This window comes from Vidua macroura, chromosome 15, assembly GCF_024509145.1.
Source record: "Vidua macroura isolate BioBank_ID:100142 chromosome 15, ASM2450914v1, whole genome shotgun sequence".
Taxonomy (NCBI): Eukaryota; Metazoa; Chordata; class Aves; order Passeriformes; family Viduidae; genus Vidua; species Vidua macroura.
The window spans coordinates 17,355,548-17,482,365 of record NC_071585.1 but is presented as its reverse complement, the minus strand read 5'-3'; the positions used below and the strand labels follow the sequence as shown (position 1 = coordinate 17,482,365).

The 126,818-nt window shown below is 59.8% G+C and overlaps 5 protein-coding genes across 10 annotated transcripts; 1 reads left to right on the top strand and 4 right to left on the bottom strand.

Moving 5' to 3' along the window:
* Positions 1 to 28,591: 28,591 nt before the first annotated feature.
* IL17B (interleukin 17B) lies at positions 28,592 to 30,333 on the top strand. The gene is made up of 3 exons (XM_053991122.1): positions 28,592 to 28,612; positions 29,499 to 29,785; positions 30,075 to 30,333. The coding sequence occupies exons 1-3, from the start codon at positions 28,592 to 28,594 to the stop codon at positions 30,331 to 30,333; spliced, it is 567 nt and encodes a 188-aa protein (XP_053847097.1).
* Positions 30,334 to 31,394: 1,061 nt separating this feature from the next.
* On the bottom strand, positions 31,395 to 34,445 carry PCYOX1L (prenylcysteine oxidase 1 like). Its single transcript, XM_053991121.1, has 6 exons — positions 34,322 to 34,445; positions 33,863 to 34,069; positions 33,255 to 33,429; positions 32,958 to 33,169; positions 32,729 to 32,869; positions 31,395 to 32,195 (listed from the first exon to the last, which is right to left on the bottom strand). The coding sequence occupies exons 1-6, from the start codon at positions 34,443 to 34,445 to the stop codon at positions 31,537 to 31,539; spliced, it is 1,518 nt and encodes a 505-aa protein (XP_053847096.1). The 3' UTR covers positions 31,395 to 31,536.
* Positions 34,446 to 36,347: 1,902 nt separating this feature from the next.
* GRPEL2 (GrpE like 2, mitochondrial) lies at positions 36,348 to 47,579 on the bottom strand. The gene is made up of 4 exons (XM_053991414.1): positions 47,492 to 47,579; positions 43,368 to 43,536; positions 42,128 to 42,209; positions 36,348 to 40,200 (listed from the first exon to the last, which is right to left on the bottom strand). The coding sequence occupies exons 1-4, from the start codon at positions 47,557 to 47,559 to the stop codon at positions 39,842 to 39,844; spliced, it is 678 nt and encodes a 225-aa protein (XP_053847389.1). The 5' UTR covers positions 47,560 to 47,579; the 3' UTR covers positions 36,348 to 39,841.
* A 1,181-nt stretch (positions 47,580 to 48,760) lies between these two features.
* On the bottom strand, positions 48,761 to 69,633 carry AFAP1L1 (actin filament associated protein 1 like 1). The gene is made up of 19 exons (XM_053991446.1): positions 69,583 to 69,633; positions 57,592 to 57,720; positions 57,066 to 57,149; positions 56,651 to 56,748; positions 56,399 to 56,510; positions 55,962 to 56,060; positions 55,378 to 55,589; positions 54,863 to 55,042; positions 54,109 to 54,195; positions 53,787 to 53,880; positions 53,505 to 53,657; positions 52,570 to 52,781; positions 52,167 to 52,312; positions 51,782 to 51,860; positions 51,555 to 51,669; positions 51,251 to 51,415; positions 50,516 to 50,694; positions 50,136 to 50,264; positions 48,761 to 49,917 (listed from the first exon to the last, which is right to left on the bottom strand). Exons 1-19 carry the CDS (start codon positions 69,596 to 69,598, stop codon positions 49,894 to 49,896), a joined length of 2,313 nt encoding a protein of 770 aa, XP_053847421.1. The 5' UTR covers positions 69,599 to 69,633; the 3' UTR covers positions 48,761 to 49,893.
* Positions 69,634 to 72,313: 2,680 nt separating this feature from the next.
* ABLIM3 (actin binding LIM protein family member 3) lies at positions 72,314 to 120,102 on the bottom strand. 6 transcript variants are annotated; one of them, XM_053991275.1, is made up of 23 exons: positions 119,759 to 120,102; positions 90,526 to 90,666; positions 88,252 to 88,435; positions 88,019 to 88,131; positions 85,996 to 86,122; positions 85,812 to 85,905; positions 82,238 to 82,325; positions 81,683 to 81,741; positions 81,374 to 81,445; positions 80,859 to 81,014; positions 79,975 to 80,004; positions 79,363 to 79,492; positions 78,541 to 78,639; positions 77,284 to 77,334; positions 75,925 to 76,044; positions 75,615 to 75,679; positions 75,142 to 75,289; positions 74,528 to 74,557; positions 74,078 to 74,136; positions 73,505 to 73,565; positions 73,407 to 73,414; positions 72,812 to 72,892; positions 72,314 to 72,484 (listed from the first exon to the last, which is right to left on the bottom strand). In XM_053991275.1, the coding sequence occupies exons 1-23, from the start codon at positions 119,769 to 119,771 to the stop codon at positions 72,371 to 72,373; spliced, it is 2,043 nt and encodes a 680-aa protein (XP_053847250.1). In that variant the 5' UTR covers positions 119,772 to 120,102; the 3' UTR covers positions 72,314 to 72,370. The 6 variants fall into 6 exon arrangements, with proteins under 6 accessions (XP_053847250.1, XP_053847244.1, XP_053847245.1 ...); XM_053991269.1 differs by lacking the exons at positions 72,314 to 72,484; positions 72,812 to 72,892 and having other exon boundaries at positions 73,083 to 73,414; XM_053991270.1 differs by lacking the exons at positions 72,314 to 72,484; positions 72,812 to 72,892 and having other exon boundaries at positions 73,083 to 73,414; positions 90,526 to 90,663.
* Between the last annotated feature and the right edge of the window lie 6,716 nt (positions 120,103 to 126,818).

Here is a 126,818-nt window from a genome sequence, read left to right as displayed (position 1 = left end):
TTCTTCCTGCCTTTTGTTCCCGTTGATAATGTGGGTTGTTCTTTGTAAACACAGCCGATTAACTGCATTTCTTTCCCCCTCTGAGTTTGCAGGACGGCATCGATGTGCCTGGCCGGAGGAGAAGCTCTTCCAGAGCTGTGTGTGCTCTCGTGTCCCAGGAGCTCCGAGGCTCCTGGCTCTGCTTTCCCTGTCCCCACCCTTGCAGTGACACCGAGCCTTGAGCTGTTTTGCAGGTGGCAGACTTTGAACTTCTTTTGAATGGAAGCAATTTGAGCTGCTCGGGAGGCCTTGAAGGAGTGTGTGCATGTTGTCCTACAGGGTGGACTGGCTTGTGAGCTTCCCTGCTGCTCTCAGAGCCCCAGCGTGCCTGATAAATTCAGGCCTTCACCTTACAGCCCTGTAAATGCCCAGGGCAGGAGCCTGACTTGGCAAAATCCTGTGCCAGGCAGAGGTGGGGCAGGGAATTTGTGTGACTCAGCTTTGTGGGACCTCATGAGCCACCAGAGCAGGGGCACGAGGACCAGATCCTCCCTGTCCCTTCCTCATACCTCGGGTGAGTCCCTCGTGCTCTGTGGCCAGAGCAGTGCACTGGGACTTTTCCAAATGAGACCATCGTGTTTTTAACTGGGAATCTCCAGGGCTGGGCCCCGGGCAGAGCTTGCCCTGATGTGTCTGACTCTCCTGAGCACTTCCTTCTCATGGGGCTTTAACTGCTGCTCAGCAGTTGGACGAGTTAAAGATTATTGAGCCAGTCTCTGGCGACTGCAAGGATTTCACAAATCCAAGTGGGCACAGTGGGGACCTGGACCAGCCTGGGGCTGGCAGCTGGCTCTGGTTGAGCAGCCAGACCAAGCTGGGTGGCCTCTGCTGATGGCATCTGCCACATCCTCATCTGGTGGGAGCCGTGGGCAGGGCTTTGCCCAGATGGGGCACAGAGGAGCAGGGGTTGTTTTCCTGCCTTGGCAGCTACAGTCAGGCAGTGGGGGAGGAGAGCAGAGAGGTAAAGCCAGAAACTGGTGCAAGTCCTTTGAGCTGAGAAAAATCACTTAGGCAGCAAATAGAATCATTCTCATGTGCCGACAGCTTCCCCCAGGCTCAGCCCTGCCTCGTGCTGAGCTCTGGCTTCCTCCTCCTCCTCCTCCTCCTCCTCCTCTCTGGCTGGAGTTGGGCCAGGGCTGTTTGTGCCACTGGGTCGGGGTCACCCGGGCGGGTGTGAACAGCTCCAGGAGGGCGGGCACGGTGGGTAGGGGGGTTAATGCCCCTTCAGGGCTGGCATTCATGGTGCCACTCAAGCCTCGGGGCACTCCTGCTCCACGGAACAGCAGACAGAGCCAGAAACCCCTGCTGACACACCTGCCTTCCTTCCCAGACCCCCTTTCTTTGGGGAGGAAGGGTGAGGAACAGGCTGTGGCCATTCCTCCCTTGGCTGCCCAGGAGGTGTTTGCTGCTGGCTTTTTTTTGGATGGCTCTTTGTGCCTGGGGAGGGTTGCTAACCCTGCCAGAGCTGCATCCCTGAGAAGGTGGAGCTGTGCTGACGCCGTTCCCAGCCGGCCTGAAGCTGCTCACAAATCCCATAAACTGATTATGGGCGTTAAGTCCCTGCTCAGTGACCTTTCTCCCTCTCACTGACAGCTTTTAACATCGTGCCCCTCCCCGAGGTGCTGGCGGGGGGGTTCGGGGACAGCAAGGTGGGTATGAGGCGGGCATGGGGCTGCCTGGCGTGCCAGCCCTGCCAGCCACCTCCCAGGAGATGCAGCCCGGCCTCGGCAGCTTGATGCTCATTGGAAGTGACTTGTTTTTGCTTCCCAACATGCAAACAGCTCCTGGGGTCCGAGCTGGCTCTGCTCAGCCTTCCCCAGTGAAGAGCTGCTGGTGGGGGTTGCCTGCCAGCCCCCACTGCTGTGGTGTGTCCCAAAATCCCAGCTCCTGGCAGGGCAGGGCAGGATCCCGTGGTGGCTGTGGAGGGATGGATGGTGGCACTGGACAGACCGGCTCAGCTGTGGCTGGCAGCTCTGCCCGGGCTGGCTGTTCCCAGGAGGAGCTGATCCCGTGTCACAGGGGGCACCTGGGCATCCCTGAGGCACGGGGTGTGTGTGCACGTGTGTGCACGTGTGTGCATGTGTGTGTCCATGCGTTCCCATGTATTTCCATGTGTGTTTCCCTGTTTCCATGTATTTCCCTGTGTTTCCATGTATTTCAATGTGTGTCCATGTGTTTCCATGTGTGTTTCCATGTGTGTTTCCATGTGTGTTTCCATGTGTTTCCATGTATTTCCATGTGTGTTTCCCTGTGTTTCCATGTGTGTTTCCATGTGTGTTTCCATGTGTTTCCATGTATTTCCATGTGTGTTTCCCTGTGTTTCCATGTGTTTCCATGTGTGTTTCCCTGTGTTTCCATGTGTATTTCCATGTGTGATTCCATGTGTGTTTCCATGTATTTCCATGTGTGATTCCATGTGTGTTTCCCTGTGTTTCCGTGTGTGTTTCCATGTGTGATTCCATGTGTGTTTCCCTGTGTTTCCCTTTGTTTCCCTGTGTTTCTGGCCTTCCCGGAGTGGGGAGCAGGGGGAGGAAGCAGCTGCTCCCACACAAGCCCCATCCCAGCGCCGAGGTCACGCAGGCACCTGCCTGTCCCTGCAGCCTGTCCCATGTCCCATGTCCCATGTCCCTCTTTCCTGGAGCGTTCTGGTTTGTGTCCCCTTGGGAAGCACCCGGGAGCTGCCTTGTCCCTGTCCCCTGGTGAGGGCGAGTCTGGCACCCCCTGCCCTGCTGATCCCGGGGTTCAGGCTGTGAAAGCAGAGCCAGCACCGCTCTGCTGCCCCTCTCCTCTCCTCAGCAGGTTGCTGGGTGACTGATAAACACAGCAAAGGCAGTGCCAGGGGGGCTGGGTGCCCTTCACCCCTGCCTGGAACCGAGGCACAGCTGTGCCCGGCAGGGCTCAGGTGGCACCGAGGGACCCGCCTGTGTTTGGGACACGCTGCTGACCCTCTGTGCGCCCCTTGCCCAGCCGAGGGGGCCGTGGTGGGTCAAGGTGGCTTCTTTCTCACCCCAGCCTTCACTTTGGCTGCTGGGGCAGCTGCTGAGGCTCCCTGGGGCTGGCCAGGGGCTCCCAGGGCTGCAGCATCCCTGTGGCCATGGTGCCTCTCAAACACCCCATTCCTGCAGCTTCCTCCTAACCTCCAGGCAGAAGTGTAAATCCAGGATATCTGAGCAAGCAGGGCACAAAAAAACTGTTTGATGTTCCTCAGCCTCTTCCTAGGCCTGCCTGTGAGGATCTGGGGTGTGTGGGGAGCACTGGGACTGTCACCCCAGCGCTGGCCGGGTCTCTGGCAGGTTATGGGAGAGGAGAGCAGCTCTGGGAGCAATCCTGCTGCTGGAAATAACTTCCCAGCTGCTGATGTTTGTTAACGTGGCCGGGCCGAGCTCCTGCAGGAATGTGAGGTACTCCCGGATCAGTGTCGCAAGGGCAGCTTTGTGGGACGGGAAGGAATCCCAAATGCCAGGATACACTTTCCAGGAAAGAAGTGTTTATGCCCAAATCCCAAATGTCTGGAAGGTCAGGGCAGCCTCCTCCGTGCCTCTCTGGCTGCTTTTATTTTTGCTGTGGTAACAGAGCTGGGGTTGGAGTCCTGCTCTGAGCCTTTCTGGGAGCTGAAGGCTGACCCAGCTCCACAGCAGCTCTCCCACAGCTCTCCAGCTGCCCTGGAGCTCACTGCTGGGCACTGCAGGGTGTGCCCTGCTCTGGGCACCTGCATGTCTGCCCTGGAGAGGGTTCAGAAGTGCTGGCAAAGCCCTGAGCTCAGTCCCAGCTGGACCCTGCTCCCCCCTGCCCCGCCTGGGTCCTCTCCTTGCTGTGGGGGAGCAGCAGGGAGCACCCCTGTGTGGGGACAGCTGCTGTGGAGGTGGCACTGGAGCTGGTGCCAGCTCTGTCTGCTCCCAGCCTGCGGGGCAGCATGCCCAGGGGATGGCAAAGCTGGGGTAGCTCATCTTGACCCTGCAGCTGCGTGCCAGCACCTCTGGGAAGAGCCCCGATTGTGCTAAACCTCAGCGTGGATGATCTCAGGTGATCACAAAGCACCTCGGGGTCACCCCGGGCCCGTGACAGCCCATGGAGCCTGCCCCAAGCGGGACAGCTGCTCAGGAACCTGCCAGATCTTTTTTTCCCCCATGAAAAAGGTTCTCTGCAGAGCATTGAGGACAGAGGGGGTTTGGAGGGGCAGCTGTGCCAGGCTGGAGTGGTGCTGGAGCTGCTGAAGGAGCCAGGAGTGGTCTGGCAGCACGGGCAGAGCGTGGCAGGACCAGGCCAGGGCTGGCATCCTCTTGGAGTGTGCCAGCTGAGCTGAGGGCCTGCCTGCATCACCCGTGGCTGCAATTTGGGGCGCAGGCAAGTGCCTGTGGCTCTCTGCACATCGTTTTAAGTGAAATACTGGAAGTGTTTCACATCTGCTGCACAGCACAGCTCAGCCTGGCTGCCCTGCTCCAGGAACAGCAGCTGGGAGGGAACAAGCTGCTCCTTCCTTCAGCTCCCTTCAGGAGGAGCGTGACAAGTCCCCAGCGGCTCTTCTGGCTCTGCCGGAGCACGGAGGTGCTGCCGATGGAAAGCCGAGCGCGCTGCGGGAAGCGCTTTTGGCTTCCACCGTGTGAGCTGCCAGCCCAGCTCCTTCCTGCAGGCACCGCCAGGTGCAGCGTCAGCTCCTGCCGGGGCTGGGCCGGGACAGGCGGCGTTCCCAGGCTCGGCAGGGAGCTGCCAGCCCCGGGAGGCAGAGCTCCGGGGGCACAGATCCGCCTCTGACTCGCCCGTCCTGTCCGATAAGCGCTTCTGCTCCCTGGGCACGGCCAACGCCTTCTCTTCAAGGCACCGCTCCTGCCGTCAGCAGGATTTCATCAGGAAATTAAAACCCCGCGGATCCTGCCTCCTCACCCTGGGGAAGGGCCCTGCTGCCTCTGAGAGCCCCGGCAGGAGCGGGGCTGGGAGCCCGCAGCCGCTGCTGGCCCACCCTGTGCCTCCGCTGGCCCCGAGTCCCCGGGGCTGCCTGGAAATGTCCCCTGGCTGCTGGGCTGGGGAGGGCATGTGCAGCGTGAGGCTCTTTCCAGGCTGGGCTCCTCTTCCCCGGCAATAAAAACTTGCGGGGCAGTTTTGAAAGTGCTCTGCACTGGCTGCTCTGTCCCGAGCGACTCAGGAGCTGCAGGGCTCAGGCTGTTCTGAGCCACCCCCAAGCAGCCAGTTCCAGCTCCTTCATCCCACTTAGCCCAGATTTTCTTCTAAATAGGTCACTCGTTAATTGAGGGCAAGTACAAAGTTGCTGTGTCTCTCCTTGTTCTCCGAGGCCGGACAAACCCACTTCAGGAGCTGCCAGAGCCGGGGCAGGGCTGGCTGCTGAAATCCTCCGGGCCCGGCAGCTCCAGCACCTGGTTTGCTGCGGTGTGGAGCCGTGCAGGGCAGGTTTTGGCTGACTCTCCCCCTCCAAAGCCGTGTGAAAGCCCAGCCCTGGCTTGTGCGCAGGAGGAGAGGCCAGGAAAAGTCTGCTTGTGACTGCTGGGAGGGAGGGAGCAGTCCCGGCCGGGCGGGATGGGGTTTTACCCTCCGTGGTGGAGGGGAACAAGCCCTGTGTGTGTTCCTGCCCTCCAGAACGCCTCGGGCTGGCTGCTGGTGCTGGGGATGTGACCCCGGGGTGCAGACCCAGTGCTGGGGACAGGGGACACGGTGAGCTTTGCTGTCCCCCCTGTCTCTGAGTGACCCCGGGGTGCAGACCCAGTGCTGGGGACAGGGGACACGGTGAGCTTTGCTGTCCCCCCCGTCTCTGGGTGTCCCCCTGTCCCACAGAGCCCATCCCTGCTCCTGCCCCGTGCAGGCTCTGCCTCCCAGCTCTGGGGCCGAGCACGTCCAGCTTGCCCTGCTTGTTTCCATGCAGCCCAGTGTGGATGGAGGGAGGCAGCTGCAGCCTCTGCTCCCCAGCAACGTGGCCCAAAGTGCAGCTGGGAGCTCAGCACAGCCAGCCCGGGCCCTCCTGCTGCCCGGGGAGGATCTGTGGGAGCAGGAGGAGGCTCCCACCACCTTGGTCATGGCACTGCCCTGCTCCTGTGCTGGTTCACCCTGCACAGGAGCTCGTCCCCAGCCTGGGGTGGGGTTGGTGCAGCCTCAGGACCCGCTGGGAGGATTTGGGCTGCTCCCCCAGGGCAGGAGGAGATAAGGGCAGAGCCAGGCCCATGGTGCCGAGGTGCAGCTGTGCCTTGAGTCAATATTGGCTGCTGGCAGCCCGTGGGCACTGCTGACAGGGCAGCAGGGCCAGCCCCAGCAGGACCCAAACCCATCCCCATCGCGGGCTCAGGGCTGAGGGAAGGAGGGGACCCGGTGGGAAAGTGCCCTGTGCTGCCCTGGGCACGTTCTGCCCAGCAGGTTTGGGGCTGGGAGCTGCTGCTGAGGGCTTTGGGAGCGGGGTGAGCGGGCAGGGCCGTGCCTGTGGGGACGGGCTGGGTACAGCTCCGGGCACGGCTCCAGGCACAGCTCCGGGCACGGCTCCCTCCGGGCACCCTGGGGCCGTGCTGGGGGCTCCCGCTGCCACCCCTGATGCTGGGTACGTGCTGGCAGTGCCCAAACCTCCTCTCCTGTGTCAGCCAGGCCCTGGCAGCCGCGTTTGGCACCGGGCTCGGCGCTGTGGGCGTCGGGGTGTGCCAGGCAGGCCTGGCCAGCCCGGCCGGGACGCGGCGTGCCCGCTGCTGACTCAGCAGGGCGGTGGCTGCCAGCCCAGGCTGGGTGGCTGCGGGTGCTGGGCAGGCTGAGCCCCTGGGCAGGGACAGCCCTGCCGTGCTGCCACCCTCCTCCCTGCTCCAGGGCTCCTGGAACCCACGGCTGCCCCCTTCCTCTCCCCCTACAGCTTCCCATCCCATCCCATCCCATCCCATCCCATCCCATCCCATCCCATCCCATCCCATCCCAATCATATCATCCCATCCCTCTGGAGCAGCAAGAACAGCTCATCCCTGCAGGCTCTGGCATCCACCCCTGGGATCCACCCATGGGATCCATCCCTGTGATCCATCCCTGTGATCCACCACTGGGATCCACCCCTGTGATCCACCCCGGGATCCATTCCCGTGATCCATCCTCTGGAATCCATCCTCTGGGATCCATCCCTGGGATCCATCCCTGGGATCCATCCTCTGGGATCCATCCCTGTGATCCACCCCGTGATCCATCCTCTGGGATCCAGCCATGGGATCCATCCATGTGATCCATCCTCTGGGATCCAGCCATGGGATCCATCCCTGTGATCCATCCTCTGGGATCCAGCCCTGGGATCCAGCCCTGGGATCCATCCTCTGGCATCCATCCTCTGGAATCCATGGGATCCTCTGGGATCCATCCCTGCAGGGCTGGTTGAGGGGCAGCTCCTGGGCCGGGTCCCTGGGGGGCTGTGAGGCCCCCAGGGCCTGGAGCACCCCCCGCTCCCACTGCCGAGTTTCCAGCACAGCTCAGGAGCTGGGGCCGCTCTCAAGGGGCAGCCCTGGGGGCGATGGCCCCTGGAGGGGAGCAGGGAGGAGCAGGGACCCTCGGGAAAGCCCTGGGGATGCAGATGGGCCCTGGGGTGTGTGTGTGTGTGTGTGTGGGGGTGTGTGTGTGTGCACGCCCTGCTCCCAGCCTGTGGAAAACCTGCGTTTGCAAAAAGCCCCAGCCCAGGAGCCTTTTCCCATTCCTGCCCCTGGCAGGGGCTGAACTGGGGGTGCTCAAACCGCTCTGGGGCCCAGCGCTGTGCCACCCACAGTGCCAGGCGTGCCGGGCACTCGGGGCTGGCACCTGGGCACGGCCACACCATCCTCGGAGCTGGGAGAATGGCAATGAGCTGCCCTGCTGCGGGTGGCACTGAGAGCCACGTGGGTGCCAGTGCCACCCAAAGGCTGCCCCAGCAGCCCCTGACTGAAAATGCCCTGTGGGCCCTGGCAGGGGGCACTGCCAGCCCCCCTGAGCCCGGGGTACTGCAGGACACGGCCAGGGATTATTTTTAAGCCGATTTCTGCCGCCCGTTGACGAAGTGCTGAGGTGCTGGGGGTGACGGGGGCAGCGTGGCCACCATGGGGCTGGCACTGCCCCTCCTGGGGCAGCGGGAGGTTCTGCCCTTTCCCCAGTCCCTTTGGGTTTGGCAAACACCGCCCTGAGGGCCTCTAGGAGTGAGGGGAAGCATCCTCTGCCCTGGCACCCAGACCCTCCTGCCCATCTCTGCCTGGGCATCCCCGGGGACAAACCCCCGTGCCTGGCACAGGGATGGCTGTGGGCTCTCGGGGACAGAGTTCTGAGATAAAACTTGGGATAAAACTTGGAGGGATGTGGCCCACAGGAGATGGAGGGAAGGCAGAGAAGCACAGGCGGGCACTCCTGGGGACAGAGGAGGATTTATGGTCACTGAATTTCTGCAAAAATTGGGGGTGGCTTGAGAACACCAAAGGGTTTCAGGCACGTGGGTGCCACAGCAGCACCCACCACCCCTTTATGAAAATCCCATCGTTTTCCCTGCAGAGCTGCCAGGGAGGCATTGCCAGGGAGCCCTGAGTGTGGGGCCAGGACTCTTGGAAGGGGAAAAACTGCCCAAAAAAAGGGAGCGTGGCAGCTTGGCCTCCCCTCGTGGTGCTCTGCAGAGAGCAGGGAACACGTGGAGCTCATCCTGCCGGGCACAGGGAGGCGAAGGGCGAGGGGGCTCTGCCACTGCCGCCTCCCTCCTGCGTGCCCGGGGCGGTGCCAGCAGCTGCTGCTGCTCCCAGGTGCTGCCGGTTTTGCCGGCTGAGTCAGGACAACTCCCTTCCCGTGCCGGCTCCCGGGGCCAGCTGGGGAGGTGAGCTGTGCTGGGAGGCTCAGCATTCCCCAGGGATTCTGTGCCAGCAGCGGGGAAACTGAGGCAAGGAGGCGTGCGGCGCCTGTGGAGGGTGCCAGGGTGGCATCGTGCCCAGGGTATCCTCAGCCACAGCATGCTGGGGTGGAGCAGAGCCCTGGCTGGGTTGTTCTGGAGGCAGGACAGCTGTGTGTGCCTCAGTTTCCCTGGCAGGCGGCTGGGTCTGCACTCCTGGAGCTGTGGATTATCCCGGTGCTTGGAGCTGGGGATGCACCTGGAAAATTCCACGGGAACCTCGGCTGGGAGCTGAAGCCCAGCCCTGCATGGGTGACTGGAACCAGGCTGGAACATCCCTGCAGAGAGGGCTCACAGGCAAGCTCTGGCAATCAGGAATTCTCCAGTTAAAGAGCTTTTTCTGGTCAAAAATTACTGATATTGTCCAAACCTAAATCTCTCTCAGGGACAGGGGAAACCTTGATGAATTTTCTGGCTGAAAAAAAAGGGGGCAGGAGAGAAAGAGAGAAAGGAAAGACAGAGAAAGAAAGGAAAGACAGAGAAAGAAAGGAAAGAGAAAGGAAGGAAGGAAGGAAGGAAGGAAGGAAGGAAGGAAGGAAGGAAGGAAGGAAGGAAGGAAGGAAGGAAGGAAGGAAGGAAGGAAGGAAGGAAGGAAGGAAGGAAGGAAGGAAGGAAGGAAGGAAGGAAGGAAGGAAGGAAGGAAGGAAGGAAGGAAGGAAGGAAGGAAGGAAGGAAGGAAGGAAGGAAGGAAGGAAGGAAGGAAGGAAGGAAGGAAGGAAGGAAGGAAGGAAGGAAGGAAGGAAGGAAGGAAGGAAGGAAGGAAGGAAGGAAGGAAGGAAGGAAGGAAGGAAGGAAGGAAGGAAGGAAGGAAGGAAGGAAGGAAGGAAGGAAGGAAGGAAGGAAGGAAGGAAGGAAGGAAGGAAGGAAGGAAGGAAAGAAAAAGAAAGAAAGAAAGAAAGAAAGAAAGAAAGAAAGAAAGAAAGAAAGAAAGAAAGAAAGAAAGAAAGAAAGAAAGAAGAAAGAAAAAGAAAAGAAAGAAAAGAGAAAGAAAGAAAAAGAAAGAAAAGAGCTCTCTGAGCTGGCATTTCCTGGAGTAAGTGCCACATTTTTTTAATTTGGGTGTGTGAGAGCCATGGCTTTCCCTCCTGCCCCGGCATGTCCTGCAAGCCCCTAACAACCAAAATCCAAACAAATGCTTGGAAAGCGTTGAAACGCAGCGGTTGGAGCCGTGGCAAACGCACAGTGCTGTCACGAGGAGGAGCGGGGTTGGATTTCAGCTTTCCACTTCCAGAGAGCTTTTGTGATTTCCACTTTTCCTTCTCGTGTGGGGCAGGAAGGGCTCTCCCCATCGCTGCCTTCCCTTGGCTGGGCTTGGGGTGTTCTCCTGGGGTTCTCCTTGCCCATGCCAGGCACCCCAAACCTCACTGTGTGCCCATTCCATCTCCCCAGATGAGTTTCCAGGTCCTGCATGGGACGTGGGCGGGGGGGGGGGTGGTCCTGGGGTCCCATGTCACTGTCCCCCCAAACAGCTCTGCTGCTGCCAGGGGTGGGGAACTTCTGTGGGGCAGCTCCGTGCTGGGAACTGGGGAGTGTGGGATGGGATGGGATGGGATGGGATGGGATGGGATGGGATGGGATGGGATGGGATGGGATGGGCAGGGCTGCTCCCATCGAGCCACCAGTGCCACCTGCCGGCCTGCCCAGCCCGTACCTGCACCTGCCTGGGTGGGCTCAGGGTGGGCTCAGGGTGGGCAGCAGCAGGAATTTCCCCATGGAAAGGGTGCTCAGGCACTGGAACTGCCCAGGGAGGTTTGGATCCCCATCCCTGGAGTGTCCAAGGAAGGGTTGGAGGTGGCACTCGGTGCTCTGGGCTGGGGACAAGGTGGGGATGGGGCAGAGCTGGGACTCCATGGGCTGGGAGGGCTTTTCCAAGCGAAATGGTTCTGGGATTCCTCTGTCTCCATCCAGCACCTGCTGCAGGCAGGGCTGGGTGCCCGGGGGGCTGCAGGGAGAGCCCCCAGCCCATCCCCAGGCAGCTGCTGCCTGCGGTGCCCTCAGTGCCCCACAGGATCACACAGCAGTGTCCCCTCTGCAGGAGCTCGGCAGGGCTGGGAGTGGGGGGACACGGTGGGGGACAGCAGCCCCCAGGGCTGTGCTCCACAGCCGGTTCCTGCCCCTCCTTTCTGCCCCACACAGTGCTGGCACCACCCCTCGGTTCCCACCCTGCTCCCACCCTAAAGGACCAGCCGGGACAGTCACTCGGGAGAGGAGACCTTTATTGACCCTGGGTGGCCCGGGCAGGGCAGGAGCACTGGGAGGCCACCTGCCCATGAGCCACATCCCCTGGCAGCGGGTGGTGACCCGCAGGGACATCCATCGCCCCCCCTGTGGCATCTCCAGGGGCTCCCCTCACCCTCCCGGCCCTCCCCTGTACCTCCATTCCCGGCTCTTCCGCAGGCTGGGGCTCCCTCGGGATGGGCCGCCGAGCCGTGGCCCCAAGAACAGTATTTCCAGGAATCCCCAACCTAGTGCCCAAGGGATTCCTGGGAAAACTGGACCCTGAGGACACGGCAAGCCAGGCTCCGTGCCAAGCCCTGCGTCCTCGCCGCTGTCCAGGCTCCGTGTGTGCCTAACTGGGGGACACAACCGTGCCCCTGCTGTGCCCCCACCCCTCCCGTCTCTGTGGGACCCCCAGCGCCGGGCTGGGGGTCCTGAGAAGACACAGGGGTCCTCTGCTGCAAGGAAAGCCTCCCCACGCTGCTGTCCCTCCTTGCTCTCTGCCGGGAGCTTTGGGATGAGCCCTTTTCCTGCAGCCGGGGCCCTGCTCTCCTTGTGTCACTTGTCCCCGCGGCTGGGGGTGCCCAGGGTGAGCAGTTCCTCCCTTCCCGAGCTACAGTGCTTCATCTCAGACTCCCAATTGACCAGAGATGCAGCACTGCACCTTGGGCTGGGAGACATGGGCGTGTCCGTGGTCCCCTCGCTGCGTGGCCGTGGGTGGGGACAGGGCCAGGCTGTGCCTGGCTGCAGGCAGAGAGGTGTCCCCAGCCTCCAGAGCTGTGTGCCCGTGTCCCCAGCGTGGTGGCACGGCAGGCCTGCGCTGGGTAGCTGGGCCTGGCCCCAGCTCTGCAGGGACAGACAGGAATAGGGACGGGATGGGGAAGTGGTGGGGCTGCCTCTAAATCCCAAATGTCTCTCCCCAGGAGCTGGTGCAGAGCTGGGTAAGAGGGTGAGGCTGATGGGGGTGAACAGGACGGTGTGGGGCTGTGGGTGCCACGCAGCACATCCCCTCCCTGCCCCTTCCCCACCCTGGGGATGAGGAGTGTGTGAAAGCTCCTGCTGTCCCTCCCACCCTTGTCCTTGTCCCCGTCCCTGTCCCCAGGAGAGCCTGCAGCTGGCCAGCACCTCGGCTTCCCGAGCTCAAACCTTGGCCTGATCCATTCCCAGGCTGGCAGAGCCGAGCCCAGCCCTTCCCACGGGCAAGAACCAGGAGCTGTGGGACAGAAGCTCCGTGGATCTGCTCCCTTGGGTCTGGACAGGCTTCAGCCCACCTGGCCTGGAGAGCGAAGATCCGGGGGGAAGCAGCAGGCGAGGGAGGATGGAGGGAGCGGCCGAGCCCAAAAATATCTTTCCCAGGCGAACACTAACATCCTGAGCAGGGCTGAACCTGATAAACAGACCATCTATCACAGCCCCAGCAGCCCCAGCAGCCTGATGAGAAGCAGATGCTGCATCTCTGCCGTGAGCCCCTGCATCCGGCCCGGCCCCCCTGGCCACGCGCGCCCAGCTGGGACAGGAACCACCCCGTCACTGGGCTGAGCTCCCCCCGCTGCTGCCCCTTCTCCTCTGGGGGGAAAGAGTGGGGAAAAGAGCCCTGTGGAGCCCCAGGATTGCAGCAGCCACTGCTCAGGAACGAGGGTTTGGAGCTGGGGTTGTCTCAGTACCAGCCACGGCCAGGCCAGCGCTGAGCCCTGGCCAAGTGTGACAACAGCCACAGGGACCCAAAGCAGGGGAGGTGCTGCAGGGACCCTCCTGCCTTTGCAGAGCCTCTGCCTGGCCCCTGCACGTCCCCAGGAAGGGGCTGCAGTGCGTTCTGCAGGAGGGATGTGTGGCACTGCAGTGTGCCCTGGGATCCATCCCTGAGATCCAGCCCTGGGATCCATCCTTGGGATCCATCTGCTGGGATCCATCCTCTGGGATCCAGCCCTGGGACCCATCCCTGGGAGCCATCCCTGGGATCCAGCCCCTGGGATCCATCCTCTGGGATCCATCCTATGGGATCCACCCTCTGGGATCCAGCCCCTGGGATCCATCATATGGGATCCACCCTCTGGGATCCACCCTTTGGGATCCAGCCCTGGGATCCAGCCACTGGGAGCCATCCCTGGGATCCAGCCCCTGGGATCCATCCTCTGGGATCCATCCTCTGGGATCCATCCTCTGGGATCCAGCCCTGGGATCCAGCCCCTGGGATCCAGCCCCTGGGATCCATCCTATGGGATCCATCCTCTGGGATCCATCCTCTGGGATCCATCCTCTGGGATCCAGCCCTGGGATCCAGCCCTGGGATCCAGCCCCCCTTGCATGACTGGCAGGGGAACACGAGCCCACAGGTCCCTGCCTGTGCCCAGGAAAGGGCCTGTGGTGGTGGCCGTGTGGCAGCGTGGTGGCACATCAGCTCTGCCGTCTCTCGTGGTGGCACATCAGCTCTGCCATCTCTCGTGGTGGCACATCAGCTCTGCCATCTCTCGTGGTGGCCATCTCAGGGGCTGTACCATCCTCTCGTGTGTTCAGCAGCTTCAAAACCCCAGGGACAGCCTCAGCTGAGCCTGTAAAACACAGAGCATGGGAGTCAGCAGAGTGTGAAGAGCTGAGTGTGGAGCCACAAGCTCTTGGGTCCTGTCCTGGGCAGCTGCTGTGGGGCTCCTTTGGGTGCTCAGCACCCCCTGGGCCCGAGAACAGCAGTGCCAACAGCTCTGTGCACACAACAAACCCTACAACAGTCACCCAAAATCCTCCCTTTGTTGCTCAAAGCCATGTTTGCCCAAAGCCCACAGGTGTGGGGCACATCTCCTGTCCTGGGAGCGACTTCCAGGTCCCCCAGGTGTGCCTGGAGCCCTGCACTGGGCCTGGGGATGGCCCTGTCCTCCCCCTGCCACCGTCCCCTGGTGGGAAGAGACAGGGCAGAGCCTTGCCTGCCCCGTGGTGCAGGGCTGGGAGAGCTCAGCTGCCGTCCCCGGGGAGGTGCTGGGGGGGAAGAAACACCGAGAAAGTCCGGAGGAATGCGCCGGGCTGCGCATCCCGCCGGGATGGAGGCAAAACATCTGCACAGCTCGCCCTGAGAGAGGGTGTCAGGGCAGACAGACACCCCAGTCCTCCCTTCAGTGTCCCCAAAATGGGGCAGCACTGCGGGGCCTGCCCTGTCCCCCTTGATTGCACTCGCGGTTTTCTCCCAAATTCCCACGGAAAGACGACCGCCACCAGCGTGCCACTGGTCCCCAGGCTCACATTGCTGCTGGGGCACCTCCGTGTGGGGGACACCAGTGTCCCCTGAGCCAGGAGAGCCACAACCCATCCAGGCTGCTCATCTCACGCGAGCGCGCCACACGGGCTCGGAAGGATCCGGAATGACAAATGATCGTGGTCCTGCCAGCACTGGGGAATCACCAGCCACTGCCACATCCCCGTGGTCAGCGTGGCCAGACGGTGCCCAGGGCATGACGTGCACGGCCAGGACGGTCCCCTGGCACCTTCCATGACCACAGCAGCTCTGCTGGCACTGCCCATGCCCCGACCCATCGCTCACCTCCAGCCTCGCCTGTCCCAAGCCGTGTCCCTGCGTGTCCCCTGCTGCTGCTGGTGATGCCAGAGGAGGAGGAGTGGGCGAGTGCTCCGAGAGCTCCGTGGCCACCCCGAGCTGCTCCCGGCAGCGCTGGGCTGAGTCAGAGCTCGGCCCTCCCCGTGGTTACAACACAGCGCCCTTTCCCCTCTCCAGGCAGGCCTCCGCTGCAGGAAATGTCCTTTTTTAATAGCACTTGGGATTTGTTCCTCCTTGAAATTCCCCAGCCCTGCGAGGCCAGGCTGGGGCTCCTCAGGGACGCCTGAGCCCCCTGGCCAGGGGGGTTCTGCTGTGAGCAGCTCCCCGCTCTCGGGAGGGTGGAAGGCACTGGGTGATGCTCAACCCCATTCAAGTGCCCTTTCCCCTCCTCCTGGCCCCCAAAATCTTGATCTCACCAACCATCAGAACCCCATCCATGCCCCAGAGAAGCTTTAATCCATCAGCTTCCCAAACAGCCCTGATGCCACCAGCAAGGTAGCACCAGGCAAGGTAAATCCTGCCCAAGAGCCCCCTCTGATGCCCCTCCTGGGTGCTGGGCACTGGGATCGTGTAGGAGGACATGCCCTTGCTGGAAGGACTCATTCTCAACTCCAGAAATTTAAGGGGCTGACCCCAGGGCAGCTCCTGCTGCCTGTTGGGTGCCTGCAGGCAGTGATCACACGGGGATGCTGCTCCCTGGCACCCTGCAGCACGAGCTGCTGCCAGGACAGCCCCAGTGCTCCTTCCCACTGGGGTCTTCCAGCCCTGCCAGCATCTCCATCCCGTCCCCCACAGACCACGGTGGCCCCTGCGGAGGAGAGGTGCCTCCCCTCTCCCTCCCTCCCTCCCTCCCTCCCTCGCCAGCACTGGTATTAAATCAAAGGTTTATGAGAAAATGGACGGGCCAGGGGAGATCCTAATCTGGTCACAGGCTGATTAACCCCGAGTTCAGGCTGAGGTCCTGATGCTCAGCTATAAATAGCTCTGCCTTCCCTTTCCCATCCTCCTGCCGGGGCTGCGTGCCTGCCCTTTTATGGTCAAAAAGGCAGATTTGGAGCCCGAGCGGCCCCCATCTCCCCCCATCTCCCTTGCTGGGGACGAGCCAAGGGGGCCCAGGGGGATGCTGCTCTCGCTCACTGGGTTCTGCTGGGATGAATTATAATGCCAAGAACAAAGCAGCAGGTTTGGGGGGCTGCGAGCAGGGGATGGGTGCCGAGGGGAGAGCGCATCTGGTTTGTGGGGCCAGGGCGGGAGAGAAATCACCAAATTTGGTGTCTCTGCAGAACTGGGATCCTGCACACGCTGCTCTGCTGCTGGTGGCGTGGCATGGCATGGCATGGCATGGCATGGCATGGCATGGCATGGCATGGCACGGATGGCTGGAGGGAGCCCAGGGACAAAGGAGGCCTCTGCCACCTTTCTGTTTGTCACCCCAGGGAAGGGCGCTGACCCCACTGTCCCTGCCTGGCCACCACCGTGCCCAGTTCTGCCACGCAGAACCCACCGGTGCCAGTGCTGTGGTGAGGGGCTGAAACCCTCCAGCTCCAGATCCTGGCCTGGGGGTGAGGAGTCTCCAGAAGGGGAGGAGCAGCAGAACAGGGACTCGTGGCTGGAAGAGGCCATGGAAGCTACGGAAGAGCCAAGGCACACAGGAGCCTGGTCACTGCCATTCCCACGGCCTCAGCTTTCCCCGCTGCTGCCAGCCCTGGAATCACCATCTCCCCATCATCCCTGGCTGCTTACCTCCCCCCAGAGCTGCTCCTCGTCCCCAGCCCCGTGCCCCCTCCCCAGCCCAGCCCTGGAAGGTGTTTTGGGGCCGGGGCTGGCCCTGGGGCGCACGGAGCGTGGGAGCCCAGCCCGGCACCAGCCTCCCCACTTTGTTTACACGTCACATTCCCGGCCTGCAGGAAGTGGTGCAGGGGTGAAGTCCCAGAGGGGACAGGCCAGCACGTCACCGGCCTCCAGCCCGCTCTGGGAAGGGCTGGTGGGAAGCCAGAGCGCCGCGGGGAGAGCTCCCCATGGACGCTGTTCCCAAGCAGTGCCGGGAGGCTGCTCCAGCATCCTCCTGGCCCCCGGGCTCTGCTCCTCACCCCAGGGCTCCTGAGGGGACAGCTGGCATGGTGGGCACGCAGGAGCTTCCCAGAAGTTGGAGCTGCCTCCCGGGGCAGAGGCACAGCCATGGTGTGCTCCTTAAGCTGCCACAACTTTGGCTGCTCCTCCGAGTTCTGTCACCTTATCTCTGCAGGTTGTCATTCACATCCCTCCCACAGGCTCCCAGCTTGCCCAGCCCTGCTTGCTGCCCAGCCATCTAAGCAATAGAAGACACTAAAATAAAATGCCCTAAATGGCTCCAGTTCCCAGCACTCGGGAGATGAGGTGTGGAAAAACAGGGAGCACAGAAGTTGCACCAGGACTGGTGTAACAGGCATTGCTCCCCTGCAGAGCCTCCGGCAGGAATTGTGGGGCTGGAGGTGGGGAAGAATCAAAATGAAATTTAAAAAACAAGGTTGAAAAGGGAGAGGGAAAAAAAAACAAAAGACAAATCTGCAGTGAGGGACCCCAGTTAAAAAGGCCCTGCTGGCAGAGAGACACTGTTCTAAGTGCCAGTGGCCACTGAGCTGGCCCCACAGCGAGACCAGGGTGACCTGCTGGCCACCATGGAGCATCTGCCCCACATGTGGCACACCATGCCCAGGCCCTGGCTGCTGCCATCCCTTGTGCAAGGGGAGCTGCTCATCCCGACAGAGCTCAGCTCAGGGCGAGACAGTGCTGCCACCAAGGCAGGGGTGTCCCTGCAGAGAGGGGACACCTGCTCAGGGCACAGACAACAGCACCAGCCAGCCCCCAGGGATCCTGCTGGCCCAGGGTGAGAAGCCTCCCAGCACTGCCAGCACGTCCCAGTCCCTGCCACCACACCCTGCCACTGTCACAGCCCATCCCAACACAGACGCAGGCTGGGCTGAGCTGTCGCTGAGATCCACTGGGGCAGGTGGCACTGGTGCCACCCTGCAGGGCTGGCAGAGCCCTGGGCAGCCCCCCCAGGACCTCCTGCACCTTGGCCATCCCCTGCAGCTCCAGCAGTGCACACAGCAGGTTTCAGTGACGGTAGGACGGGGAAGATGCTGCTGCCCAGAAGCTCCTGCCTGGACGTGTCACCTCAAGCAGAGCCTGGGCAGGGTGACCACACACATCTTGACAGCTGGCAGCACACAGTGGGGGCACTGGGCTCTCCCATGGGCCTGCCAGCCTCCAGAGCCCCCCTCCCCACGGACAGCATGACCATCCCCAGCTCGTCCACAAAGCAGCCTCAGCCCTGACCCCAGGCAGCAGCTGCAGCCCAGGCGCTGCCTCTGCATGGGGTCTGCTGACCATGCCAGCGTCTGTCCCTGCCCTAAGCCAGAGAGACGGGGCACCCCAAGGGCTGGGGGGGCACCCCAAGGGCTGGGGGGGCACCCCAAGGGCTGGGGGAGCACCAGCATCTCCCAGCCAGTGACCCCTTTGGGGGCTACTACAGGAGGAGGGCACCCTACTCCCCTGTGCCCTCCCAGTGCCCGGCTGGCGGGTGCTGCTGGGCACACACTGCCCCAGTTCCCCCAGCACCCCCAGAGTGGGCACGCAGCACATTCCCACCCCCCAGGCATGGAGACAGGGCTGGGATGAGCCCTGTGAGCACACACAGTCCCGGGCAGGCAGAGGGGTTTGGGGTTCAGGAGCAGCGAGCCCCCCCCAGCACCACCGGCCTTCAGCCACAGGACGTGACTTGGGCTTCACCCGCCCCGGCTGGAGCCCTCCCTGGGCAGGATCTGCTCCCATCGCCTCCTCGGTGCTCCCAGCCAAGGTCAGGGCATGGTGAAACAGCCCCAGAGCTCAGATTTCAGCCTCTTGCCTCATTGCTGAGCTGCTGCTGCCTCTGCCCTGCGCAGCCTCAGGTGCTGGGGCTGCCCTGGGGACAGCCAGGTCCCCAGCCTGGCACAGCCCCTGCGCTGCCCGTGCTGCTGTCTGTGCCACGCCACTGCCCAGCACCCTGCCATGGCATGGCACATCACCTGCCACAGCCAGAGCTGTCCCTGACAGGGAGGCAGCAGTGCCATGGCCACCAGAGCTGTCCCTGACCAGGAGACAGCGGTGCCATGGCCACCAGAGCTGTCCCTGACCAGGAGACAGCAGTGCCATGGCCACCAGAGCTGTCCCTGACCAGGAGACAGCAGTGCCATGGCCACCAGAGCTGTCCCTGACCAGGAAATAGCAGTGCCATGGCCACCAGAGCTGTCCCTGACCAGGAGGCAGCGGTGCCATGGCCACCAGAGCTGTCCCTGACCAGGAGGCAGCAGTGCCATGGGCTGAGGGAGAAGCTCATCCCAGCCCTGCTCTCCAGGAGCCACTGCAGGCTAATCCACCAGGCACCAAGCACTGGCTCTTCCCACTCAGCCCCAGGAGAGGAGGAGGAGGATGCCAGGGAAGAGCAAAGGCAGGTTACCTGGGTGCTGTGGAGAAACAAGCCTCGGAAAAGCCTGATCAGGGACAAGGGTAGTTCTTGGACAGAAAAGGAGACCAAGAAGGAAAAAAGGGATCTTAATCATCTGCAGACTGTTTCTCGACAAGTGAGGAGGGAAATGCTGTTCTCTACAAATCCATTTCCCACAATGTGCTGCTCTATCCAGAGCTGCAGCCTGTCTAGACACAGCCTTTCCCGAATTCCTGCTGATAACTGCTTGGGAAATCTCTGGCGGAGGTGTCTGCCTGTGTTTCTTGGAAGTTGATTTCTCTCCCACCGGCTGGCAGTGGGGAGGCAATTCCATTGTCCTTTGGAGGGCTCCCTGTCTGGTGCACGGGGTCTGGGGAGCCAGGCTGGGCACAGGCAGGACAGCCCCATGCCAGGGACATTGGCACGGGGATGGGGACACAGCTCGTGTCCCACCAGTGGCTCCCCAGCCCCACGTGCAGCACGCCAGTGCCAGGATGCTGCAACTTCCCCAGGGGCAGCCAGCAACAGCAGGAAACCCTTGAGGAACAGCAGAGTGGGGACAGACTGGGACCGTGGTGGCCACGGCTGCCCTGAGAGGCTGCAGTGCCCTGGTCACTGTCACTGTCCCATTGCAGAGGGACACAGAGCCCATACAGAAGCTGCACCCCCAGGGATGGCACTGTGCCCTGGCTGGAGCTGCTGTCCTTGTGCTGGACCCAAACAACACCTGGCAGTTGTCCCTGCAGAGGAAGGGGGACACAGCACCTTGCAGCCACCGGGCACAATGTCCCCAGGTGACCCACAGGGAGGGGACAGCCACTGCCACTGCTTTGGGAGCAGTGCGAGAGCTGCTCAGCCCACAGAGGCAGCCCTGAGGGGGGAGGCACCACCCGGGGAGCCTTTGCAAGGCCATCAGCCCTGCTGGCCATCACCTGCTGCCCTCCCTGTGCCCTCCCCTGCGTCAGGACAGGGCTCAGCTGCTGACCCCCACAGGGTCACACACTGCGCAGCCACCACTGCAGCTCCGGGGGTTTGAGGATGCAGCCACCATTCCCCACGAGAGCGATGGAGCCGGGGAAGTGCCCCCGGCTGGGGCCATTCCCGGAGAGGAATAGAGAGAGGCAGGGCTCGGGCTGGGTGGCCCCGGGGTCCCAAAATGCTCCCAGTCAGTGCGAGTGCTCTGGCAACGGCGGCTCCAACACCCTGCGAGCCTCGGGCTGGGAGCCCCAGCCCCACTCCCTCCCCAGCTGGTTTTCCCAAAAGTGGCAGCAGCAGCACAGGAGCCAAGCAGGGGTTCCATGTCCCTGCTGCGTGAGGAGCCCACCCGCCCGGGCTCACCTCCGCCTTCCCAGATTGTCCATCCCAGACATCCACAGAGCAGACAGCAATTCCTCCCCCCATCCCCGGGGAGGGTCCGTCCCCACATCTGAAAAGCTGGGCGAGACCCACCAAGCCCAGCACCAGGACGGAGCTGTGGGGACAGATTTTGGGGAACCCCTTTGCCCAGGAAACCCCTAACCCTGAGGAGGCTTCGGCCACCCCTTGCCAGCCCAACGCCCGGCAGCTTTCCCTGCTCGCGGCTGCGCTCCACGCACCTCCCAGGCGCAGCCCAGCTCCCCAGAGCTGCTGGCAGATGGGGGGGATGCTGGAGGAGTCGTGTTCCCAGGCAGCGGGCAGAGCCGGAGCTCCCACACCGCCGGGCAGCCCCGCACCAACCTCCCCATCCCCGGCGCCCCGCACACCCAGCCGCGTGCCCCCTCCCGCTCCCTCCGCCCGCGGCCACCTACCTGCGACCCCACGGCCGCCCTGGGGCACCGCGGGGACGCGGCCACGTGCCCGCCACCTCCTCGCGGCGCATTCCCAGCCCGCCACTGGCGCCCCGGCGACGCCCGGGCCGGCCTTTTTGAAGCGGCCGGCACTGGGAGCCCTGGGCGCGAAACTCCTCGCAGGCTCCTCAGAAGCTGGAAAAACCTTTTTCTTTTTACCTTATATGAGCTGGCGGGGGAGGCCAGGCCGCGGCGGGCAGCGCTGTCAGGGGCGCCGTGGGGATCCATTGGCTGAGGGGGCCGTCACGTGGGCCCCGCGCCGCCACCGCCGCCGCGAGGCCCAGTGTTGCTTTTACCCCCTAAGGAAGGGCCGCTTGACAATTTTCATATTTCTTCTAAATTTGGAGATTTCAGACAATGCTGGGAGGCTTGGCTCGGGCTGCCAGAGGCCCATGTGGAAGTCATTAAGGCGGAGAGGGGGAGCGGAGGGAAGGAGGGCTGGGGGAAGCGAGGGGGAGGAGAGCGGCCAGGGCCGTGCCTGGGAACCGGGGCCATCCCGGCCGGAGAAAGTTGTTTGGAATAACTCACTTCCTCCCGGCAGCGTGCACGGGGGGGGGACACACATCCCACGGCCCGTGGGGAGGGGGTGCAGCGGGGCTGGGTGGCCGAGGGGAGCCGGGGCCAGCGGAGGAAGCGGAGATGCTCCCCGGCCCGGCTGGAGGGGGTCCCGCGACTGCCGTGACTTTGAAAAGCTCCGTCTGGCCTGGGAAAAAAAAGGCCTTGCAGCAGCCTTGGGGCTCTGCTCGAGTGCAGGGTGAGGTCCCTGAGCGTCGCCAGGGCTGGGAGCCCCGTGGGGTGCTGGTGGCGAGGCTGGGGCTGTGGGGCTGGCTGCACGTGGGCCTTTCGCGGTTCCAGGGGTGTGGGGAGCCTGTGTGGGAGCTCCATCGCCGGGCCAGGTCCCTCCCGGCCCCGTGTGGACCTGAGTGAGTCCATGTATGGCCTCCAGCTGGCACTGGGGCCCCACGATGAGCAGTGGTTAGCAGCTGGGGCGGGGAACAGCCGGCACCGAGCGCCTTCATGCCCTGCTCCATCAGCCCCTGGCACGGCAGGATGGGGTTTGTCCCTGCTCCGGGCACTGCTGCTCTGCTGGGTGACACTGGCAGTGTGTGAGTCCAGCACAGAGCTCAGCGCTGGAGCGGCAGGAGCAGCCTCTGCTGCATGAAATTACTGAGGTGGAGCCAGGGAGACGCTGCCAGCTTCAACTCTGCTTTCCCAAGGTGGGAGCACAGAGCTGGGTGCTGGGTGTCCATCAGTGTCCTGGCCTGTGGGAAGGAGGCTGATCCTGGGCTATGCACAGCACGGTGGTTGCTATAACCTCGCTGGGGACAAATGTGGAATAGGAGTCTGGCAGGGCAGGACTTCCACCAGAAACACATCCCAGAGAGGATCCCCACCATCCCCAGACCCCTGAGCTGGTTGGGACAGCCCCAAAGCCGGGGCCAAGGCCTCTCTGCCATCATGCCAGGCTTTGTACAGGGATGGTGTGGAGTGCTTGGCATCCCTGAGGCTCTCCCTGGACTTAGGCACCACCTCAGCACCAGAGCCAGTGCAGGAGCTGAACATCCCCTCAGCACTTCTGGCATATCCCTCTTCCCAGAGCGAGCTGCCCTGCCAGCTGCAGGAAAGGAGAGGCAGGGAACCAGCCTGTGCTGGACGAGGCACCAGGAAGCTGCCCAGCACCTGCCAGGAGAGCAGGGATGGGAGAAGCAGTGCCTGGATCTGCCAGCAGCATGCCCAGACCTGGCAGGGACAGGCACCTGGTGGCCTCCGAGGAGGCCTGCGAGGTACCTGGAATATGAAGCAATTCCCAGGAAAAAAACCCAACCCCTTTTTGGATTGCTGCACGCACAGAGATGCAGTGGCCCCTGGCAGCTCAAGCCTTGGTTTTGCCAGGGCCCAGGAGCAGCTCCCAGCAGGTCTGCCCGCTGTCAGCAGGGCAGAGATGAGCCCGGGCTGACTGCGCTGCGATGGGAATGGCACAGAGCACAGCCCACAGCAGCACCACCCTTCCCCTGCTGCAGACGACCCCGGTGCAGGGCACTGAGCTGGGACAGCACCTGCGGGATGTCCCCAGGGCACGCTGGGGCTCTCCCTGGGCACAGACCCTCCAACCCCCAAACCCCTCTCTGCCCCCAGTTTAATGCCCTGGGAGCCAGCAGGGAGATCTCCCAGCCCTCCCACTCCCCTCTCCCTCTGCTCTCGGAGGGCTGGCTTTGAGTGAGGCACGACCAAGGGCTGCCATTAAACAAACACTATAATTAGAAACCAGGTTCCCTAAATGAAGTGAAAAATGTAACGTTAGCCTCTGTTTGTTCGCTGGATGCTGAGCTCTTGTTCCATGACCCAGAGGGGTCGTGCCCTGCGGTTTCTGAGAAGCCTTAATAAGGTAATGTTTAGGAGGTTACTATCTTTACAGCTCTTGTCTTATTACAACTCCATAAGAAAAACATTTGGGGCAAAGCAGGATTCCTTGGCGCGGGTTTGTTTTTGTTACTCCTTCACTAAGATGCTGCCCAGCCATCCTTCCTCACCACAGATTCAGTTTCAGTATCTCCACTAAAGTGACTTTTTTTCCCACCTCTCGCTGAACTCCAGCCTCTCTGGCTGGGTGTAAGGGCAGGGGTCAAGTGGCAGTGACAGCTCTGTCCCAGGCAGGTGGGGAGGGGACCACTGCCTGCACACGGGGTGGTGCCACAGGGCAGTGATGGACAGGGAGCCCCTGGGCTGCTCCCACCTTCCCGAGAGCCTGGGACGTGGTAAGAGAAACCCTTCTCCTACAAGCCCCGTTAACATCCAAACACACCAAATTTAGAACCTTTTCATCTGCTGCCCGACGTCAGAGGGGGCTGCTGGAGGGCAGGAGGGCATTTCTCAGCCCATATATTATTACAGCCCCTGCTCCCTCACCCCCTTTGCAGGGGCAGGACAGTGATGAATGGCGAGCTGGGCTGGAGCAGCTCTGAAGGTGACCTTCAGGACTGGCCAGTGCTGCCCTGTAAATCCTCCCCCCCCTGGACTGCAGCACACAGGAGCAGGGAATGGGGAGCGGGGCAGGAGACTGGCTGCTCTGACTTCAAGCCACCAATTCCCACCTGGTGATGATTCCCCTGCAGTTTGGGGGTGACTGCATGGAATCCCTTGCCCAGGGACACGGAGAGAAATTTGGCTTGATCACAGCCCTCCAGGACAGATGTCAGTGCCACTGCAGAGTTTTGCATTTACCTCCGCCCTGGGAACTGGGAGCTTGGACTCCTGCCCACGAGAAAAAGCCACCAAAGCCCTTCAAATAAGAGGCTTTCTCCTCACAGACCCAGAGGGCACTGCTGCCCTGGCAGCACGGCCCTGGGAGCATCCTCCAGCCCCCTGGCCTTGCAGGGAAGGTGGTGGGGATGGCTCCAGGCTGCTCCATGTGTCCCACATGGGGCCGGAGGACCAGCCCTTCCCGCAGCCAGGAGCTGGGGCGCAGAGGGCACCTGGCAGGACTGTCTCACCTTTGCAATCCAGCACAAAATGAAGCCACCCCTCCTAAGCACTCAGGGGTTGGTGTCTGACTGCCTTAGGCTGCAGGGCGAAGGAAAACGGAATTGTTTGGAAAGCCAGCACTGCCCACCCCATGCTCTGTGCTCACAGCCAGGACAGGCTGAGGCCGGGAGCCCAAAGGGCTGGGAAAGGTCAGAGGGCAAACACAGGGGGCACGGAGGGAGCAGGGCATGGGGCCAGGCAGGATGAGAGGACCCATGGCCAGGTAGTGCCTCAGTGGTCCCTGCAGCCTCCCAGCCTGGAGGGGACCGTGGTTCCATCCCCCTCTGTCCTATGGGGGGACCTGAGACTGCCCCGCACAGAGCTCCCAGAGGGGCTCGTCGGGACCAGGTCTGTCCGTGCCGTGCACTCACAGCGGCCACTCCAGCCCTCCCCAGTGCCACCATCGGGGACCAGACACGGGCAGGGAGGCACCGGGGCAGCACCGACCCCGCAGCGGGCGCGGTGCCGGGCAGGGACGGAAGGAAGCGGCCGTTTCCAGCGCGGGGAGCGGCAGAACAGGCTTTTTCCATCAGGTGCTCTGTCTCCAGCAGCAGGAGGCAAAAAGAAAACAAAAGGCACGAGAGGAGCGGGACAGGAGGAACCTGCGCGTCTGGATCGTGTAAGCAGCGACGTGCTGTAAACGCCGGCCGGGTGATGGATGTGCCGGAGGGGCCGCGCAGGATGTGCCGGACGCGCATCTTCCCCCGCCCCGCCCGCCCGGCGCTGCGGCAGCCGCTGGCCCGACGCCTCCGGTCCCCCCGGAGCCTCCTGTCCGGGGTGCTGCTGTTCCCCCAGCCCCAGAGGAGAGCCCGGCTCTGCTCTGCCTCCCGACGCCCAAATCTGGCTCTTAGGGGATCCAAAGGGCGTGATTTACAGCCAGCGCCGAGCATCGCCCAGCTCCCCGCCCGGGGAGGCAGAAGGGCCGCCGGGGGAGCTGGATTAGGGCTGTATAAATAATATTGTGCAGTGATGCAGAGCACGGGCCGGCGAGACCTCGGGCTGCCAGCGTGGTCACCCCTCCTGCCCGCAGCACCCTGGCACCAATGACCCCTTCCCTCCCTCAGAAAACCCCTCCTGCCAGGATGAGGGCTTTTGGGACAGTGGGGGCACAGAAGAGGAGGGGTTCTTGTCCCACAGCAGCCGCTGGGGGAAGAGCACCCATCCCACTCAATGCCAGCAACAAATTCCTGGCTGGCCTGTCCAGCCGTGCCTGTCTCTGTGTTTATGTGATGGCAGGAGCCGGCAGAATGAGGCACTTTTTGTTTTTCCCTTTTTTGAGAATGGGGAGCTGTAATTCCCACCAAACAATGTTCTTTTTCCAGCAAGCTTAAAATAAGCCTTTTTGGCTCGGGCGGCTCTGGAGCCGTTGTGCAAATAAGGATGTGAGCTCCGTGCTCTGGCTGGGCCAGCACTACCTGCCAGGGGGGTTTTGGGGGGACATGGGAGGCCCCCGAGCCTGACCCTCCTCCCACCGCGGCACAGGGCTGGCTCTGGCCAGGACAGCTGGCTGGAGCTTTCCTTTGATGAGTGGAAAATGTTGCTCACACAGAGATAGGGATGAGGCCGTGCTGGAGCCTCCTGCCAGACCCGCCTGTCTGGCTGGGGTGGGTGTGTGCTCAGGTGTGCTGGGGCCTCACAAACCCCATCAGGAGCAGCGTTCTGGAGCAGCCTGGTGCCCGGAGAAGTGGCCATGCCCTGCAGGGTGGCATCAGCAGTGTTGCTGCCCATTGCCCGGTGCAGATGGAGGGGATTTGAGCCCCCACCCCAGCAGCTCCCACCCCTACAGGGACATTTCTGCTTCTGGGAAACTGCACAAAGCTATTTTCTGCCAGCGTGGAGCTGTGGCCTGACTTCCCCCCATTCCCTTACCTGCAGTCCCCGTGGAATCTGCCACACAATCCCTGCCCAGCACATCCCTGCTGCCAAGCACGAGCACGGCACGACATGGATGCCCTGCATCTCTTGGGCTGGGGTGGGTTCCATGAGGCTTATCTGGCAAATAAACACCTGGGTTTACTCAGGGCAGGTGCAGCTTATCTTCACAGCCTCTCCTGCCCCATTTGGATCTCTGTTCCCCATCGCCAGGCCTCGCTCTCCACCCAAATTTCCCATGGCAGTGTGGCAAAGTGGTGACAGCAGCAGAAATGAGCACGTACCAAACCTGAGAGCACCTCTCCTCTCCCCTCCGGGTAACCCCTGCCCAGGAGAGCCCTGGGGGGGTTCCAGCACTCCAACCTCAGCACACCCTGCTCCCTCAGGGATGGCACTGCAGCCAGGATGGGCACATGGAGCCCCCCAGCCCTCCCGACCCATCCTCCCCATCCCAGCCCCTTCCCCGGGGCGAGGCCGGTGGGGAAAAGCCTCCCGCGCCCGCCCCCGCCTCCCCCAGCTTATCAAATTTGGCCATGTCTGAAAAGGCCTGGTTTCCTTTTCACCAAAAAAGATCAAAACTGGGTAATTGGCTGCCGGCACAGATGCCTCTGCGCCTCTCTCATGTGTAAACAGCATTGCCGAGCGCTGACACAACGCAGCGGCCGCGGCACACGCAGGCGCCCCGGGGCTGCCACCGGCCCTGCCGGGCTGCCAGAACAGGGGGTGAAGTCGCTGGTGCAGGCAGAGGTTGGCTCACCACCCCAAAAAACGCTGGTGGCCAAAGGCCGGGTGCTGCCGTACACCTGAAGCACAGGCAGGTGGCTGCAGGGCTCCTCTGGCAGGTCCTGAGGTGACAAACGAGACACTCTGTGCTCAGATCTCAGCCAAGGGGACAGCAAAGCCTCTGAAGCGCCGTGCTGGGGCTGTCCTTGGGGATGTTAACGCGGGCTGGGGCAGGGGAGCAGCCAGGCTGTTCCCAGGGCAGGCAGCAGGAGGGGGACAGCGTGAGTTGGGGGTGCAGAGACCCTTACCCTATTTATGGGGTTTTCTAGAGGCACAGTTCATGGACTGGGAAAAGGAGGCGGAAATTTCCCTCTGCCCTACAAAGCTCAAGGGCCTTCAGATCCCCGGGGATGCAGAGTGAGGCGGGAGGAGGAGGGAAACGTCCAGAGGAGGAGGGCAGAGCCGGCTGCCCCGGAGCGTGGGGAACAGCGCCGGGCATCCGCCTGCGGCTGGGGCTGGAGGGGAGGAGAGAGGGATGCGCGGAGGGGCGGAGGGATGCAGGGAGGGATGGAGGGCGGGATGGAGGGGCGGAGGGATGCAGGGAGGGATGGAGGGCGGGATGGAGGGGCGGAGGGATGCAGGGAGGGATGGAGGGCGGGATGGAGGGGCGGAGGGATGCAGGGAGGGATGGAGGGCGGGATGGAGGGGCGGAGGGATGCAGGGAGGGATGGAGGGCGGGATGGAGGGGCGGAGGGATGCAGGGAGGGATGGAGGGCGGGATGGAGGGGCGGAGGGATGCACGGAGGGATGGAAGGAGGAGGGATGCAGACGGGAAGGACTGGGAGCGGTTGGGTGGCGGACAGCACCATCGCGTGGCACTTGACCGCACGGACAGCGACAGAGCAGGGCTGCAATGCCAGCCCTTGTCCCCCTGGACGGGGAATTACAGCCAGCACCCCCGTGCCTCAGTTTCCCCCACCGCAGCACGCTGCATCGCGGTGCTTAGCTCCGGGAGGCCAGGGCATCACCCACCACACCCAGCCCCCCGCAGACCCACGGCCAGCTGTGGGCACAGCGGGCCCTCAGCCCCAGGTTACCTGCTCACCTTGCTGCCAGCTCGGGACGCAGCCACCCTGCTCCTCCTGCGAGCCCCTGCTCCGCCAGCCCAGCAGCCGCGTCCTGCCAGCCCTGTCAGGGCTGTGACCGTGCTGGTGACACCAACAGAGCCCAAACCCCCTCCCCAGAGCATGTTATTGCCAGGAGAGCCCCTCAGGGCTGCCTGGTCCAGAGGGGACCCGCCACTGACCACAGTCGCCACCGCCAGCGGAGCCAGCGCCCGGGGCGGTGACGGGTGGCCGAGTCCCAGACCACGCTGGCCCCCTGCCCTGTCTGCTCCGAGGCTCCCTGGCACCTTGGGGACCGGACACACCTCTGGCAGGGCACAGCTGGGGGCTGGGGCTTTCCCTTTTTAGCTGCCCGGCTTGCAGGGACCGGCCACACTGCAGGACAGCGGGCGGCACCCCTCCGCGGCCATGGAGCGGGCTCCAAACCTGGTAGGTGCCTCCCCGGCAGCTCAGGGCTTGCTCCTCGTTTTCCTTTCTCTTAACAGAATTATTTGCATGCTTGTTTACCTGGGGTTGTTTGCTTTGGAGGTGCCCGCTGTGGCCTGCCAGGGCCATCGCCCCCATGCCCAGCAGGGTGAGGATGCAGAGCCTGCGAGAGCAGAGCCACGCCAGCCCGGCCGGACTGTCCGGCACCGGCCGGGGAGAACAGCCCTGGCCGGGCCTCCCTGCCCCGGGGCACTGCACACCCACGGGCAGGGCGTGGGGCTGCCTGGCCCACTGCAGGGACGCGAATAGCAGCGAGCAGGACTACAGAAAGCAACTTTGTTCCCTGCTGGGCAGCCTGCCGGGTGGCAGCACACGGCTGCTCGGCCCGGCGAGGCCGGAGGGAGAAGGGAAGGAAAAAAGCATCTTTTCTCTCTCACCGTCCTCTGAGCACAGAGGGAGGGAGAGGAGGGTTTGGATAAAGATCTCATTCTTGACTGTCTCATCTCTGTAAGGCTCCTTTTAAACCAGAGGCTGCCCAGGTACAGCCTGAGCTGGGTCCCTCCCAGCACGCAGCTGCCTGAGGGTGGGCAGGGAGGGGACCGGGCACAGCTCGGGCAGCACAGGCAGGGGCAATTTGGGGGCAGCACAAATTGCCAGCTGCAAGCAGGGTGAGGGGCAGCCACACACATCAGCTCATCATGACCGTGTGCCCACCATCCCTGCAAACTGCCCTCAGGCGTTCCTCACCTGCCGGCCAGCACTGCCTTCGGCCACCTCAAAGTCAATGTGGTCCTGCCATCACCTGGCGACCCCTGGCACGAGGGACAGCTCCCCTTCCGTGCCAGTCCTGCAGCCCAAGCAGCCACTCACCATCCTCCTTCTTCCTCAGCTTCTCCTCTGCATCTTCACCTTCGCCATGGTCCTGGTTCCCGAAGCCAAGGACCAGAGCAAGGCAGCCAAGGGCAGGAGAAGGGGCCTGGCACGGCCACCAACAGCCCCCCCTGCCCTGGCCTGGGCCCCCGACGACCCCTACACCAGCATGGCCGAGTACGAGCACAGCATCCAGGACATGGTGCGCCAGCTGAGGAACGGCTCCGAGCCGGGGGACGCCAAGTGCCAGGTGAACCTGAGGCTCTGGAGGTCCAACCACAGGAGCCTGTCCCCCTGGGCCTACAGGTGAGCGTGGGGCAGGGACCTCGGGGCCAGGCCAGGTGGCTGTGTGCCAGCACAGGGGCTCTGGGGGCTGTGTGCCAGCACAGGGGCTCTGGGGGCTGTGTGCCAGCACAGGGGCTCTGGTGGCTGTGTGCCAGCACAGGGGCTCTGGGGGCTGTGTGCCAGCACAGGGGCTCTGGTGGCTGCTGGAGGCTGTGGCAGGATGCGACGCAGAACCCATTTCACCCCGGCCACCCACCCGCTGCCCCCACCACCACCTCCCCAGCCTTGCCCTGCTTTCCCTCTCCTCCAGGATAAACCACGACGCCACACGGATCCCAGCGGACATCCCCGAGGCCCGGTGCCTGTGCACTGGCTGCATCAACCCCTTCACCATGCAGGAGGACCGCACCATGGCCAGCATTCCCATCTACAGCCGGCTGCCCGTGCGCCGCCTGCTCTGCCCGGGCCCGGCCCACGCGAGGCACAGGCCCTCGGGCAAGAAGAAGTGCCACAAGAAGTACCAGATGGTGATGGAGACCATCGCTGTGGGCTGCACCTGCATCTTCTGAGGCTGCAAAGCTACGCCCTGCAGCTCCCCCGGTGCTGGGCATCTAACCAGCTTGCTCTTGCTTCCCCAGCTTGCCCAGTCCTTTGGGAGAGGCCACCTGGCTGGGCATCAGGGTGAGGGGAGGTCCCTGTGCAAGGGCTCCTCAAAATCCCCCTGCAGACTCTGTCAGGCTCAGCCCCAGCAGCCGCTCTGGGCACAGCCAGTGCAGAGGCAGCCCCTGGGAGTCACCCAGTGCCACACAGCGACTGCCCCAGCCTCCAGGGAGGAGCTCAGCTGTGACAGGCTGGGGAAGAGAGAGAGCCAGCTGCCTGCCCGTGGTCCCTCTGGCTGGGCAGGATCAGGATCAGGATCAGGATCAGCATCAGCATCAGGATCAGGACTCCTCCCTTCCCAAAGTCCCCACTTCCCTTTGTTCGTTCCATCGCTGCAACAGCTCCGGCAACACCCAGCCCTCCCATCCTTCCCATTCTTCCCAGTCCTCCCAGTCCTTCCCAGTCCTCTCCAGCCCTCCCACAAGTTCCTCTGTGCCAGGCTGGGCAGTCCAAGGAGCGGGGCGAGCTGCTGGTGCTTTGGGCAGCTTCTGAGGTCTCAATAAAGCGCATTGCTGGCCCTGGTCTGAGCTGCCCCTGCCTTGGCCCCTCACGCTGCCCCTCTGTCCTGCTCAGCTTCTCCCACTGGGGCTCTTCTGCCCCCCAAACACAAGGCTGGACACCCCCAGAAGCACAGAGCACCTGGCAGGAGCTGTGAGAGCCCTCCCTGCATCCCTGGGGCACAGGAGCAGGGCTGGGCTCCAGGCATGGCAGAGGCCGTGGGATCTCCAGCCCCGTGAGGCTCCCAAGGGCAAAGCCAGGAAGGCAGGAGAGACTGGTGGGAGCTGGGAAGCTCGGGGGGACCCGTCTGCTGCCAATGCCAGCCAGCCTCACCCCTGGAAGCCCCCCAAGATCCTTCCCAAACACAGTGACCCTTTTTCAGGAGAAGGCACAGGCTCCTTTCCCAGCAGAGCCTGGGGTGAGGGAACAGGGAAACTGAGGCACACGGCACAGACACAACAACACTGGGCAGGATCTGTATTCCTGAAGGCCTTCAAGTCACCGGGACACAGCCTGTCCCTTGTCCCCCAGCACCCCCCGGCCTCCCCAGGGCAATAAATACTCCCCAGACTACCACACACCAAAGCTCCTGGGCCCACCACCCCTCACGGGCGTCACAGCTCCGTCTTCACCTTGTGCATCAAGTCCTTCTGGTCGATCTTCTCCAGGTCCTGATGCCAGCGGTTGTAGGCCAGCAGGGCCACGTTTTTGGCCGCCACCGCTATCATCTCCATGGAGCTGGCCACCCACTCCACGCCGCTGAGGTAGAAGAGGTTCTCGTGGAGCACGATGGGCGGCAGGGCCTTGGCGGCGTCGTAGCGCGGGTACGTCTGCCACTCCGTCACCTGCACCGAGTAGTAGGACCTGAAGAGGGTCTTCAGCTGGGGCTTGTCCAGCGGCTGCTGGGACAGGACGCGCCACACCGCGGCCTCCTGGGGCTGCTTGCGCCGGAACGCCGCCGAGATGTTGACGGGGCAGATGTTGTCCATGGCGTGGAAGAAGAGGTCGGGGGTGTCGGTGGTGAGGATGCTGGTGAAAGGGAACAGCTTGGGGTCGGGGAAGCCAAAGTAGGAGGAGTTGAGGTAGCCGTGCACCACGGAGGTGACGGAGGGCTGGAAGGCTCCGGGGAAGTCGGCGATGGGGGGGTCGAAGTTGTCGAAGGTGAAGTTGCTCCTGCTGGGATGCAGCGGAGTCGTCACCACCACCAGGTCGTAGAAAGCCGAGCCCTGGCCTTCGGTGCTCTCGTAGTGGACCTGGTACAGGGCTCTCCCCTCTGAAGAGACAAGGGACAGTCAGGAGCAGCCCTGAGGCCCAGGTGGTGCTGCCCTGTCCCTCTTTTTTCCAACCTGACCTCCATCCCCTGGTTTTCCAGCACACACCAGTGCTGGACCACAGCACCTGATGGTTATGGATGAGTTTCGGATGCCTTAGGGTGGCAGAAAGGCTTCATTAAGACTCTGTGAAAATGTTTCCAGAGAGACCCAGCCTAGTGGGGGCAAAGAGGACTAGGGGAACACAGCCCACATCCCAGGCCCCAGATATTTTTCTGCTGTGGTGGAAGGGGGAGCGAGCCTGCAACAAGGACGGTGCTACAGGAGAACCTGATGGACCTCAGGAGGGAGGGAGGGCAACCTCAGGGCTGAGCTTGGTGCCACAGGATCAGACAAAGGGAGAAGGACAGACCCTCAGGCCCTCTCCCAAATGCCTCACCAGGACCAGGATGCCCTCCAGCCACAGCATTCCCATGGTGCCACCACCAATCTCCCACCCTGGTGCACGCAGAGCCACACCCGTGCCCAGGCTCACCCGAGCTGTGCAGGGAGATGCCCGTCACCCTGGCTGAGATGACATTGGCTTTGGTCAGCTTCAGCAGACCTGAACACACCAGCTTATTCCCTCCTTCCACCGCCCAGGTGCTGCCCTGGGCTCCCGCCAGCGACATGGCCCCTGCAGAGAGGAAGACGAGGGTGGCTCCACAGCCTGGCCGCAGAGGGGACACTGAGGAGCGTCACGCAGCAAGAGGAGGTGGCTTCACCTGCGAAGGCGGGCACCAGCACGGACTGGCCGTAGCTGGAGCGCAGGACGGCGGCGATGACGTCGTCCACGAAGCGCTGGGTGACACCCACCTCCAGCAGGGACTCGGCCACCGAGCGCTGGGTCATGTTCACGAAGGCCTCCCCCCCCAGCGAGCGCAGCAGCTCCTCCAGGCTGGAGAAGGCGTAGCCGTGTGCCTGGTACTTGTAGATCCTGGAGGGGACGGGAGCAGGGGGCACCCGGTGATGCCCTGGTGCCAGGGGAACCCCCCCCCCCGCAAGCCCACGGGCTCTCCTACCTCATGAACTTCTCCATCACCTCCTCCACCCACATCTGCAGGCGCAGGAAGCTGATGCCATAGTGCCACCAGAGGCGGAAGAGGTTGAGCAGGTACCAGTCGGTCTCCTCCAGGACGAAGTGCTCCCCGCTGAAGATGGCGCTTTTCCCGGCCACCTCGCGCCGGTGCTTGAGGCCTGCGGGAGCAGAGGGAGCACGTGGCTGCCCCTCCCTGGGGCTGGCTGGCTCCTGGGAAAGGCCAGCACTGGACAAGAGCATCCTTGCCCAGCAGGGGTACGGGCAAGGATGCTCTTGGAGGGACCCCAAGGCACGGGTTCCCGGCCACATCATGTTGGGGCGTCTCACGGAGCTGCTGCTGCCTACTGGGACAGACTGGCAGGAGTTTGGGAACAACCGCCCCCAACACTAATCCCACCAGGACCCCCTGATGGCGACCACCTCGTCCCCTTCTCTCTCCAGGGCACAACAGGAGAGACTGCAAGGGGATCACCTCATGCCTGGGGCACCAAGGGCGACCGGCAGAAACCCTCCCCACTACCCCAAGCACAGAGCCCAAACCCCCCAGCTTAGCGAGGGAGGCCGTGCAAGCGCTGGGACGCCCAGTCTCACCCAGGATCTTGACGAAGTCCTGCATGTGGAGGCTGAGGGCGTGGATGGACGCTCCCCGGCTCTCATACTGCTGCTTGTTGACGGTGACGGTGGCCAGCCGCCCGCCCACGCCCGCCGCCTCGTACACGTCCAGCTGCACCTGCGGCCCGAAGTGCTGCTGCAGGAAGTACGCGGCGGCCGAGCCCCCCAGCCCGGCGCCCACCACGGCTGCGGGCGAGAGCGGCGAGAGGCCGGGTCAGCAGCGCCCCGGGGGCGCGGGGGTCCCGCCGCTCCCCCGAGGCGCCAGCAGCAGGGTCGGGGATGCGCGGGGACGGGGACGGGGACGCAGGGCGCGCAGCGGAGCGGAGGGGTGCGGAACGCTCCGTGCCGGCCCCGGGCGGGGCGGGGAGGCGGCGCGGTGCCGCCGGCCCCGCCGCGGGCTCCCGGATGCCCACCGCGGCCCACGGCATCCCCGCGTACCGATGGAGCGCGGCGCGGCGCGGGCGGCGGGCGCGGCCGGGAGCGCGGCCAGGAGCGCGGCCAGGGCCGGCAGCAGCGGCAGCGGCAGCGGCGGCAGCGGCAGCGCGGCGGGCGGCGGGGCCATGGCGCGGAGAGCGGGGCCGGCAGCGCCCGCCCCGGCCCGCCCCTCCCGCAGGCTCGGCCCCCGCGCCCCCCGCGCCCGCCCCGCCCCGAGCCCGGCACGGCCCCGCGCACCGCAGGGCGGAGAGTGGCGCTGAGGGGACGCGGGGGATGCTGCCGCGCTGCCCACAGCCCCTGCGAGCATCCCCCTGCCCTCCGCTCCTCACACGCGTCCCACAGCCAGGGCCCAGCCCGGTGCCGGCGCCGCGGTGCTGCCAGGGCACGTTTTCCGTGAGCTCCGGGTGATGCTCGCAGAGCTCGGGCCCCGGCGGAGCGGAGCAGGCTGGGTCCTGCCTGCCTCATTCATGCAGCAGCCGGGGCGTTTCGAGCTTTCGCTCGGACTTTTCTGCCCTGGGCAAAACAAGGTGCCTGACAGCGAGCGGTTTGTGCCAAGGGCATCCCACGGGAGCCCGCTGCTACTCGGATTACAAAGGATGGCAAGGGCTGAGCAAAAACTCTCGAACAGGTTGGACGTGTAATTACAGACCCAGAGCTCGCTCCAGCCCAGGGCTGGCTCCTTACCGAGGGACAGAAATTTGTTTGAGAATCCATCACTTTGTCTCCAGGAAACACAACACAAGCACAGGCCCCTTCCTTTCCCCAGCCAGGAGCCACTTCAGACTTTCTGCATGGGGAGCACGTACAGCCCCGAACCTCAAGGGTGAATATTTGGGTGGGCACAGATAAAAATTACCCGTGCTCAGCTCCCCCTCACAATGGGAAGGATCCCACCGGGATAGGGAGATGACGATCCCAAGCAGCTCAAAACACGGCACACAAATACCTTTGCAGCATGTCTCGGGTTTTTAACAAGCTCTTACTCAACCAGCCTGATTTCCCCAGGGCTGTGGGCGACAAGAAATCTGCTGTGCACACAGCAGGGCTCCCAGGCAGGTCAGCGCTGCTCCCAGTCCTGCTTGCAGGAGTTCTGGATTTTTTATCATGCCATAAGCGAAATGCTCTGCCACAAGCTCTGAGGCTTTTCTGCACGTGGTGGTTTGAGAACTCCCAGCTCTCACTGTTGCTGCAGAGAAAAACCAGCAGAGCCAGAAATTGCCTAATGGCAGCAGCAGGATTTCCTGGGCTGAGGTGCATTTTAGCAGGATGAGGAAAAGCCCCTGTAATGGGCCATCACCCCTGCAGCACGGCTGGCTTTGCTGGCAGATCTTTAGCACGGAAATATTGATCTCACCCCCATAAAGGCTACTTGTAAATGGTCTTTTGCAAACGCTTTTTATTGCAGGGAGAAGCGCCCGGGGGCATCCAGAGCTCTGGGAGAACAAGGCCCACCCATACGGGTGCAAAGCAGGAACGGAGGCCCAGCTATTTTTGCAGAGAATGAAATCTGTTACAAACACACCCTCACAGAGAAAGCCTCGTCTTTTCTCCCTCAAATCCCCGAAATCACAGCCTGCCTGTGGGTACCACGGTGTGAAGGCACCCTGTAAATTAACCCACCCTTAACTGCAGCGCTGCAGCACAGCACACACGGGGGCAAACAGGCAGCAGAGCCAAAGATAAACCCAGAGATCCAGATTTCAGCTGTTGGCAGAGCTCTGTTGAACCAACCACCACCAGAAGCTGGCAGAAAACATTTCTCTGCACAGTCACGCAGGAACAGACACAGCAGAAGGTGTGGAAAGGCCTGGGCAGGTTATCAGTGCAGGAATCACTGACACCAACCCCGTGTGTGTGTGTTTCTAGGAGCCCTCCTAAGGCATTGTTAATAAAACGTTCAGCCAAATGCTGCTGCGGCCCTTTCACAGACAATGGGATCAGGAACAGCAAGAAAGCTTCCAATGTGCAGTCCCAGCCGGCTGGAGTTGGAATGAGCAGCAGTTTGAGGCAGGGAAAAAGGCAAGAGAAGTCATTGCAATTCTTCTGTTTTATTAGCAAATGGACAGCATCCGAACATCTAAAGGAAATCAGACCTTTCCAACATCAACTCAAATGTTGTTGTCAATTTCTTGCACTGCTCCCACACATCTCTGTCTGTCATACAGCCAGAACCTTTGGGTAAACAAAGAGCACAGAAACACACAGAAATTACAATATATACACATGTTTTCCCCCCACCTAAACGGCCTTAGATTTTTGGAGATTAGCAACGCTTTGTTCGTTTGACTCTGCAAATAATAACAAAACAATTTTAAAATAAAAAAATACTACAATATTCACATTATAAAACTTAAATACTTTTTTTGTTGTTAATTAAGGGACTGCTAGGAGCTATTGAGTGATCACAGCTCTTCCAACAGAAGCTCTGGTGCTGAAGCACTGGGAAGTTAAGGTTCACAAAGCAACATCCATTTCATTCTGCACTGCTCCTGGTCAGAGCTCAGATCTTGCCATGCTCATGACAGTGCCACTGGAGACTTGTCCAGGTGTGGAGATGACTAAAAGGTACATGACACTTCCTCTCCTCTGCTATTCCTGCCCTGTTTGTGTATTTCTGTGTTTTTTTGATCAGTTACTGGATCAAGTGACTGCAGAGGAGCAGCTCATGGGTCAGTCCCCTCCCTGCAGGAGTTACAGAAACAGGGCAGAAAAGGCAGCAAGAACCAAGCAGAAATTCAACCCACCCTTCCACAATCTCATCCAGGACAAAAAAAAAAAAAAAACATCATTAAGTGTGCTTGAAAGGCAAGAGAATCAAATTTTACCTGGGAAATCTGGATTCTGTGATGGAATCCAGGTTTGGTTATTTCATTTTCACTTCACCTTTCAAAGGAAGCAGAAACTGGGGCAAACAACAGCTACAGGATTTATCTCTTTGGTAACATCTGTGAAAGTCTCTCAGCACTGCCTCCATTTCACAGAAATCATAAAACCTGACAGGATCCTGTAGAAGTTTTGTAGGTTTCACTGGGAAGAGAACTTGCCCCAAATTAAACAGGGCCTCTGTGAGGGTGGGAAAGACTGCACAGGGTCCCTCAGAGTCCTGCTGCAGCCACACTGCAGTGCCTCAGTGAGAGCAGACCCCAGACAGACAAGCTGATAAATCATCTCGGTACAGACAGAAGGTCTGAGTGCATTTTAGGGTATTTCCTTAAGGCAGAAGTGGGTGAATACTGGCTGAGGAGACAGGCAGAATTGGAAAACCCAAGTTGGACTGAATGACTGTAACTTTTTTCTCACAGTCCAGTGGCTCCACGGGTGAGTTTGAAGAGGATTTGGATCCCATCACTCCTGGTCACACCCAGCTGCAGCCTCTCTGTGACAGAAAACTGTCTGTAGTGTAAAATGTCAGTGCTTCTGTTTGGCTCATTACAACTAAAGTCTCACTTTCAAAGCTGCAGCTCTCCCCTCACACTGCAAGACTCAGCTGATACAGCAGGGGCTGAAGAGGCAGCAGAGACCCCACTGTTCCCTCCAGCTGAGGACGTGGGTTCCCCTCTTTTGAGGAAGAACAGGCAGATTTGTAGTGCCACATTTCATATTTTACCTGTTTTTCTCTGGTGAAACAGCATATCCTGGTGACCTGCTCAGCACAACAATGAATAGGAAGTTCTGTTTATCTCTGAAACTTCCAAAACCGTGGTAATAATACACTGAACAACAGGTTTGGCCATGAGCTAAAGCTGCCAGAAGTGCTGTTTCAGGGCTGAAATCTCCAGTACCTCCCTCAGAACCTACTGCACAGAGGCAGAAACCCACACTCCAAAAAGGATCCACTACAGACTCACACCAATGCTGCCACTAAAAGGTTGCATGGAGCAGGTTAGAAATGTGCAGATTCCTTAAATTTCTGGGATGCCAACCCACTAAGAGCACACAGTCTCCCCAGGTGAAAGACTGTCAGTATTAAAGGCTGTGACAATCTTGAAGTCCACCACAAAAGGGTTTTTCAGCTAAAGCCTCCAAAGAAATGGGAGAAGAATAAATTTTCTTCCAAACCAGGGATGGCATCCACTCTAAGTAAAGCATTTTTGGGAGTGCACTTGTCAGGTTATGGAACCAACTCCAGAAAGTAAAAAAGAAGGAATGAACAAATCAGTAAGAAACAAGATGAAAACCAACCATTCCTGGTTTTGTGGCTTAACTGTTCTTCTGTCATTTGACTGCTTGCTGCTCTGCAAAGGGTTAAATTCTGATCCTCCTCAGTGACTGCATCCTTTCAGCTGAGATAAATGAACTCCCAGGCCATAGGGCCAGTGGGAAATACATATGTGCTGTGACAACAACATGCCTCCAACCAGGAGGACAGCTCGAGGTCAGCTTTCACTTCCTCAGCCTTCTGCTTCTCTTGCTTTCTTGTCACTGCTGCTAAAATTGGTTCAAGGGCACTTGAGGCTTTGGAGCAGAGAAGATTTTTCTCCTTGTGTCAAAACCCAAAAGGTTTCATATTTACTAGGATCACTGGAAGTAGAATCAGAATGTGGACTGGAAGTTGGTGCAATCTGAGGATCTCTGCCGGAGAGCTGAGAAAAGAGAACAGTCCAGATTTCCTGCTTAAGGGCACAGCTCCATTTTGCCAGCAGCTGCAACAAAGAGCACATAGTTTATCATGCTTGAAAGCTGCACAAATACCCACCAGGGAAGAGAAATTACTCTCCTCTAAAACATACATTTGGGTTGGAGATTAAGAGATGTGAGGACAGTTTTCTGGCTCCACCACAAATCACTGTTCCCTGTTTTACCTTTGGGAACAGAGTCAAGCTGGAATTTTACCTGGAGAAGGAATATTAACATTAGTCTGACCTAACAACTGAATTCTTTTTAAACCCTCATCTCTATTCAACTCTAGTACGACAGAGATTCCATGAATTCCAGATTCTTTTCCTGAAGCAACAAGAAAAAGCTGCCCCTAAGTGTTACTTCAAGTGATCATCTTCATCCCATCTGAGGGCTCTGGGGACAAGGGAAGACATCAAATCCAGGTGATAATAATATTCATCCCTCTGGACTTCTCCCAGTGCTTTGCACATGAAAAGCCTCACCACATCCCTGTGAGGTAGGTCAGTATTATTACAGTCCCTTAATACAGCTGTGGAAAGTGAGGCAGAGAAGTTCCTTTCCTGGAGGCCACTGCAGCAGTCCCCCTCAGAATGGAACAGGGAGACAAGAAGAGAATTTCCCTTTGTCTCCGTATCTCCCCTCTTCCCCATACAAACCACGGAGAAACAAGCAGAGAAAGAGGCTGCAGTGCCCCAAATGTCTGACAAACAGCAGGACTCCAGGGACTCCAAGGAGGACCACTGAACACACGAGTACCTCAGAACGAACGGCGATGCCGCCGCCGCGCGCGCGCGACCCCGAAGCTGTCACACAACACAAAGCCAGCTCAATAAATAAGTAAATACACGCAGCTGTGACTGTCCCCAGCTCAGCAAGGTCCCAGGTGGAGCAGCTGAAGCCACGTCACTCCTGTGCCTCCACGGCCACGCCGACCAGCGCGTGCCTGATGGTGCGGCCGTGCAGTTTGTAGCCGTCCTGCGTGACCAGCGCCACCGTGCCCGGCTGCATGCCCTCGGCTGGCACGTGGCAGATGATCTCGTGGTCGTAGGGGTCGTACCTGCCCCCGACAGGGTTCATCTTCTGCAGGCCGTGCTTGGCGAAGACGCTCTGCAGCTTGGCCTCGATGAGAGAGAGGCCCTCGTAGATCTTCTTCAGGGTGGGGTTGGGATCGCTGGGCTCCTCCGCGTGGCCCGCGGCGCTCTCGGCTGTCTTCTCCAGGATGTCTGCCACCTCCACCAGGTCCCTGCAGAAACTCTGGATCCCTGCAGGAAGGACATGAAGGACAGCTTACAGAACATCCAGAGCTCCAGTAGCAAGGACAGACAAAGTCACAGTGGTTTGAAGGCACCTTTAGAGCTGCTCATTGATTTGAAGTTAATTTAGCAAGACCAGGAAGTGTCTTGTGATTGCTGGAACCAAAGCTTCAGCATTAAGAGTAATCTAAAGACTCCCCAAACCAAGGTATATGCAGGAAATGCACATCCATACCGTGACCATATATATATATTTGGTGTTCCTGACAAAGCAGAGCATTAATGTCTCACTCCAAACGGTTTTTTGCAACTCAGATTTGTCATTTAGGACTCTGCTCCACACCCCCTGCTCCAGTCCCACTGACATAATTTTGTCACACAAGTGCCCATTCCACAGGGAACAAACACAATGGGGGGAAGCAAAAACAATGCATGGCTATTCAGAAGTACAAAATCCCCTATTTATTCATAGCTTAAAACCATTGTGGAAGGACTGGACCAAAATGGTCCTTGGGTTGGTCATGAAAAGCCAGGCAGGTTTTGTCATTAGAAAATAATGACAAAAGGGTTAGACTGGCTGCATTTCCAGCAGTGGTTTCTTGCACAGTGCAGAAATTCCAGGAAAAGCAGCCTCCCTCAGTTACATAAATGTCTTAACTCCCTGACTGGAATGACACATTAGGGAAAGAGAGAAAATGAGGCAATAGTCAGGTGCTGTCTGCAGCTGTACACGTGAACAAAGGGAGAGGAAGGAGATGCAGCAAAGGAGCAGACAGAAGCCCAGCAATTACCACTCCATGGAATCAGAGTCATTTAGGCTGCTCAAGACCTTTAAGATCAAGTCAGCACTGCCAAGGCCACCACTAAACCGTGCCACAGTCTTTTCAACACCTCCAGGGATGGTGTCCCCAGCTCTTCCCTGGGTAGACTGTGCCAGTGCTTGGCAACACTCTCAGTGAAGAAATTTCTCCTAAAACCTAATCTAAACCTCCCCTGGCACAACTTGAGGCTACTTCCTCTTGTCTTACCTCTCATCAATTGGGAAAAGAGACTAATCCCACCCTGCTATGAGTTCCTTTCAGATTTTCCTCTTATCTACAGATCTCCAAGTCTCACTCTGTGCACAATTTCTAATGAAGAACTTGTTTTTTCTTCATGCTACTTATCAAATCCCAAGAGCTCAAAAAACCCTCTCAAAATCAATCATCCTGTTGTTGATTATCTCCAAACTCAGCAGCCATTTTATAGCACCATGGGTGGAAAGTAAGAAAATACAGCAGCTCTAATTTCAAGGCTGCTAGAATTAGCTGACAATAAACCTCTTGAGATCCATGCATTATAGAGAAAAACAGTTTTTCATTCTCAGAGATGGTTCTGGCACAGTGCAATGCCTGAACAGCACTTTCTTCCCCCTTCACCTGCTTCTGCTGCCAAAGCTACAAATCCAGCTCATTTCACTGATGCTAAAATATTTCTTTTAGAGGTTTTAAACATCTAATCTAGAGATTGACAACTACTGCCCCAGGCTGCATCTACCTCCAATGGAATGAAGCAGGCTGTTAATATAGTAAAGGAGATCACAACCTGATGACACAGCCAAGTATAAAATACACCCTGCCAGAGCCCATCCTCAGCACACAGCAGAGCCTGCATTCTCAACCAAGTCAGCAGAACTAAACTCAGCTGCACTGGGACTATTTAAAAAAAAAATAGTCACAATTCTGTGATTCTGTGGGTAAACCTGATAGGTCAGGTCACAGCTGGACACAGAGAAAAAATAGTGATTAAGCCCAGACATCAAGAGTTCAGGCCAAACATCACAGCAGGCTTTGAAATAAACGAGGGAGGGCAGGACAGGGGGACAGAAAAGCTGCTGATCAGCATTTTCTGCTCAGGCAAGGCAGGCCAGTGCAGTAAACACAGCTCTTCTGCTTACCAAAGAGTTTGGCATCTTCCACAAACTTCTGTGTTCTCCTCCGGACGTTCTCGGAATCTGCCAAAGCTTTCCGGTATCGCTCCTGTAACCACAGAGGGGACACATCAAACCAGCAGGGAAAACCCCTCTCCTGACACTGCAAACCCCTCAGAAATGCTTTTAAAAAGAGAAGGCTGTGCTGGGCTCCTGCATTTCCATACAAAGACAATTCATTCTACTGATTAACCAGAAACTGCAAATTCCTCAGAAGACCCAAGGAAGGCCAAAAATATCCTGGGCACTGAATGGCTGGATTCAGCTGAACAGCCACTGCCAGGCTGCTGCTGAGCTCCTCCTCACTCCAGCAGGCAGCTCTGTGACAGCTGATTTCTCACTCAGTGCAGGATTCTCGGGGTGATTATCTCCAGAACAGCCCAGTGCTGTGGTATTTAATCCCCCCCCCCCCAGTCACATGTGTTGTTCAATATAGAACCTGATTTCCATCACACACAGGCACTTAAAAGGGCTTCCCTTCTTGGATAATCTGGATCCAGTGTGACATGAAGCTGTTAAGGAGTGCCCAAAGGAGGGACACGGGGATGGGGAAGGGTCTGGAGGAGCAGCTGAGGGCACTGGGATTGTGCAGCTGGACGAGGCTGAGGGGAGACCCCTTGGGGTCTGCAGCTCCTCCCGAGGGGCAGCTCCAATCTCTGCTCCTGGGACAGGACCCAGGGAGGGCTGGAGCTGTGCCAGGGGAATTTGGGATGGAGCTCAGGGAAAGGTTCTTCCCCCTGAGGGTGCTGGCACTGCCCAGGCTCCCCAGGGAATGGGCACAGCCCCGAGGCTGCCAGAGCTCCAGGAGGGTTTGGACAGCGCTCCAGGGATGCCCAGGGTGGGATTTTGGGGGGTCTGTGCATGGCCAGGATCTGGCCTGGATGATCCTGTGGGAATTCAGGATATTCCATGATTCTATGCCAACATGTGATGCTAATCAGCACGAAGCTACTGCCACAAGGCTGTGAAAGAAGTGAGCAGCTCCAGCACACAGCTTTTCCTGCCAGGATCACACCATCAGTGCCCTTCTGCTGGCACTGCTGCCAGATGGTGTTTTGGGGAAGGCAGGGTGGAATTTCACCCTCTCACACTCAGGGCACAGCTGCTCTGGAGCTCTGTGTGTCTGTCACAGCATTTAGGGGAAAATCCAGGGTTGAAAACCAGACCAAGCCAAGGGGACTGAAGCAAAGGCATCCAGCACACTCACAGTTAAATCTCGGACTTGCTCTTCCAATTTGATGGCTTTGTGCTCCAAGGCACAGTCAGAGAGGGGGTGCTTGGGCTCCTCACTGGGGTCCTCTGGGCCACACTCATCTCCTGTACTTCTCTGCTGAGCTGCAGTGCTGAAAGCACAGGGGCACCCTCTGAAATACAAACTAGGGACAAAGAAACAAATTGAGTAACTTCAGGGTCAACGAGAATTCAAGGTTAGTGTCACTATTAAAAGCACACTCTCTTAAAAGAGGTACACAGGATTCTAGACACGATTTTATTTCTTCTCAGAAAACACAGACAATCAGCAACGAAACACAAAGAGGTGTTGTTAAATTCTTTTATTTTAGACTAGCTAGGCACACAGAGGCTTTACTCCACTTCTGTGGCATACCTTGGAAAGAGTCAAATTTTCACAGAAACAGAATAAATGAGGTTGGAAAACACTTTCAAGACCATCAAGTCCAACCTGTACCAAATCCCCACCCTGTCACCAGCTCAGAGCCCCGAGTGCCACATCCAGTCATTCCCTGGACACTTCCACCACCTCCCTGGTCTTTTCCAACATAATTAATTCTGTGAATCCCTGATAGTGTTTCACTCTCCCTCCTACTACACTTGCTTTTACAAACCAACCTAGACAGGGCTCATTCCTGTCAGCATGAGCCTCAGCTGCACCTCCCTCTCACACCTCACACCAGGAAGAATCTGCAGAACAAAACAGAATTTACTCCCAAACCAGCTCCATGCAGGAAACGTTTCAGTACACACCTAACAAGGAAGGGTGTATTCTCCTTTTTTGGGAACACCTGGGCTCTTCCTCTGAGCAAAGCTTTCAACACCCCCATCATGCAATGTTTTATATCCCCTCTATGCAACATTTTCCATACATTAAGTGCACATCTAGCCCGTGAAAGGCAGCACAGCCCAGAAATCCCAGTGCTGGCACCAGCTCCACTCCCTGTGCTTTTACAGAACAATTCCACTCTGCACAGAGACGTTAATTTAGACCCCAGAATCGATCCAGCTGAGTTCACATTACCAGGCCTGCACCATTAAGCATTCTTCCTCTTCAGCAAGGCTGCATTGCTCAGGTTCAATGTCACACAAGTGCACAGAATTTGTTCTGGGGTCTGTCATGAAGCCTCAGTGCTGTTCAGCCCCTTTTATTCCAGTACTGGAGCTGAGCAGAATTCAATCTCAAGGAGTTAAACCAGCTGAAAAATAACCCTATAAAACAAGAGGACTTTTCTCTCAGTGTCCCTGAATAGGTCTGCTGACAGATCAGATCAGATCAGTGCAAGTGCCAGTACCAAAAGGAAGCCAAATATGTGAGATGTGGGGCAGGGAGGAGGTGTCCCTGAGGGTTTAGACTGGCTCAATCCTCAAAGCCCAGCTCAAGAGATCTGTATCTGCCCAAAGACCACCAGGCATCTCCTCCCACCCCTGTTTAACAGCCCAGATGTTTCCTCATTTAAATCCTTAATAGCAGGGTGCTAAATGTCCCACAGCACTAATGACAAACTTCCTCTCCCCACCTGAGGACATTTGCATGTGCAGTTTTTATTAAGTGGGTATTTAAAACATGGTCTGTACGTCAAACCATTCCTTTTCAACAAATTATGTGCCAAACACAAACCTCAAAGTGTTTTCTCTACTTACATTTGCTCTAGAGTAGGAGGTTCCTCAGACTAATCTTTAAAGAACTGTCTGGGTTCCAGGAATGCCAACACAGGAAAAAAAAAAAAAACACCCACAATTCATCCCTGTCTGCTGTTCGGGGCACAAGACCTCCTCTTGAATGATTTTTAAGATTTATGTTACGTTCATTTTATTGACTGATTAACAGCACTTTATCAAAGTTAGAGAAAGTAGATTAAACTAGGGGGGAGGACAGAGCAGGACACCTTCACCAAGCCTTCAAAATCAATCTGAGGCTTTTTGCACGTAAAAACGTCCATGGGAAGCACCAGCTACAAGCTTCATCCTTTATCATCTCACATTTCATTTCAAAGAGCTGCAGGGATGGAAATCAGCCGTGCTACAGATGAACCAAACAACCTGAAACGCAGCTGAGAAATCTCGCTGGGCCCCTCCGAGGTGAAATTCCTGTGTTTTAAAAATAGGCTGTGCAGCTCGGTTAACTCCTCGGCACCCAAGATGCCACAGCTGGAGAGGTTTTTGTCTCTGCCTGTGGTTACTGGCAGGGATGGGTGTGTTTTGCGTGGGAGAGGGGCATGGAGGAGCCGGTCCCAGCTGCCTACGTGGAGCAGGGAGCTGCCTGCATGGACTCCTCTCTGCAGCCTCTGAACCCAAATCCCAAATCCCAGAGTGCTCCCCCCTGCAGGGACATGCCCTGGCAGCCACATGCTGCCTGGAGAAGTTATGGCAAAGAAATCCCAGCCTGACTCCAAAGGGAATTCTTCAGGTCTGTTACGCGGGGTTGAAAATGCCGCTCAATTTACTCCTTGCTGCAGGATGAAAGGAATTCTCCCCAACAAGTGGCAGGAGCTATTTACAGGCCGTCCACTGACCAAGCTCCGTCTTCTAAAGGCTGGTTTGATCACAGCTACCCTAAAAATAGGCACGGATCCCACGGGAGGAAGCTGACACATCCTGAAGTGACAGACACGTGGAAGTCGCGGGGCGTGTGAAGGAGGTTACACAAGACGGTGTTACAGAAAGATTTACAAAGCGATGTCACAGAAAGCCAAAGAGATTAAAAAAAAAAAAAAAAAAAAAGCAGAGAAGTTGATTGCGGCCATATGGCTTAAGCCAACTGTCCTTCAAGATTAATATTTCAGTGATGAGAGAGGGTTTCTGGTCAGAGCTACAATGGCATCACCCCTTTCTGGAGCACCCGACCATTCCAAAGTGACAATCAGCGCTCTCTAACGCAAGGGTCCTTCCCCACCCTCCCGGAACACTCCTTCCTCCTCCCAAATCAGCATGACAAAGCTCTCCAGTGCTGAGGCACACAGAAACATCTGCACTGGTTTCAGCTCTGATGAACCTCATTTGGAGGGAAATCTAATTACTCGCAATTCCTTCGCGCTGTTTCATCAGGGAGTGACTCCGGAGATAATGCAGCGCAGGGAGGGGATCGTCCCGCTCTGGGGTGGCCTCACCTCGAGAACTGGGGCACTTTTGGGTGCCAGGATGTAAAAAAGACCTAAAGCTCTTAGAGAATGTCCAAAGGAGGGACACGAAGACGGTGAAACACTCACTGCACATTTTGCAGGGGGACAAAGTAGTTTTCACCCACGTAAGAGGGAGAATTTCCTGACATGCATCTGCATTTAATCCCAAAGACAGCTGCATCTACCATGTGCTGCAGATTTCTTATATTACATTTAAACAGTCTTTTAGTGGTGTTTCTCTTCTAGACAAAAAAACAAAAAAAAATACTAACAGGCATTTTGGCTTTTTTTCTTTTCACCTGCCCACACTTCACTCAAATAACCAAAGCACCTTTATGGATTTCTCTTTTCTGAGCCATATTCCATGATGTAAAAAACAAGCATCAGTGGACACAGTTCCTGTGTCTAAATATTGACACAATTAAATGGATTCTCTTCCCGCCATCACCCAAAACACACTGATAGCACATGTGCTGCCTCACCACCAGAAACAAAACCTGAGGAGCACATTAAACCTGAATAATTAATGAATAAATGGTTCAGCCGGGCGACACACAGAGGCAGGAAACCACCTCCCAACGTGACTTACCGAGCGCGGAGACGCTTTGCCTTAAAAATGAACATTAATTTCCAAAAAAAAAAAAAAAAAAAATCACTATTCCGGGAAAAGAGCTTGGTTACGGGGGGTTATTTCTGCTCCAGGGTATTCTGAGGAGCGCGGAACGGCAGCGTGGCGTTTCGGGGGTGAGATGGGGAGCGGCGGGGGGTGATGGAGACCGGCGGGGTCCGGCTGTGGGTTGGGGTCGGGGTCCAGATCCGGGCCGGGATCGTGGTTGGGGTCTGGCTCCGGGTGTGGATCCGCTGCCGTTCCCGCCCGGGCCCGGCCCCGCGGCGCTGCCACGTCTGTCCCCGACACCCCGCGGCTCCGGGCCACCCCTGTCCCCCCGGCCCGGCCCGGTCGCAGCCCGTCCCCACGTACCTGCCTGTGCCGGCCTTGCCGGCCGCGGGCAGCAGGGCCCCGAGGCGCCGCAGGGAGCGGGCGGCCATGGCCCCTCACGGACCGGGCGGAGCAGGCGGCGGCGATGCGCCCGCGTCACCGCGGAACTACAGCTCCCACACGGCCCCGCGAGCGCCGGGCGGGGCCGGCCTGAGGGGCTGAGGGCGTGAGGGCGAGGCGGGGATGGGGGAAGGAAGGGCGTGAGGAGCGTGCTCCGACCGCCGCCGCCGCACAGCCCGGGACTCGGCTGCGGGCACAAGGGGCCGGGACCCGGAGTATGGCTTTGGCTGTGCCCCGAGAATGGGATCTGGCACCGGGGTTGGGACCCGGACAGAGCTCCGGTGTGCCAAGGAGCAGCCGTGGGCACGCAGCGCCCGTTCCCTTGGAGCTCGGCCCCGGTCACCGCTCCATCCCCCGGGACTCTGATTCTGACCAGCGTGAAGGATGAGGGGGAATGGCTTCAAACTGCCAGAGGATAGGGCTAGATTGGATATTGGGGAAGAGTTGTTCCCTGCGAGGATGCTGAGACCCTGGCACAGGGTGCCCCGAGAAACTGTGGCTGTCCCATCCCTGGAAGTGTCCAAGGCCAGAGTGGATGGAGTTCGGAGCTGGACAGTGGGCACACAGCTCCGGCCCCCTGGGCTCGGACCTGCTCCCCGCAGGGCTCAGACCCGGACACAGCTCTGCTCACCCCGAGACACACAGCACGTTAAAGGGTGGTAACAGGGCAGGTTTCACCTCTAGTTCAGGAAAGGACTGGAAGAGACTGCGAGCGTTCCTTACCCGTGGTGAACAAACATGAACCAAAGCGCAAAGCCTCGGCCAAAGCTGCTGACAGCTACGGGCTACCCACGGGGAGCCAGCGTGAAGGATGAGGGGGAATGGCTTCAAACTGCCAGAGGATAGGGCTAGATTGGATACTGGGGAAGAGTTGTTCCCTGCGAGGATGCTGAGACCCTGGCACAGGGTGCCCCGAGAAACTGTGGCTGTCCCATCCCTGGAAGTGTCCAAGGCCAGAGTGGATGGAACCGATGGGGTCCTGGGATAGTGGAAGGTGTCCCTGCCCCTTGGAACGAGATGAGCTTTAAAGTCCCTTCCAACCCACACCAGTCTGGGATTCTCTGATGTGCTTCCAGGGTGCTGCTTGTCCCAGCAGCTGCTGCCACAGGGGTGCTGAGCTCAGCCCAGCCCCTTTCCCTTGGAGCAGGAGTAGCATTCCCACCCTGTTCCCTCAGCCACAGGACCGGGCAGGCCAGTGCCAGCATTTTTATTAAAAGCTGCTTACCTAGGTACTAACACAGGGCTGTGGAAGAGCGAGCTCCAGAGGTTAACTGTGGCACTCCATAGCATGAGAGGGTGATGGTGACTCCCTTGTTCCCAGCACAAAAGCTGTGGCCTTTCCATTCCTGTCCTTTGTTTCTGCCTGTGCTGAATGACCTTACCCCATTTCACTTTTCTGTTCCAATAGCCCTGCTGTTTTGTTTTTTGTTTTTTTTTTTTTTTAATTTTTAGACTTCACTCCATTTTGATCACATGCCTCACCAACCCGTGTCTGAGTGCAGCAGCCGGAGTGTGAATGTGCTGTTGGCCAGAAGACAGCCCCATCCCTTCTCCCCCCAAAACCAGCATGGGACCGGGGCAGGAAGCTGGCCTGCCTCCATCCCCAGCCCTTTGCAACACTTCTAAGCTGTTTAGCAAAGGTAAAAGGTGCTCACTGTTAATTTGCTTTCCAGTGCTGACACTTGAGCTTCCTTCATTCCAAGGGAAGGCAGCATGCCCTCACCCATACTGCCTGGAGAACAAGAAGGAAATACTGAACAAAGGCACTTGGTTGAGGCACAGCAAGCTTGAGCCATGAGGAACCCTGAGATGAGACCCTGCAGAGCTGGGAGCTGTGAGCAGGGTGAACAACTGGCATCTCCAAAGTGGCTGGTCCTGAGCTGCTCCTGAATCCCAAAACTGAGGGGGCCAAAAACCCCCAACGAGTCCATGGTTGCTTTGGCAAATGTTAGCCTGGACACACGCTGATCCCCAAAACTGGAGCACCTGCTGGGCAGTGCCAACTGCCAGCGCCAGGCTCTCCCCTCCTTCCCTCTGCACCCAGAGTTTGTGTCGGACTCCTGGCTCCGGGGCAGGCTCCCCCAGAGCTGGGTTTCCCAGTAGTTTGTGACCCTGATCCACAAGGAACTCCCTTTCCCCACCCGCCTCCCCAGTCCCCTCCTGCCCCCTTCCCCTGGGTTATAGTGCTGGTGGTGCCGCACTGGTGGGGCTGGCAGAAGGTCTCTTCCACCACGCCTTCCCAGCACCCTCCCAGTGCCTCAGAGAAAGGGGGCTGGTAGCTCCTCTGTGATCCCCGCTGTGTGTTCAGGGCTTGGCAGGCTGACTTAGGTCTGCTTCTTTTCCCATTCCTGCAGAGAAAGGAAGAAAGAAAAAAAGGGATGAGCAGACGTCACTGGAAAAGCAACACTTCAAGGCATCCCTCCCTGCTGGGGGCTTAAGACCCAGCATCTTCCAAGCATTTCCCTCTCCCACCCAGCCTTGCACTTCCATGATTTCATGGTCAAACAAGGGGCAAGGACTGAGATTTCCCGTGGGGCCAGGGAGGAGAGGGAGAGCTGAGCAGGACCTTGGCTTTCCGCAGCACGCTCCCCGTGTTGGCAGGGATGATGGAGGGGCTTCTCTTCCTCAGCTCTGCTGCACAGTTCACAGGGACCAAGTGCTCAGGGGGGCTCCCGTTTGGCTTGTTTGTAGTTTCCTGTGGAAAAGGGGGAGCAAGAAAAGCTCAGGAAACTCAGGAAGCATTGACAACCAGCTTAAAAAAAAAAAAAAAAGCATGAACTGTAATGAGATAAAAGTTGAGGTGACCAAATTCAACTCACACACCTCTGTCCACAATGGGACAAAGCCACAGGGATGTCCCCTCTCCCCTGTGCTGCTCCCCACAATACCCCAACCACTGTTTCTTGCAGAAGCTGGAGCTCTGAGCGAGGAAAAAGGGATGCATACCCCATTCTCAGTCTTGCTGGTCACGGCCAGCCCCAGGGCCGGCCCTCCTGCCAGCGACTGCTTCAGCTGCTCCTTCACTTCGGTCAGCTTGAGCTCCAGATCCACCCGAGACTCCTCCTTCTGCCGGCAGCGCTCCTCCAGCACCGCCACCCGCTGCTCCAGCTCCTGCAGCCGCGGCCCTGCTTGCACAATCACCCAGAGCTCAGCGCTGGGAGAATCCACCCATCCTCCTGCGCGGGGACACTAGATGGGGCTGCCAGCCCGGCAGAGCGCTGCAGCCAGCGCAGCTCCCGGCCACGCTGTCCCCGCGGTGTCCCTGTGCTCTGTACCAGCCCGGCAGAGCGCTGCAGCCAGCGCAGCTCCCGGCCACGCTGTCCCCGCGGTGTCCCTGTGCTCTGTACCAGCCCGGCAGAGCGCTGCAGCCAGCGCAGCTCCCGGCCACGCTGTCCCTGCGGCCAGCGCGGTGTCCCTGTGCTCTGTACCAGCCCGGCAGAGCGCTGCAGCCAGCGCAGCTCCCGGCCACGCTGTCCCCGCGGTGTCCCTGTGCTCTGTACCAGCCCGGCAGAGCGCTGCAGCCAGCGCAGCTCCCGGCCACGCTGTCCCCGCGGTGTCCCTGTGCTCTGTACCAGCCCGGCAGAGCGCTGCAGCCAGCGCAGCTCCCGGCCACGCTGTCCCCGCGGTGTCCCTGTGCTCTGTACCCGAGTGCCCGGCAGCGCTCGGATGGCCCCGACCTACCCGTGCTGCCCTTCATGGCTTCCCGCAGCTCCCGCTTCTCCTTCCGCAGCGACATCAGCTCGCTGCGGATCGATGCCTTCTCCTTCTCCAGCTTCTCCTTCTCCGTCAGGAATCGCCTGGCGTCCTCCTCGGCCCGGTTCTTGCCGTACCTGTACTGGTTGGCACCTGCAGGCACGGGGAGGGTCCGTGAAGGGCTGCACCGATGGCACCCGTGGTGCAGCTGAGCCCACCCACATCCCTCAGGGAACGGCCCCCTCCCGCACCGGCCAGGAGCCCTGGGGACGTTTGTGGCCCGGGGACTCACTGGACGCGTGTCTCTTCACTTTGACTTGCGGGTCCACCCGCCGCGACTTCTCGCTGCAGGACGAGGCGTGGCGCTTCACCTGAGCGGCCCCCGGCCGCCCCGGCTCCTCGTCTGCCTGCAGGGAGGAGAGAGAGCGAGCTGAGACACCTGCAGGGCCATACCCCAGCCCGGCCACGGCTCCCTGGGCCACTGTGGTGGGAGAGGATGAGCCACGAAGCGGTGCTCACCTGAACCTTCTCGTAGGGGACATCATCGTACACCACCCGAGAGGAGTCCGCTCGGTGGTCCTGGGAGGAGCTGGCCCACCTGCAGAAGGAGGGGTGGGGTCTTCCTTTCCAGAACATCGTTGCCAGCCCCTCAGGGAACCCTTCCAGCTCAGAGAGATTCCTGCATCTCATAACCCTACCCTACCACACCCTCCATCAGCACTGATGAAACCCTTTCAGCTTCCCATCCTGCCCTAGGGAACAACTCCTGGGGCACTGACCGTCCCCAAGATCACAACCACAAACCCCAGCCCAGCCTGTGCCCGTTCTAGGGACTCCACAGGACCAAGGATCACCGTGCCCAGCCCAGCACCCAACCCCTGGCACAGCAGGAGCACGACCTTACAGGTAGGAGTGTCTCACGGCCGTCACGATGTTGGCAATGGTCTCCACATCCACGTAGTCGTAGTGCAAGGCCTCTGGGGCTGTCTGGGAGCCTGTTTCCACCAAGAGGAGACCCAGCCAGCGGCCCAGGTCTTCAGAGCAGCTTGCCTGGGAGGACAGAGGAAGAGCTGGGGTGCACGCCCAGCTCCCAGCCCCTCATCCTTGCTGCCTGCTGACGCAAATCCCTGCCGTGCGCAATCCCCCTCTGTGCACCAAGTTCCCGTGCAGCTCACCCAAAAGGTGCCCTGAGCTTTCCAGGGGGAGGCCAAAACAAGGCACTTGCTTGCGTGGGATGCTGCTCATCCCGAGGGCTGCTCCCCCAGCCTGACAACCCCGCGCTCAGAGCCCCGCCGCACCCCGCTCACCTCCAGCGCCGTCACCTCGTGCCCGTGGCGCAGGATGCGGAAGGCGAAGGGGTGCTTGGGGCCCAGCCCGGGGACCACCTCGCAGCCCCGCAGGACGATGGCGTTCACGTGCGTGCGCAAGTCCGTGCGGTCCTTGTGGAAGTACAGGGTGTTGCCCTTGAGGCGACACCAGCGCTCCTTCCAGCACTGGTTCACCAGCACGCTGAGGTAGCCTGGGGGTGGCAGGGGAGGGAAGGGCATCAGCACCTGCTTGGCTGTGCCTCGGCAGGTGTTGCCCTGATCATTAAAAGCGTTTTCTTTTATAGTTCTTTTGAAAGTTTTACAGTTCTCATAAAACTTCTTCAACTTTCTGATCTATTTACGTATTTCTACTAGAGTTCTCACACACTCTTCATGTAAATAATAATTGCTTTACATTCTTCTTTATAAAAAGAGGGAATTGATAGACTGTTAGTTTGACCAGTGTAGTTAGAGAAGTAGTAATTCCATCCTCCAATCCACAGTCACCTCTAGAATTCCATAAATATCAGATGCTTGAATAAAATGCTTTTTTTTAACCCTTAAACTTACCAAGTGTTTGTGTACTTACCTGGTGTCCAATAACAACAGGCAGGCTATGACAAGACAGAGCTTACAGCATGGCTTCCTGTTCATCCAGCCCTTCCGTGCCTCAGTTTCCCCCCAGACAACCAGCTGGGCCCAGGGGAGCTGCCAGCTCGGTACCACAAAGTCCCCCCCAAGCCCGTTTTTGGGCACATGGGTGACCCCTTGCCTACTCATCACTGGAATTTGCAGAGCCAGGCCTGGGCAGTGTCCCAGCCCCCGCGGTGAGCTTGTCCCCACCCCTGACTCCGCAGCCACGCTGGGGGAAGGATGTCACTGCCCACTGATCCCACTCCAATCCCAGCCCCATCTTTGCCCCAGCCCGCACGAACCGCAGCAGGGGATGTCCTCCTCGGTGGAGGAGGTCTGGGTGTCCTCGGGGCACGGCTTCTTCTTGGAGAAGCTGATGATCCTGGTGATTTTCTTCCCCGCTGCCCGGCTCACCGAGCCCTTCAGGTCAGCCAGGCCGCTCTTTTTGCCTTTCCCTGGAAGGACAGGGTAGCTGTGTGACCCTGGTGCGTGTCCTGGCATCCCACCTGGCTGCAGAGGATGCTGCCCAGCCGGGGGCACACAGCTGGCCCTGGCTGGGCGGGCAGTGGGGACGGGGACTGTACCGTGCTCGCCGTGCTCTCTGCGGGCAGCCGGGGACCCGGTGTCACCCATGGCCACACTGTCCGAGTCCGAGGTGTGCTTCTCCTGGGACAGCCGCTGTGGGAGAGCAGAATCCCATCAGCACCACCCCCAGCCCTTCATCCCGCTGCACAGGGCTGGGATTTCCAGCTCCGGTTCCCCTTCCCAGCCCTACAGAGCTGCTGTGAGAATGGGAAGGGCTCCTTGTGCAGCGCCAGGAATTTGGGGTCCTCCAGCCATGGGTTCCCCAGGTTTGTCCATAGCAGCCCCACACAGCCCCTGGATAGGGCCCTCATAAATCATCACCTTGTCCAGCTCCATCTTGCACGGCATCACTGGGGAGGTGGGGGCTTCCATCCCGCCTGCTGCTGGACTGCTGGCTTCCTTTATCACCTGCACAGTGATAAATGACCCCTTCATTTACTTCAAAATGACCCCAGGGCCAGCGCTGCTCTCCCTGGCTCAGCTCCTTCATTCCAGGGCCAGGCTGAACCATGGGGACAGGTCCTGGTCCCCACAGCTCAGGGCAGCAAACCCAGATTGGGACTGCTCACACCCTGGCCCCTTCAAAACTTCAACCAGTTTTGTGGATTTTGTCAAGGATTTTGGAAATCTTAGAAGGGAGAGACTTAGGTGCCAAGCCAGCCATCACCCTGCCAGCACAGGACACCTCGTGACCCCCCTGTTTTAAGGCGTGGCGTGTCCTGGGTGTGTAAAACAACCCCGTTCTCCCACGTTTGGGGTGACAGCTGCGTCGGCGGTGTGCTCAGACGCTCCTTTCCCACCCGCTGCCCCTTCCCCGCAGCCCCCGCTTCCCGGCCCTGAACAAAGGCAGGAAAGGGCCCTGGGGAAGAGGAAGGGGAGAGCAAACATCCCCCAGCCCGGGCTATCAGCGCCGGAGCCGCCCAGGCCCTGGGAAGTGGCCGATAAGAGCCGGGAGCAAAGCCCCCTTCCCCTTCCAGCGGGGCAAGGCCGTTCCCAGGGCGGCCCCCTGCCCAGCTCGGGCAGGGAGGATGCCAAGGTGGGGGTCTGTGGATGCCCCTGGCAGGAGCAGGGGTACCTTGAGCCACTCCTCAGCCTGCTCCTTGCTCTGCACTGCCAGCACCAGCGCCTCGGCCCCCGGCAGCGAGAACCGCAGCTCGTGCTTCTTGCGCCGCCCGTCCTTGGGGACGTAAATGACGTTGCAGGTGGTCAGGGGCACCTCCACGTGTGGCTGCCGGTCCTTGGAGCTTTTGTAGCACTGAGGGAAGCGGAGAGAACTGCTCAGGGCTCAGCCAAACCTGCCTGGCTGGCTGCTGTGCTGGGGGCTCCCACAGGTGGCACGGAGTCCCTCGCTGGTGGCACAGATGGAGGGGGCTCAGGCTGTGCAACAGCCTGAGGGTGCCCTCTCACTCCGTGGTGTCCCAAAAATAGGGCAGCCCTCTGTTTCCTTGCAAGGTAAGCGAGGGCAGCTGCTGCTTGGGTGGCAGCCTTGGGGCAGGGGCTTTGTTTGGAGGGTGCTTTTGTTCCTTCAGCTTGGGCTCAGCCACCCTCCCGACCCCCCGGGAGGTGTCTGTGCCCCCAGGCCAGGCTCACCAGCAGTTTGCCGTCCCGGATGATGGTGAGCTGCTTGGCCCACTGCCCGAAGCGCTTCTTGCGCAAGAGGAACGCGCAGATCCGGCAATCCTTCACCAGGTTCATGGAAGCCTCCTCTGAGGGCCACTGGTGTGTCAGCTGCTGGCCCTTGCCCTCCTCCTCCTCCTCCTCGTAGGACTCATAAGAGCTGCTCATGGCATCCGAGTCATTGTCTGGAAGGAAGCGGGGGAGTCACCCTAAAAGGTGCCACACACCTTGCCAGGGTTCCCCATGCCCAGCAGGCTCCAGACAGAGCTGGGCTGGGTGCTGGGATAGGTGGATTCTGTGGCACCCTCTGGAAACGGCAGCGTTTGGCAGCAGCCACCTTCACTTCCCTTGGAATCCCAGCAGGATGCTCGTGGGCCGAGCCCCAGGTGCGTCTATCCAGAGCCCTGGGCTGCTTGATTTATTTGCAAGGCTCACACTTTGAAATCCTGCTTCTTCAGCCTCGACCCCAGCAGCCCCCAGCCCATTGCTCAAGCCCCACCTCGGGCTGGACCTTGCCAAAGCTCTCCCCTCCCTGTCGAGGACACCCAGATACCTACAGGAACTTTTCTGCTCCCCGTTTATCCTGGTGACGGGGTAGCTGCTGTCTGCATCCTCGTAATAGCCGTCCTCGATGGAGTTGGGGGGGCTGGAGCTGTCTGCAGGGGAAGCAGAGCGGGCTGGGGCTGGTACACTCGGTTTTCCCTCATGGATGCTCAGTGGGGCACAGCCAAGCACGCTCTGCAGGGCATCCCAGCATTGTTCCTCCCATGGCTCTCATGTCTCCCCATCACCTCATCCCCAGTCTGGCTGGAGCCAACAACTCCTTGCAATACCAAGGAGTGGGACAGGAGCGCTGCTGGTGGGAGCAGTGACAATTCCTTCCCCAGGATGAGCCACTGAGAGCTGCCTGGTTTGTCAGGCAGGTGAGGGATGCAGCGGGCGGCTCGTGGGGCTCCCCCCACCCTCCTGCTGGCCTGGCTGGAGCAGGACTCACTGCGGGAGGTGATGTACTCGGGGGCCTTGCCAGGGCCCAGGGGCAGCGCTTCCTCGTAGTAATCCTCAGGAGGGGGAGTGGTGGGCAGAGGAGGAGCAGGATCCACAGGAACCTGGAGCAGAAACAGAAACACCTCCAGCATGAGGCAGGCAGCAGCAGGGGCAGGAGCCCCAGCAGGGCACAGGAAGGGTCCCACCCTGGCCCCTGTCACCTCCCCACGCAGACCTGGCTCGGGGACAGCCAGGCACTTACAGGTTTGGCTGTCTGGCTCCCTGCCAGCTCCAAGCCAACGGCGTCGCTGGTGTCCCCCTCCTCCTCCTGCATGTCCTGCAGGTCCCGCAGGTCACAGTCTGCACGGGGTAAGCAGAGGGTGAGGGGAGCAGGAAAGCAGAGCTGGACATCCCAGCTGTGCCCTGCAGGGATCTCCCTCCATGGCCCTTCCCTGGGAAGGTGCTGGGAGATGGGAATCACTGCTAAACACAGCTGGAGCCTGGGTTCCCTCATGGCCAGCCCCCAAACAGCTCCAAGGGAGCAGGAACAAGCACCCAGAGCGATGATGCCCACTCTGGACACAAGGATGTCACTGTCACCCTTCCTCCAAAGGGCCCCAGGACCAGATACACCCAGCATGACCCCCAGGGCACCCCTCCAGCTCAGCCACACGTACCAAACTCCTCAAAGAGGGACTCCACGAAGCTGGTGCCATTGCCCAGGGACGCTGTGTTGACGTACATGTAGTCCACATCCTTCCCTGGAATTGAGGGGGATGCTCTGAGCCTGGGGCAGGCACTGGCACCCCTCGTCCCCACAGTCCCGGGGACACAGAGCAGGCACCGGGGATGGAGGAACCCCCGGGGATGCTGCAGCTCCCCCAGGAGAGCAGGAATGGGGGCTCTGTGAAGCCCCAGGTGCACAGTGCCGGCCTTCCCGCGGAAACCCCTGCGCTCAGCACAAACCCAGGCAGGAAGAGCTCTGGAAGCAGCGTTTCCGCAGGGAGCAGCCCTCCTGGACCCGGGGCACGGCTGACGCCAGCCCTGCTCCCGGCCAGGGAGGAGCTCAGAAGGGAAAGCAGGGAGCAAAGTGCCCTGAGGGGGCTGAGCAGGTGCTGGGCTCATCCCTGCCCTGCGGAAGCTTTTCCCTGCACTGCTGGGGACACCCACTGCCTTTGGGAACAGCCCCTGGCCACCACAGACCTGCAGGTGGCTGCAGCTTCTGCAGGATGGTGGAGACAGCCAGCTTCTTCTCCTGCGTGGTGGCACTCAGGTACTCATGGTCCAGCAGCTTGAGCAGAACGCTGAGCTCTGGCAGGAGCTGGTCCAGCACTGAGGGGAGCAGGAAAAATCCCGTCAGCCGGGGGGGGGTTGGGATGCTGGGGTCAAGACAAGGCAAAATGGGCCGGAATTCCAGCAAACTTGGAGCTCTGGATGGCGCAGAAAGAAAGAGCTGCAGTTCCTCCCAGTGCAGAATCCCTCCTCTTGGCAGCCACCACACATCCTCACAGCACAGCTGGGGTGGCACACAGCTGGCTTTGGGTCTCCAGGGACAGAAACAGAGGCCAAAAGTCACCACAGAGGCAGCTTGGATGTGCTGACTAATGGGGATGGCTCCAAGGAGGGGACAGCGTGTGCCCCAGAGCGTGGGGACACCCTGGCAGGGCTGTAGCTGTCCCCACACTGCTCCTTGGCACAGCAAAGCTGGGCAGCAGCAAGGGGCTGGCACAGGGCATTTCCCAGAGGAAGGGAAGGATTCTGAGCCACTGATGGGATCCTCCTTCCTCATGTAAGGAGCGTGGAGCCAAAAGCAGCACAATAAAACCAACTGGTGTTTCAAAGGGTGAAGGGGAGCCCAGCAGGAGGGGGATGATGGGGAGCAGTGCCAGCCAAGACGAGCCCCTGGGCACAGAGACAACGTGCCAGCCCCAGTGGCCACCGTCCCAGGACACGGGGCAGGATGTGGCTCACGAGGCTCTTCCTGCCTCCCTGCACTCTACCTCCACAGACCTCCTGCTTCCTCCTCCCTCCCCAGTGCCAAGCTGAAGAGCAGCCTCGGCCCTTCTGGCCACAGCACCGGGCAGTGCCCGTCTCCCATGGGCAGGCCAAGCCAGGAGTGGCAGCCCCAGGCAGCAGCAGAGGCCTCAGCACTGCTCCAGGAGGAGCAGACAAGCACCCCTCAGGCCTTGGGGAAGGAGAAGGCAGCCACAGGGAAGGAGAAGGCAGCCACAGGGATTCCTGCTCCTTGAGCTGGAATGACATCCCACAGCCAACAGGCAGCCACGGGACAGGTCCTGCCCACGCTCAGCTCGCTGGCCCCTGCTCCCATGGTGGGGACCTGCTCTGCCTCGTGGCTGGGGTAAGCACCCAGCCCCCAGGGCCCCTCTGCAGAGGCAGGGAGGGAGGGAAGAGAGGAAAACCCTCCCTGGGATGTTGCAGAGTGCTGCACAGGCGGGACAGGATCAGGCTCCTGCTGGTGATCTCCAGGAAGGTGAGACATCCTCCCTGCAGGGCTTGGCAGGGCACGGGACTGCAAGGAGGCAGCTGGGACAAAAAGCCTGATTTCCCCTGTCCAGCCAGCACCTGCAAACATCTCGGGAGTCACTCACCCTCCTGCTGCCCCAGCTCAGCCATCAGCTCCCACAAGGGGGAGGGGGACTGTGAAGGCTCCTCCCTGCACTGGCTTTCCACAGCTCCCCAAACCCCAGGCTGTGGTGTCAACAGCATCCCCCCAGTCCCAGAACACCCCAAACCCCAGGCTGTGGTGTCAACAGCATCCCCTCACTCCCAGAACACCCCAAATCCCAGGCTGTGGTGTCAACAGCATCCCCTCACTCCCAGAACACCCCAAATCCCAGGCTGTGGTGTCAACAGCATCCCCTCACTCCCAGAACACCCCAAATCCCAGGCTGTGGTGTCAACAGCATCCCCTCACTCCCAGAACACCCCAAATCCCAGGCTGTGGTGTCAACAGCATCCTCCCACTCCCAGAACACCCCAAACCCCAGGCTGTGGTGTCAACAGCATCCCCCCACTCTCAGGTCACCCCAAACCCCAGGCTGTGGTGTCAACAGCATCCCCTCTCAGGTCACCCCAAACCCCAGGCCATGGGGTCAACAGCATCCCCTCACTCTCAGGTCACCCCAAACCCCAGGCCATGGGGTCAACAGCATCCCCTCACTCTCAGGTCACCCCAAACCCCAGGCCATGGGGTCAACAGCATCCCCTCACTCCCAGAACACCCCAAACCCCGGGCCATGGGGCCAGCAGCATCCCCCTCCCCTGCCACATGTAGGACACGTCCCATCACAGGCACCAGCTCGGTGTCAGGGCTCTGGGCCAGCCAGGGGCCAAAGGACAGCCTGGTTTCTGTTAACAGTGCCACAGCAGGCAGGGAGGGGGCACGGGGACCCCGCTGGGCAGCAGAGCCAAGGTGCCTGATAAGCCAGGGCTGCTGGCAGGGGCTGAGCTCAGAGCAATGCCCCGAGCCGGGCACACTCAGCACGGACAGAGAGCTCTGAAGGCGCCTTTGTTTCCCCCCAGCTGAGCTGTCCCCTCCATCTCCCTTGTTAAACATCCTCCAAAATACAAGGGGGGAGGGAGGGGGCAGTCAAAGAGGCCTGTGATCCCAGGAGGGCACGCTGAGCAGAGCCCGGGGGAGCGCAGGGAGGCAAGGAATTCATTTCCTACGCTCGTTAGGCTTCCAGCCTGAAGGAAATTAATGGGGGGGGGCTGCAGGAAGTGAGGGGAGATTGCTCCAGGGGGGCAGCAGGGGATGGTGGGACACCCAAGGTCACCTGGCAGGCAAGGACCAGCACAGACAAGAGCTGGTGGGAGTGAGCACAGAGCTGGCCCAGGGGACAGGGACACATCTCCTGTGCTGGGGTGAGCACTGGTGTCAGTGCCCTTGGGGGACAGCGGCAGCAGGACAGCAAAGGGCTCCTGGGGAGGAGGGGTGGGGTGTCACAGTGACCACAGGTGACACATGGACGCCGTGTCCCCTGCTCTGGGACACCTCCAGATGGTGCTGGCAAATAGCTCCCACCTGCTGCTTTCTGCTGGGGCTTCTCCTGCACCCGAAATCTGTGGGATCACCGCGGTGCCCTGCGTTCAGGCTTTGAACAGACACCCCAGGACACACAGGGACACCAGAAACGCCCTCCTCTCCACGTCTGCAGCCTGCCCGAGGCAGGACGGGAGATGTCCATGAGCCTGGGAAGGCCAGGAGCCGTGGCAGCAGATGGCTTTAGCATTAACCATCAGGCCTGGAGGGGCTGGGGGGACCCAGGGCGGCTCTGCTGGGACGGGGTGACCCAGGGGACAGCAGCAGGACCCTGCTGCCATGCAGGACACCGGGGCAGTGCTGCCAAATCCTGCATGGCAGCAGCACCAAGCAGCAAAGGAGCTGCATCCCCTCCAGGCCCCCTCTCCACCCTACAGCAGGCCAGCTCTATTTTTAGACCCCACAAGTGCTCCCCTGCTCAGGGACCCTTTTCCCAGCACAGAGATAAGGGCTGCACACAGCCTGCAGCTGCAGAGCCTCCCTGCCCCTCTCCCCGGCTCTGCTCCAGCACAGCAGCAAAAATCGGGTCCTGCTCCAGTGACCTGCAGAGAGGAGGAAGAGGAGGAGGAGGAAGAGTCTCTGGCCAAGCCAAAGCAGGAGTTTCCTGCTGTAGAGACCGGGCTTTTGCAAGGGGAGAGATAAGACAACCCCATGGAGTTCTCACTCCAAGAAAAGCCCAGCCTGCAGCTTGAGAGAGCCCCGGGGAGGGGAGATGCTGCATCACAGCTCTGAAATGCAGTGGGAGGTGCACAGGGACCCCCATCCTGTGGCCACAGCTCTCCTGCCTCCGGCCACGCTTCCTCCTGCGCCAGGTGATGCCTGGGCCGGAGGGGGGCCGGGGGAAATCGGATGCTGGGAGTAACAGCCATTGTTTGTAGCTAAAATAAAACCCAAGCACAAATAAATCCTTCCTGTTGGCACGGGCAGGGCCCTTGGCCGCTCTGCCTGCCGGCACAGGGCTCCTCACAGCTGCCACCCGCAGCAAACAAACCTTGAGAGCTCCTGGGATGCCCCAAATAGGTGGGGACAGCAGCCAGGGACACCCCAGCCCCTGGGGGAGCTCTGCAGGGAGGTGCCTGTGGGACAAACAGACCTGGAGCTGTCCTCTGCAGCACACAAACCGTGCTCACCTGTCCACAGGTCGATGTGGAGCCACCTGCAGTGCTGGGACGTGTCCCCATGCCCTGCTGGGTGCCCCAGCACGGGCATCACCAGAGGGGTGACATGCTGGCAGCCCCCTCCTGCTGCTCTCTGAGGAAGCCCACGGCCTCCTGGGCACTTTGCTGAGCTCCCAGGGCAGTTCCTGTTCCCATTCCCATTCCCAAGGAGGTTTCTCCCCGCCGGGGGGGGGAGGAAGTGCCTCGGTGGGGATGGCCTGGCACTCCCAGAATTGTTCCTTTGTGCAGGGGACAGCAGGACAGAGCTGCCTGCGCCCTGCCTGCGGCCGCTGCTGTGGCACTGCCCTGCCAAGCGGGCAGGAGAGGGGCAGCACTGGCCCCCGGAGGTGGCAGGAGCCAGCCAGGCTCTGCTCCCATCACTCAGCACCCTCTGGGTGCGGGGAAAACTGGGATGGGCTGGCAGGGCCAGGAACAGCAGCCTGGAAAACACCTCCTCCTCCTCCTCCTCCTTGTCCTGCTCCAGGCTGGAGGGGTTTCAGGGAAAATCCAACCATCAATGATCACACTCGAGCCCTGGCAACATCCCCTAACAGTGGAAGATTTGCTGAGGGGCCACTCGGTGCACATGAATCATCTCCTCCCTGCAAACAAGGGCCCCTTGAGTGGGGCGGATGGGGGGGAGCCTCTGACTCTGCATCCAACAATTCCAGCAGGACCGAGCACTCGGGGCTGGCTCCTGCCTGCCTGGCACCCTGCCACCCTCCCTGGCCCCCCAGCTGCCCCTCACTGGGGTAACTCCGTGATCCTGCTCCCAGTTTGGGTGCTGCAGCATCCCGGGGGGTTGGGGAGCACAAGGCAAGCTCAAATCTCACCTCTCAGCACTTCCACCACGCAGGCAGAGCAGCCACGCACAGCCCCTGGGGCCCTCAGCAGCGTGGCCTTGCAGTAATTGATACCCTTAGCTGACAGCCTCGGAAAACCAACCCTGGGAGATGAAGGTGGAACCTGATTGCTTGAGGGGGCTCAAGGGCCCCGCTTCTGCCCCCCCAGAGCAGCGGCTGCTCCCCTTACACAAGGGCTTGGAGGGCTCCTCCACCCTGCTCCAGCCCGGGACAGGGGCAGATGAGCCACCAGAAGGGTTAAAAAGCACGAAGGGTGCCTGGCTGTGCCACCAGAAGGGTTAAAAAGCACAAAGGGTGCTTGGCTGAGGCACCAGAAGGGTTAAAAAGCACAAAGGGTGCCTGGCTGAGCCATCAGAAGGGTTAAAAAGCACAAGGGGTGCCTGGCTGTGCCACCAGAAGGGTTAAAAAGCACAAGGGGTGCCTGGCTGTGCCACCAGAAGGGTTAAAAAGCACAAAAGGTGCCTGGCTGTGCCACCAGAAGGGTTAAAAAGCACAAAGGGTGCCTGGCTGTCCCTGCTGAGCCCTCTCCATCAGTGCCCCATCTGCTGCAGACACCCAGCGCTGGCAGCAGCTCTGGGGATCCTCTCCCAGCTCGGCTCCAGTGGCACCAGTTCACTCCAGCAGTGGCACCAGTTCACTCCAGCCGTGGCACCAGTTCACTCCAGCAGTGGCACAGAGGGGCCCGGGCCTGTCCCAGTGCCTCTGGCAGCACAGGCTCCTCTGCCCGGGATCAGCAGCCCTGCACAGAGCCTTATCCCAGCACAGACCAGCCAAGCCCAGCCCAGAGCTGCTCCCCCAACCCCCTGGCCCTCTGCACAGAGCAGTTCTGAGCCCTCTGCACCTCCCAAAAAGGGGAGAAGACAAAAGGGAGCTGTGGGACACCCCTGGAGCCACAGCTCTGCCCTGCAGGAGGGAACTGGACACAAGCAGGAGTCCGAACAGCCCCCTCTGAGCACGCTCCTTCCCGGAGGAGAGAGCTCCTCACATCCTCCTGCCGCTCCTGAACGAGGAAACAGGAGTCCTGAAGAGAGGGAAGTGTAATTACAGGCTGATGGAGCAGCGCAGAGGGCAAAGATTATCACCTGCATTCGTGTCCCTGGCAGCTCACACACTGCAGGAACCATCACTCACTCCGGGGGGGGGCAGAGAAACCTCTTCCCAGTGTAATCGGATTAAATGGGAACGAGGATGAACCGGGATCCCACCCAGGCCGGTGCCAGCAGCACAGCCCAAGGGAGTGGTGCTGGCTGAGGCTCACCCCCAGGCTGGGTCCGGCCTCTCCTGGTGCTGCCACACCCAGAGCAGGGTGGGCTGTGGGTGGGAAATGCCCCCCCCCTCAATCCCAGCCCCTCACTTTGGCACCCTTGGGCAGCGCCTCCCCAGCACAGCCACGGGGCATCCGGGGGGCAGAGGCTCCCTGCAGGGACACCGCTGCTGGGACAGCCCCTTCCTCACCGCAGCTTCACAGGTAATTATTAACAGGCTGATTAAATCACCAACAAGCACCTCCTTGTGACCCAGGCCGCCAATGACCCCCCCAGTGCCCCGTGCTGTGGGGCAGGACCCCTTCTCCAGGGGCTGTCCCCCCTTTCTCTGCCTCCTGGAGAAGTTTGTGGCTGTTTGCTTTAGCTCACCCAAAGCAAACTTCATCCCCCCTGGCCTGGCGGCTGCAGCCACCCCCACCCCAGAGGAGCAGGGGGTGGTTTCTGGGTCGCCCCTCTCACAACTGAGCACAGCGAGATGTTGAGCAAATAAAACCAGCCGGGTGAGAGATCTGAGTGACCCTGCTGTGTCCCCAGAGAGGCCACGGGCAGCCTCCAAACTCTGCTCCCAACCCCAGCTACGAGGGGTCTCCAGCCCCAGCTCAACACGATCAGCTCTGGAAAATCACAGGCAGCAGGTTTAGTACTCCTAGACTAGATTTTAAAGCTCAGTGCCAAGCCCAGACTACATTTCAGGACTCGGTGCCAGGCTCAGCAAGCTCATGGCAGGATGCTCCAGCCTGGGAGCTGGGCTTGGAGGCTGCTGGCTGGAAAACACATTTAAATAATGAATGAAAAGGAGAGGTTTGAGATGCCCTTTAAAGGAATAGTCAGGCAGGGGCGAGACCTGCTGAGTAATGTATAAAAAACAAACTTCAGGCAGAGGAGAGATGTTAGGATTACTCAGGACCCAGAATAAACTGTGTTTCCTCCAACCAAAATTTTGGTGTCGGCCTTTTCCAAACAAACTCCAGCAACAGGTTGGCCTGGGCTCCTCTCCAGAACTGGGAGAGGCCCTGGGATGGTGCCCCAAGCCTTTGCCCACCCTCCGTGGTGGGCAGAGCAGTGGGAAGCCTCCCTGGGTCACACCTTCCTGCCTCTGGGGACCTGGAGCTGTCACCTCTCTGCAGCCCTTGGTCTCCTCCAAACCTCAGCCTCCAGGAGAGCTGAAATTCCAGCTAATTGCAGGAATTCCAGCTAATTGCAGGAATTCCAGCTAACTGCAGGAATTCTAGTGGAAAACCCCAATTCCCACCAGTCCACACCACCACCCAGGGCTGGATCCAGCCCCCACATCCCCAGAATCTCCTCTGGTGGGGGTGGAAAGCTCTCTGCACCCCAAGAGACACTTCTCCACGTCCTGTACATCCCCATTCCCCAAAGCCAAGCTCCAAAATGCTTTGGATGCAATTCCCAACCTGCAGGAGCGAGACGTGGGGAGGCCACCAGAGCTGGCACATCTTCTTGGGAGGAAAAGTCACCCGGGGAGTTTGTGACAGGCTCCTGAGCAGGAGAGGAGGATCCAAACCCTCACCTAGCAGGGGACGGGCGGGGATTTGCAGGATCAGCTCTCCCAAATCCCACTGCTCTTTCCCAAATGCCTCCAACAGCAGGATGTGTTGAAGATCACATCCAGATGGAGCTTACAGAGCTGATGGGAGGAGAACCCACAGATGCCAGTGGGGGAAATGTCCCTGTGGCCCTGGGGCAGGGAGATGTGCCCAGAACCCAGACCTTGGCATCCCTGCCCTGACCCCGACAACGCCCAGGAGTCCAGAGCTGTGCTGGACACGAGTCCCCCTGCCCGCTGCGGGGGTTGGGACCCTCCCAGTGGCCACCTCAGCCGTGTCCCCAAGTCCCCAGGCCGGGGCACAGCACAGGGTGTCCGTGTGTGGGGGCTGGGGCCGCGCTGCCCCGCAGGACCCTCGGCGAGCAGGATGAGCGTTGTTTTCTCAGCCCTTCCCTTTCCTTCCCTTGCCAAGCTCCGCCGGGAGCATCAGGTGCAGCGGCGAGGCCACCATCCGACAGCATTTCCTACCCGTTTAACCCCTGCAGGGCAGGGCTGCAGGGGCAGGAAAACCGGGATGTCCCAGCGGGAAAAGTGACAAGGTGTGACCCGACTGCTCTGGCGGCTCCACCAGTGCTGGGACTGGTTCACCTGCTTTTAACTCCGGGACACCAAAACCAGCTCTCAAACCTGTTGCTACTTAAGTTCTAGTCCTTGTTCTGCCCTTCACAACCACGGTGTCCCAAAATTTTGGTCCACTTAAAATGAGCAGCTGTTCCTCCATCACGAACCTGGGTGGGTTTAATGTTCAAAAAAAAAAAAAAAAAAAACAAACCCAAAAAAACCCGGAGAAAGCCAAAGCCATTCTTCAAAGCGCTCCTTACACATCTCCTGCTAATTGCCTGCAATCAGAGCATACCAGCGTCTCCCCGAGCTCCCTCTTATCACTTCCAGGATCAAATGCACACGAAAACCACTTCAAAAAAAAAAAAAAAAAAAAAGAAAAAAATTATTTTGAGCATGGAAACCCCTTGCAGCAAAGCTGTTTTTGTTCCAAACGGTTACGAAATGTCAGTGTTTTCCCTCGCCTGCCAAAGAGCCGGCTTTGATGCCACGGGAGGCTTTATCAGGAGCAGGAAAGGAGCTGCAGCAGCCGTGCTGCGGGGGGAGGCTCTGAGAGGTTATTTTATCCTTTGCCACTGCAGATTGTCAGCCCAGAATCCACCCAGGGCCCTGAGCTCCCCAAATGCCGCTGCTCTCGGCGCCTCGGGGTGATGACAGGCGGCTGCTGCCTGCCAGGGTGCCCTCCCTGCTCTGTCACCTCCTGGGTGCCCTGGCTGGGGTGCCAGCCCCTTGTTTGTGCAGGGCTGGCAGTGAAAGCTTTCCAGCCCCACTGTCGTGTCGCTGGCCTGGGACGGTGACATTTAATCGGTATTTTACAGGACAGAGAGCTGTGTCATTAATTTGAAGGTTCCTCATATGCAGGGGAGATGTGCTCCTCAGGAGGGAGCGTGAGCTGTGCCAGGCTAGATAATAGGGAAGGGCTGAGGGGTTAGGACACAAGTCTGGGAAGCCAGAAACCACTTCAAGCCTCCACTCTGCTCCACTCTTATCTCCTGTCCCCAGCAAGTGATTTGGCCACTGAACAACAGGCAGAGCTTGGGTCGAGCCCCGTGTTCTCCTCTGAAAAGGCTTCCCACTGCTTGGGATGAGACAGCTTCTTCAAAACCTTAAACAAAGTTTTCCTGGGCAGGGATAGGAACCTCCCGCAGGCCCGTGGGAGCTCGGGCACCGCTCCACAGCACAGGGCAGCCTCGCAGCTCAGCACGTTTGCACAGGAAAAGAGCATTTCCAGGTCAAGAGTGGGAAAGAGGCAGGTTTTCCAGGCAGTGCAGGCAGACAGGACAGTCCCCAGGGCTCCTGGCTGGGGGACACTATCCCACAATGTCCTTCCCCTCTCCAGCAGCCCCTCCAGAGCTGCCAGGAGGCTTCACACGGATCCAGGCTTTCCCTGCTACGGCCAGCGCTGCACACAGCGGGAGACTGGAAAATCCAGAGGGGCAAACAACTCCAGCTCTTCATCAGCAGCGGCATCCCGCCTCCCACCCTGTTCTACCCGGCCCAGGGGGGCTCAGCCCCTTCCCCACCACCCCCGGGCTAGGAACAGGCGGTGGTTGAGTTTCCAGCGGAAGGAATGGCTGCAATGCGGAGGAGAGCTCGGCACTTGCCCGGCGCTAACAGCTGGCCCGGGCTGTGCTCCTCAGCACCCAGAGCCCTTCCTTCCACCGGCAGGATTCCTGCTGCCAGCCGGGCAGGAATGATCCCGGCTCCCTCCCACCCGTCCTGCAGCCTCCCCATTCCTGTGGGCGAGCTGGAGCCAAGTTTATCCCCGACACATCTCCGCCGGCTTGGCTGGATTTAGAACCCAGATAAGTTTGGGGCAGGACCTAAATTCTGGTGGCTCAAAAGGTCAGGGAAGAGACACTAATGAGGGTGGAGAAGCCATGTGTGAGCACAGGCGCGTTTGAGCAAGGGATCACCTCCCAAATCACACTTTGGGAGCTGGGTTCTCCATCAGCACAACCTGAAACAACTCTGCCAACAGCCCACAGCACCGATCCCCCCAGTCAGCCACTGGTACAGAGCTGGGCCACGCACTCAGCCTGCTGGGCAACGAGAAAAACCTGGCAGATGATAAAATCGCGATACAGCAGGGCCTGAGCAGAGCTCCAGGTGAAGGAAGGGGCTGCCAGAGAGCAGCCAGAGACTGGGAATGGGCACAGAGCTCTTGCCTAACGCCAGACGCCCCCTTTCACCGGGGAAGGGAACCTTCCCTCCACGAGCCACAGCCCCCAGAGGGATCCAGCAGCTCTGGCTGATGAGCAGGAGGGGCTGGGGGAGGTTTCCATTAGCAAAGCCATCCAGGTGCCAACAGCAATTCATCACAAGCACTCAAAACAAAGCAGGCAGGCGCTGCTGTCGCTGGCACCAGCGAGGGGGATAAAACAGCTCTTCCCTGGCAGGGTCAACCTGTGGAGAGGCCAAACCATGCCCAGACACGGCTCCCCCAGCTGGGCATCCCCTCCTTCCCTGCCATGAGGTCCTAGGTTGGGTTTTTGGGGTGGGCTGAGCTGCAAGCAGGGAATTTCCCATCAGCTCACACAGCAGAATGGGGACGCCGAGACCCTCTGCCCCCCTGTCCCCAGCAGTGGTGTCCTCTGGAGGACAGCTCTGGCATCAAGTGTCACTTGACAACACTCCCCCTCCTTCGGAGCGGGCAAAGCCACCCTGGCTGGACACAGCCACGCGGACGGCTGTCCCTGTCACCGTCCCTGTCACCGTCCCTGTCCCCTCCCGGGCTGCGGGCCACTGACACCGCGCCTGTGTTTGCAGCGGTCCCAAACTCCTCAGAGCTCTTTCCACTGCGGAAACGCCACCCCATCCTTTTACATCGGCAAGGGGAACTCTCGACCCCTGGGTCTTTGTGGTGCTGAGCTGGGGCTGCAGACACAGCACTCCTGAGCCAGCACTCCTGCGACTTCAGCGCGGTCCAGCCCCGGCAGCCAGAGACGCCCCTGGCCACTCTCTTATCGTTTTTGGCCATTGTTTCTGTAGCACCTCCAAGGACAGGTCAAGGGCCAGGACCCCCCTGCTCCATCGTGTCACCACCTGCTCCTCCCGTGCGGCCCCCGGCTGCAATCAGCTGCAGCAGCAGCAAGGAGCAATCCCCCTGCAAACCTCCCTGTGCTCCCTCCAGGGACCTGGCAGCCCCAGCAGAAAGCCAGGACCTTCTCTGCAGAGCTGGCCCAAAGCCCTGGCAGGTTTCTACAGATCCCAGATCAAAGCCCAGGAGCTCCGTGAGCCCGGTGCCACAGGCTGCAGGCAGCAATCACACACGTGTGGGAAGGAGCTGCTCCCCAGCAGGGTGGGGATCGGGCCCTCCGCGGCTTTGGGAGACTCCCCGGCAGGGAAACCCTCTGAACCCCATCAGCCCCATCGGGGAACGCCACCTCCCTTCCCACGACCACAATTTCCCCTAACAAGTGCTTACACCCCACAGCCTCCCCTGCAGGCTCCTGGTGTTTTACCCATCCTACCAGCGAAGAGAAACTGGTTCCAGTCCGTGCCCCAGCCGGCCCTGCTGGAGGACTGGTGGGGAGCAGGGTCCCACATGGAGCCGGGGGGGATGCACCCGCTCGCTTGGGACGGGATGCGCGACCCGCGATTCCCTTCGCCTGGCAAGGAGCGCTGTGCTCCGGGGAGGGGATGCGCGCCCCGTCCCGTCCCGTCCCGTCCCGTCCCGTCCCGTCCCGTGCCGTGCCGTTCCGTGCCGTGCCCTTACCGCTGAGCCGGTCCATGGTCCGGAGCCGCGGCAGCCGCGGCCGCCCGGGGAGCTGCGGGCGGGCGAATGTCGCGGGCAGCGGCCGCCCGGCGGGGCCGGCTCTCGCTCGGGGCGGCCAATCCCTTCATCCGCCCCTCCCTCCCTCGCTCGGAGCACGGCAGCGCCGAGCACCGGCCCGGCCCGGCACGGCACGGCACCGGGGACAGCCCGCGGGGACAGCCCTGAGCTGGGGTCCCCTGGCAGCCTGCATGCCCAGCGGCACGCAGAGACCCCCCCTGCGAAGGGTGGGGGGTCTTGAGTGGGCCACCGCCACCTGCCCGGGTTGGGCAACTTCGGTTTAGGGGGAAAACCCCGAATTCGCACAGCCCGTAGCGAGGACAGCTCTTCCCGAGCCCCCACTCCTCGTTTCCCCCTCCCCAAAATCCCCTCCCTGCCTGCTCCCTCCTGTGCCCAGCGTGTCCCTGGCCATGCCGCTGTCGTTGTCCCAGCCCAGCACGGAATTCCAGGGAGACCTGGGCTTGGGAGAGCTGTGGGAGGTGTGACAGTGTCCCAGGCGTGGCAGCAGGGACAGAGGCTGCTGGCACTGCAGCTGAGCCCTGTGGGGACAGCAGGCTGAGACAGAAACGTGATGAGCGTTCACACGTACCCAATTATTATCACTTGGGAAAGCAATGACTGAAATATCAGCTGTGAATTAGCAACTGGCCTGGAGAAATTCCCCTTTTTGGGGCAATTTCGTTCCAGGAAACTCAGCCCCTCTCACCCCCCCCACGCCCCGCTGGGAACCAGCTCCTGCAGGGGGGGTGTTTGATGGTCTTTCCCTTCCAGATTGAGCCCCAGTGTTCTTTCACAACCTTTGGGGCTGTGGTTGGGGTAAGAATCTCAGTCCAGGGCTGCCAACACTGCTTTGGGAATTGCAGAGCAGCCAGGGACAGCTTCCAGGGCAGCTGGTGACACCTGGGGTGTCCCTGCACCCCACCAGGGCAATGGCACACCAGCAGGGGCCCTTGGGGTGTCTGCTGCCCCAGAATGGAGCTGGAGAGGTTGCCCTGGCTCTGAGAGAAAAAAAACCAAGCCCTGCCTCAGTTTCCCCACCTTTGCCATGCAGGTCCTTGTGTTACTGTCCATAAAATACTTTGGAAATGAAAAGATCCTGCTGCTGTGTTATTACTGTTATTAATAACATACCCCAGGCTTCCTCACTGGAATTGCTGCTGGAGAGGGAAGATTCCTACAGCCACAAACAGCTGAGTTTGATTTAGAGAGCCCTATTTTGTATGAGTGAAATAATTACAAATAAACTCTGCTCATTCACTGCTGCACTAGAGCAGATGAGCAGATCCCAGGGCAATGTTGCCACCTTCACCTCAATCCCCAGCCCTCTCCTTGCTGGCACAAAGCTCCAGAGCTGGAGCTGCTGCTGATGGGAAAACTCCAGCCCTGAGTGAGCCCCCTGAACTCTGGCAAACCCCTGCAAGGGGAACCTGCTGATGGATTTTTGGGCAACAAACTGGGCACCTTTGGATGGCAGGGAGGGAACTGAATCCACTCCATGGGGACACCAAGACAGGAGGGTTTCAGAGAGGACCAGGATGTGGCCCATGGCACAGTGGAGGTAAAAGCTGTGCTGTCCCCTCACAGCTGAGCCAGCTCCTGCTGGTACCCCACAGGTCCCTGGCCTGTTTTTGGGATTGTTCGACCCTGCTGCATGCCTGAAAATCCTGCAGGACGAGCAAACAGGAAAGCAGACCACCACAGACAGCAGGCAAGCTGTGTTTGCGTGGAAACAACCTTATTCGTTTTATGAAAAAAAAAAATAAGGCAAGCAAAAAAAGTTATCCCACAGAGTTTGGGATACAAACAGGTAGAGTTTGCAGTGGAGGGAATTGCCTTCATTCCCAGAGGGATTCATCAGGGACTCAGGCAGCTGTGATGGGGAATTCAGGAAAACCCAGGAGAGGTCCAGCAGGTAGTGGGGACCTGCATTTCCCACTCCTCTCCTCTGGCCTTCCACCAGCTCCCAGCTGGAATATCCTGGAATACTCAGCCCTGGACAAACCTGAAGAGCAGCAAGAAACTGCACAAGGCAGGAGGTGGCTTTGGCTGTTCCACTTAAGAAGGGCTGGGTTTGGGGATGGCAAGTGGCTATTCTGGCACCTTGGGAGGATAAACTGGCTCTGGGGCAACCCAAGCTTTGCAGGGAAAGCCACCAGCCCAGGAGGGATTGGGACTGAGGGTCCCCACCACTTCTATCCCCTGCCCCAAGCTCTGCATTTCAGACCCTGAAGTGCCCCTAGTCCTGGCCAAGGCAGGGACTTGCCAGTAACAAATCCTCCCATCCTAAGGCAGGGATGGATTTAAGGAGCCTGGAGTGAGATCCCACTTTCCTGCCGTTGTGCCCAGGGCCTTTTCCACCCCTACTCCACAGCCCAGCTGAGCAGAAGGGGATGGGACACCCCAGTGCAGCCCCCATCCCAAACCCCTGCTCTCTGCCAGCCCCAGGCACCGTGGCTGCAGCAGGAAAATCCTCGCCCTGCCCTGGTGTCCCTGAGGGGCAGCAGTGACAGACACCGAGTCTGGGCAGAACCCGGGGATCCACAGAGAAATCAGGCTGGGAAAGGAAAGGAAACACAGAGCACCAAACGATCTGCAAGACTCCAATTCACTCTCAGGGGTGCAGAGAGGGCCCCTGTGGCCCGTACAGCCCCGAGAATCATACAGAGCTGCAATATAGAGATCTCTCTATGTATATATTTATAGGTATGTATATATTTATAGTGCACTGCGTTTAAAACAGCCGGGCCTGCTTCTTCAGCTCGTTCCTCTTCCACAGCGCCAGGCGGTCGAACTCGGCCATGGTCATCCCGAAGATCTGGTAGAATTCCTCCTGGGACAAGTGCCTCTGGGGAGAAATGGGAGGCTGGGCCAGAGCTGGGCACCTTCCAGGAGGTCTGAGGGCACCCCCTGCCCGCTGGGACAATGGGGTGACACGAGCCCCAGCACTGCTCCCTCGGGAAAAGGGGAGGACCTGCCTCCCTCCTGCCCCTGCCACAGGCACAGGGGAGCAGCAGGAGCCCTGTGACAGTGCCCTGACACTCGTGTGCCCCTGAGCAGATGTGGAGACGCTCCTGACACGGCCACGAGCCCCACACACTGCGTGCCAGGGCCGCCCCGTGGGATCAGGTCCCTCTGTGCCCTGATTGTCCCCAGTGAAAAAGGCTCTTCTCACCTCTAACCGAGTCCTGTCCACATCTTTGGGCAGCTGGTTCCTCCCCCTCGTCTTCACCAGGAGCAGCTCGTAGGGGTAAATCTGCACGGGGACAGGGACAGGGACACCGTGGGGCAGCCACGAGACACTTGGGGCACACTTGGCAATGAGGGCAAGGCCTCCCGCTGTATTTAACAGGGGTTGGGTGGCACAGCTGACTCCAGGGCTTGGGTGGGACAAGGAGAGGTGGGAACTGCTCTCAGGGTGACTCTGATCCACCCTGAATCTCCATGGTGGCTCTGGAACCACCTGCTCACTGTGCAAAAGCAGGAATGAGCCAGGCACGAGCGTGAGCAGGAAGGCACCAGCACAACCCCCCTGCTCTGCTCCTCACCCGGGGGGACAATTCTGCTCAGCAGCACTTGGGACCTGTTAGGAGGGGAGGGACTCTGGTGTGAGCCCCACAGGGCTGGGATGGGGCTGCCAGGTCCAGGATGGAGGAGAACAGAGGCAGAGGGCAAAGCTTCCCTCTGAAGAGCCTGGGGACACACGGACACACATCCCTGGCACTCCTGGCTCTGGCTGGTGGCCGCTCCTGGCAGCAGAAGGGTCTTACCTTGTACTCTGTGGGGAGAGCAGAAGGAGACACGTGAGCCACAGGAGCCCTCTGCTGTCACCACCCTCCCCCGCGGGGTCCCAGCCCTGCGCCCTCACCTCGCATCCCCCAGTTGACGGCGTTGGTGCTGTCGTAGTGGAAGAGCTCCGCGCTGGGAGGCTGCGGGAGGGGTGGAGAGCAGGGCAGTGAGAGGGAGGCTCCTCCAGACACCCGGAGTGGCGCCTCCCACGTCCCCAGGGGAGGCCACCGAGGTCCCCACCCGCCAGCAGGGAAAGCGAGGCACGAGGTGACAAGCGCAGGTCACACGGAGGCAGGAGCAGAACTCCTGATCCCAAACAATCCCCAGGATATAAGGCAAAGCTCTCCTGCTGGAAAGCAACACCAGCATCCCTCTGGAAATTGCCCCGTGGGAGTTTCAGGGCAGACACTGCCTGGACAGGGCACTTTGGACCCCAATAAATAATGATTATTAATGATAATAATAACTGTTGGATTGGCACAGGGCAGCAGTGACAGCAAGGATGCAGAGGAGGGGGAAACAGGACATCCCATGATGGAAAGGGAGCACTGGGGCTTGGAGAAGCCTGGGACAGTGGGGGAATGCCTGGGAGAAGAGAATGGGGAACGCCTGGGAGATTGGGGAACGCCTGGCAGCAGCAGGAGGCACTCACCCTGTGCAGCCCGTTCCTCCTGTAGGCAGGAAGGGAGGCCGACTTAGAAATGAGGGGATCTGCAAAGAAGCCACCAAAGGCCATCAGGGAAAAAGCAGGAATGAGCCTCACACGCCAGGACAGCCCCTACTGGTCCACCCTCTGCCTCTGTGCTCCCAGCTCTGTCTCCTTCCAGCTCCAGCTCATTTCCAGCCTGCCTTCCTCCCGTGCTGATATTCCTCTCCCCAAAACCCCTTTCCCGTGGCAGCCCTCTCACCTCCCCCTAGAGAGCAACACATTCTCCTCTCCCAGTTCCCCCGACTCATCCTCTGTGCCCTGCTTCAGCTCTATCCCAACCCAGGCTTTCAAGGGCTCCTTCGTGGTTTCCCTTGTCCCCTCCCTGGTCCCAGCACCTCCTCCAGCTCGGGCTCTGCCCCCCGGGCTGGGGGCGGGCTCAGCTCAGGCACTCACCGCTGTCGGCCAGGTAATGGGTTCGGGGAGCTGCAAGGAGAGCAGAGCCGGCTGTCAGGGAGGGCCAAGCACCCCATGCCACGCAGAACTGTCCATGCCCAGCCCCACGGATCCTCCTTGGGGCTTTCAGGACCCCACAGGGCTGAGGGGCTCCCTGAGCGTCCACACCCAGCTCCGTGAGGAAGGAGAGCGTGGAATGGACAGAGCCATCTGTGCTGCCAGGCTCTGAAGTGCCCCCCCAGGCCCCCAGGGCAGGGCTGGGTGTCCCGGGGGCTCTGTGAGAAGAGCAGGGCAAGCAAGGCAGCCCTGGGGGGCCAGGAGGTCCCAGAGGTGCCAGCCCAAAACAGGTGACAGCACCTGGGCATGGCTGTGCTGCCAGATCCCCGATCCTTCAGCCATTCCGGGCTGCCCCAGTGGGCAATGCCCCCTCCCAGCTGGGGCACAGGGGATGGACGGAGCCCTCCAGAGAGGAAAAGACCCTCCCAAGCCCAGCTCCATGCCCAGCACCTCTCATCAGCCCTTTCCTCATCCCATTCCTCCCTCTCCACCCTGCAGATCTCCGGAGGGGCTGGGGCTGTGCCGGGTGGGACAGAGGGACAGAGGGACAGCCTTACAGCCATTGAGGGAGCCCTCGTAGCCCGCTGTGTGCAGGGCCTCCCTGCTGCTGGCCGAGCTGCGAGGGGGTGTCCAGGGGTCTGCGTAGGAGTTGGAGCGAGCCTTCATCTCCTCCCTCAGGATCAGCCTCCCGATGCCACTCTGGATCTGGCAGGGGGGAAAAGCCACCTTGCACTCTTCCTGTCCCTGCCCAGCCCTCTCTGGCACACCACAGAAGGGCACAGCATCCCCTGGCACGGGCTGGGCATCTCCTGAGGACGAGGTGCTGGGGTGGGGGTGCCTCGGCAGGGGGATGCTCTCCCCCTCCTTCAGAGCCCCTGCTGGGGGTGGCCGGGAGGGGACAGATGGCCGAGGGCAGCAGAGATGGTGGTGGTGGCACCTTCTCGGGTGGCAGAGCTGGGCTGAGCCTTCTCCCCAAGAGCCAGGTGGGGACAGTTTGGTGCTGGCTGTGCCCAGCAGGGCTGGCACTCACCTTGTGCATGCCCCGGTCGTACCCATCCTCCTCGCCACCTGACGAGAACCTCCGGGCCCGGGGAGCTGCAAGGAGACACGTCAGGGGTCAGCTGGGGACAAAAGTGGGGGCAGGCAGGGAGGAGGCAGCCCCCAACTGCATGGGGACAGTTGGCTCCCAGACACTCCTTGGGTTTTGGGGTCACCTTGGCAGGTACCTCGGCCCAACCCCACTTTTGTGCTCACACCCAACTGAAAACGGGGTTTCCTCCCAGAAAACGTGGGGCAGGAATGGGTTTTCCCTTTCTCCCAGGCCAAGGGGAATTTGTTACCTTTGGGTGAGCCTTGGAAGGACCAGTATTCCGACTCGGAGTGGTAGTAGGGATCTGGGGAGTAGGCAGGGCTGTACTTGGATGACTGCGCGATGTCCTCGCTGGTTTTGCTTTTCGTGGCTGCAGGGGGGTTGTCTGCAAAAGGAGCGGGCAGAGCCAAGGTGAGGATCTGCAGAGATCCGCCCCAAACCAAGGCACATCCTCTCGCCTCCCCAGGACTGCCAGGGATTTGTGTCTGGGCCAGCACGGAGCAGAGCTGGGAATAATCGGTTTTCCGACTGCTGACACCTCCTCAAGGGTGCTGAGGCAGACGCTGGGGACAGGGACAAGCAGGGGATGTCACTGATGTGGCTGGGAAGGGACCCAAACGGCTGAGAGCCCACGGCACCACAAGTGCTGGCTCCTGCAGCGTGCTCATCCCAGTCCCACCAGTGCCACCGAGCTGCCTGTGCTGTCCCGTCCCCAGGAGGTGACAGAGGGGATGGAGGAAGGTTCAGACCCAGCAGGGACGGGGCTCTCTGGGTTCTGCCAGGGAAAGGTGGCAGCAGAGGGGTTCTGGCAGGGCTTGGTCCCCATGGCAGGGACACACAGGGTGCTCAGGCTGGGGACACAGCCTCGACAGCACACGGGGGAGCCCGGGGTGAGTTCTGCTGCACCAGAGGCCAGGAGAGTGACAGGGGAAGGAGCACCAGGGACAGGAGGTGGCAGAGCCATCCCACACCTCCGGCAGGCACAGGGGACCCAGCAGGTACTTACAGCAGCAGGAGCAGGCAGCAGCGGGCGGTGGGAATTGAGCAGGAGGGAGGGGAGAGCCGGGGAGAGAGAGGAGACACAGTTACTGCTCAGGGGGAGCTGCTGTCCCTCCGGGAGCGGGAGCAAGCGGGGACAGAGCAAGCCAGCCCCACTGAGAGCCACCAAACACTGAGGCACCAAACACTGAGGGCCACCCAAACACCCTCCCCAACCTGCAACACCCCCAGGCCTGTTTCATGCTGGAACAGCCACCCAGGATGGGCTGTGATTTTTCCTCCAGGGCTGCATGTGAAACTGCAAATTGCTTTTTTTCATCCCCTTTCTGAGGTTGCTCTGACTCCCTTGACCCACCAAAGCCCTGCTCCGCCTCCCACAGCCATCCCTGGTGCCACTGCCAGCCTTTGCTCCATCCCTCACAGCAGGGACGCGGTCCAAAGTCACACCTGTCCCCCACCTGTCCCCCTCTCTGCTGCCCAGAGCAGGAGCATCCCAGCGAAGCCCAGCACCCAAACCCTGATGCCTGCCCCGTCTCCCAGCCAGCCCCTGAGCACGCCGCTCCCCTCCCCGGGGTGACACGGGGACAGGGACACGGCAGCCAGACCGTACCGTGCCGCTTGTAGATGGGCGGCTTCCTGTAGATGTTACTCTCGCCAGCAGCTGGTGGGAGAAGAGAGAGAGAAAGGGAAGAAAGAAAGGGGAGAGGGAGGTGAGTGTGGGCGTGCTGAGAGCGCGCAGGACACGGGTCCTGCGGGAGCCACCAACCCCCCCACGCCACGCTTCCATCACACAGCCGCCTCCGCGCCCTCGGGTGCCCCGGGAGGGCACGGGAGCGCGGTCCCGGCGTGCCAGGACATGCAGTGAGCGCCCAGCGACAGCACATGCACCGCGGCGGCGGGCACAGCCTGCCAGCCGGGCACCCGCGGCGCGTTCTCGGGGTGCCAGCACCGGCAAGAGCCGCCTGCGAGCTACCTGGGGCGAGCCAACATCAGCCAAAGCCTCTTTCCGCAGCAGAGAGAGAAAAGAGCGAGTCGGGAGGGAAAGCGAGCTGGAGCAGGGAAGGGGCCATCCATAAACCACCGAGCGGCAGCGGGAGGGCAGGGATGGGCAGGGAGCGGAGCTGGGGGGAGCCTCTGGGTGTCCTCAGGGCATCAGCGATGCCCTGGGGAGGGTGCCAGGCTTTTGGGGCACGGGGAGATGCCAACAGCTGAGTTGGGGTCTGACAAACAGCCGGTGCGGGGTTCTGCCCCCGCTGAGGGGTGATGGGCAGCTCTGCCTGCTTCCCAACCCGCTCTCCCTTCCTGCCCGCTCCGTCCCCGTCCCCGTGGGCTCTGCGTGGCCGGGAGCGGGTGGTGGCCCTTACCTGGTGGCCCCCTGCAATCCCTGCAGAAGGGGAGCAGGCATCTGGCAAGCCCAGGAGAGTCTGGGGGGAGGGAGCGGCGGGCCCTAGGGGGAGTATAAAATAGTCATCTGTAGCGGGTGGGTGTGGAAACGCCTCTGGCGGACGCGCTCCGGCTGGTGACCCTGGGGGGAAGGCAGGGCAGGGGACAGGCTCTCACCAGGGCGCTCATCCTCGTGTGGGGAGTGGAGGGAGGGCGGGGAGGAGGAGGAGGAGGAAGAGGGATGTTGCAAGGATCAAGCAGACTCCGGGCGGCTCTGGGACCTCCGGGTGGTGACGGGGAGGGGAGAAGGAGGAGGGTTCAAGCCGTAGGTCCTGTTTATGGATGGCCTCTACCAGGGGTAGATCCTGCTGCCAGCTGGCTCTAGGCAGGCGGCGGAGCTACGCATGCGACACAGCGGGGACGGCACATGCGGGCATGCCACGGACACGGCGCTCCCGGGGCAGCGGGGCGCTCCGGAGCCTACCTGGGATGTGGAAATGCTTGGGAGCTTGGTATGAGGTTGGAGTGGAGGACCTCACATCTAACTGGCTATAGTAGGGGGAGCTGCGCCCGCTCTCGGTGCCTACGCGGGGCCGAGCAGAAGCAGCCGTGAGTGACCGAGAGAGAGAACAAGAGGCAGAAGAAAATGGGCGTTAAATGCAGCGGTGTTAGAACAGCGGGGGCCACCCGTGTGAGAGCGGGGTGACGGGGACGTGCGCCGGGCTGCGGTGCAGCGGTGGCAGTGACGGAGCGGGGGGAAGATTCCCCGCATCTGCGGAGGCGGAGGAAAGCCCGGTGCGGGGCTGGCCGCTGCCCCAGCGCTGCCAGGAAAGCCGAGCGTGCTGCAGAGGCAGTGACGAGCCCTTGGCGGTGCAGCGGGGCTCTCAGCCGACCTCAGAGCGTTCCAGTCCTTCCTGCGCAGCTCCAGAGGACGGGAGGCACCGGCCCCGGCACGCTCTGCTCCCCGCCGTGCTCCGGGCTGTGCGTGCATGCCCGTGTGCAAGGAGCTCCCTGGGCACAAGCACTCCCCTGCACACCCCTCCCAGAGCCACCAACGCAGCTGAGGGGTTTTCACCAGAGCTGGAGGTCACCCCATCCTGCCTGAGCCCCAAATTCCCCTTGGCCTCTCCTTGCTGCTGGCGAGAGTTTGGAGAAGCAGAGGATGTGCAGAGCTGGGCACTGCTCTCCACCGTGGGCAGCCCCCAGGCCTCCTGCTGCTCGCCAGATGAGAAACCACAGAAATCCCAGAGATATTTTTGTGATCCTCTCTCCACCTGGCGGTTGGGTTTGCAGCCCAAATCCTCACCTGAGCGGTAGAAATGGTGGGGGGACCTGGGGATGGTGGGGGACATGCCCTGGCGGCTGTAGGTGGGGGAGTCGATGTAGCCAGGGCTGGAGGCTCGCCTCTGCCGCGTGTCGAAGCTCTCGTAGATGTCCTGGGGTGGGGAAGGTGTGGAGAGCGGGGTTAGAGCTGGCAGGAGGTGTCCCACGGGTGGGGGTCCCTGCCTGGGGCAGCCCGGGGGGTGCTCTGTGTGTGACACTGCGTCCTCTGAGGCCGGAGGGGTCCCCAGCCTGCCCTGCCTCGCCCCTGCCAAGGCACAGGCAGCGAAGCCCAGGGTTTGGGACCAGTGTCCAGCCAGAGGTTTTGTGCCTGGAGATTGTCCCCTCCCCTTGAACTTGTTCCCAGTTACCGGCGGCTCCCTCCACGGGGCAGAAGCTGCACCCTGGGGCCATTCTGCCAGGGAGGGCTTTCACCCTGCTCTCCTTGGGGCCTGAAGGACACGACAGCCCCCCTCCCCATCTCCCCACACCCTGGGGCAGCCACCAGCCCCGGGGGACGAGCAGCAGAGGCTCTGGGCAGAGGGACATGCTGAGGCTGCAGCAGGTGACAGACGCCCAGTGCCCACAGGGGCATTACCTGTGAGTATGGGGAGAGGGTCCCCAGGGACTGGAGGCAGCAGGAGGCAAAGTGAGGAGGAAAAGAGAGAGAGAGAGAGAGACAGCACACGGTTAAGAGGGGCAGTGACAAACTGGGGTCCCACAGCAGCTCGTGTTACACGGGGGGTACAGCCAGGGCAGGACTGGGCAGGGAGCCCCTGGCCAGGAGAGGAACTGGCAGGAGGAATCAGCAGCTGTCACCTCTCAGAGACCTCTCTGCAGAGGGGGAGGCACAGAGGGCCATGGCCACGCTGCCTGCACCATCCTGGGTGGGCTGCAGGACACCAGGCTTGTGACGGAACCTTGGGACGGGGATGTGAGAGGGGCTGCTGCCAAATCCTCTTCCAGCACCGCTTCAGGTGCCCCTCCTGTGAGAGCTGCTCAGACCCTCTCCTTCCATGAGCTCACCCAGCAGCCCCAGCAGGGCTGGCAGGACAGTCCTGTGCCTGAGCATGCCCTCCTCGCAGCCCTGCAGAAATGCACTGCCCCAGCCCCTTCCCTGGCTGCAGGGCCAGCACCCAGCTGGGCAGCCCTGCTCCAGAGGTGCTCCAGAGGTGCTCCAGAGGTGCTGTTCTGGATTGCCTGCCAGGCTCAGGGCTGTGAGGGGTGCATTCCCTGCCCATCACTCCTCTCAAGCAGCCCTGCCTGTCCCTGCACATGCCCTGAGGTCACTGGGATCTCTCTGACTCTACAGCAGCGTCACCTCTACCTCCATCACCGACCCTCCCCGAGCCTCTGGGAGAGGCCCTGCCCCACTCCTGCCCCCCTGCACTGTTCCCACTGGCACGAAGAAGCCCCCCACAGCTCTCCCCAGCCTGGGGCCCGTTCCTGCACATGCCAGCAGGGTTTCTGCAGCCTCGGTACCTCCCCATAGCTATATCTCTCCAGCGTCTCATCCGACGTGTATCTGTGATAGGGCTCGTAGGAAATGAGGTCAGGACGCTGCACTTCATAGATGGCTTTAATCTTGGGAAGAGCTGCCAGGTCTTTGTAATTAAGGATCTCATTATCCACTTTGGCCTAGGGAGAGGGAGAGACAGAGACAGAGAGATGGAAAGGAAGAGGAGGAGAGAGGGGAAGGGAGGCTGGAGCGCACAGTGTGGAGCCAGCACAGGGTGGACAGAGCCCATTGTCACCCCAGCAGCAGGGACAGGTAAGAGGAGAGGCCCGAGAGGCAGCAGTGGGAGGGCAGAGGAGCTGGGAGGGCAGGACTGTGCCCCCTGAGCGCTCCTGAGCTGTGCCCTGGCACCGGTGGCACAGCGTGCTGCTGGGACAAGGGGACTTGTGTGTGCTGTCCCCAAATTCCGGGCTTGTCCCACCGAAGAGCAGCTCTGGCAGCTGCTGCTGCCATCCCTGGGGGAGGGGCAGGCTGGACTTACGCAGATGACACGGTTTGGGGAGCCGATGCTGGAGCCAGGGGGGGAGATGGAGGTTTCTGACGTCCTTCTGTGCTGTGGAGGCACAAAGGGGGAGGGCAGGTGAGAGCAGGGCAAGGAGGGGCCCCTGAGCAGGCAGAATTCTGGTTTGGGGCTGGATTTCACTGTCACAGCCTCAGCCACAGCCACCCATCATCCTCTGGGCAGCCTCAGGAAGCCACTCCAGGTGTGGGCGCTGCCAAAGCAGTTCAGTTCCAGCAGGGACTGGAGGACAGTGGTGCCTGGGGTGTGCCACCTCACCCCGCTGCCTACCTTCAGCTTCTTCTCTGCTCTGGCTGCCTGCTTGCAGATGGGGTGCCACACTTCAGAGCCTGCAAGGCAGCAAAAAAGGGACAGTTCAGCCCCACACACGGCCACCCCCTGTCAGGGGTCAGCCAGGTCCCTGCCACCTCCAGCAGTGCCACGGGAACGTGCAGGGCAGTGGGGACCGAGTGTCTGTGATAAGGAACAGAACAGGGCAGGGGCCAAACCTCAGCTGGGACAGCAACCTCGGGTGGATTTGGGGTGGCCCAACCAGTTGCTGCTGGTTAAACCGGGGTGACACCGAGCTTGGGGCACCACAACCCCTCCATCCTTTGGGCTGGAGGGAGCAGAGGTTGGGCTTTGCCCAGGTGTGTGGGAGATGAAAAGCTCCCAGCTGAGGGGCAGGGCAGGGTTCGTGGAGAGCGATGATTTTTGCACAGCAGCCGGAGAGCAGTGGAGAGGGGGATCCCTGGCACTGCTCCACAAAGAGACCCTTCCAAGTGCCGTGAGGACCCGAACCCCAAGGCCCCCCCCCCCCCCCAGCCATGCTGGCCACAGCCCTACCTGTCAGGTACATCTCCTCTCCCTCTGTGAACATCTGGTGGCAGCGCACACATCTGGCACAGGTGGGGTGGTAGTGCTTCCCTCCTGCCTGCACGGGCGAGCAGAGAGGAGCCCCTGAGCGAGGCAGGACACGGTGACCTGCCCCTGTCCCCGAGTGACCCTGCCAGCCCTCGCTGCTGCCACCGACAGTGATGAGGTGAACAAACTCTCTGGGGTGGCCCTGGAGGCCTCCACATCCCATGGAGAAAACCAGAGAATGCTTCATCCCCGTTTGCAACCTGCTGGGCTGCGAGTCAGACCAGGAACCTTGTGCTCGCCTCGAAACCTTCAACACCAAGCAGAGCCAGGGGGTCCCAGACCACCAGGGACAGCGTCCCTACAAAGCTGGCACTCTGGGAATGGCCAAGACCCTCTGCAGCCAGGCTTTGCACCAGCTCTTCCTCCACACATTTGAAGAAAAGCAGCAAATTTGGCCCCAGGTGTCACAGCAGGGAAGCAGCAAAGGGAGAAGGATCCCAAAGGCCTCCCTGCCCATCACTGCCAGCTCCTGTCCCTGAAGGATCTTCCCTCCTCTGCTCCCGTTTCAGTGCTGGGCACAGGCTCTTCCCCAGCTGACAGGAAGCTGGGCTGCTCCTTTGGCTCTCCTGACAGGGCTAACAGCTGGAACTGGGAGCTTGCTCCTGCCCCAAGTGTCTGTCTGCATTTCAGTTATGGGCTGGGAGCCAGCTCAGGGCAGGAGGAACCTGGGCTGGTACGGCTCAACCCTAAAGAACTTTTTACTCCCACAATAAACCAGGAGAAGAGGGAGAATAATTGAAGGTGGCAGAGGGAGGATGAGGCTTTTGCCTATAAAGAAGAGGGTTATGATAGTAGGAGGTGGAAACAGGAGGATCAACAGAGAGATTTGCTGCAAGGATAACTGGGATCCTGCCCATCAAATCAACCTGGAATTCAGTGTCCTTGGGGTGCAGATGGCTGTCGGTCCCTCCAGTTTATGCCAAGAATGAGTGGCAGGTTTTGGGACAGGCAGGAGGAGTTTGGAGAGTTTGGACCTCTCTTCCTCTCCTTGCAGTGCAGGGAGGGGCCAGCCCTGTGCCAACCCAAACCACTGCATGTGGAGGGAGGCTGGCTGCTCCCCCAGGAGTGTCCCAGCCCATTCCCAACCTTCACTTCATCACACACCTTCTCCAAAAGCCACCCCAAACCTCAACACCCCAGAACTCCTCCAAACCATGCACAAACCTTGTTCCCTTTATTCTGGTTATTATTGCAGCTGGTGCAAGGCTGGTGGGGCAGGGAAGGGACCTGCTCATTATCACTTGGGTCCCTTAAAGACTCATTAATCATCCGAGCCTGGCTGGGCAGCCTGGAGCAGTTGGGAACAGCCTGGAGGCTGCCAGGATAGCACCAGGAGGCTCCTCAATGCCTAAAATTCCTTAAAGGCACCCTTTCCATTTCACACTCTGACAGAGAGGACAATTCAAGCCCCTGCATTCACAGACGGTTCAATACTGGGAGCAGCCACACCCCGGGGAGGCTGAGGAGCCCAGGCTTCCATCCCTGGAGGAGTCCAAGGCCAGGCTGGATGGGGCTTGGATCAACCTGGGACAGTGGAAGGTGGCCAGGGGGGGCTGGAATGAGATGATCTTTAAGGTCCCTTCCAACCCCACCCATTCCATGATTTGATGACAGGAATCCCAGGCCCCCTCTGGCTCCTCTCCCCCTGCTCCCAAACCAGGTGACACCACCCTGCTGACACCCCTGGGTGCCTGAGGGTGCTCTACCCTGGCACAGGGCTCTTGGGGGGCTGGCAGTGCCCAGGGGAGGAGCAGCAGCAGGGCTTTGATGTCAGGGCTTTGTCCTGCTCCGTTCAGATTTGCTGAGCCGTGAGCTCGTGCTGGGCAGCTGCTGCAGTGCTGAGCTCATGCTCCCAGCAGGGCTGGCACTGCTGCCCCAGCCTGGAGTCAGCAGAAAGCTTTCCCAGGCACACACAGCCCCCCGGGCTGGGCAGAGGTGCTGGGAGGCTCCTGGCAATTTGTTCCAGCCTCGGGAGAGGTTCTGTGGGCAGGCTGGAGCTCCCAGCCTGGCTGGCAGGACAGGGAGGGTGATCCCTTCTTGGGGGGCTGTGAGTGAAACATCCTGGGACACCTCTCAGCAGGCTGGAGACTCACAGAGCCACGGCCACCCCAGCCCATGGCACCTGCAGAGCCATGGCACCCCTGATTTTGGGATGCAGCTCCCCGTCACTGCGACCTGGGGCTGGCAGAGCTGTGGGAGCCCTTCCCTCCTGCTCAGCCCTGTGCAAAGGGAGGTCTCAGGAGTGACTGAGCACAATTCCAGCATTGCTGCCTCCCTGTGCCATCACAGGGTCTAAAAAATCACACCAGGCTTCCTTCTCTGTGCCTCCCGAGCCTTTAAATTACCCTCAGGCTGGATTTTCTGGGTTGGTTTTTTTTTTTTTTTTCCTTGCCAGCACTAGGACAGAACAGAAAGCATGAGAGGAGACATCACTCCCAGGAGATGGGAAGGAGCAGCCCTGATGGACCTCTCTGTCCTTCCCCAACACCATCCCTCACCAGCTGTACAGCCCCACCACTGCCCAAAACACATCCCACAGGCACCTGCACCCGTGGTGGCACCCCTGGGGAATCCCTGCATCCCCCGTGCCATGGTGAATCCCTGCATCCCCCTGTGCCATGGTGAATCCCTGCATCCCTCTGCCATGGGGAATCTCTGCATCCCTCTGTGCCATGGTGAATTCCTGCATCCCTCTGCCATGGGGAATCTCTGCATCCCCTGTGCCATGGTGAATCCCTGCATCCCCTGTGCCATGGTGAATTCCTGCATCCCCTGTGCCATGGTGAATCCCTGCATCCCCCTGTGCCATGGTGAATTCCTGCATCCCCCTGTGCCATGGTGGCATCCCTGGGGAATCCCTGCATCCCTCCCTGCCTCTGCCAGAGCAGCTCCTGCAGCCCAGCAAAGCCTCCCCCGGTGAAGGGGGACCCCCTGCTCCGCTTTCGGCCCTGCCAGGGGGTGTGCCAGGGGATGGCTGCCCACGGGAGGGTGCTGCAGCCCCGCAGGCGGGCTCGGCAGCGGTGTGGGATGCGTTTCCAAGGCAACAGGCAGGCTGCTGGCACAGGGATGCGCTCAGGGGAGGGCTGGGGACACCCCGAGCCCGGCACGGCAGCAGCTGCTCGGGGCTGATCCCCCACACCCCCAGGGAGGTCCCAGCAGCCCAGGCCACCGTGACTCGGTCGTGACAGGTCCCAGCAGCCCAGGCCACCGTGACTCGGTCGTGACAGGTCCCAGCAGCCCAGGCCACCCTGACTCGGTCGTGACAGGTCCCAGCAGCCCAGACCACCGTGACTCGGTCGTGTCCCGAGCTCCAGTGTCCAAGCGCTGGTGTGGCTTCCCCCTCTCCCACCCTCCACAGGAGGTGCTCAGGCTGTGACAGAGCTGCTGCAGGACGAGCCACGGCCCCCAGGGATGGAGGGTGCCACCCTGCCACGCCTCCCCAGGGCATGTCCCTGGCACAGAGCCGGCGTGGGGCGGCTGCAGCCCCGGCACTCACCTCCAGGACGCGGCCACTGATGTAGCGGTCACAGGTCTCGCACTTGATGCCGAACTGGGCGTGGTAGTCGGACTCACAGTACGGGATGCCATCCCTTGGGAGGGGCACAGAAGGGGTGAGTGCCAGCTCGCCACGCCCCCAGCCCCGCGGCCAGCCCGGAATGTCGCAGCACGGTGGCACTCACTTGCTGATGTACTCGCCGGTGAGGATGACCCCGCACGTTTGGCACTTGAAGCAGCTGACGTGCCACTGCTTCTCCAGGGCCAGCAGGGACTGGCCCTGCTTGATCTCCTCCTTGCAGCCGGCGCAATCTGGAGGGACAGGAGGGGATGTGGGCACAGCAGGGACACCCACAGCTGCTGGGCCACCCCGGCTGGGTGACAGCCCTGGCACTCCCCTCACACCCAGGGGAAAGCCCTGCCCCGGAGCATGATCCAGGGATGACGCTGTTACAAACACCCTGGTCCCGAGGCAGCTTCGTGGGGATGATTTCATTATGGAAATCTGTCACCTCTGCTTGTCCCCGGCACAGGAAAGCTGCGACCTCTGAGGTACCGCTGGCACCCAGCCACAGCCCTGAGCTGGGCTTCCCTCGGGGTGACCAGTCTGAGCCAGGCCAGCTGGACATCAGGAAAAAATTCTTATCTGAAAGAGTGACTGGGCACTGGAATGGTCTGCCCAGGGCGGGGCTGGAGTCACCGTCCCTGGCTGGGTTTAAAAAAGCCTGGACGTGGCTCCCAGTGCCAGGGTTTAGCTGTGGGCTCATAGGCTGGGCTCGATGACCTCAAAGGTCTTTTCCAGCCTGGTTCGTTCTGGGATGGGCTGTGGGAGGGCCCCGCTGGCCTGGCAGGTGCCCAAGGGTGGGAAGTGTCCGGCAGAGGAAGGGCTGTGCTGTCCGGCAGCCGCGTCCGGCCCCGCTGCGCCGTTCTCCGGCCTCCCTTCCTCCCCTGGCTCCAAAGGCTCCCAGCAGGAAGCACATGGGCCTCGGACCCCTGACCTTGACTCCTCCTTGTCCTCTCCTCCCCCGGGGCAGCAGGGCTGCCTGGAAGGGGTTTTCTTTAACCCCGTCCCTGCCACGGGGGAAGCAGGAGCAGCCAGCCCATCCCAGGCTGCTCCGTGCCAAATCCCTGCCTGGAAGATTTCTGACTCCAGGAAAAACGCAGGATCTGTTCCCTCGTCCGGGTGCTGCCGGTTCGGGGTTGTTTGCAGGGCTGGGGCTGCAGGGAGGGGCTCGGCATCCTGCTCCTAGGGATGCCCTCCCTATGGAATGTGCCAGCAGCCCGCACAGCTCCCGTGGCACCCTGCTGGTGGCAGTGCCAGGGCCACCGGGGCGGGGAGGGACAGGCTCCGTGTGCCTGCAGCTGCCATGAATAAGGCATGGTGTCCTCAGGTAACCCCGCTGCAGGGCCGAGGAGCACCAGCAAGGGGATGGGGAGGGAGAGGAAGGCGGGAGGGAGGCAGAGCCTGGCCCTGGGCAGCTCCGGGAGCCCACGGGGGGAAATGGGGCAATTCCTGTCCTTTGGCTCCGTCCAACCCTGCCACGTCCCCTCCATCGAGGGCTGGGGGAGGGAGGCAGCTTGGGGGGATCACAGGGGGTCCATCAGCACCGACCCCACCACCACCGTGGTGACTGGGTGACAAGGACCACGGGTGACACCCAGTCCTGGCTCTGGCCCTGGCTGCAGGACTCTGTGTCAGGCACTGACCTCCACGGCAGGTCCTCCCAGCCTGGGGTCACAAGCAAGGCCAAACCCACCCTAAAGAGCTTGTCCATCGCTCCAGCTGACTTTTAGGGGTTCCCTGGGGCTCACCAGGGCAAGGGGATGAGCAGAAAAAAACCTTTCAGTGCTTGCAGACCCAGCAAGGAACGGCAGTGCTGTGAAAGTCCCAGGAGCATTCCCAGGGCAGCCACTTGGACACAAGGCAACTGACTCGGAGCAAACCCAGCTCCAGAACCTCCCCATGAGCTCAGACAGCGCCTGCCAGGGTGGTGGCACCTGCCCAGGTCACCAACAGGCCAGGGGAGTTTCCAAAACCAGCTGCAATCCTGGGTGGAGCTGCAGGACAGCCCCGTCCTTCCTCCCAACCCTCGGTGACACCCGGGGCTCTGCGGGGCTGCACGGTGACCCCAAAGCCTGTCCTGTCACCCCCTCCAGGGACACGTGGCCCCTCTCTGTGTACCCACCACAGCACAGTGGCCAACTTACGGCTGGGCCCGTGGATCTTGATGGGCTTGGTGCTGAGGAGGGAGTGGGAGCAGTTTTGGCAGACGCAGTCCTTCCCGCTGAACGTCACCTTGTCTCCGATGGGGAACGGCTTCCTGCGGCCAGGGACGGGCGGGGAGGGGTCAGCAGTGCCCCCGGGAGCTCCTCCTTCCCAGGGAGCTCCGGCAAGGCCTTCTCCGAGGGGCCACCAGCCCTCGGTGACAAGTGCCACTCACCTGCAGGTGCTGCAGACAAAGCACTTGGGGTGGTAGGTCCTGCCCAGGGCGGAGATGACCTCGCCGGTGATGAAGTCCCCGCAGCTGTCACAGCGGGTCCCGTAGAGCTGCTGGTAGTCGTGGGTGCAGATGTACTCCTGGTTCTTGAAGAAGAAACCCGACTGGGCCAGGTCGCAGCCGCACACTGCGGGGAAGGACACGCAGCCATCGCGGCAGGTCCGGGATCCCCGAGCCACCCCCGCCGCCTCTCCAGCCTCCTGCAGGTACCTCCGAGGGTTTCCTTCCCTTCCCAGCCCAGCTCTGGGGCCTCCCGCAAGATGTCAGTGTTGGGCTGCGGGATGGGGCCGCTCCCACAGGGAATCCCATTGCCGGCAGGGAGCCCCTGCACTGCAGCGCTCCTGCGCCACGCACCAACGGCTTGGCACAGCCCGGGCATCCCCTCCCGGACCTGCTGCGCCCGGCTGGGGCTCAGCCCCTCCGTTTGGCACTCTCGGGGTGTGAGGAAGATGAGGACAGGGCTGGGAGTGCCCTAGGGACAGCTGGGCAGGGGTGTTGTCCATGCCACCTCTGTGACGAGCCATGCGCCCTCCCCGGGACACGGAGCCGTGCCCTGACGGGAGCAGCTCCCGGGAACTCTGGGCTCGGAGCTCTCCCTGCTTGTTTTTCCATAGGTGTCCAGCCCAGCCCTGCTGTGGGAAGCGTGGGTGGTGCACAGCCCGTCACAGCAATCCAAGCAGACATGGCTCACCCTCAGCATCACCTCCCTCCTACGGCCTCTGCAGCCAGAGGCACCCGGAGAGCAGCAGAGCCTGGCAGGGGAGTGGCACAGGGGCCCCGGGCACGATGCCCATCCGCTGTCCTGCAAGGTGACAGCGTGGGGAGGGGACCACAGAGCCACTGAGCACCTGCTGGCACAGCCCACCTTGGTCTCTGTTTGTCCTTCTGCCCTGTCCCCGTAGCTGTGGGGCAGCCCCGGGTGGCAGGGGACGGCTGGGCCCGCTGCTGCAGGGATGCAGCTCCCGTCCTGTGCAGCATCCCTGGAGCTGGGGTCCCCAGCAGGGGAATTCGGGTCTCCCAAACACCCTGTCAGCAGCAAGGGACAGGCCAGCAGCTCGGGGACAGCATCAGGAAGCAAATGCAAGATAAAACGAGGCTGCTCCGTGCCCTGTTTGCTGTGGGAACAGCACATCCCATGGCTTCACTCCTGTGCCAGCTCCTGGGGACACAGCAGGGACAGGGCTGGAGCCAGCCAGAGGTGGCAGGAGGTGAGAGCTGCGAGGGAAGGTGAGACAGGAGGATTTCCTCTCATTATTTATTCCCTTTCACTTGGAAATCGGGCAGCGAGCTCTGCCAGGCTCTCCCTGCTGGCTCCTGCTCCCTCTGAAGCCCTCTGAGCTCTTTGTCTGCATGCTCAGCTCCTGCTGGCTCCTCCAGGCCGAGCTGGGGAAGGGCAGCATGCTCAGCACGGGGCCCTGCAGGCGCAAGTCAGCCCTGAGGCCATCCCGGGACAGATCCCCCTTCCCAAAAATCTGGGGCTGCCCACCCCACGGGGGGACAGGGCTGCAGCAGGGTGGGGACAGCCCGGGGAGTGCAGCCAAACCCTCTGCTCCCTGGCAAGGAGCAAAGTGTGGCCAGGGGGATGGGGATTATGCTCAGCACAGAGCAGAGGCCTTTAAAAAGCCCTGGAATGGGGAATTTTGCAGCCTGCAGAAGCTGGTGGAGAGCAGCTGCTCCCATAAAGGAGCTGAGGAGCCCTTCAGCAGCAGCTCTGCACCATGAGCTTTACAGCCCTGCATCTCTCCCCTGCTGCTCCAGGAGGATCCAAAGAACCTCTCTGCTCCACTCCTGCCAGCCCTGGGGGGCACCAAGTCCCAGCTGCATGCCATGGGCGGGTGGCAGGGATGTCACAGGGATGTGCCAGCCAGCCCCAGCTCTGTCAGGAGCTGCTCTGGGCATGTCCCCACCTCGCTGCCTCTCAGCCAGGCTGGCAGTGCCTCCTCCCCCTGCTCCTCCTCCTGCTTTAGGAGCGGCTGAAGGACACGGTGACCCCCCCAGACACAGATGGGCACGTTTGGGACCTGCAGGCTGCCCCAGGGGAGTGACACTGGGCACCCAGTGGTGTCACTGGCTCTGGCATCGCTCAGGGGCACCCTGTGCCACCCCCCCTGCAGCTGCCACCCCAGCTGTGTGACCACACCTCAGTGGGCCAGGTAGGTCTGTCCCCAGGGCTGTGGGACATCCTGGCCGGGAGCTTTTTGGGGACCCTTATCCTACCTTGGCAGGTGAAGCAGCGGATGTGGAAGTGGTTGCTCTGCACGCGCACGACCTCGCCCTTGCAGGTGTCCCCACAGCGGTAGCACTGGATGGCAGAGGAGCTGCTGCCGGGGGTGTAGGGGTTCTGCTGGTAGGGAACTGCTGGCAGAAAGGAGGGAGAGCAAAAGGACAGAGGGGAAGGGTCCGTTAGGATCTGGGACACGGCCGGGTGTCACTGCACTGAGCTCAGGCCGGTGGCTGTGACGTGGCCAGGCCAGCACTGAGGGCAAGGGGCAGCACCCAGTGACTCTGAGATGGGAGCCCAGCCCTCTCTGGATTCGGGATTTCCCTGCCCCACAAAAGAGGCTCGAGGGCCTGCAGTGCCCAACTCTGTGCAGGGCACTGTGGCAAGCACATTTCAACAGGGCACCCTGTCCCTGCATGGACCAGCTGGTCACAGCATCACCCCAGAGCTCCCCAGATGCTCCCCTGTCCCCACAGCAGGTGCAGGAGGACCCTGCAGGGCCCAGCCCCCACTGCTGTGCTCAGCCCTGGTGGCTGCTGACCCTCAGCGAGCTCGGAGCTGGCAGCAGCTCGGGAAGGAACTGCTGGTGTTTTTGGAGCTTCCACTTGTTTGCTTAGGAAGCGGAGGAAGGAGACATTTGTCAAGGAGCTTTCAAACATCACAGCCATCGAGTGCCTGGCCCTGGTGGGGCTGTCACCTCCTCAGCAAGGAGCAGCAGCCCAGCCCCACGGCTCCCTCCGGAGCAGGGAGGTTCTGGGAGGAGCTGGGGCTGCAGGGCAGGGCAAGAACCCAATTCCTCCTGCTGCAGACCGTGCTGGGCTTCACCTCCACTCCTCTCCCCCTCTGGGAACACCACGCAGGTGATGCCCAGCAGCCTCACCCCGTGCTCCAGGGTAAAACCCTCCTGCTCCCTACGGACCCTTCTGCTGCCTCAAGGCAATTCCCAAACGGAGCAGCTCCTGCTTTCCCTGCCCCACCCGCGAGTGCCGGGGCTGGGCAGGAGGAGCCCCAGCCAGGCTGACACCACGCCAAGCACTGCAGGGTTTATTTGCTGTAAGATTTCCGACGGGGAGTCGCAATCTGGGCAAGTCGAGCAGCAGAAAGGAGGATTTCAATGGGCCAGAGCTTTTCTGACCCAGTGCTGAACTGCATTCCCAGGAACAAGAGAAGCAGCTGATTGAGAGCCAGCCTGTGAAGTCCCTCCAGAGCAGGGAAGAAGGGGCACAGGACAGAGGAGATCACTCACCAGAGGCTCCTCGCTCACCGAGGCGCAGATCAAGTGACAGGGAACAGAAACAGCCCATTATCAGCTTCAAAAGCCAAGCAAGAGAAGTCAAAATGACATTGAGAGTGTGCCACAGTAAAACCCCATTCCCTGTGCCAAGGGCCCAGAGCCACAGGGGCTGAACCTCCTGGAGCACGGCTCCATCCCTGGAGCTGCTGGGAACGGGCTGTGAGGGAAGCTCCCAGTGCCCTCCTGCAAAGCTCAGACTCCAGCCTTGACTTCCAAGAACTTCCAGGAGCTCTGGGCCTTCCCTTCCCTGCAAGCCAAGAGCTCTCAGAGGTACCTGAGGCACTAAAGGACACCAAGTGCCAGCAGAGGAGGGACAAAATGGGAGTCAGGCCTGGAGCTAGCCCAGCAGAGACTAATTAGTCTAGACCTAAATCACTCAGAGGTCCCAAACAAAACGAAGGGAGCAGGGAGCCCCCACCCAAGAGACGGCAGCCGTGGGAACAGGAATCCAGCACCCCCTGTGATGGTTACTGGTGGTAATGGGTGCCCAGGAGCTCTGCAGCTGCTTGAGGGGACCAAGAGGATTTCCCAAGGCTGGAATAAATCAGGGATCTTCTCTGCAGGGGTCTCCAGCAGAGCAAGAGTTACAGAGCTGAACCTTCCTCCCACGCACCCACAGCTCACACCCTGGCCCTGAACGAAGCCAAGCCCTGGGACACAGCCATGGAAATCCACAAAGCTGGGAGAGGAAAGCAGGACAGAGGCAGGGGGGAAAGCCAGGAATTCATCCACACTCCAACATTCACAATAAAGAAAGGGGAGGGGGAGACAAAAATAATAATCTGTGTCGGAACGCGCAGGAATCACTTAGTGCGGGCTCCTGGTCTCCAGGGAAAACTTCCTGGTGGCCATAGCAACACATCGCCAAGCCCTTGCTTGGTCTGATGGGAGGGAAGCTCAGGAAAAGGAGCTGAGGATGGGAAAGATGCTTTTAGCCGTGCTCCAGAGCTGGATCTGATCCATCACTGCTGGCTGTGCCCGTGGGGACGGGTCAGGACCCGGCTCAGGGCAGCCTCACCCCTCCCGCTCTGTTCAGCGCTCCCCAAAGCTCCCTGATTTGTGCTTAAGCTCCAGGCCAGGCTGGAATTTTGTCCAGGAACATTGGTGCATTGTGTGCCTGTGTCCCAGGCAGCAGCTGCCCGCCTCGTGGCCCCGTGCAGGAAGTATTACACATCCCACAGCCCCGAGCACAGGGCCAGCCGAGCGGGGCAAAGCTCATTACACCAAATAATCCACTAATAACGTAAGTAGCATTAGTGGCCTCGCAGACTGGGATGCAGCAGCCCTGGAGAGGGGGTGGGAGCTGCCCAAGGAATGCCATAATCTGCCCCCAGTTCGCTCAGAGCTGGTTTGGGCCAACAATTCACCCGTTTGTGCTCCACTCTCAGCGCAAAACACGCCCAGGGTCAGGCTCTTGTGGGGCTGTGCCCGTGTCCTGGCTGGTTCCTGATGGGCACAGCCAGGCAGGGAGCTGCCACGGGGCTGCGTGGGCACTCGACAGATTTCCCAGTGATCCGGATTAAGGTGGCACCTCCGGTCAGGGATTGCTGCCCCGCGCGGCCCCGGGGTCAGGCAGCGGTGGCCGTGCACAGCCAGCGTGTGAGCCGGGCAGGGGACAGCCCCCAAACCCCCCCCAGGGCCCTGCAGAGCAGCTCTGCCCGCCAGGAGGGCACAGGGAGCCTGCCCAGGGGCTGCTCCCAGCTCACAATCCGCAGCTCCCCCCGTGCAATCCCCTCCTTGGCTTCGGGAGGGTCAAGGGCCTTGTTTGGTTTCCTGTGCTCTTCCTGCCCCGTGTGCAGCCCTCCAGCAGGCAGCAGCAGGATGGGAAATGCTGAACCTCTGGAACGCTTTGAGCGCTTCAGGAGTGGAAGGACAACGGGGGAGAATTTCCATCTGCCTCGCGGGGTTTGCTGCTCACCACCAACACAAATAGCAGAGCACAACAAGCTCAGAACGAACTCCACCAGCAGCTTGGGTCCCCCTCCAGGCAGCCCCAAACCCCACAGCCCCACATATCCGAGCAACAGCAAACCAGGGGCAGCTTCCCATGAGCACCCAGAGGCGTTTTTAAAGATCCATCCCTCCTCCCTTACTGGGAGCAGATCAGGTGATGCTGTTTCCCCACCTATTTCCCTCTTCCAGCCCATGGGCCCTCCAGGAAGGTCTGTCAGGGAGGAGCTGCTCCAGGTGGGGCTTGGATCATTATCCACAGGTAACTGGAAATTCCCACCCAGCCCTGCTGCCAGCACGTTTGTGACACAGCATCTCCACGGGAAGATGGGCATGCCTGGCTTAATTAACAGTAATTAACATTTACACAATGCTGGGAGAGCCACAGGTGAAGGGGACTGCGGCAAAGCAAAGCATTCACCCTGAAATTAAAGAGAGGCAGTGCCACCACCACGGGAAACTGAGGTTGGTGGGTGCCAGGGGGGGATGCAGGGACTGAGAGCTGGCACCTGCAGCAAAGGGGTGCCAGCGTGGGATGGATCCAGCCCCTGGAATGTGGAGGGAGGTGTGGCTGTCACCATGGGAAGGATCCAGCCCCTGGAATGTGGAGGGAGATGTGGCTGTCACCGTGGGAAGGATCCAGCCCCTGGAATGCTGGATGCTGACAGATGATGCTGGCAGGAATCTCCACCCCTCCGTGGGTGAACTCCCTTCCCAGTGCCTCCCAGTGCCTCCCAGTGCCTCCCAGTGCCGCCTGGCAGTGAGCAGCGTCCCACCCCATCCCCTGCAGGGTCTCTGAGGTTGGAAATCCTCTTCTCAGAACCCCCCTGTGGGTGGCGGCACCAGCGCAGCACGGGGTGGGGAGGGTGAGGAAAGGTGGGCATTCCTGGTGGGAATTCTGAGTGGGAATTCCCGGTGGGCACGGCTGGCACACCCCGGGAAGGGCCGATTCCAGGGCTCTGGGGCTCGCAGAGGGTCGGGAGCGGGGCTGGCGAGGCTCAGGAAGAGGAAGCCCAGCCCTGGCAGCCCCGGAGGCGTCAAGGCTGAGGGGCGGCAGTGAGTGGCCGGGAAGGAATTTCTCTGGAAGCTCTGGAGGCTCAGGGAGAGGCCGGGGTGAAGCAGCGGGGATGGGACACAGCGTGCCGGGCTGGGGGCACAGAGCGAGGTCCAAAAAAAAAACAAAACAAAACACCTCTGCTGGGATGTGGGGACAAGGAGGGGACACTCCAGGAGCCCGCACCCCAAACCCCCCCCTGCAGCAGGGACTGGGGGAGCCGGCTCCGAGGGGGAGGTGAGGGGAGGATTTCCCCTCCAGCAGGAGCTGTGCTGTGTCCCAGGGGTGCCGGGGAGGAAGGGTGGGAACTCCAGGGCCACGGGATGTGGGTTTCTCATCAGCAGCGGGGCCAAAGGCTCCTGCCTGCTGTCCCTTTTTGGCCACGGCCATAAAAACGCCTTGGGAAGGAAGGGGAGGATGGGCTGGGAGCCAGATGATGCCGGTGCTTCGGCAGGCACGGGAGAGCCTCAGGCTGTGTCCTGTGGGAATGTGCCTGCTCCAGACACAGGATGGGGATTTAACCAGGTCAGAAAAGCCCTTTGAGACCACGGAGTCCACCCCAGGTCCCTGCTGAGGAGGGGGCACTGGGGGTGCCAGCAGCACAGAGCTGGGTGAGGGGCCCAGGTAAAGGCCCAGCCAAATCACCCCTGACATAAAGGAAGGGACCAGCAGCTGGGATGCTCAGCCCTGGAGGTGAATCTGAGCCCTGCACGGCCATCTCGGTGCTCAGGCCACTGCTTCGTGGAGCTCCCACGGATAAAATCCATTTCCATCAAGGACAAAATGCCAGATTTACCTTTGGACAAAAGATTTTTTTCTCTCCTGATCCTTCCCCTCAGTAAAATGCAGAGGCAGCACGTGGGTCCTTATTTGATATTTACATTTTTAAGCCGGGGAGGGCCGAGTGCTCCTGATGGGCTGAGGACAGGTACCAGGATCTGCTGTGGGACAGTCTGAGCCTGCAGCAGCTCCAGCTGCTCCTCCACTCTTTGCACTGGCCTGGGACACTGGGGTGGCACTGGGGACCACCCAGCTCACCCAGAGCAGGCCCTGGGCTCTTCCCAATCCTGTCAGTCAGCTCGGAGTGTATTCCAGGCAGGATTATAACCCCCTCCAGCCCACGCCAGCCTCTCCTGGCTCCCAGGCAAAGCCATCTGTGGCTTACAGCCCTCCCCTGCCACAGCTCCTAATCCAGCCCTAATTAGATCAGGACCAATTATTGCCCCCACCTGGCTCACACTGGCCCCTTGCCCCACACTGCTGCCACTCCCTGGGTGGGACACAGGACACAGGCAAGCCGTGGGTGCCATGAGGATGGCACCAGGGAGCTGGAGTGGCAGAGGGCACGGAGCTGGGGGTGCTGGGCCAGCACTGGCACCAGGGAGGGAACACCCTTCAGCTGGCAGCTGGAGGCAGGACTGCAGAGAGTGTGGCTGGATGTCACAGGTGCCCAAACAGGTGCCAAAGCATCGTGGGGGCATGGCAGCACATTGTGCCAGGGGGGGAGCTGGGTCACACGGGGGCACGCTGCAAAAAGGGACAGGAGGGAGGTCAGAAACACCCAGGGGAGACAAAGGAGGGAAGGAGACAAGGAGAAAAATCAAGGGGATAGAAGGAAAACAAAACAAAACAAAACAACAACAAAAAAAAAAACAACAACAACAACAAAAAGCCAGGGCCCTGCCTGCACAGCAGAATTTGCTTCTGGCTGCGTTTGTGGAAATTATTCTCCAAATGAGTGTGGAGGAAGCCGTGATTGTCTTCCCATGCTGACCTGGCTGCAGGCAGCTGCCCGTGCCTGCCTGCAGGATGTTTACTTCCCACACAGGCGGGGCTGGAATGTGCCAGGGAAACCCAAAAACCCCTCCGGGGCTCAGAGCTTTTCACCTCCTCCCTGCAGGGACCCCCCAGCCCCACTCCAGCAGCACCCTCGGGTGTCCCGAGGGTTCTGGGATCAGCCTGGTTTGCTGGAGGCACTGACTGCTTGCTGCGGTTTTCCCAGATTCCCAAGAAAAAGAGGGAAAAGTTGCTTTTCTAGTTCTCGGAGCTGCGGGGAGATTTGATGACCTGAGTGCAGACAGCAGGAAGGCACGGCAGAGCTGGGAGCTTCCCCAGCCTGGCGGCTGCGCGCTGGGCTGAGCGGGGCCGGGGAACCCGCGGCACCCCAGGAGTTCCCCTGTGCCCCAGGAGTGCCCCAGCATCCCAGGAGTGCCCCAGCATCCCAGGAGTTCCCCTGCATCCCAGGAATTCCCCTGCATCCCAGGAGTTCCCCTGAATCCCAGGAGTTCCCCTGTGCCCCCAGAGTGCCCCTGCATCCCAGGAGTGCCCCTGCATCCCAGGAATTCCCCTGCATCCCAGGAGTTCCCCTGTACCCCAGGAGTGCCCCAGCATCCCAGGAATTCCCCTGCATCCCAGGAGTTCCCCTGTACCCCAGGAGTTCCCCTGAATCCCAGGAGTTCCACTGTGCCCCCGGAGTGCCCCTGCATCCCAGGAGTTCCCCTGCATCCCAGGAATTCCCCTGAATCCCAGGAATTCCACTGTATCCCAAAAATTCCCTTGTATCCCAGGAATTCCCCTGAATCCCAGGAATTCCCCAGCATCCCAGGAGTTCCCCTGTATCCCAGGAATTCCACTGCATCCCAGGAGTTCCCCTGCATCCCAGGAATTCCCCTGTATCCCAGGAATTCCACTGCATCCCAGGAGTTCTACTGCATCCCAGGAATTCCCTTGTACCCCAGGAATTCCCCTGAATCCCAGGAGTTCCCCTGTATCCCAGGAATTCCACTGCATCCCAAGAGTTCCACTGCATCCCAGGAGTTCCCCTGTACTCCAAGAATTCCCCTTTACCCCAGGAATTCCACTGTATCCCAAGAATTCCCTTGTATCCCAGGAATTACCCTGCATCCCAGGAGTTCCCCAGCATCCCAGGAGTTCCCCTGCATCCCAGGAATTCCACTGCATCCCAAGAGTTCCCCTGTACTCCAAGAATTCCCCTTTACCCCAGGAATTCCACTGTATCCCAAGAATTCCACTGCATCCCAGGAGTTCCCCTGTACTCCAAGAATTCCCCTTTACCCCAGGAATTCCACTGTATCCCAGGAGTTCCCCAGCATCCCAGGAGTTCCACTGCATCCCAAGAATTCCACTGCATCCCAGGAGTTCCACTGTACCCCAAGAATTCCCCTTTACCCCAGGAATTCCACTGTATCCCAAGAATTCCCCTGTATCCCAAGAATTCCCTTGCATCCCAAGAGTTGCACTGTATCCCAGGAATTCCCCTGTATCCCAGGAATTTCACTGTATCTCAGGAATTCCACTGTATCCCAGAAATTCCCCTGTATCCCAAGAAGTCCAGTCTGTCCCAGGAATTCCCCAGCATCCCAGGAATTCCCCTGTATCCCAGGAATTCCCAGCCTGCCAGCGGCCAGGGAGCCCCATGGGACCCTCCTGGTGGTGGCATCCTCACACGCGGGGCTGCAGCGACACCCCCCAGGCAGAAGAGGAGGGTGGGCGTCCCCCCTTCAGCATTCCCAGCACCCCCTGGGCAGATCCAGGGCCTGAGCACCCTTTCCATGGGGAAATTCCTGCTGCTGTCCACCCCGAGCCTGCCCTGGCCCGGCCTGAGGCCGTTCCCTCTCCTCCTGTCGCTCTTTTGGAGAAGTGACACCTTCCCTTCCCAGGCTGGAGGAGGATGAGGGCGCAGGAGCGTGGCTCTGCACCCCCAGGTGTGGGAATTTGGGGGGCACAGAGCTGGGGAAGGGGCTGGAGCAGGGGAGGAGACGCTGGGGGTGTAACCCTGGAGGATCAGAAGTCCAGCTGAGCACCCCTGCTCGCAGTGCCCAGGTGGTGCCAGGGGATGCGGTGCCCTCCTGGCGGGCAGCCCCCCTCCCTCCCTCCCTCCCGCAGCTGGATCCCTTTCCCTGGCTGACGCTCCTAGAGCTCGTCATGGCAACAGCATCCCCGGCAGCGCCGCCCGAGGGGACGCGGACACCGCGTGGCTGCACGGCACAGCCCCGCCCGCAGAGCCCTGCGCTCCACAGCCCAAACTGGGACCGACTGGGACCGACTGGGACCGACTGGGACCGACTGGGACTGACTGGGACTGACTGGGACTGACTGGGACTGACTGCGACCAAACTGGGACTGACTGGGACCGACTGGGACCAAACTGGGACTGACTGGGACCGACTGGGACCGACTGGGACCGACTGGGACTGACTGGGACTGACTGGGACTGACTGGGACCGACTGGGACCAACTGGGACCGACTGGGACTGACTGGGACTGACTGGGACTGACTGGGACCAGACTGGGACCAGACTGGGACCAAACTGGGACTGACTGTGACCAAACTGGGACTGACTGGGACCAAACTGGGACTGACTGTGACCAAACTGGGACTGACTGCGATCAAACTGGGACTGACTGGGAGCCAAACTGGGATTGACTGGGACCAGACTGGGACTGACTGGGACCCCAGACTGGGACTGACTGGGATCCCAAACTGGGACTGACTGAGACCCCAAACTGGGAGTGACCAGGACCCCAAACTGGGACTGACTGCGACCCCAAACTGGGACTGACTGCGACCCCAAACTGGGACTGACTGGGATCCCAAACTGGGACTGACTGCGACCCCAAACTGGGACTGACTGGGACCCCAGACTGGGAGTGACCACGACCCCAAACTGGGACTAACCGGGATCCCAAACTGAAACTGGGAGTGCCAGCACAGCTGTCCCCAGGTGCCACAGGGCTGCTGGCAGCTCCTGTGCTGGGCTGGGTGCCCAGCAGAGCTGTGAGCAGCCCCCTGTGCCACCTTCCCGGGCACGGATGCTGCACCTCTGCAATCCCCTCCTCTTGAAATCCCTGTGAGGGCTTCAGCTGGGCCCAGCCCTGAGCTGAAACCCTGCTCTGACACGAGGTCAGGCTCAAGGAGGAGTCCAGTGGTGGGGGAGCTGCCCCAGTGGGGACAGGTGACACCAGGCGTGGCACAAACCCAGCCGTGTCACACACAAAGCCAGCACCAAGGTGGCCAGGAGCACAAACACCTCCCACACATCTGCCTGCTGTGCTGCAGCAGCTCCTGCAGCCCTGGCAGATGTGCAGCTCACCCCGGCAGCAGCGTTTGGGGCTGCAGGAAGGTTCACTGGAGGCAGCTGAGGAGGCTGAAGATGGGATTTCCTCCTCACATCTGGTACAGCTTAAAAACTCTGGCCTGAGCTGCTGCGGATGCAAACAAACAGGGCAGGAGCGAGGGGGTGACGGGCCCAGGCACAGAGCAGGGCTGGGCTGGAACAGGGACACAGCACCCCGGGACAGGGATCTGGGGGAGCACAAACCCGTCTGAGCAGTCACGGTGACACGTGGTGGCCCTCTGTGGACCCCAGGGGCAGCAGGACGAGCTGTGGCCACTCTGGAGGACACCACACCACAGCCAGTGTCCGGCCAAGCCCTTGGGAGCAGCTCGCCTGTGCCCTGCTGGAGCTGCCACCTGCAGGGGACAGTCCCAGCCCCGAGTGCCCCGTGCTGCAGAGCAGGAACACCTGGAAGGCTTCCCCACATCCCCTCCCCCACTGTGCTCATCCCATGGCCGGGGGGGATGGGATTTGGAGCAACCTGGGCTAGGGGGAGGTGTCCCTGTCCATGGCAGGGGGTGGACCCAGGTGATTTTTAATGTCCCTTCCAACCCAAACCACTCAGGGACGCTGTGACATCCCCCACTGCATCCCACCCTCCAAGCGTGGGGCCAAACCTGAGCTGTCACTGCCTGCAGGAGCTTTGGGCCACCCCAGCCTGCCAGGGGAGCAGGGTGGTCTCAGGGGACACAGCCCCTCGGCAGCCAGGCACTGGCCAAGGTCCATCTCCTCCCCTGGATTTGGTTCCTGAGGCGTGACAAGGGTGGGAGCCCCAGCCAGCTCAGCCAGCCAGAGCAGGAGGGGTGGCCTTGCCTGAGGCTTGGGCCCGGCCCCAGCACACAGGATGCTATTTTCAGCTCCAGCTGGGCTGGACAGGTTTTGGGGGGTCCACGCAAGGGGCTCCGCTTGGGCCCTAAAGCTGAGGGATGTGCGGAGTAGAAGAATCTAAACTTGAGGTCCCGGCCAAAAGCCGAAAAGCCTGAGCTCATCACTTTGCTGAGGCCAGATTTCCTGCTGAACAGAGGCTGTGTTTAGTGCTGGGACACAGTCCTGGCTGTGTGGGAGTGCAGGGAGCCCGGGGGGACTGTCCCCTGGCTGCCAAAGCCACCCACGCCACCCCCAGCCAGGCCCACAGCAGTCTGGGCCAGCTGGAGCACCAGGGACCCATCCCAGCTGAAAACCCCCCTAAAAAACCCCAAAGAGAAAGCAGCAAAGGGGCTTTCTGAGGAAGGGAAAGGCAAAGGAGCTGTCAGATGGTGGCATCTCCTGCTGGGCACCGTGGAGGCAGTGCCAGGGTGGCCAGGACAGGAGGTGACACAATGGAAACATTCACTGCTGCTCACATGAACACCCGGAGACAGGCAGGACAGAAAGGAGATTATTCCTGGCTGCTGCAGCAGGGATTTGCTGTTTGCTGCTGCTGTGTTTTGTGTTTGCAGCTTCCCGTGTGGAAATGCTCTTTCCCTTTCACCTCCACCCACCAGCCCGGTGGATTTCGGGGCCGTTTCCCAAACATATGGCGCATCCATCAGAGACATAAAGGGTGCTATATTTAAAATCTTACAAAAGAAAAGCCAGGAGCTGGCGTTTTTAAACTAGGGCAGCGTCTGAGAGAGGGAGAAGTGTGGGGATTTGGGATTTTTCTCTGCCAGATCAGAGCAGCAGCCCCGTGGGATGAGGCAGAGCCAGGCTGGCACCTCGCCACCTTGCAGCAGACTGTTGCTTCCAGAGTCTGGGAGCACTTTTGGGAGAGGATCCGCCTGCTCTGTCCCTGCCTGCACCCCGCAGCTTCCGAGGAGCCTAATCCAGCACATCCCTGCCCTGCTGGCCGGGCTCCGTGTCCAGCTGAGCCTTGGCGAGGTGCAGCTCCACAGCAGAGTGCACTGAGCTCGTTCCTCCCTGGGGGGATGAGACCCTCCTGAATTCCCCCACTAATCTCCCTGTGTGTGTGCCCAGCATCATTTATCTGCCAGGGAGACAAACTCCTGCCTGTTTTATAAAACCAGAGGCTCCTCCAGGTCCTTTCTCCAGGCTGGAGCTGCTTTCTCCCGTTCTGCAGAGTGCAGAGCACTCCCTTGTTTTATTTTAAACCCTATTCCTGTCGCCATTGTAACTCCAACCTGGGAGACTGCGTCATAGCCAGGGAATGAGGGGTGGTGGATTTGCTATTTTTAACTCTTTCTGCTCCTGGGAGCCAGCTGAAATCAAATCCCCATCCAGAGGCACTGCATGGATATTAATGCAACGAAACGGGAATTTGGGCTGGGGGTGACAGCTGGCAAAGCAAGCCCTGGCGTCACCGAGGGGACAATGTCCCCAGAAATAGGCTGCAGGGCAGGGATATTTGTTACAGAGCCCTCTCAATGCCACCAGCACGGGAGCAGCAGCCCCCAGCCAGTCCCATTCCAGGGGATGAGTTACAGCTCAGGGCTGGGGGCAAAACTCCAGCAGGAACTTCCCTGGCTGGCTCCAAATTCCTCCAAGTGCTCTTAGAGCCTGGAAGGTGCTTGCTGGAACAACTGGGAGCTCTGTCAGATCCGGGGCTGCAGCAGGGAGGGCACTGCCACATCCCCTTGGAGCCCTCCTGGGCCAAACTCCCTGCAAATTATGGGGTGGGAAGAGAGGAAATCCACTCCTGCAGTCCCCTAACACAGAGCAACCCCAAAAACGCTGCAGAGCCCTCATAGGGGAAGAGATAAAATCCACTCCTGCAGTCCCCCAACACAGAGCAACCCCAAAACCAGTGCAGAACCCTCAGAGGGGAAGAGATAAAATCCACTCCTGCAGTCCCCCAACACAGAGCAACCCCAAAAACGCTGCAGAGCCCTCAGAGGGGAAGAGATAAAATCCATTCCTGCAGTCCCTAACACAGAAAAACCCCAAAACCAGTGCAGAACCCTCAGAGGAGAAGAGATAAAATCCATTTCTGCAGCCCCCCAACACAGAGCAACCCCAAAAACAGTGCCGAGCCCTCAGAAGGGAGCTGGGCAGAGCCTCCAGGGGCACTGCACGGAGGGAGGGAGTTTACTGCTCCTTCATCTACCCTGATCACCTCCCTAATGCTGTTAAAGGCCTCTAAGTGGCCCTAAAAAGATTGTCCCCACGCCCCAGGGGGTTCATGTGAGACACCTGGCCTCGCAGAGGGGTGGCAGAGGTGGGTGCAGCAGGTGGGGGCACAGGGACGTGCCAGGCACAGCCCCGTGGCCACACAGAACCCCTTGGGCTGGAAAAGCCCTCCAAGGCCCAGCTGTGCCCGATGCCCACCTTGCCCCCAGCCCAGGGCACCGAGTGCCACCTCCAGGCCTCCCTCGGGCGCTCCAGGGGTGGGCCACTCCTCCTGGGGTGCTTCAGGCACCACGAGCAGGGCTGGCCAGCACAAGGAGAGGCTCCTCTTACAGCTCTGCAATCCAAAGGAACTTTTTTTTGGGTTTACTTCAGCAGATCGAGCAGAGCTCCGGAGAGCAAGTGTGTCAAACTGTCACGTTATTGCTTCAGCCTTTGCAGACAGGTGGGATTCAGTTTATCGTGTGATTTCTGCATTAAATTATTCTCTCATTTATTTATCAGTTTATTTTAGCCTTTGCTGGAGTGGTTTCAGAATAAATCCGTCCTGACAAGCAGGTGCAGCAGGTGGGGGCACAGGGACGTGCCAGGCACAGCCCCGTGGCCACACAGAACCCCTTGGGCTGGAAAAGCCCTCCAAGGCCCAGCTGTGCCCGATGCCCACCTTGCCCCCAGCCCAGGGCGCCGAGTGCCACCTCCAGGCCTCCCTCGGGCGTTCCAGGGGTGGGCCACTCCTCCTGGGGTGCTTCAGGCACCACGAGCAGGGCTGGAGCCAGCACAAGGAGAGGCTCTCTGACCCTCAGCATCCTGGAAAACGCCACGTTGCCAACCCAGCGCTGCCTGGTTCCACCCTTCCCACCCCATCCTTGGTGTTTGTCAGGGTGGGCTGGTGAGACCCCAACAGTGGCAAAGTCCTTGTTCCCCCAGCCCGGCGGCCAAAGGAGAGGTCTGGAATGTGTCCGATTGTGCTTTCACAATTGTTTGTTTCTCCTTACCTATAATATTTTCTCTCTGTTGTTTGTTTCTCCTTATATATAATATTTTCTCTGTGTTGTTTGTTTCTCCTTATATAAAATATTTTCTCTCTGTTGTTTGTTTCTCCTTATCTATGACATTTTCTCTCTGACCTGCTGAGGTCTGCCTAGTACAGGAGCCACGGCAGTCTGCGTGCCCTCTCGGGCGGTGTTTTTATACCAAAAGTTACCTACAGACTGTTTGTAACAATGCACCAATACCTAACATCTGTGTTGGACAGTGTGTCCCTATCCTAAACCAATAGAAAAGTGTCACCATCACACCGAGACGTGGAGGACAAGACGAAGGAGAAGAAGGCCAGGACACGCCCAAATTCCTCCATCTTGTACCCCTGAACCACATTCTAAAAACCCCAAAATTCTACTTTTCCACCCTGTGTTAGTTCAACTATCACACTGCTCAAACCCTTGTGGCCTGTAATTCCTCACACAGAGTTGGCAGTTTTCCCACAGGTTAAAATCAAAGTCACAGCTGTTTTTGACTTCGTGCCAGGGTCTCGAGACAGCCAGGGCAGGCAGAGGGATGTGCTGGACTCCGACAAGTGCTGGGGTAAAACCCCACGGGGCAGAGCTCTGCGGAGCCCACACGAACCCCTGGCACTGCAGGAGGGGACCCAGAGGGTGCAGCAGTACCCGGGCAAGGCCATGCCAGGCTGGTGACAAGTGACAGCACCCGAGGCCTCTCTGAGCCACCGCCTCACCCGGCAGAGGTGGAAGGAAGGTGGGATCAGAGGGAGGAAATACCAGGCAGGGACGCACTCAGCAGTGCCAGGGGCACAGCAGGCTGGAGTGGTCACTTGGTGCAAAAAAACGAGGAGATAAAATAAATCAGTAATAAAGTGAATAAAATAAAATAAAATAAAATAAAATAAAATAAAATAAAATAAAATAAAATAAAATAAAATAAGAAAATAAAATAAAATAAGAAAAGTAATAAATAAAATTAAAAATAAATAAATAAAAGTAATAAAAATAAAAGTAATAAAATAATAAAATAAATAAAGTAATAATAAAAAATAATAAAAGAAAAGTAATAAATAAAATTAAAATATAAAAAATAAAATAAAAATTAAAAAATACAATAAAAATGAAATAAAGAAATAAATAAAATAAAAGTAATAAAAGTAATACAATTTTTAAAATAAAATAAAAAATTATAAAATAAATAAAATAAAATGCCCCAACAGCAAACAGAGCCCAGTTAATGGCTGGAATCTCCTTCCAGCTCCAAAGAAAGCTGGTGGCACCTTGTCCTGCTGGTCACCTCCTCCCTGCAGGGTGTCCCCACCCTCTGAGCCCTCCACCTGCACAAGCCACCACAGTGGCCCAGGGGCGGCCAGGACTGCACCCAGCCCAAGCCCACCTCAGTTTCCACCCCGGGCAAGTGCTGCTGAAAGCCCCCACGTGGATTTTGGGGCAGGATGCCCCAGGGGCAGGGTCTCCTCCTGCTGCCCTCACCCCAAGGCCAGCAGCAGGACAAGGCTGTGCCCGGCCCAGCAGAGCGGGAGCAGCAGGAGGAGGAAGCTGGGATGGGCTGGATTCCCCATGTGGGAGGAGCAGGGCTGCTCCTGGGGTGCTCTGCCTTGGCAAACCCCACTCTGCGTTCAGGCTGCCTGAAAAACAGACTGGACGCCCCAGATTGCAAGGCAGGATGTATCCATTTGCCATCTGCATGGCAGCTGTCTTCCGTTCAGTGGGCAGTTTTCCTTATCTCTTCCACAACCAGTCCTCCCTCAGGGGAGACATCTGCTGATAACGGGCTGATAATGTCGCTGATAAGAACTGTAACATCCCACTGTGAGACGCTCTGCCCAGAGGGAGGAGCCAAGAATTCCTACCTGGATATCATCTGGGGTTTTGGGGACACCAGACTCAGCCTTTCCACTGGTTCCCAAGAGGAACAGCTGGGGTTTTCCACTGGACCTTCAGGGAATGATTCCACCCTTCTAGAGGATCACAGCTCTGACAGAACCACATCTGCCACTGCAGGACTGCAGCCACTCCAATTTGGACGGCTACCAACACCCTGACCAAAAGGGTAGCAGGGTATTCTGACTCTGTCAGTGTTTTTTCTTTTGTGTTACTGCATGGATTTTGTTCCTTTTCCCTTTTCCTAATAAATTGTATTTCTGCCTTGGAGTCTCTCACCAGTTTTGCTTTCAAACCAGAACACTGGAGCTCGCACATCCCCAGACATCTGCCCCAGGCAAGCAGCAGGGCACACATGCACAAGCAAATTTGGCAACTTGATGCGAGTTAAATGTGCATTTAATTGAGATTTATAGGGGAACTTGCAGTAGCAATTGATTATCAAAATCAGATTATTTATGGAGGTTTAGCAGCTATACAGGAGATTAATGCTGGTTGCAGAATAAATCCTCAGTAAATGTATGTTTCCCCAGTAATCAGCTAATAACACGTCAACCTAATTATCTCCTGAAAGGGGTATCCAGCAATTCTGACACACACTGCAAGGAGATATTGTCATCTGCAAATCGCCACCAGAAGGCCACAAGCAGCTCTGCCTCCACACCCACAGGGACTCCCTGTGCTGCAGCAGCTCCTCTGTTTTCCTCAACTAGTGTTTGCTCATTAAAAAAATTGTTTATTGAAGGTTTTACTGGCACGTTTCTGGCAGCAGTGAAGCTGTGCCATGCAGCCAGCCCTGCACCTCTGCCCTATGCTGAGCTGCTCGGGGCCACCCCACGCTGTCCCCTCCTCTGCCCCGATGCCAGGATGTGCCACAGGGATGTCCCCAGGGAATCCCAGCCCTGGGAGGGGCAGGAGGGTGCCCTGCCTCTCCCATGGTTGGGGCAGGCACAGGACCACTGCTGAGGGATGCAGAGATGCTCTGGCAGTCACCATGGCAACCCCAGTACACAGCCAGGAGAACAAAGCTGCCAGGAGAGAAACAGGAGAAGGGAAGAGAAAAGCAAGGTGGGGAAAGGGTGGAAGGAAAAAAAAGCAGGAAAGGCAAACAGCCACGGAGCAAAGGCTGGGGCAGGAGGGAGCCATGGGGAGGGAAAACAGCTCTGGTGGAGGATGGAGGCTGCTCCCCTTGGGATGACCTCCAGCACAGCCACCCTCTGAGTGCACCACTGAGGCATTTTCTGCCTCCTTCCACTGTCCCAGCAGAGGATCCCTCCTCTGGATGGCCTGTCCCCCTGCCAGTGTGAATGTCCCACTGTGGTGCAGGAGGTGACAGCTGCCAGACCCCAGAGGAGCCCTGAGGCAGCTCTCAGAGACCCTCGGGGGATGGAGGGATGGGTGGAGGGGTGGGCCAGGTGATTCAGCACCTTCCCCAGCACAGATGGGCTGGCTCAGGTCTGGGGGCACAGCACAGCACACACATCACAGCAGCTCAGGGCTCTCCCACTCCGCCCCAGTTTTGGGGCCAGGCACGTTTCTGTGCCAGCTCTTTGTCTTGCTGCTTCCCAAGTGGAGCAGGGCTGCCGGAGCCCCCTAAAAGGTGTTTTATGGGCCAGACCATGAACAATAACCAGTCCCAAATCCACAGCAGTGGCTGGTTGTGAATGGAGCCTGGAAGCAGGGGAAAACAAAGTACAGGATAATTCATGCATGGCTTAGGGCTCCCCTGAACCCCAGAGCAGGAGGCAGAGGTGCAACCACCGATCCCTTGTGCAGCAGGGACACATCCACACTCTCCACTCTTGCTTCTCCTCCCCACTTCAAAGGCAGAGAATCCAAAACCAGATGTCAGGCTTTGGGTCAGAAAGCAGCAGCTCCAACCTCTCACAGCAGGAATGGAAAATAACATCCCACTTGGCTGTTTACCCTAATGAAATAACAAATCCAGAGGGAAGAGCCCCTCTGCAGAGCAGCCCTGGCTGTAGCTGAGCAGGAATCACAGACACAGCCTCTTGCTGTGAGGACAAGAATGGGCACCCAGAGAGCTGGAGGAGGTCACAGGTACATGGAAGCCTGGCAGGAATGGGAGAAAAACAGAGAAAACACCCAGGAAAGGGACTGGTGAAGCAGCTCAGCCATTTTAGCACAGAGGAGATAAAAGGAACCACTGAGGCGAGTGGCACAGGTGCCAAGGAGCTGCTGGAGCAGGGGATGGGCACCCAGGAAGCTGCTGCAGTGGGAGAGGAATCTCCACAAGTAAAACCACACCTCTGCACCAGTGTGGCACTCCCAAGGGGGCTTCACACCCCCCAGCCCCATCCTGAGCCTCAGCTGGGGGACGTGGGGCTGCCCAGCAAGGGGTGCCAACAGGGCAGGGCCATAGCTGGCTGGAGGTGGCAGGGATGTGGCAGGACAGGCACACCTCGAACAGTGAACCCCCCTGGGCACACGAGGGGCTTGGCACAGATGGAATTCACAGAATCACTGGGTTGGAAGAGACTTTCAAGATCATCGAGTCCAGCCCAGCCCCATCACCTCAGCTCAACCCTGGCACCCAGTGCCACATCCAGGCTTTGTTAAACACACCAGGATGGTGACTCCATCACCTCCCCGGGCACATCATTCCAGAACTTTATCACCCTTTTTATAAAACACTTTTTCTTAGCATCCAACCTATATTTCCCTTGGTGCAGCTTGAGGCTGTGACCTCTGGTTCTGTCAGTGCTGCCTGGAGAAAGAGCCCAACCCCTCCTGAGCACAGCCACCTTTCAGGAGCTGTAGAGAGTGGTAAGATCACCCCTGAGCCTCCTTTTCTCCAGGCTGAGCACCCCCAGCTCCCTCAGTTGTTCCTCCCTCCCACACTCGTGCTCTCCTTGGCTCTCCCGATCAGAATTCCAAAGGAGGGGGAGCTCTGGGCAGGCAGGCACGGCTGGCTCCTGCTGAAAGCCTTTGGTGCCTTTCATCGGGGCTGGGGAAACAACAGCCTTCCACTGGCGGGCTGGAGGCGAGGGGCCAAGCCCTGGCACGGCTCCTGCTGCTCATGGGCCACAGACTGAGTCCTCCTGGTGCCTTCAGAGGCAGGGATTTATGGAAAGGCCTTCACAGGACACACCCTGGGCAGTGCAAGAGCCCGGCCGTGGCTCCACCCCACATGGACTCCTGCTCACCAGTTTTGACACTTTTATAAGTTTGGGTCCATTTCCCTGTTGGGGTTCAGTGTCCAATTCCAGCTCCAGGTGCTGCAGTCCCACCCTCCCAGGTTGCTCTCCTCCATTCCCTGCTGTTTGCACTTTTTGGGGCTGAAGCTGCAGCGGTGTCCTTGGTTGTGGGCTGGAAAAGGATTGTTGTGTGTGCCTGAGCTGTGAGGAGAGCTGCTGGCACTTGACATGAAGTTCAGAATTATAAATGCAGTGCAGAGTGTGGAAAACACGAAAGCTCAAACTGAAGGCATCACTCCCTCCTGGCAGGGTGGGCTTAGCCCTCTCCATCCCACCTCTCCCTGTGGAAATAAATCCATCTGCGGACAGGGAAGCACCAGAGATCCTCTTAACCCGAGTCAGGGCGCGGCGCTGCCCTCCGAGCTGCGGGCACAGGAACTGGAGCATTCCCCGTTAACAAACTCATTCATGCAGCTCAGCTCACCCACGCCGAGGGCACGGCTGCCTTCCCCGCTGAGATGTCCCTCCCGAGCCGAAGCGACAGTCTGTCCCCAAGAGCCTCTGGATGCCACTTCGCCCAGCTCCTCATTAGCGACAATTAACAGGCAATCAATGGGCCCGGCAGAGCTGGCGCTTTCCGGGAACAAGTCCCCTTTCAGCGGGGAAAAAATGAGCGTGGGCTTTGTTGTGCTTTTGGTTAAGTGAGCCAAAACCTGCCTGCCGGGGAACAGAATTGTGTCCCAAACTGGAGCCTTGCTGCCACCTGAGCAGCCAAGCAGGCAGAGAGCGCTGGGGCTGCTGTCGTGTCCCCTCCTGGCCACCCTCTGGACACCCACGGGATGCTCCCAGCCAAGGCAGGCAAGGTGGGAGCAGGGACCAGGGAATGGCTTGGGTTGGATGGGACCTTAAAACTCATCTCATTCCACCCCCAGCCACGGGCAGGGACACCTTCCACTGTCCCAGGCTGCTCCAAACCCATCCAACCTGGCCTTGGGCACTGCCAGGGATCCAGGGGCAGCCACAGCTGCTCTGGGCACCTGTGCCAGGGCCTGCCCACCCTCACAGGGAAGGAATTTCATCCCAATATCCCACCTAACCTCGCTCCCTGGCAGTGTGAAGCCATGCCCTGTATCCTGCCACTCCATCCCCTGTAAATTGTCTCTCTCCACATCCCTTGCAGGCTCCCCTCAGGCCACAACTGGGTGATCCCAAAGCTTCTCTTCTCCAGGCTGGACAATCCCAGGTCTCCCAGGCTTTCCTGTGCTGGGAGCCCAGAGCAGGATGCAGCACTCCAGGGGAGGGGGATGGACACTCTCCAGCCAGGATGGTGCTGCTGGCTCAGAGCCACCCACAAGGACCAGGCAGGATCTCTCCAGCTCCATTCCCTGGAGATAGGCACTGCTAACCCTCCACAGCCTCTGCTTCCCTGGGTTCCTGTCTAGCTGAGGGAGGAAAAAAAAAAAAAAAAAAAAGATAAAAAAGCCAAGAAAGCAAGAGGGAGATGGCCTGGATGTGACAGGCTGGCGGGTGTGACAGAGGAGCCTTGTTAGCAGCATTTTTTCCCTGCAGTAGGAGCAGGGGCAAAGCAAGGAGTGTTTCCCAGCTGCCTGCACCAAAGGCAGGGCCTTTCCTGCCAGGGGCAGAGCTGGGCTGGGCAGTGGCACCCCAGGGGTTCAGCTGATGGCTCCTGCCACATTCCCAGGATGGGAAGCTCTTGTCATCCCTCCAGCCACCCTTCCTACGGCACAAGGGGAGCATCTGACCACGCTGTGCCTGCCAGGGGCTGAGTCTGGGGGGGTTTCACATCCCAAAGAGAGCTCACAGGGCCTTGTGCCACCGGATTTGGGCCCACAGGTCCGGCCAGCCTGGGGACAAGATGGGATGTGGGGATCAGCAGTGGCCACAGCAGACTCCAGCAGCTCTCCAGGGGATCCAGAGGAAGGATCTGGCAGATCTCTCAGCTGACTAAGAGCCCTTTGTGCCCAGTGGCTGCGCTGTACCAAGAGAAGCCAAAGCAATTAGCATTTCTTGGAGACACTCTGGAAAATCCTGAGTGCTGGGGAGAGCTGCCACAAGCTCAGCAAAGAGCCACCTCCCCTCTAGGGAGACGCTGTGCTGAGCAGGACTGTCCCCCTGCAGGGCACTCCTGCCAGCCCCCGGGGGGATTGTGCCCTCCTCACTGAGCCCCCTCCCAGTGCCACCACCCCCAGCTCTCACCCTGGGCATTGCAAAGTGCCAGGAGCACACAGCCAGGCCAGAGGCAGCTCCCAGCACAGCCCAGGTGTGCCCAGCACCTCAGGGAGAGCCAGCAGCGACCTCAGCCCTCAGCTCCGGCCTGCAGGCAGGGGAGGAGCGGGGATGAGCAGTTCGGGGATCACGCAGGAGCAGCAGCTGCAGCTGCCCAAGCCACGGATTATTTTTAACAGCTACTTGTAGAATGCGGCGAGAGCCTGCGGGAGACACGGCCCGAGCTGCTGCTCACCCCGGCCCCGTCCCCAGCACGCGCAGGGCACAGATCTCCCAGGCAGGGAGATTTTTGTAGGGTTTCCTGCCCACCCTGGGCACGCGGCTCAGCACGGCCACGCCGTCCCCTCCCTCAGCAGCCACTCACATGCCGTGCACCGGAGTCTTTCCATTCCCTCTCGAGCTGTTTCCTCTTCTCTCCTTATTAGGGATCCACCTACCTATCCATCTTCTCATTCTCTCCCCCTCTCTGGCTATTTTTAAGATGCCATAAAAGCTTTCAGCGGGGAGCATCCTCAGGGAGGCAAGGGATTTTATATGTAGCCCATCCGAAGGAGTCATCACCACATAACTCACCACACAGGCAGTGACTTCTCCTTTTTTTTTTTTTTTTGTTTTTTTTTTTTTCAAAAGCAGGGGAGGGGAGAACATCCACACTCAACCCCTCAGCTCTCCCTGGCCAGCTCATCCAGGCACCTCCTTTTCCAGAAGGGAAGGATCAGATCCAGCCCACTCCTCTCCTGCTGGGACACCACTGCAAGTTCTCTCAAGTGGCACCTGGGGGTGGATGAAGGGATGGTTTTGCTCTCTGATCAAAGGCTCCAAGCTGGCACCATCCAGCTTCGTGCCTCAGCAGCTGCCACCAGAGGAAGGTTGGCCTCCTTGCTGAGGAGGGCTGAGCTCTCCCTGTGTGCCCACACACCTGGAAGCTGCTCAGCTTCTTGGTTCATGGCCAAAAGGTGGGGGAAATGCCAGCCAAACTGCCTGCCAAGGCACAGCCTGGACACGCAGAAGGACCAAGGTCTCCCTGATGGCCACAGGCACTGCATCCACCCCACCAGCCCCTCTGTGCCCTCCTCAATCTGCTTGTTCCCTGTGGATCCCCTGCCATCCCCTTCTGTCCCAAAGTCTGCCCACAAACCCCAAAGACACCCCATCCATGCCACCCACACCCTGGCACAGCCTGGCAAGAGCCAAAAGCAGGCTGGCACACCTGTGCCACGGGGGAAGGATGCCCACACCTTGCTGGCCACCGTGCCAGCCAGCTGTGTGGGCACAGTGCCAGCTGTCACTGCCAGCCAGGTGTGGGCACAGTGCCCCCACTGCCAGCCAGGTGTGGGCACAGAGCCGTCAGTGCCAGCCAGGTGTGGGCACAGTGCCCCCAGTGCTAGCCAGGTGTGGGCACAGTGCCAGCCATCACTGCCAGCCAGGTGTGGGCACAGTGTCAGCTGTCATTGCCAGCCAGGTGTGGGCACAGTGCCCCCAGTGCCAGCCAGGTGTGGGCACAGTGCCAGCTGTCACTGCCAGCCAGGTGTGGGCACAGTGACCCCACTGCCAGCCAGGTGTGGGCACACCTGTCAGAGAGAGCCCCTCACTGCCCCAGCCCCAGCCCGAGGGGATTTCATTCCTTCTTTTAGGAAGAGCCCTGGAGGATTCAGGGCAGAGGAGAGGGGCAGGGCAGAGCAGCTGCCAGGCCAGCCTGGGTGAGGAACCCCCTTCTCTTGGCAGCTCTGGGCCTTGGAGGGGCTGCACCTCCTCGGGAAGGGGTTTCACACTCAGCTTTGATCCCCCCTGCTCCCAAAAAGCTTTGAGGCCTTTGGCCAGGGGGTGAAGCAAAGCCACCCTGGGCCATCCACCCTGCTGGGACCCTCCGTGCCTGCACTGGAATCCAGGCTGGGAGCAGCTGGCACTGGGAGATCCCCACATGTCCCAGCAAGTGCCTCTGAGCCAGGCAAAGACCCACCCAGTCCCCAAGAGGATGCAAAAATAGCTCCCATTCTCCAGCAAGAGCAATCCCTGGAAGTGTCCAAGGCCAGGTTGGGCAGGGCTGGGAGCACCCTGCTCTGTGGAAGGTGTCCCTGCCATGGCAGGGGGTGGCATGAGAACGTGGAGGTGCCTTCCAGCCCTGGGATTCCATGAAAATTCCACGATCCCCAGGGCTGGCAGCACAGCTGGGATGCTGGGAAGCACAGGCAAGGTGCTTGCACAAGCGAGGTGTTTCTGAGGGGGGCTGCTCCACAGGGCCAGGCACGTGGATTTGGGAGCTCACAGCGAGCCCTGCTCTACATTTGGCTTGTCTGATCCTGCAGCCTGGGAAGCAGTCACGTAACTCCCTGCTCTGAGGACAGGTCAAACCCTGCACCTCAAACTCACGCTGGGCTGGGGAAGGGTTTTTGAGGCTTGCATTGGCACCAGCAAAGCTTTTCCTGCCCCCCCCCAGCTCTCCAAATGTGCCACTTGTTGCCAAGAAAAACCAGAAGCCAACGGGGATGGCTTCAAACCTCAAGCACCTGCTCCCCTCTTGCACTGCTGTGCTCCTCAGAGAAACCTTCCCACAAGGACTTCCCCAGTCCTCAGCCTTTTCCAAGGCTCAGAAAGAAGCTGATTCAAAATGGAAGTGGAGTAAAATGTCCATGAACAGAAAAACAAATGATCCTCGGGGCTCTGCAGCCCTTGCCAGGCCAGCAAGGGTAAGAAGAAAGGAAGGTCAGACAGGCTGGCTACAGAAACCACAGCAGCAGCTCCTTTTTCTTTCTGCTCTCCGCCCCAGGCAGTGGAGAAAGCTCATCAATTCCCAGGCCAGGGCTTATGGCTGATACTGATAAAGCATTCAGAAAACTCCACCTGAGCTGAAAAATGCACCCAGAAACTGGGGCCTATCAAATACCTGAGCCACCAGCAAATAAATGGGACCTGTGCAGCCGAGTTTGCTCCTGGGAGAGATCACTTTGGGCCTGGTAAACCTCAACCAGCCTTTTCCTGAGAGCCAGGAGTGCCCACGGGGGCTGTGGGGCAGTGTTCTGCTCCCCCAGGGATGTGCTGAGCCCCCTGCCTCCAGAGGTGCTGGGCACAGGAGGACTTGGCACAACCCAAATCCCTGCTCCAGGCTTCCAGTCCCCCTGCCAGCCTTGCCCACAACCCAAATCCCTGCTCCAGGCTTCCAGTCCCCCTGCCAGCCTTGCCCACAACCCAAATCCCTGCTCCAGGCTTCCAGTCCCTCTGCCAGCCTTGCCCATAACCACAACCCCAGAGCCTGAGGCACCTGGTCCTTCCCTCCACATTCCCTTTCATCCTGCAGAACTCTCCATCATCCCTCACCCCAGTTCCTGCCATGACCACTCCACCCCCAGATGCTTTCTGGAGGTTCTGCAGCGCTCACAACTCAGGCACTGATGTATTTAAGAACTAAAAATACCGGATGAGGTGTTCCAAGCACTTCGTGATGGCCCCATCACGACAGGACTGCAGGGTCTGGCAGGAACTGGGTGGGTTTTTCTTCCCTCCTTCCCAGCAAAGGCAGCAGCACACGGACTCCTGTCATCAGCCCAGCCTGCTGGCATCCCAAACGCTGTTATCCTGCTAAAGCAGCCTCAGCTGATGATTAGAAAATGTGCTATTTGTTTTAGAAGAGCACGCTAGGCCCTTGGAAGAATTCAATCGCTTCAATTGACCTTACAGCATGCACTCCACGGGCCTGCAGGGCCACTTTCTGTGGCTCCTGCTCTTCCAAGGGCCAGCTGCCAGGAAAGAGGGTTTGAAAGAGCCTGGATGAGAGGACAGAGCCCATCCACCAGCCCAGGCACAGAGCTGCTGCCTGGGATTGGAATTCTCTGGCAGCGAAGCGAATGCAATGGGTGATTGTCCCTCTGCTAGGCTGCCCAGGAAAACAGGGAATGATTTGTATCTGCTTGTTTGTCAGGGTATTGGGAGGACTAAAATGCAGGCAGAGAGTCTGGGGGTTCCCCTCGATGCCCAAATTCTGGAAAACACCCTGCTCATGAGATCAACAGGCTGATCCCTCCGGGTTCCCCGCATTTCTGAAGGCAGGAGAAACCTCCCTGCAGGACCCTCCCAGCTGCTGCCCCACGGGGTGGGGACACCTGGTGAATCACCTGCCCGAGGAGCAGAGCTGGAGCTCCCAGTGATGTGCAGCACCACGGGATTCCTCTTTAATTACACAGGGCCTTAATGGAGTTTGCTGGTAAACACCTTGTAACCACATGTGCCTGGAGATTACGGGGTAATTACGCTTAGAGGATCACGATCTCAGAGCAAGCATGATTTAGGGAAGACAAAAATAACCAGGCAAACATGCTGCATTCATCAGGATCTGTCAGGAAGCCTCCCTTCCCAAATGCTTCGCTGTCCAGCCTTTCCTCCCAGCTCCTTCTCAGAGCAGGGGCAGGAATTTGAGAGGTATTGAGGAGAGGAATTTGAGGGATAGGGATGAAACTTTCCACTTGGCATACCAAACCTACTTTGGGAGCTCTCCGTGCTCCAACAGGCTCCCAGCTGCTCCGAGGATGGGGATGAATGGCTCAGCCCACCCTGAGCTGCCTTGCCATCAGATTTTGGCCTCGTTTTTCCCCAGGTGCACGTCGGAGACAGGAGGGAATCTGGAAGATGCCAGGTGCCAGATCACCCAGTGCCACGCTGGTCCAGATCCTGCCCAGCCAGGAGCTCGCCAGGGTTTCACCTCCCCATGAGCTGGGATGTCCCTGGTGAGACCCAGAACAAGCAGGGGCACCTTTCTCGTGCCAAGAGCAGTGCCCAGGCTGGCAGCAGCCCCTCTCCCACCCCAGGGGAGCTGGGCCAGAGGGATGATGTGCAAATCCCACGGGGTGACTCACAGACAGCACTCCGTGGACCTGCAGCACCCAGACCTGCTGGCTGCCTCCAGAGCAGCAGAAGGGATTCTTCCCACTCATTTCAGAGGCTGAAATCCTCGGGGCAGTGACAGCTTTAACCCTTTCAGCACAAACACAGCGTCAAGCTCCCTGCCCAGATTCCCTGGGAGATGCTGGCTGCAGGCAGAGGAGATTCCAGGGGCTGATTTTAAGGGATGTTCTCTTGGCCAAGGGTTTTTCCTACGAGCTCCAGCTCCCATGGAAATGCCAAGCAGCACCACAGACCTGTTTGCTAAGGTAGGGATCCACGTGTAACCAATTAGTGAGAGGCACTGATAGCCTAACGAATGTAAACACCACCACTGTGCCCTCCAAAGCCTCACTGCACGCCTGCAATCCCAGGAGCAGAGGCCACCCTTCCACCCTCAGGGCCACCTGAGCTGCTCTGCAGCCTCAGGACAGGAATTTATACCTGAGATCAAGTGGTTTTGTCTCGTCACCCTAAATACACAATTTCCATCTGGCTTTACCTTCATCACGGGACAGATGATGACATGGGGGTCTTCAAATGTGGGGTGAAAAGCACCCCCCTGTCCCCTCAGCAAGGCTCCCGAGTGCTGTGCGTGGAGCATCTCCAGAGATAAACCCAGCAAATCCTGCCCAGAGCTCCTGGAGGCCTCGCAGATTTGCTCACCAGCATGGCTCGGGGCCAGCCGTGGCCCACAGCCACAGGTTTCCTGCCTCACATCAGCTTCAGGCAGGGGAGAAGCGCTAACAAAATGCACCCAGCGAAATGGGAAGCGGTGGTGGGAATTCACAGATCAGATGGTGCCATTCTGTCCTCAGCTGTGCGGCTCCTTGGTTTGCCAGCCCCAAAATTTTAGCCCTGCAGGCACAGGCGCACCTGGGCAGCATAAATCTGTGCACAATCTGGCTTCTTCAGCCCTTGTCCTGGGGGGGAAAAACAGCCAAAAAAATCAAAGCAGCAGACCTGCCCATGCTGGGAGGGCTGGGAAGCCTCTGGCAAGTGGCACCAAACTCCAGTGAGCCACTGGCCACCAGCAGAGGGGTAAGGAAGCCAGGGTAGGTCAGTGCCAGGGGCATCACAGGGGTGAAACAGAGATGGCACTGGCACAAGGCTGCCAGGATTTGGTTTTTTGTGCCTCGTGGATGGATTGGAGGGTTACAGGCTGGGGAGGGGTGCCCAGAGCTGGGCGAGGCAGCTTTTGGCAGTGCTCACAGCAGTCCCAGAACGTGCTGCTGGCAGAGATGGCCCCACAGCCCGGCCTGGCTCACAGAGCCGTGCTGGGACAGAAGTGAAGCAGCATTTGGGCATCCAAGCCCTGCTCGGAGCACTCCAGCTGCTGGGAGAACAACTGGGAGCCCAAGAGGGCAGAGGCAGCGCCCAGCAGGGTTTGCACAGCCCTGGGGTGGTCCCAAAGGGACCTGCAGTGACCCATAAATCACCAACCCCCAGCACCCTGAGCGACCAGGAGGTGCCACAGAGTTGCCAAGCCTTGACTAAAACACGTGGCTGCTTAAAATGGGGTAATGGCAATTTAGGCAAAGACTGCAAAGCCCCCCAGAGGGCTTTGGCAAGAGCCCTGGCAGCTACTGGCACTGCTGAGTGATGTGCCCAGGGCCACGTGGTGGCAGAAGGAGAGGCAGCTCCCAAGGACTCCGGGCTGTGCCCAGTGGCCTCCCCCATGGGGCAGGGCAGGGGGCAGGCAGCAGGGTTTGGCTCCCTGGCACCTCTCTGGGCAGAGCAGGGGACAGGGTTTGGCTCCCTGGCACCTCTCTGGGCAGAGCAGGGGACAGGGTTTGGTTCTCTGGCACCTCTCTGGGCAGAGCAGGGGACAGGGTTTGGTTCTCTGGCACCTCTCTGGGCAGAGCAGGGGACAGGGTTTGGCTCCCTGGCACCTCCTGGGCAGAGCAGGGGACAGGGTTTGGCTCCCTGGCACCTCTCTGGGCAGAGCAGGGGACAGGGTTTGGCTCCCTGGCATCTCGCTGGGCAGAGCAGGGGGCAGGCAGCAGGGTTTGGCTCCCTGGCACCTCGCTGGGCAGAGCAGGGGACAGGGTTTGGCTCCCTGGCACCTCTCTGGGCAGAGCAGGGGGCAGGGTTTGGCTCCCTGGCACCTCGCTGGGCGTGGGAGGCCGCAGCTGAAGGAGTTTTGCAGCACGATCAGATAGCTGGAACACACCAGTGCCATAAACAGCCCTTATCTCCAGCAGCAGCCCAGCCAGCTATTAAGAGCTGGGAAGGAATCCCAAAAGGAACCAACAGGCGTTTGCCAAAATTGGCTTAGGGGAAGCTTAGCAGTCCCACCTGACCACGGTGGCCACTGATCCCACCAGTGCTGTGCATCGGACCTGAGCTGCTCCCCAGAGGAGCAGAGGGAGGACCCTTTGTTATCAGGCATCCTGCAGGCTGGGAAAGAATCAGTCCCTATTGTTTCCCACCTAGGCAGCGCCAGCCCCGCTGCCCCGCGAGGGGGCTGCTCCCGTCCCAGGTGTGGCTTGGGCAGAGGGCACCTGGAAAGTTTGCTCGCCTCTGACACAGCCCGACAGAGCTGGAATCACCTGTTCTGTTGCCTCGCAGCGTGCCAAGGCGTTTTTCACGGTGTTTTGCTCGGGAACCACCCCAAGCCCTCGGATTGAGAAACCTCAGCGCGCCGGTGCAATGGAGAAGTTGCTGCTCTGCTGTTTTGTGCCTGGGGGAGGGCTCCGCTCCTCACACAGCTCCAGGACCCACGGGAGGGGCAGGGGGGCTTCCCTGGAGAGGCTAGCCCAGGAGGAAGCCCCTCAGGTGGCATTCAACTCCTTTACCAGGGACTTGCTGCTTTTAAAGACAGGGATCAAAGCCGTGCCAGCGAGGCGGGCACAGCTGTCACACAGCACGTCAGGTAGGAAAAAGAAATTGATTGTGACTTGCTCAACCCTGATCAATCTCCCCAGACTTTCCAGCAAGGGCACAGAATCCAAAGTGAGCAGCCTGGTGCCAGTTCTCATCTTATGCAGCACATTTCCGAGCTCTGCTTCTTTAGAAATTCATCCACAGCGCATGAGTGCCTCCGTCCCTGTCTCACACGCACAATAGGAACACCCACATCCCCAGCTGCACAAGGTTTGGGGCTTTTTTTCTTTTTTCAGGATTGCACCTGTGCTTTGCTCAGGTTTCTGGGTCTCTCCTCACCCTTCTCCTCCTCCCCTCACATCCATTTCTTCCCAGGCAGAGGCAGCAGCAAGTGAGGCTGTGCCTGTCAGAGCGCTCCTGGCTGCCTCTCACCATGTTGCGTATCGACATTTCAGTCGATGCTCTGCCCTCCAAAACCCCAGAAATCCAAGCCAAGAAAAGTACTCCGTGGAGATAAGCACCGCGGCTCAGCCCACATCAAACACAGCCGAGCCAGAGCCTGTCAGTAAGCAGGCAAGCAAAAGGCAGGCAGGAAAATAACCCAAAATTCATCCCACCAGGCTTGTCAGCGCTGTTATGACATTCTCTTTCCAATTCCTCCCAGCCAGCTCGGTGCGGTATCAGCCCCATTCCCTCAGCCAAGGCGAGAGGACGCCGTACTCACTGCTAGTGCTCATCCTGCCGCTCCTTCCCCGTCCTTCTCATCCAACAAAGGGGCAAAGATGCTCTTTAAATCCGCTTCTCCTGCCGCTCCCCGGCCGCGGGAGGAGGCTGCCGCTCTCCCCTTCTCCCAGGAGAATATTCCCGTGCGATCCGCCGCCTAACGCATCCCGCGGCGGCTGTCCCCAGGGCTGTCCCCGCGGCCGGCGGATGCCAAGGTCACGGCTGGCGGGGAGGGGACGCGGGGGGCGGCCGGGACCGGCCCGGGGGAGGGTCCCGGCGGAGCGGCGGGGGCCGGCCGGAGCTCGGCCATGCACTGCGGAGCGCGGCCGCGGCCGCCCGCTTATAGCGGCTGGGAGCGGCGGCGGGGCCGCGCAGCACCGGGACCGCCCCGGCACCGCCCCGGCCCGGCGGCACCGCCCGCGGGCACCGACCGGCCCGGGAGACACGGGCGGGGCCGGGCGGGGCGGACACGGATCCCTGCACGGACCAGCTGAAGGATGCTCAGCCTTGGCAGTGCCCTGCTCTGCCCGCTGCCCTCTTCTGCCCGCTGCCCTGCCCTGCCCTGCCCTGCCCTGCCCTGCCCTGCCCTACTCTGCCCTGCCCTGCTCTGCCCGCTGCCCTCTTCTGCCCACTGCCCCACTCTGCCCTGCTCTGCTCTGCTCTGCCCTGCCCTGCCCTACTCTGCCCTGCCCTGCTCTGCCCGCTGCCCTCTTCTGCCCACTGCCCTGCCCTGCCCTGCTCTGCCCTGCCCTGCCCTGCCCTGCTCTGCTCTGCCCTGCCCTGCCCACTGCCCTCTTCTGCCCACTGCCCCACCCTGCCCTGCTCTGCTCTGCTCTGCCCTGCCCTGCCCTGCCCTGCCCTGCCCTGCCCTGCTCTGCCCTGCCCTGCCCTACTCTGCCCTGCCCTGCTCTGCCCGCTGCCCTCTTCTGCCCACTGCCCCACCCTGCCCTGCTCTGCCCTGCCCTGCCCTGCCCTGCCCTCCCCTGCCCTGCCCTGCCCTGCTCTGCCCGCTGCCCTCTTCTGCCCACTGCCCCACCCTGCCCTCCCAGCTGCCCTGTTTTCAGCCCCCTGCCCTGCCCTCTCTGCCCTCCCTCAGCCCTGCCTGCAGCTCTGAACCCCCTGGCTGGTCCCTGTTTGCCGCAGGGCTCCTGCCCAGCCCTGGGTGCCACCGCTGCCCGCCCTGCACTGTTTGCTCTCCAGCTGAGCATCCGAGAAATGCCGTCGTCCCAGGACAGTTTATGCAGTAAACTGGATTTCCTCCAGTGCCAAGATTCCCTCCTGCAGCTGTCCAGGCTGGCACCCCCGGCTCTCCTGGCAGCCTGGGTGTCTGTCCCATGCCAGGATCGGGAAGGGAGCTGAGGGTGTCTGCACGGCTGTGGGACAAAGAGGGGCTCTTCCCTCGGGATCAGAGCAGCCTTCCCTGCTGGCAGCACCTCAGGATCCCTGCAAGGGCTTCAAAGCCCTGAGCGCCTTGTTTTGTGGCTGAAACGCCCTCTGTCAGAACAAAGCCGTGCCCAGGCTGCTCCCGGGTGCCCGCAGAGCCGGGGCTGTGCCCGCCTGCCTGCGCAGCCCCCAGGAGGCTGTGCTGCGATCCCGAGCTGTGGCTCTTGCTGCGATTCCAGGATCTGAGCTAATGAAAGAGGTTTTTCATGCAGCGTGACAGGCGCCGCGTCTCCCGCGCTGCTGGGGCTGGAGAGCTGCTCAGAGAGGCCCTTTGGCTTTGCCTTGCTCTCGCTGCTTTATTTGCAGCAGATGTCGGCGGTGACGTGACAAGACAGGTAGCAGGTCGCGTGAGCTGTGCTGGTGCTGCCAGCTCCCTGCAAGCCCTGCTGCCTGTCCCCTTCGGCTGTCCCCTCCCCTGAGGCGTCAGGGAAGAGCAGGATGAGCAGTGGGAGTGGGAGCCTGGAGGTTCCTGCAGGGCTGGGGGGAGCAGAGCTGCTGATACAAGGAGGATTGGGAGACGCTGTTTACAGGAGCATGTAGTGACAGGACAAGAGGGAGTGGCTTTAGAGGAGGTTTAGATTAGATATTGGGAAGGAATTCCTCCCTGTGAAGGTGGGGAGGCCCTGGCTGCCAGAAGCTGTGGCTGCCCCATCCCTGGAAGTGTCCAAGGCCAGGCTGGATGGAGCTCTGAGCTAATGGAAGGTGTCCCTGCCCATGGATGATCTTTAAGATCCCTTCCAACCCAGGCCATTCCATAATTCTGTGGTGATTCTATGACGCAGCGGTGGGATGGCTCAGGCTGCACTGAGTTTGGCCTTCTGTAAAGTTTCCTGTGCCTGATGAGTGTCCAGGCATCCCCTCCTCAGGGAAGGTCCCCGTCCCAGCCAGACTGACGTGTGTGGTGTCAGTGACACCCATCTGAGGAGTCAATAAAGCAGCCACGACGTGAGCTGGTCCCCATGGTTCAGCAGCTAATTGAGCTTCTTCCGCTGACCTGGTTTCCAAATCTTGTTAACTCGCTGCCTTTAGAACAACTTGAAATCTCCAGCACAGACAGGCTGGGGTTGCAGAGGGCTGCACAGGAGGATGGGGTGCCCTGCTGAAGCTCAGGGGGCACCAGTGCAGAACCTGTGCCCTTCCATCCCCTCCCCAGCTGGGCGGTGCCAGAGGTGCTCTGTGGGGAAGGGCAGTGGGCACTGCCAGCTGGGCAGGGTGCCAGGTGCTCCCCGCAGTGGGATCTGTGAGTTTTGGTGCTGGGGAGGTGGCAGCGAGGAGCTCTGACCCTCGTCACCTCCCCAGCTCAGCCAGCAGCTCCTGGGCGCTGCCCCGAGCCCCCTCAGCCGCACCAGGGCGTTTTGGAAATCCCATTTCCTTTCCTTTGTCTGAGGGAACTGCCTGCGAAAGCTGCCGTGAGAGGATGTTCGGGATGCCTGAGACGAGAAGTCAGAAAGGAGGAAACGTCAGGATGTTAAGGCAGCCTCCTTTCATCCCTTTGTGCCTGTGCGCTGCAACATGAATGTTCACAGCAATTATTGGATGTGGTTTTCCCACAAGGCTCCTGCTCCGTTCAGCACCTGCGGGTCCCACAGAGCTCAGGCTGTGCAGAGGAAGGGGAACCCTGCATCCTCCAGTGAGAAGGGACACAGGAGTGATGGACATAAGAGCACAGAGGAGAAAAAGGTGCTAATTGAATTTAATTTTCCTTCCCTGGACACTGGGATTTTTATCCCTTCTCCATGTCCTTGTAAGGTGCTGAGAATCACCTGAACCAAACTTCCCCCACCTGCTCAGTCACTGTGTTCCTTCTTTCCCTGGTGCCTGATCCCAGCTGGAGAGCTGGAAGTTGCTGGTTGCACGTGGAATCACCGGGAGCTGGGCTCAAACACATCTTGTGCCACACCTGCACCAGGAATTCTGAGGAATCAGGCTCAGTATCTCTCCATGTGTCTCTGCTGCGTTTCCATGTGAGGCTGTGCTCAGCTGCTGTCCCTGGGAAGGGATTTTGGTCCCCAGGAGCAGCCCCCAGGGAAGGGGATCCCTCCTCACTGCCGTGGCACTCGGGGACAGGTGAGGAATGGGGAGGCTGCAAGGGGAATATCGGCTAGCAGGTCCCAGAGCTGGGAGAGACAGAGTCAGGAGAGTAAAACGATCACAGGAACACCCCGTCCTCGAGGCACAGCGGGGACGCTCCATCAGCAGCCTCGGCTCTGGCATTTCTGGTTTATTCGGACCGGAGCATCCCTTCCAGCACACCTGGACACCGCCCACACATCCGTGCTCGCAGGACCAGCTTCCAGCTCTCTCCCCGTGCTTTCCCACCCACTTCCCTTCCACTGGGAGTCATTCGGGTGCACAGCCTTTGCTGCCGGGCTCTGAGAACCCCCGGCGGGCTGGAAATGCCTCGGCCGGGGATGGCAGCTGCAGCACCAATGTGTCCGTCTGTCCCCGCGGCTCCAGCTGGCCAAGCACGGCCCTGCCAGCCCCAGCCCCCGGCTCAGCTCCTGCCCGAGCGCTGCTCTCCTGCCTCAGGGAAGATCCGAGCGCAAAGAGCAGAGCAGGGAGATGCCCGTGGGGACAGCCCCACGCCTCGCACGGAGCAGTGGGCAGGCTGCAGAGAGGCACGGCTGACTCATCACAAGCTGGTGACATTTTCCAAAAAAAGCCTCTAAGTCCGGGGCTGTGATGTTCCCAAAAGGCAGCAGAGGAGCCTAAGGGGGCTGGAGACCCCATTCTACCACGGCACATGGGCTGTGTCGTGGGATGGAGGAAATTCTGCCTCGCTGGGCAGTTCCCATCCATTTTGCTCTTGTCCCTGGTTCCCCTGGGAGGTGGGATCTGGTCAGGAGTGGTCAGCTGCTGCTCCCACTGCCCCAGTGCAAAGCCAGGCGCTCCTAGTGATAGCAGAATTATTTTTCCATGTGATTATTTAATTTGTGAGCCCCTGGACCACAGAGCAACTGGGAGCAGAGGCAGTGAACTGGGCAGTGGGGCCCTGGTGCCTCATCCAGCCAAGGTCCCCTCTCATCCTCCTCCTCCTCCTCCCAGCCACCACCAAGGCATTTCCCAGTGGTTTGGCTTTCTTCCAGTTTCCCCAGCAGCCCTTCCCAGCAATTCCCCACATCAGCAGGAGGAGACACAGCCTGGCAGAGGCAGATGTTCCCCGGGCTGCCTGCATTAAAGTGATAATCAAATGATAGATTATTTTCAAGCAAACTCTCATTTTCAGGCATTAATTTTAGTGCTGTGCAGAGGGAGGCAGTGAAAAGAGCACCCAGGCAGTGAAGGGTGGGTGGGATCTGGATGTGCTCCAGGGAAAGCTGATGCACCACAGCCCTTGTGTACCTGCAGCCATCCTGCAAAGCCACGAAGGGACGGCTCCATCCTTTGGCTCCATCCTCCTGCATCCTCCTTCCTTCTTATCCTCACCAAGGCTGCCTCTGGGTCAAATGCAACAAATATTCCCAAACCAACAGCAGGTGAGTCAAAGCAAGTCCTGCACGCCAGGAATGTCCACATTCCCTCCTGAAAGACCCGGGCACCAGGCGAGGAGAGGTGCTGCCTGACCTGGACTGATGGAGGAGTGATGGCAAAAGGTCTAAGGGGCATTGAAAGTCAGTGCTTTTCCTAAAACCTGCAAATCTTTCACCCTGGAGCCCTCTGGAAAAGTCGAGGAGCAGTTGTTGTGTCACACAGCAGGGCTGGGGCTCCCAGGCTCTGTCAGGGCTTCATGCCCGAGCTGAGGCTGCTTCATTTCTGTGTCACGCCCTGCACGTGGCACAGAGGGACCCTTTTTGGGCACAGCCACCCTGCTGAGCCCAGCTGGCAGCTCCTGCCTGGCACAGGGAGCTCAATTCCAGCTGCAGCCTGAGGTCCCTGCCCTGCTTTCCCACTGGTTTCACCCCACTGAAGGGCAGGGGAAATCAGGGTTCATTTTAGTTTTCTCTTTGAAGTTGCCCTGGAGCAGCGAGGGCTGCTGGAAGAAGGAATTCCTCCCCTTGGGCTGGGATCACGAGATGCTCATGGACAGCCTTGCCCAGCATGAAGCACCTGTGGGAAGCCCAGCTCTGGGATCTCTGCACTCCTGGAATTTGCCTGGAATTCCTCCTGCCTTCCCAGAGCTCCTCAGGGAGCACCCCCTGCTCAGAAGGACCTCGGGAAGTGCTGCTGCTTTCTTATTGCTGCTGCAGTGGGATTGTCACAATAATTCGGTTTTCTTTTTCTTCCTCAAATTATTCCATGGGAAAAGCAGGAATCAGGGTGATTCTGGGGGAATTTAGGGCACCTCCAGGGACTGGAGCTCAGGCCAGGTCTCCAGATGCTCAGGAGGAGGCCAAATGCTGTAATTAAGGAGAGCTAATTTCTTTCTCCACTTCTAAGCTGCAGAATGACTCGCCCCAGGTAAGCAGCAGGTTATCTCTTTTCTAGGAAATCTCACTCCTTTTTTTTTTTTTTTTTTGTTCCTCAGTCTAAAAATGGAATGCAGACCCTGAAAATAAATTCCCAGAGAACACCACTGTGCAAACATCCCAGGCTTTGATTCAAAGTGTTTGGATTAATTAGCTTAAACTGAAAGCTTTCATTCTGATTTCAGCCTCGGCTTTATGGACAAAAAAAAAATTAAAGCAGCAAAGCTTTGGAAGTTGAAAAATCAAAATGTTCCAGCCTGGAAATATCAAAACAAGATGCTGAGCCTCGCTGAGCTGCTTTGTTGCTTTCTAAAAGGAAATGGCATCGAGACCAACACCTTTACAAGAAGCTTGGATCATTAAGCACTTCAAAAAAAAAAACCCTAGTTCAGCATAAGCAATTAATTTCTTAATTAGATTTTCTCTTTTTCTTCCAGAGGGAAGTCTAAAAATATTGATTTTTTTTCCATTTTATCCAAAGATTTCTTTAAATATGATCCCCTCACTGGATGGTTAAGCTGGAGCTTGAGCTGAGGGAATTATATGGGTTGGTTCATTTAAATTCACTTTGTCATCTTTCCTTCTCCTTGTCCTGTTTATTTCTGTTCCAGTGGCAAAATAACACCAGGGTAAAAGCAGAGGATAATAGAGAAAATGAGAGACTGGAAGGGAAATTGAACATTGAATATTTTGGAAGTCTCATTTTCTAGAGGTGAGACACATTTCCTTTGGAAGCCTCTCGAAGGAGAGCAGCTTTGATGTTTGGAGCAGTTTTTCCTCCTGATTTTCAGTCAGCTCCATCCAAAGCAGCACCTGGATAAACCTCAGCTGGACATTCCCATCAGGATTTACCAGAGCATTACCTGGCCTGGGGTGTCTTTAAAACCATAAAATCCCTGCTGGAACCGCGTGTGGCCTGACCACTGAGTCACACCCAGCTGTGAGCTCCCAAAATCCCTGGGACAAGGGCTCCAGAGGTTTTTTTTTTTTTTTTTTTTTGCTGGACATGTCCTCCAGACCCAGCTCTTGTGTCCTCCCTGCTCCTCGGGATGCTGCTCCCCTATTTTGGAGCTTTGCCTCGTTTTTCCTGGCGATCCCAACTCTGCAGCCCCCACAGGGCTTGGCGTTTTTTGGCAGCCCGGGGAGCTGCTGGTGCTCGGGGCTGGGGACAGCGGGGCTGGGGACAGCGGGGCTGCAATCCCGTTTTGCCGC

Bases quoted from the DNA above. Each gene is read 5' to 3' on its own strand.
- IL17B (XM_053991122.1), top strand. From the start codon at position 28,592: ATGGAGCGGGCTCCAAACCTG. The intron at 28,613-29,498 runs GTAGGTGCCTCC...CTTCTTCCTCAG, and splicing joins TGGAGCGGGCTCCAAACCTG to CTTCTCCTCTGCATCTTCAC. The intron at 29,786-30,074 runs GTGAGCGTGGGG...CCTCTCCTCCAG, and splicing joins CTGTCCCCCTGGGCCTACAG to GATAAACCACGACGCCACAC.
- PCYOX1L (XM_053991121.1), bottom strand. From the start codon at position 34,445: ATGGCCCCGCCGCCCGCCGCGCTGCCGCTGCCGCCGCTGCCGCTGCCG. The intron at 33,430-33,862 runs GTGAGACTGGGC...CTGCTCCCGCAG, and splicing joins GGACTTCGTCAAGATCCTGG to GCCTCAAGCACCGGCGCGAG. The intron at 32,870-32,957 runs GTGAAGCCACCT...TCCTCTCTGCAG, and splicing joins GCTGGTGCCCGCCTTCGCAG to GGGCCATGTCGCTGGCGGGA.
- GRPEL2 (XM_053991414.1), bottom strand. From the start codon at position 47,559: ATGGCCGCCCGCTCCCTGCGGCGCCTCGGGGCCCTGCTGCCCGCGGCC. The intron at 43,537-47,491 runs GTACGTGGGGAC...CTTTGTCCCTAG, and splicing joins GGCAAGGCCGGCACAGGCAG to TTTGTATTTCAGAGGGTGCC. The intron at 42,210-43,367 runs GTGAGTGTGCTG...CTGTGGTTACAG, and splicing joins AGCAAGTCCGAGATTTAACT to GAGCGATACCGGAAAGCTTT.
- AFAP1L1 (XM_053991446.1), bottom strand. The intron at 57,150-57,591 runs GTCTGTGGTGGC...CCTCAATTCCAG, and splicing joins GAAGCTGCAGCCACCTGCAG to GGAAGGATGTGGACTACATG. The intron at 49,918-50,135 runs GTCCTGCTCAGC...CTTTCTCTGCAG, and splicing joins GCGTGCTGCGGAAAGCCAAG to GAATGGGAAAAGAAGCAGAC.
- ABLIM3 (XM_053991269.1), bottom strand. The intron at 73,566-74,077 runs GTGAGTGCCTCC...CCCCTCCCGCAG, and splicing joins GGAGGAACGGGCTGCACAGG to CCTCCCAGCGCGGAGCTCTT. The intron at 73,415-73,504 runs GTGAGGGCGCAG...CTCTCCCCACAG, and splicing joins CGTCAACTGGGGGATGCGAG to AGTACAAGGTAAGACCCTTC.